This window comes from Oenanthe melanoleuca, chromosome 17 (assembly GCF_029582105.1).
Source record: "Oenanthe melanoleuca isolate GR-GAL-2019-014 chromosome 17, OMel1.0, whole genome shotgun sequence".
In the NCBI taxonomy this organism is placed as follows: domain Eukaryota; kingdom Metazoa; phylum Chordata; class Aves; order Passeriformes; family Muscicapidae; genus Oenanthe; species Oenanthe melanoleuca.
In genome coordinates this window covers 8,594,098-8,737,050 of record NC_079350.1, presented here as the reverse complement: position 1 = coordinate 8,737,050, position 142,953 = coordinate 8,594,098, and the positions used below count along the sequence as shown (strand labels likewise).

General features: G+C 46.5%; 2 protein-coding genes across 5 annotated transcripts in view; both read right to left on the bottom strand.

Moving 5' to 3' along the window:
• LOC130260068 (tumor necrosis factor ligand superfamily member 8-like) overlaps nt 1-11,759 on the bottom strand; it is an 18,710-nt gene extending 6,951 nt beyond the window's left edge. Inside the window, exons 1-2 of the mRNA XM_056505080.1 lie at nt 11,334-11,759; nt 4,686-4,731 (exon numbers count right to left, since the gene is read on the bottom strand). Of these exons, the coding sequence (XP_056361055.1) occupies nt 4,686-4,731; nt 11,334-11,528 (241 nt within the window). The 5' untranslated portion in view covers nt 11,529-11,759. The remainder of the gene's footprint in view (nt 1-4,685; nt 4,732-11,333) is intronic.
• A 27,418-nt stretch (nt 11,760-39,177) lies between these two features.
• Nucleotides 39,178-109,634, bottom strand: TNC (tenascin C). Of its 4 annotated transcripts, XM_056505017.1 has the most exons (27): nt 109,379-109,634; nt 86,006-86,598; nt 83,860-85,080; nt 82,396-82,659; nt 81,265-81,380; nt 81,028-81,184; nt 80,179-80,448; nt 78,991-79,176; nt 78,166-78,255; nt 77,288-77,551; nt 68,148-68,420; nt 65,995-66,267; nt 64,638-64,910; nt 61,739-62,014; nt 59,899-60,171; nt 58,152-58,424; nt 53,621-53,743; nt 52,327-52,470; nt 51,011-51,130; nt 50,364-50,507; nt 48,934-49,064; nt 47,857-47,989; nt 45,867-46,018; nt 44,966-45,062; nt 43,680-43,841; nt 40,441-40,604; nt 39,178-39,320 (listed from the first exon to the last, which is right to left on the bottom strand). In XM_056505017.1, exons 2-27 carry the CDS (start codon nt 86,466-86,468, stop codon nt 39,210-39,212), a joined length of 6,153 nt encoding a protein of 2,050 aa, XP_056360992.1. In that variant the 5' UTR covers nt 86,469-86,598; nt 109,379-109,634; the 3' UTR covers nt 39,178-39,209. The 4 variants fall into 4 exon arrangements, with proteins under 4 accessions (XP_056360992.1, XP_056360993.1, XP_056360994.1 ...); XM_056505018.1 differs by lacking the exons at nt 59,899-60,171; nt 61,739-62,014; nt 64,638-64,910 and having other exon boundaries at nt 109,379-109,631; XM_056505019.1 differs by lacking the exons at nt 59,899-60,171; nt 61,739-62,014; nt 64,638-64,910; nt 65,995-66,267; nt 68,148-68,420 and having other exon boundaries at nt 109,379-109,629.
• Between the last annotated feature and the right edge of the window lie 33,319 nt (nt 109,635-142,953).

Here is a 142,953-nt window from a genome sequence, read left to right as displayed (position 1 = left end):
CTGAGGTGGGTCTGACAGGAGCACAGCAAAGGGCACTGAAACCACGAGCTGAAAGTGGCTCTGTCAGCAGGGAAGGTGCTGCTCCCAGACATGGAAAGCCCCTCCAGTGGGGCTCCTGAGGCTTGTCCCTGTCCCAGCCACCCCTTGGTGACATTCCACTGCCATGGGGACATTCCCCTCTGGCTGGGGGCTGAGTGTGGGCAGGCACAGGAGCAGGGCAAAACCCTGAGTTATTTTATGAAGTAAAGAAGTAAAAGCAGGCAGCCAACAGGTTTTGTTGTAACCCCCATGGATTAGGTGAGGTGATGTAACACACCTTTATCTGCAAGCCAGAGTTAGCAGAATTTGCCCAGTTTTGTCTCTCAGCAGCCATTCCCTGGAGTCCCTGTAGCTAATTTAACTCTCTCCTGCCAGGTGAGTGCCCTGCAAGCAGCAGCCAAGGGGCTGGCCCAGCCTGTGATGCTGTGACAAGCTGGGTGACATCCCCTCCTGTCACACACACACTGAGAGCCTTTGGTCCTGGAGAGCCCCAGCACTGCTGCTCTGGCCTGAAGGGAACTGAACTCAGCTGCCAAATTTCCTCCCAAAACCAGAAATTAAAGAAATATCCCTTTTTCCCCTGCTAAATTTAGGAGGAACCTCTTATGAATTCCTCACTGCACACCTGAGTACTGCCAGACCTGTGGAATTCTAGGTCAAAACTCTTCAGATCTCCCTGCCTGCTTGTCAGTGTAGCAAAGGTCACAATGTCATGAACTATTCATATATATATATGTGTGTGTGTGTGTGTACATATATATTTCTATATATTGCACTTATATTTTTATACATTCACATATAGCTTGTGTTTGAAGTACTGGAGAAGGGAAGACCCACCACTGAGCATTCTGAGCAGCACCCATCACCCCCTGAGTGATGAACTCAGCCTCCAGCCCACACTGGATGTGTGGGGTGCATTTCCCCTGGAGGAGGTCTCTCTTCTCTTTCTAACATTTACAAGCCCAGGCTTGTTCAGATTATTCAAGCTGAAAAACTCCTCTCAGTTTTTCTCAATTTTCAAGCTCACAAACTCCATCTCCTCTGCCCTGGGTGTTGGGATCAGATTTAGCTGCAGAAAGCCAAACTGCCCTCTGGGGCATTGCTGCAACTCTGAAAAACCTCCTTGACTCATTGGCTTCAGCCTGATTTTCTCTACAGTAGCAAGTTTGTGATTGTCACCTGTATAATATTAATTTCTCAGAGCCAGATTTTTTTTGGGAACCTATTTCCCATTGAAACTGAGAGTGGAGTGTTAGATTTTCTTTTCCTGGTCTGTCCAGTGCCAGAGAAAAAATACCTATAAATAGTGTGTGTGTGTTCATTTGTACCTGCAGGTTTTTTGTATTTTCCCTTTTGTAAATGAGATTTTCATACCAAATCTTTGCAGCTCAAATAACAAGAAAAGCCATCAGCCCAGGATTACACAATTCCCAGGGAAATGAGGCTTGGAGAGGCCAGCAAGGAGATGGTGAGGGCTGCACCTTTCCAGGTCATCAATTTGTCTGTGAGCTCATTTTCCCTCTAAAAAATGAACATAACAATTCCCCTCAGATCCACACTAATACATGATTTGTTATTTGTGACACTGGGATGAGTTTCTGCAGAGAAATGCTTCCACAGAAAGAACATTTCCCAAACACTTAGTTGTGATGGATTTAATTCCTTCCCCCTGTTGCTCAGGTGCTGCACCAACAGAGGATTTGAGGATGCTGATCCCATTTTTCACACAAACATTTAATGAGCTGACACTGCACTGCTCTCAGCCTGTTCCTGTGGATCCCATCCATTGGGGCCTGACAGCTGAGTCAGGGCTGGAAAACTCCCATAAATCTGCTTTAGTGCCCGCTGCTGTTTAGATAACAATAGAACATAATCTCATTGGAGATTTGAATTGAATCACTGCATTTTCCTGCTTTAATAAGACACAATTAATTCAGTGTTGTGGCTGGGTCTGGGCTGCTGCCTCTTGTGAAGCCTCTGCCTGAGTGACCTCAGCTGGACCCAGCTCAGAATTGTTGTCACAGGATCATGGACTGGTTTGGACTGGGAGGGACCCTGAAGCTCATCCATGGGCAGGGACACCTTCCCCTATCCCAGGGTGCTCCCAGCCCTGTCCAGCCTGGCCTGTGTCCCCCAGAGCATCCCTGGTGCTGGCACTGGCACAGGCTGGGGCCAGCCTGAGCACCCACTGCCAGCTGGCTTTTCTCTCCCTTGTCATTTTAACAATGCAGGAGCCCTGGTTCAGGGGTACAAACCACACCAATTCCCACCTGGGCTGCCTGGGAGGCAGAATGGATCCAAACCCAAACCCACAGCAGCTCCAGCCTCAGCACAGTTCCCTTCCTGAGCCTTTCTCCTGCTCCTCTCTCCAGGTGGGACCTGGCAGTTGCCACCAGTCCCTGCTTGGCTGCCAGCAGGCAGCAGCTTGTGAGGGGCCCTCAGTAAATTACCCACTGGGTATATTAATTAATAAGCTCTGCTTTATGCATTTTAAGAGGAAAATAAAAGGCCCTGATAATTTGCTTACACTTGAATGCTCTGTTACTCTCCAATAGGGACTGATGGGCACTGAGGGGAGAGCATTTAAATCCCCTCAAACCAGCCTTCAGCAGCTCTTCCTGGTGTGGGCTCTCACTATCAGCCCCTTTTGTCCTTCACTAATGGCATCAACTCAGACTGAGCAGCAGAATTTGGAAATTCTGAGCAAGAGGATGCCTGGGGTTGATATGGACCTAAAGACAGAAAAGTTCTGGCAGATGAAACAGCATCCTGGCCATTCCTGGAGAGAGCACAGCTCCTACCTGGCCCCTGCAGCTGCTGGGAGGAGAAAAAACAACTGCACAAGTTGCTTGAGCTGAAATAAAATCATATATATATATATTATATATATATATATGTGGTTTATATATGGTTACTATGTATATTTTATATATGGTGTATATGTATGTTTTTCTTTCATATAACAATAACTAATGTAAATTTAAATATAAATTATGTAAGTATAACTATAAATGGACCTTTTGAGCAGTGACATCTCTCTCCCTGCCCTGGGAATGCCCCCACCCCTTGTGATTTGCTTTGAAAAGTGTTGACCTACAGGTACAACCTCTGTGGCTCCTTCTCTGTGGATCATAAGGCTTCAGATATCTTCAGATCCTGCTCTATTTCTGAACCTCTTCAGATACAAAATAAAGCACAATAAGACTTGAGAAAGGCTTAAGAAGATTTAAGGGGGTTCTTAGGTTGCTAGAGAGAAAGCAGTGTGTGTGTTTAGGGTGCTTTAGGGAGAGTCTAAAGAGAAAAGAAAATTCCTCCAGGTTACAAGAATTTTAAAACTTAAAAAAAAGTGATGGTCAGGCAAGATGTGAAGCTCTCAGGAAGGACACAGTGACACTCAGGGACAGCTTTGGGAGCTGTGGGCTCCCAAACAAACCCAGTATGGGAGAGTCATGGATCCCAAAGTTACCCAAAATGGAGTAAGTGGTGCCCAAATGCTGCAAAAATGCAGCTGCAGAAAAGGTGATTGTGGGATTGGGGCTCTCCAGACCTGGTGCTCATCTTAGAATTCTGGAATCACAGAATAACCTGAGCTGGAAGGGACTGAGGGGATCACCCAGTGCAGCCCCTGTCCCTGCCCAGACCCCCCAACAATCCCCCCTGTCCATCCCTGGTGTCCAAACGCTCCTGGAGCTCTGGCAGCCTCGGGGCCGTGCCCATTCCCTGGGGAGCCTGGGCAGTGCCAGCACCTCTGGGGGAAGAGCCTTGCCCTGAGCTCCAGCCTGAGCCTGGGCAGTGCCAGCACCTCTGGGGGAAGAGCCTTGCCCTGAGCTCCAGCCTGAGCCTGGGCAGTGCCAGCACCTCTGGGGGAAGAGCCTTGCCCTGAACCATCCCAGTGCTCCCAGTCTGCCCCAGCTGAACCATCCCAGTTTCCTCCAGGCTCCCATTCTGCTCCAGCCCTAGATGAACACAGGGTTTCATTTCCCCACTGTGGTGGGAGGCAGTGGCATCTCCTGCCCTCTGGCACTTGCAAGGAGTCAAACCTTGGTGCTGAGATCTGTGTGAGGCAGTGCCAGTGACATGAACAGTGCTCCTGATTTGTGTGAAGGCCAGGCAGAGTCTTGGTTAATTGTCTCTGTTAGATTTCCTTATTTCAGACTCCCTGTGCTCACACTCTTGTTTCAATTCCTCACTCTGGACCTTTTGCTGCTGCTCTCCCCTTATTCCTTCTTGACCCATCCATTCCCTTGTCTCTTTCCCCCTCAAACCAGGAGCTGTTTTGGAATATGTGGAACACATTTTCACCCCTCCCTCATGAAGATGAGGGCTTCACACACATTTGCAAGAGCCAGCATTTAAAATAAGACCTTAAATCAGAGTGATGTTCACATCTCCTGGCAAAAAGCTCTTTTGAACAGACACCCCAGGGCACATCCAGAAACAATTATTACTTCTTCAGCCATGCACTGGTTCCTGGAGTAATTTGAAAGCTTTTTCCTTGTTTTCATTTTTTTCTCACTACTTTGGCTCTTGACTAAGATGAGCCTTTATTGGAAATGTTAAGATGTGCACAGTTGGCTTATTTGTGACCCTGGGCAATATTTGCATTACAGATATGACAAATTGCCTGTATTATTTAGGGGTCTTACCTGTCCTGATGGGTTTTTTGATGCCCTCCATGGCAGGATCAGCTACCTGAAAGAGAAGAAAGAGAAGAGATGGGTTATTCTGGGAATAGGAAATTCCCATTTCATGTGCAGCTGTGGATCTGAAACGTCTCTGGGTTTTTTCGTAACATAGAAAAATCAACATTTCTGTCACAGTGCAGTAAGAAAATCATGTGGGGCTGTTCCAGAAACACAAGTCCTAAAAATCCCTCTCAAGGATTTTTGCAAGGCTTGGAGAGAGTAGGACAGAGTGGAGAGCCAAGTGCCTGGGAAAGATCATTAAAGCTCAGAGCCCCAAACAGGTCTGAGCCCTACAGTGATGTCCTGCCTCACCTCTCCTCCTATTTCTTGCTGAGGTGTAAAACCAAAGGTGAAAATGGCACAGGAAAGTGTCCTCAATCAGCATGGCATGAGAAATTCCCAGAAAAGCAGCTCCAGGGGTGGCATGCAGCAGGATTGCTCTGCTGACACCTTTCTGTCACCCAAACACACCAGAGGGGAGGGACCCAGAGCCCCTCACTGTCACATCCCTTCGCTCTCACTCTGGGGGATCCCACGGGGATTTCATGAGTGGGTTTTGCTCAGGCTGGGCTCAACCAGCTCCTCTTACCTGGCTGCAAATTACCTGGCTTAATTGTGGAGCCTAATCAGGCCAGGTTGGGAGTTGGGAGAGATCTTAATTAGGGTCATTAAATCCTTCTCCCTGCTCCTCACTTACCTAAAATTAAATTATAGGGCTAAAAACCTTTTCCATCTGCTCCTTGAGCCCTGTCAGACTTGGTGCCCTAAACACTTCCCTGGAGAGCCTGTTCAGGATGTCCAGGAAGGAGAAATTTGGGAACTCTACCAGCTTTAAGAGAACATCTGATGTCTCCTGGGAGAAATTAAGCACTCCTGTGGTGGGAACAGCTTCATCCATAATGGTGTTAGAGGATAAAAACCTCATTTCTGTGTGTGAAGTGGATAAACAGGTGGTGTGGGGAGGAGGAAAGTGCTTGGGCAGGGAGAGAAGCTGTGTTGGGTCTGTTTGTGGTGCTTAATGTTCTTATCTTAAATGTTTAAGGAGGTTTTTAATTAGATTTTTGGCTTCATGTGGCCGTGTTTTGAACAGCTGAAGTGTGGAGCTGCACCTGCTCCCAGCAAAGAGTTGCTGTCCTGTGGTGTGATGCCCAGTGCTGTGTCCTGCAGAGGTGGCAGAGCTGTCCCAGGGGACTGGCCAGTGACTGGACTCACTGGTCTTTGGGCTCTTTCCCAGCTGAGATGATTCTGTGATTCTCTGGGATTTGGAGATCTGGGATTTGTTCATTTTCTCTCCCCACACCTGTGTAAGGCACGGCAGAGTCACCTACTCCTCCCTGTGACCCTCCTGAGCTGTGCAGGAAGGTGCTGGCCAGCAGGAGAAAGGAACCCAGAGATGTAATTAAAAAAAAAAAAAAAATTTCCAAGTTTTTTGTCCCTGACACACCATCCTCCCTGGGGAGCTCTCATGGATCTCATCCCACATCACCAAATGTTAAACTGAGCAGGGTTTGGGCTGAAAACACTCCCAGGAATCTCCAGGACCTCTCAGCCCCTTCCTGTTGTCACACACCACTCAGGGCACAGGAAAATGTTGCTGTTCAATGCAATATCTGAACACTCCTGCTCTCTGTGGGGAATTCAGGATATTTTAGGTGTCAGAAAAAGGATGCTCTGCCCCCAGTGAATTGCACTCAATGAAATCAGGCAGCCAGGGAGGTGTTTGCCTTGCTGGGGGCTCAGAGCCTGCTCTGCACTCAGGGCATAAAAACAAAATTAAAATGGACTAAAGGCATTGTGTTATCACCTGGAAAGTAAAACCAGCAGATACCAAAGCAATTTATTTCAGTGACAATTGAGTAGATGCTGAAATAAACCTTGAGGACTTCCTTTGAAATATTACTGGTACTGTTCCTTTCTTTTCCAGCAGCAAGAATATCACATGTAATGCTGTCATTTGGAATGCAAAGAGGCACACAGGAGGAGCCCAAACAGATTAAATTTTACAGTGCCAGCTCAGAAAAAACTCAAGACAACAAATTTCACTCTGTCTGGAGTGATCTGAGGGCTGGAGATGAAGTGGCTCAGTCTTTACTCAGCAAGCAGAATAATTTGAGTTTGCTTTATTAGAGAAAATGATAATCAGGTGCCAGTGAAAGTGATTTATTTCTTCTTTCCCTTAGTCATTTTACAAGAAATTTTCTCAAGTTGAGGCAGAATAAAGGGTGTCCTTGGTGACAGCAGTGAATATTCATTGAACCAGACACCTCTGACCACTGTGAGGGTGGGCAGGGCTGGCACAGGGTGCCCAGAGCAGCTGTGGCTGCCCCTGGATCCCTGGCAGTGCCCAAGGCCAGGCTGGACACTGGGGACAGTGGGAGGGGTCCCTGCCATGGCATTGGATGAGATTTAAGGTCCCTTCCAACCCAAACCAGTCTGGGATTCTCTGAAGTCTTTATCTGCCTCTAGAAAATCCAAGGAAATTCCCCCAAACCCCATCTGGGCTCTCCAGGAGCATCTCCACAGTGCAGCTCTGTGGGGAGGAGATCTTTGGTCCCCTGCCCTCAAAGGAAATTCTTCATTTTAAAAAGAAGCCCCAAGGCTCTCCCATGTTTCTGCTCAGCCTCAAACCACCACGATTTCAGGAGGAATTTCCCCATGGAAAGGTGCCCAGGGAGGTTTGGAGTGCCCATCCCTGGAGGAGCCCAAGGTGGCACTCAGGGCTCTGGGCTGGGGACAAGGTGGGGATCAGACAGAAGCTGAACTTGATGGGCTGGGAGGGCTTTTCCAACCTCAGTGATTCTGGGATTTATTCTGTGCCCAGCTCTGGCTGGGGACACTTCCTCCTGAGGTGCCAGGAGGCAAAGGTTGAAGCTGGACATGAAAAGTCCAGAAAGCAGAGCACTGTCCCCACAGTTCATCTGATAACAAGCCTCACAGGAAACAGAGCCCTGGGTGAAAATCAGGTTTTCCTGTGCTGACCAGAGCTGTTCAAGTGTCACTGCAGACAGCAGGTGACTGTCACTGCACAGAAACCCACAGCAAGAGCAGGGCTGGGGCAGGTTTCTCCTAAAATGCCTCAGTGGATTTCCTGTGGTGCTCAACTCGGGGAAATCTGCTTTTAGGGGAATTTTAGTATTTTAGTTTTGTTTTAAAATATTTATTTGGTTTTCCTGTCTGTCGGGGTTGCCACAAGAGGGGGCCAACAGGCCCTGAGTGGGGCACCTGGGGCCTGTTTTTAAATGAGTTTTAAGGAGACATAAAACCCCAATAAATAGTGCAGGGTTGTGCTGGGTGCTGTATGAGTCATTCCCAAATCTACTGCTAAAGGTTCTTAACAGCCTTGAAGAGCAGATCAGCAAACAGAAAAAAACTGCTCTGACCTTTAGTATTTGCCACACTTTAGTATTTCCCACACCGTTTAGAGATTCAATATATGAAGTCTACAAAATCCAGAGTGGTGATGGACTAACCCAGATCATGGACTCTGGACATTCACACAGGATTTGTAAATGGGTGTCTGATAAACCTTCCTGTGCAGCACCAGACTTGTGAGGGTCTTAAAATGTCATTTTCCAGCCCTTCCTGTCCCATTCTGTCACTGGTTTCACTTCTCTCTCTGTACACACCAATATCTCTGAGGTGTGTATTTACACATCCACCCAGCAGTGAACACAGCAGGCAGAAGGGTGGAGGGTTTAACACACTTATAAATAGTGTTAAGAAGAAAAATGATGGCTCAAGACTATTCTGATTCCAGAGGAAAATTGAGTCACTTGGGAAAGACTGACAATGGCCTGAAGCCAAGTGGTTCTGCAGATGAGAGCTGAAGAAATGAACTGACTTCAGCACTGCAAATAGTTCCAAAAAAACAGTTTAGCTCTAAAATTGACCCTTCCCAGATGTGGGTCTGATGTGCTGTGCTGCCCTTCTTAAAAACAAGTTGTAAAGGAAATTTCTTGGGGTGCTGGAAAGTGGGGAGGTGTGATAATGTTCGAGGTGCTGTAGGATTCAGAGAAGCAGCTTTGAATCATAGTTGCCTTTTTCATTTGGCCTTTCATGTTGTGTTCCCCTCCTTTGGAGCACCCAGATTGTGGGGGTTGAAAGTGCCTGCTTTCTGCAGAGTTTGATTTTCCTTTTCCAGTCTGTTCTCCTTCAACTTGTATTAGGCAATTACAAATTCATCAAAAGGCAGCATGTGATGGGGGCAGGGACAGTGGGATCTTTTTCTTAATGCTGTGGCACCCTGACCCCTGCAATGTCCCTGGGACCCTCAAACACCCTTGGAACAGAGGGAAATAAAGGTTCTGTCTCAGCTCAGCATAAGGAGGGTGGGAAGTTGCCCCTGAACTCAGCATCACTCACACAATCCAGCTGATAACATCTGCAGGGAAAACCTGATCGTCCCAAGGAGATGACCACACAAAATTAAATTATAGGGCTAAAAACCTTTTCCAGCTTCTCCTTGGTTGGTCCTTTTGCCACAGTTATAAAGAAAATAATGAAGTCAGCTGGTGATCCCTGCAGCAAGTCAGAATCCACAGGGCTCCAACAGTGCTGGAGATGCTCAGCTGATTCCCAAAAAATTCTGTGCCCTGTAAGGCTTCACAGACTGGATTTTACCCCTGAGAAAACCTGTCAGCCTTTCCTGAGAATGTAACCCTGTAACAGCTTAATCCCTTGAGAAAGGATCCTGAGACTGTCACTGTTAACAGCACCTGTGTAAACTACCCAGGTTTGTTGGAGATAAAAAGAGAAGATGCTGGCTGGCACATGGGCACCTCTGCTGACCTGACCAGTCCAACAGGGTGACAGCTGCTCACTGACTGGTCAGAAATAGCCACAATGTGTTTGTAAAACTCTGTCTAGTGGGTTGTGGAAATAAAAGCAGCACCTCTTTTCTCTGCATGAAGAGTGTCCCATCTCCCTAAGTGAGGCCACAGTGACACAGCCTTGGCAGCACAGCCGAGGGCTGAGGTGGTTTTGGAGCCAGCCTGGAGCTCCCTGTGGAACCACAGAGCCAACATTGTTCTCTGCTCTGGGCCTTCAGGAGCAGGCACAGATGGGGATGACTGTTCTGCTTCTGAGCTCCCTGAGAGCAGAACACAGTCTGTGTTTTACTGCCAAATTCTCCTCAGAGCGTTAAATTGCTGTTTGATTTTATTTGTTCCTCACACCCCTCAGCTCCGTATTTCCTCCTTCAGCCAAGCTCGTTTTCAAAGCAGCTGCAAGGGTGTCATTACTCTTTTAAGTCAAAACCTTGGCTCTTTCAGCAGTCTTGTTCCTCTGGCAACTCCTGGAACTGCTTTATCCTGATGGAGAGGTGATTTAATGCTTGCTTCCATAATCAGTACAAATGAAAGCCTCATTATACACCAAAGCTGTGGCAAGTCTGTAATTACCTAGATTGTTATTTTAAAGATCTCCCCTGATATCCCACTCTATTTCTCACTTAAAAAGCCCCATGTCTCATGTTAACTGTCCTCAAAGTGCTTCTCTTTTGGGAGAACACTGATTACAGGTAAATGATTCCTCTCCTGAAGGAGTATCAGTCAAGCCTTCTTGGTTTAATTTCTGGGTAATGTGCATAAATGGGCACACAAATTGCAGAGGGTAAATTTAGCAAGAGAAAATATTGAGCCAAAGGATCATATTTTGTTTTCCATGGCCAGTTCCTCCAGCAGTCCTCACTGGAGCTTTCCTACTATGAACAGTAGTGGGGGTACCTCAGCACTTTGATTTTTGCAGTAAGATTTCAGAGCCTATAAAACTTCTAAGCTGGCATTTTACCTTGGTAAAGTTGATGGCAATGCCCCTATAAGGTCAGAAATTCACTTTTTATCCTCACAACCATCCATCTCTGCTCTGGCTGTCACAGGTTCCCCATCAATTCCAGACCCATTTGAGAGCCATATTTTATTTTAAGAAGCTAAAGTGACTGTTGGTGGAAGGAAAAGTTGTTTGTGTGTGACCTTGTGTCCCTGATATCCTTTCCACAAATCTGGCTGTGCATTAAAAATCCCAACCAGGGCAGGACTGAGGGGACAGGGGGCACGAGGGAGCTCCTTGGGCCCCACCACTGCTCTGGGTGCCTCAGCACACCAGCAGCAGCACCACAGGGTGTCACACAGAGCTGGCATGTCCCCTGCTCAACCCATTCCAGAGAGCAGAGCAGACCAAACCCTCTCAAACACTGGCTGCTCTCCAAAGAGCCAACAGGACACACTCCAAACCAGAGGCTGCTGGGCACCTGGCATCAGGAGCTTTCTCTTTCCAGTTACAGAGTAGGAATTGTGTGCCAAGAGTAAATGTTGTCTATGGAGAAAAGTCCTCTTTTTCTGAAGTTCTTTTATCTGTGTTTCATCTTTCCCTTAATTCATGTGTGTGTATTTATAACAGAAGTAGGAGCTGTTCTTCTGGCCACAGAATGAAAAAGGGAAGGGAAGGGAAGGGAAGGGAAGGGAAGAGAAGAGAAGAGAAGAGAAGAGAAGAGAAGAGAAGAGAAGAGAAGAGAAGAGAAGAGAAGAGAAGAGAAGAGAAGAGAAGAGAAGAGAAGAGAAGAGAAGAGAAGAGAAGAGAAGAGAAGAGAAGAGAAGAGGATCCATCTCTTACCGTCCTCTGGACGACCAGGACCATGATGGTGGCCAAGGCAAAGACGAGCAATGCACCCAGGGTGGCGATGATGAAATACAAACAGACTTTGTTAGAGGCTCCAAGCCTGGTGGAAACAGCGTCTTCATTCACATTCATGGCTGATTCATGCGAGTCCTTCACCTGAGAAAGTGTTTGCTCTTGTGCCTGGCACATTCTTATATAGCTCTCCAGACACTGCTCTGTGTGTCCCCTCGCTCGGGTTCAAGTTGCAGCCCATGTCTGCTCCTGGCAGGATTTTCCCCCTTCATCCTGGCTCATGTGATCTGGAAAAAAACCTTCATCAGTGGCTGTGCAGAGAGAGAGGGCCCCGGGGGCGTGGGGCACAGCCCAGCGCAGCGCTGCGTTCATGCTGTCGCCCAGGGGTTCCTCCGCCGAGCTGCTCCAGCCGAGCCCTCTGATGTCACAGGGTGAACAGACACCACCGGCCCCGCCGGGCTCTGACACGGGCAGATATGCAAATTCTCTTTCATTTTATACCCGGAGCGCCTGCAGCCGGGTCAGGGCTGCGCCCCGAGCTCTGCCTTCCTGCCGTGCGCTCAGAGCCGCGCTGCGCCCGGCGGGGAGCGAGATCCGGGCTCGGCAGCCACGGTGGATGGGCAGCCTGGGGTGCCCCAGCACAGCATCACCGCCAGGGAGGGATGGATGGAGGGATGGAGGGATGGAGGGATGGAGAGATGGATCTGCTCTGTCCTGGGTGCCCCGAGAACAGCATCACCGCCAGGGAGGGATGGATGGAGGGATGGAGGGAGAGATGGATCTGCTCTGCTCTGGGTGCTCCGAGCACAGTATCACCGCCAGGGATGGAGGGATGGATCTGCTCTGCTCTGGGTGCTCCGAGCACAGCATCACCGCCAGGGAGGGAGGGATGGAGGGATGGAGAGATGGATCTGCTCTGCTCTGGGTGCTCCGAGCACAGCATCACCGCCAGGGAGGGATGGATGGAGGGATGGAGGGATGGACCTGCTCTGCCCTGGGTGCCCCGAGCACAGCATCACCGCCAGGGAGAGATGGATGGAGGGATGGAGGGATGGAGAGATGGATCTGCTCTGCTCTGGGTGCCCCGAGCACAGCATCACCGCCAGGGAGAGATGGATGGAGGGATGGAGGGATGGATCTGCTCTGCTCTGGGTGCTCCGAGCACAGCATCACCGCCAGGGATGGAGGGATGGAGGGATGGATCTGCTCTGCCCTGGGGTGCTCCAGCACAGCATCACCGCCAGGGAGGGATGGATGGAGGGATGGAGGGATGGATCTGCTCTGCCCTGGGTGCTCCAAGCACAGAATTACAGCCAGGGATGGAGGGATGGAGGGATGGATCTGCTCTGCTCTGGGTGCCCCAAGCACATCACCTCCAGCCATAGCCATATCACCCAGGAATTTTTATCTACACAAGATTTTAACTGTTGTCATTTCTGATTTAACAAAATATTTTAACTCCTCTCTATACTGTGCCCACTTTCCAAACATAGCCTGAGTTTCCTGTCTTAAAATTTGGTCTGGCTTCAGACACTGAAATAGGATAATTCAGAAAATGTTTCCTCCAGTTATCTGATACTTTGACAAGTGCTAGAGGGCAACAAATAATAGTGCTACTCTTCATAATAATTCTGATTACAGCTATATCCTGTGAAGTAAAAATTAACAAAAATGCAGATCAGTCACACAATGACTTTATTAACAAAACAGTATATGGTACCTTTATACATGTTTAGTGATGTTCTATCCTAGAGAAGATGATTCAGGAAGGAAAAAGCACTCAGGGAGTGAGGGAAGGAGGAAGGGATGGAGGGATGGACCTGCTCTGCCCTAGGGTGCCCCAAGCACAGCATCACTGCCAGGGAGGGATGGAGGGATGGAGGGATGGAGGGATGGAGGGATGGAGGGATGGAGGGATGGCGGGATGGAGGGATGGAGGGATGGCGGGATGGAGGGATGGAGGGATGGAGGGATGGACTTGCTCTGCCCTGCTCTGCTGCAGCCCCACCTGGAGCTCTGTGAGCAGCTTTGGGCCCCTCAGCAGCAAAAGGACATCGGACTGTGAGGGTGTGGCCAGGGGAGAGCAACCAGGGTGGTGAAAAAGGCACCAAGGGCAGGACTTCTGAGCAACATCTGTGCTTGTTCAGGCTGGAGAAGAGAGGGTTGAGGAGGGGAATCCTGGCAATCCACAGCTGCTCACAGCAGGAGCAGGAGCAGGGCAGGAGCTGCTGGTCCCTGCTGGTGACCAGGACAGACAAAAGGGAAGGGAGCTGCACCAGGGCAGAGTGGACATGATGGGAGGGCTGGAATAGGAGATCCCTGGAATGGGCTCCCACAGCACTAACCCTGCCCAAGGAACCTCGGGATGATCCTCCTGCTCACAGGAGTTGTGTTGGGCACTCCTGGGAGGAGCAGGGAGCTGGCCTCAATCCTTATGGATCCCTTCCAGCTCAAGATATTCTATCATTTTATGACAATCCTTGTCTGTGGATGTCTGGAGATATTTGGGTGAGATTTTCATTGAAGAGTTTCACAGAAATGTGTCAGAAGTACATTTCTGCTGCAGGGTGCAAGCTGTGGGCAGAAAGGAAGCAGTGACACAGAAGCAGCTGAATGCAGAGGCTGGGATGTGCCCACAGAGGGTGTCTGTAATCCCAGCTTTATCTGCAGTCAGGGAATTCCTGCTCACTTCCATCCTGTTCTGGCCTGGCACCATCACCCTGGCTTTGCACAGAACTCCAGTGACATTTATCTGGAAACATTCTCACTCTATTCCAGTGTTAATATCCCTACACATTTTCTGTGGGATGACTCCTGACTTTCTGGCCAGTCCAAGTCAAAACCCACCTGAATTTTTCTGACAATGTCCCCAGCTGGGTGTGTGTCCCCTTTTGAATCACATCCACAGAAGCCAATTAATTTATTTAATAGGAAAATAAAAAATCCTGGGTTATTTGTATCAGCTAATCCCAATTTGATATCACAAGGACATCAGAGAGGGCAAAGAGGATCTTACCAAAGATCCATCCAGCTCAGCTTCTTGCCTTCAGTAGAGAGCAAAAAGAAATTCCTTGGGAAGAGTATCAGAACAGAAAAACCAGGTATTTATTGAGTGCAGTCCTTCAGTTTCCTCTGATTTGGGCTTGTGGCTTCCCAGATAAAAGGTAGAACTTTCCAATTTTAATCCAGTTGTTCTTTACACCCCTGACATTGCAGAGTTGTGGCATTTTCCTGTCACTACCAGTGTCTTTAATAAAATCACTGTTGCACAGCACTACAGATTTGCAAAGCAATGTCTTTCAGAGTATCCCACATCACCATGGGAACAGGCACAACCTGCTTTAACCAGAGACAAAGGGGTGAGGAAATGTTCTCACTTGGTCAGACTGGCAGGTTGGATGAGGTGGATTCTCACCTGTTGGGTCCTTCTTGGTGGATGCAAAACTTCTGGAGAGCCACGAGCAGCAGAGGTTCTAGTTCTGGAAATTAATCTTTATTGTAAAGGAAAGATTGACAAACTCTTGCCTGTGAAAGTTCATTTGACTCCTTAAGGCAGCAAGTGCAGAGCAGCAAATCCACTCTTTGGGAAGCAGCACATGGAACTACCAAAGTAATTCTCCCCAGCCCTCCTCAGCAATGTGACAGCTCTGAAATGCAGGAAAATCCAAATTCCCGAGGTCTTTCAGTGACTCTAGAGCAGACAATCCATCAACTCCTGCTCATGACTGAGCAGATACACCCCTCACTGGGGTAGATGATATTCCAGAGGATATGCTGCTGTAGTTTGGAGGATGCCACCTCGTGTGGTGCCATGAGGAAGGCCCAGTTCTCACTGAGCTCTTGGGCTTTTACTCACACCTGGATTGCAGGTCAGCTCTTCAAACAGAAAAACCTGTGCTAAACTCCTGTAAGAACAACCAGGTGGTGGCTGCAAAAGGAAAAGAGATCAGTGAATGTCAGTGAGAGAAAATGGGATAAACTTGTGCAAACAAGTGCAATCCAGGTTAAAGCAGACCTGGTGCTTTCTGAGATAAATCTGGTCAGCCCATGAGCACAGCACTGAAAACACACAGGGTGAGCTGGAAAGGCTGGAACCTGCTGGGAAGGTCCCATAATCCCAGAATCCCAGAGTGGTTTGGGTGGGAAGGGACCTTAAAGCTCATCCTGCCCTGGGCAGAGGCACCTCCAATTATCCCAGGCTGCTCCAAGCCCCATCCAGCCCAGCCCTGGACACCCCCAGGGATGGGGCACCCCCATTAAATGGGTGTTTTGGGGTGCTCTGGCTCTGTGTGCTGATAGAGGAGGTGATGTGCTTTCAGACATAACAACACACACCTCACACTCTCACCTGCTGATGGATTCCCAGAGCACAGTTCACTGGTTCGTGTTTTCTGACCAGTATTGTGTCAATTCTCCCCAGCTCTGGTTCAAGAGGTTGAAATCGGTGCTTGCCCCGAATTTGCATCAGCAGGAGCTGTGTCCTCTGCAGCACAGAGCTTTGCATGAAAGGGCAGGGAGGCAGAAAACAAGCGAACCACAAAACCAGCAGCTCTAATTATTTCTTGGTAGGTGTTGCAAGTGATTGCCTTTGTCAGGAGAAACACAAAATGCCCCAGCCCACTGTTAGTACTCATTGTTCTACTCCTCAGCTAAAGGAAATGAACTTGCTGAGAGCTGAGAACCCACCCGTGGGGTCGCTGGAAATTCACCCCTGGGTGAAATTGTGATAACTGGGACTTTTATCAAAGACAATAATGCCCAGTTTTTGAGAGATGTGTGGGCACCCAGCTGCCTCTGAAATCCAGGGGGGTGAAGGGTGTGGGAGCCATTAGAGGTTTGTATGAGCTGTGTCCATTTCTTGTCAGAGCCACCAGCTGTGTTTCCATCTGTGCAGCTGACTCCCAGATCCTCATCCACGATCTAAGAGACAAAATGAACCAGAATGTTTTATTGCCCTGAGTGATCCCTGCCACCATCCTCACTGAGGGTCATTAGGGATGCTTCTGATGGAACCAGGGAACCACAGAGGGCTTTGGGGTGGAATGGACCCTAGAGATGATCCCACCTCCCCCTGCCACTATCCCAGGCTGCTCAGAGCCCCATCCAGCCTGGAATGAGATGATTTCCAAGATCCTTTCTCTTCTGTGGCAGACCCCGGTGGTTCAGGGCTCTGCAGCCCCTGAGCTGCAGCTGACTGCACACACATGAACATGTGAGCACTTGTGGAGAGCATTTGATATGGAAATGCAAAATCAGTAAATTGAGGTGGCTGCAAAACACCCTGAGAGGATGAATCACCTCGTCGGAGTCGGAGGCTTTGTTTCCTCCGATGAATCACTGCGGGGTCCTGTTCCAGCCCCACATCTCAGCCCCTGGCCAAGGCTGCAAACCGTGTTTGGGTTTATTTTGAACGGCATTGATCAGAATCTCTGTCCATTCATGTGGTCCTGAGCAGAGCCGATCTCCGACTGAAGGAAGTGACACTCCAGTTTCTCATTCCCAGCACTGCTGTGAGGATCCCTTTGGCTGTCAGCACAAAACTCTCTTTGAGGGAGATGCTGCCTGTCTCCCATCCCTCATCCCAGCCTCTTGGAGGGTTTCCAAGAATAGTAATGTTCTTTCCTCATTTTGTTTCTCAAATAAGATCACTGGATAAAAATAGACATCAGACAGGAGGGAAAGAGGGGAAAAGGAAAGGTTAAAGCTGCCACTGAGCAGTATTATCTCCTTGGGAAGCTGCAGAGGGTTTATTCATGCTGTGCTGCTGCCTCCTTTGCTCAAAATAATTATATCAGTCAATCTTGTAAGAATATGGAAAATCAGGTGTATTAAATTAGCTGGAAATTGGTTATGAGGGAAAAAACCACCTCTTGATGCTGCAGTGGATGTGCATCATCCATCTCCTTTGGAGCACTGGTAGAAAGCAGAGGTGTTAGAAGAGATAATAAAATGCAGCAATAAAACAATACAAATGGAACAGTTATAAAAGTGCAATAACTCCCACCAATTTGTCAGAGACAGAGTTTGCTCAGTGGGAATTATTGTCTGCACAAACACTCAGAGTCCTTCCCACGTGGCATCCCCCAAACTGGGGGGCTGGAAAGTTTGTGGTGCCTTTCAGCAGAGAGTCAATCCAAGTGGAAAACTCATTTCTGGGTATTAAACCCCTCTGTGTCCTGCTTAATGACCAGCAGAAAATAATGCATGAATTGCAAAGCTGGAAGAAATGGAATAATTAATATAGTTTAAATTAAAAAAAGAATATGCAGAGTTATTCAGAATGAGATTTTCAGGCACGTCTAGAGATTTCAAATCACTGAAATTCCAGTTATTCTGTTCTGGAACACCAGAAGAACATTAATTTCCCAGAAGGATTTAATAATTCCTTGAAAACCAGGCTATTTCTGTGTGATTTCAGCAGCATAATAAAAAAATTGAGCCATGCAGAAGTCTATTCAGACTCTTGTGCTTACTCTGGGATCTAATTAATAAAAGAATAGAAGAGGATTGTATCAATTTCAAGTTCATTAAGAGGGAGAAAAAGGACGTTTACACTGGCTGGTGTGAGTGTGGCTCTTAAAATCTCTGGGTACACCTGGAAATCATGGCCTGAGAAAATCCATGGTGTGGATTTGGGTGGCAGGAGGAAACAACCCCTGGAGTTCAGGGATGTGAAGGGAAAGGCCCCAGATCACTGTGCTGGACACTGGGTGAGGTCTGCAGAGACCTCAGTGTCACACACACCCAAAAGTGGCACAGAGAGGCAGCACCACCACAGAAGCATCACTGCAAAGGATTTACCCACAAAACTGCAGGAGAATAACAGAATTTAAACCAGAAAGGGACTTTTAGATAATATGGTTTCACACACTGTTCAGAGTTTTATCCCAAAGCCTGGAAAATGAGAATTCTGCTGAGCCAGGCTGGGAAGCATCAGTGGGGGCTGGAGCAGATCCTGCACCAAGGGACAGTGTGAGGCTGGTGGGCACCCAGGGGTGGGATGAGCAGTGGTTTTGGAGGTTTTCCCTCTGGGAAGGGCATGAGAGGAATGTTGGATTTGTCTTTACAAACAAGCTGTGGATCTACTTGGAGATAAAACCAGCACTGAGAGATTAAAAAAACCAATGGGATGGATTCCACTGATTGAGGAATGGGAAAAGAGATTTGCCTTTACAAACAAACTGTAGGTTTGCTGAGAAATGAAATTGGATATTGGAAGATGAAAGAAACAATGGGGAAAACTATGAATTGTATAAGAACTAAAAATGAAAAGGGAGGGTTGTACATTAGAGGGGAATCTCAGGTATCAGGTGTTTGGGAAGTCTGTGCCTCTCAAGTACCTCAGCCCATGGGGAAAGAGAGAGGGAAATTGGGATAAAAGGAGGCTGCACCCTCCAAAAATCTGAGAGATCCCAGGGCAATGCCCCATGGCCTCTCCCTTTATTGGAATAAAGCAGAAAGGACTCCTCTGTCTCCTTTTTGGACATAAACCTCTGGTGTTGGTGGATTAATTTTCCTGACAGGCAGCTTGGGGGTCTTTGAGACACAGATCTGAGGATCCGGGTCAGGACAGGCAGGGCTCTGGAGTGGTCCAGCTGTAATAATCAGAATTTTCCCCTGTGTGAGTCTGAAATATTGATAACTGGTCATGGAAAGAAGTGGAACTATGAACTAAAGATTGATCAGTCTGATTTAGGGAAGAAGCTGTTATTTGTATTCTCTGTGCATAGGTGTTGAAAGCTTTTGAGAAAAGAGAGATGAGAGATCTGAGGTCAGGGTGAAAACAACAAAACCTTCCAAGGGACCACATCACCTCTGGTCAGACTTCACTGGGAGAGCAGAAACCTCACAACTGAGTTCACCTGGCAGCATAAGGTACCCAGGTTAGAAATAAACCCTCCCCAAACCTGGCATTCAGCATTTGACAGCTCCTAAATCTCCCTGTGTCCTACAAACAGGGTCTGCTCAGCATGGCATTCATACACTGAACCCTACTGGGCAATAATATGAGAAAAATCAACGTTTCACTAGCTTGAGATGCAGTCTGTACATCAAGGCAAGTGCAGGAATGTGGGGTGAAAGTCTATTTATAATTGTGGCAGGTTGAAAGGCTTTGTTAGTTCACCTTTCTCAAAATAAGAAAGCTCCATCACTCTTCTGCTCAGGCAAGAAACTGTGAAGTTGTTTATTTTTTTCCATCCCTATGGGGCAAATAAGGAAAGATCTTGCAAAATTCCCACTGTAGAGTGCTTTAGGTGCCAGGGTCACCTTCTGTTAGTCAGTGTGGGATGGATTTACCCACTGCTGAGGTGGGGCAGTGTTGCTGCTCCTCCTCTACCTCCCTCTTAAAAGACAGAAATGAAGCATCAGAAGGTGAAAGTGCCTCTGTTTAACCTCGGGGGTTGAACACAGCTGTGCCCTCCAGCCTGAGGACCCTCTGTAGGTGTTTGTGCCCCTAAAGGCTCCCTGAAGCAGCCCCAAGACTCTGCAAATCGATGGAAATGGCTCAGGAGCATAAGCACACACAGCAAAGCTGCAGCAAAGGATGGAGCATGGGCAAAATCCCCCCAAAAATCGATGTTAAAAGGAGGCAATGTAACCTGCCTGCTCAGGGGGACGGGAGCTTTCTCTCCAGATGTGAAACTGGTAAAAGTCTTAAGAATAATGTTCTAAAATGCCCTAAAGGATGGAAGTCACCTGGAGCTTTTTATTCATCGGTTTGGAACAAGTGCACAGCTCTGGGTCAGCACTGCTCTGCAGGGATTTTTCACACTTGCTGGGCTCTGCTCATTCACAAGGGGCAAGATTCTCAAAAACATGTAGGATTAAATTATTCTGGGCTCCCCAGGCCAGTTCTGAGGGTGGCATCTGTGTAAATCCAGTGCTTTCTTGGTAACTGGTTCATCCTGGCTTATCTGGCAGATCAGTTTGGTAATGTTTGCAATTACTGACACCAGGGCTGATTACAGAACCAGCCCAGGCAAGTCCTTGGGTCTAGATATCTCTGAGATAGCTAAAGGCAGGGCAGATTACTGAGAGCATTTGGGAGAAGGAGCTCGTTTGGGAGCAGGAGCCTCATTAACAGGAGGAGGGTGGGAGGTTGATTATTGTGGTTCTTGTGAAAAATCACCCCCAATTTCTGCCATCACCCTTCTGAGGGTGGCAGTCCTCAAATAAGCATAATTCACCCTGTCTGGGGATGAAATGATGGGAGGTTATCATGGAACAAGGATGGTTGGGAGCCATCTCAGGCAGGAGCAGTGGCAGTGGGGCAAGGGAACTGGGACATCCCTGTGCCACACGTGCCAGGTGCCACAACAGCTGTGATTGCCAGGGCATCACCACTGCCTGCTCATTCCCACAAGCCACAAAATGTATCAGTCACAGCAGAACAGAAAAAGGAAAATCAAAATATTCAGCCTTGAGTGACAGCCTTTGTTTGTCCCCACAGAGGTAATTGCCAGGTGAAATCCTGCAGGTAAAATTCTGCATCTGCCAGCATTTTCTCTGGAGCTGTTACTCTGAAATTATCTAAAGCCTTTTCAGAGTTGTTTTTCTGAGCCACAAGAAGGACACATCCACTCTGGATCCTGTTTGTTTTGCTCCTGTAGAATTAAGTTTGGCATTTTTCTTGGATTTCAGTCAGGGCATACAAAAGCTCTGTGCATTCCCATTGATATTCACATCATTTCTACTCCAGCTTCTCTTGAATTAATGAAACCCCAGACCTTTTGCAGTGTCACTTTCAGTTTATGCAGGCTGAACAATTTAATCTTTCCTATTCTTGAATTCTGCACTCCTCTTAGTCCTTTCTTCGATGCCTTTGTGCAAATATCTTGGGGCTTCTTGGGCACACCACACACAGCAGGTTTTGCTGGTGGAAAAGCAGAATTTTCCCCTGTCCAGAAGAGCTGGGAACTGAGATGCCTGAAGGATTCAAGAGAATCCATCAACACGAGCCACTGTGACAAAAAGTGTTTTTCTGGCAATTCTACTGTTCCAAACTTTCCCTTATATTTTCCACACTGCCAGCCTACAGAGATCCCAGCCTGGTTGGGGTTGGATGGACCTTAAATCCCATCCCATGGCAGGGACACTCCCACTGTCCCCAGTGTCCAGCCTGGCCTTGGGCACTGCCAGGGATCCAGGGGCAGCCACAGCTGCTCTGGGCACCCTGTGCCAGCCCTGCCCACCCTGCCAGGGAACAATTCCTGCCCCAAATCCCATCCAGCCCTGCCCTCTGGCAGCTTCAAGCCATTCCCCCTTGTCTTGTCACAACCTGTCCTCACAAAAATTTCTTCCCAACCTTCTGATAAGTCCCCTGAGGCACTGGAAGGTGCTCTAAGATCTCCCCAGAGCCTTCTCTTTTCCCAAAAGGAAGGAATTCCACAAGGGAAACTGCAGAAGTGCCAGCAGGCAGCACCTGGGGAGCTGTGTGCTCCCAGAGCAATTCCCAAGCACTGGAGCCCTGTGGGATCCAGGAGCTGTGGTTTGGTGAGTCAGCAGCAAACACCTCCCAGAGCAGCTCAAGGTGATGCTGAACTCAGTGAGCAAACCTGGCCTGTGGTTTCATGCAAAGCCTTTTTCCTTCTTTTAGTCTGCGTGGGTTCGTGCCCCCCAAATTTCGCTCTCAGTTTCAGGTGTGAATTAATTCAATATCTTCAGGTTGCATTCAGCTCAGAGAAACTCCCCAGTTCGGACTGGTTTCAGTACAAACCTAAGCAAAACCACAGAATTGCTCATGGTTTCCAGACCAAACCATGCAGTTCACCTTGTTTTTGGGGGTTTCATTATGAAAATTTCATGGAGTCTGAAGTAGAATGGACACAAAGCTTTGAGTTGTGACCTGTCCATTTCTGCCTACTGGGAATATAATGGCTGGCAATGGAAATCTTTGCTGCCAAGAGACATTTCTGTGCTCCCCAGTTGGTTTTCAGTGAAAAATTGATTGATTTATTTGCCCTCCTTGGGTTCTGAGCTTTGAACTTGGTTTAGGCCTTTGCTTTGGTTTTCTTAGAGTGGTTTCAATCCAAGTCTGGGAGACAAAAAATCATGGATTCTTCCTCATGGTGGGAAATCAGTGCAGGCATGGCATAGCCAAGCCTACATCTTCTATATCTCAGGGTTTCAAGAGATTTAGAAAATGCTGAGATTCTGGTGTTGTTCTCTGACTGATTAACAGGGGATTCTTCCAGGGGAGATTAAAACTTGGACCATTTCTAAGTCAGGGAAATGTTCAAGCACTTGGTAACTCAGGATTCCACACTCGTGAGTGTGGTGCACATGAAAAACAACTTCAGCCTTGAATTTGTGACAACCAAATAGCAGAGAAATGGAAACACAAGTGAGATGGAGGGTGGGCAATGCTGGAGAAAATTTGTAGAAATTTTGTCTTGAAATATATCTCATTTTTATTTGTACACAAGCAGATGTGTGTATTTTTCCTGGGTACACTTCCAAAGTCTGTGTCTCACCTACTGAGCCAATTCTGTCATCCATCAGTACTAATCCATTTTGCTGAATTCCTTAGAAATGACCTTACTGAGCACAACTGAACCAGGAAACTCAACTAGACTGGAAGATTTTATTTTAGAAGACAGCCAGGTTTCAGCTCAAAGACTTGCAGTCAGGATGGACTTGCCACTTCTTCCAAGGAGTCATGACAATGTTTAACTCCAGTCTGATGGATTTGCTTCTCTTTTCTGTTGGATTGACAGAGCCAGAGAGAAAAGAGGAAAACCTTGTGGATTATTTTCCCTCAGCTGTCATCAACTCTCATTTCTACTGGTCAAAACTTTATTTTTTTTTTTTAATATGCTAAATTCACACAAACCCAGGTTCGGATTTCCTTCTTTCCCCAGTTGGAATAAATAAATAAATAAACAAAATTGCTCAGGTTTCTCTCTCAGTAAAGGTATTTTCTAGATCCCAAACCATTTGTTCACTCCTGCTCTGTTTGAGCAGGGAAAATCTGTACCAAATTTCCCCTGCTCATCAGAGAGAGTGACTTCTCAAAACATGCAGGATGGGAAAATGCAGCTTCAAACAGTGTTTTGAATGAATGAAATAAAAACACAGCAAATAATTGAAAGTTGGAGGCACCCACTCAAAAGCAGAAAATATCCCCTTTCTCTGTGGCCACTGCTAAATATAATGAGGCAGTTTCAGGATGTGTATTGATAGGCTGCTTTTGGCTGGTTTGCTTGGCTTTGAGCTGATTTCTAGAGGAGGTTGGCCCGTGGGTTAACTAGGTTAAACTGGGAGGAAATCTGCTTTCACATCTGGTCCCTGCCCAGGGCTGTGTCACTGCCATGTCCCACCCTGAAAAATGAGCAGCTGGGAGGGTGTCAGCACCCCTTGGAAGTGAACATCATTTTAGAGATATTCAGGGCTTTGCCTCGAGTTTCTTAGGCCAGAAGCTCAAGGGAGGAGAGTGGGAGAGGAGCAGTGACCACTCTGCAAGGAAAGCCACCAAGGTGAGCTCTGCTCCATGAGCACCTTGGGAAGGGAGATGTTAGAATCCAGCTCTGAGCAGAAGCACCTGATAATGATAAATCTCCATGTCTAAATCCAGCTATTTTCACCCCACAGCTCAAATAATGTTTTAAGAAAAATCTTCTTGATTTTTACCGTTTTACAGACAGAAAATCTCAGGTAGGGGGCGGAGAAGTGAAAAATGGAGCTGAGACTCCCCAAAAGCTTTGCTGGGTGAATTGGGCTGCAGTGGGGCTCCTCCCTGAATTCCAACAGGAGCAGTGGCCAGAGAAAAGCTCCACTGGAATGACAGGGGCTTGTCCCTGTTGTCCCAGCTGAGCCTGAGCTGGGCAAGGCAAGGAATGAGGGAGGGAAGTGGTGAAGATCATGAGGAGGAGGTGGTGTAGGTTGTGAGAGAACATGAAGCAGCTTTGACAAGAGCAGAGGAAACTTCACATCTGGAATTTCAAAGTTGACTCGACATTTCTGCTGTAGCAGATAAACATCTCAGTCTCTTTTATGGCTGGGAATTGTCTCTCTGTGTTTATAAATAGAAAAAAACACAACTTACCCTGTGTTATTTCCTCTGGAGCTTTTTGGGGGTGGATATCTGTGGGTGGTAAACAGCCCACAGAGGAGTTGTTGTTGTCAATAATCAATATGAAACAGGAGAGGGAAGGGGCTGAGGCTGAGATGAGCCAGGTTTGGGCTCACCACAAACCAAATATAGGTGACAGAGGGACAGCAAAGCCACACTGCAGCTCTGGGGCTGTGATTATTGCTGCTTTGTGATGTTATTTATCTCCCTACCATGATCAGGGTTTTGAGCTCTGTGTCCCAGTCTGGAGTGCAGGGACTGCCCTTGTTCTCCTGGAGCATCCCTGGGGTGGGAGCAAAGCCTTCAGTGCTGCAGGGGATGGATCCTTTGGACCCAAACCTTTGGAGCTGGGGCTCTGAGGCACCCAAGGGGAGCTGTGGCCATGGGGGACAGTCCCAGCCAGCACCAGGTAAATCTGTGCATCAGCAAACCCAGGATGAACCTGTGGGTGCTGTGGCACGTTTGGGATGTGCTGGGGTACCTGTGGCCAGTGAGGCTTTAGAGTGACCTGCAGGGCAGCCTCAGCACTCAGGTCTGGAACAGCTGGAGATCCTCAGGGTGCCCAGAGCAGATCCTGGATCCTGGCAGTGCCCAAGGCCAGGCTGGACACTGGGGCTGGGAACACCTGGGACAGTGGGAGGGGTCCCTGCCATGGCAGGGTGGGACAGGATGGGCTGTGAGGTCCTTCCAGCCCAAACCAGTCTGGGATTCCATGAAATACTGCAGTGGATTCCCCTCCTCTCAGAAATGCCATTTCACTAAAAGCAAAACTTTTGGAAAGATGATAATTCTGATAAAACTATTCAGAAATTAAAAGAAAACAAAACCTTTTATTTTAATAAGCTTGGAAGACACAAGTTCAGAATTTGGGGAATAGAATGATCTCATTTGTCTATAAAAATGGCATTTTGTTTTGGAACTCTCTACTTGTTATTAATTTATTTATCCAGTGTATTTATTCAGCTTGAAACTATGGGGAAAATTAAGCCTTTTGATCTATGCTTGCTACATTTTAGTGGTGGAGAAAGGAGCTTTCTCTTTGTGATACATTTCTAAGATTTTTTTTTTTGTAAATAGAATTTATTCTTAAGCTGCCTCATTACAAACCAAACACAATAGCTAATTAATTCCTGATGAAATATTTTCATCACTGATGTTTTTTCAGTGATAGCAAACTCTGTCAGCACTTCTATTCAGCAATTCAGGCAGCCTTCCCTTACTGCCAATCTAATGGATTTTGTAACTTTTTGGAAAAGGATCAGTTTTATTTTGTTACCTGCAGAAACAAAGAATTCCTCAGTGCAGCAAGGACTGGATGATGATGCACAAGAGGGGAAAAGGACTAGCAGGCAGGAAAAATAGGTGATTATAGAAAGAGGTGGAGAAGGAAGGAGCTGAAGGGATAAGTGAGGATTAAGTGGCTTAAAGATTGAATTTGTGGGTCAAAGGGAAAGGGAAGGATGTTGTCATGAAGGTTTGGGACCTGGGGACAGGAAAAGGTGTCCATCCTTGCAGGGGATGTCACAGGGGATGGAGCCAGGCAGAGATCAGGCAGCTGGTGACTACACTCAATTTCTTTGGGAAATTCTTTCAGGCAGCATTTTTCTGACTAAAGCCAGCAGTTGGATCAGGGATTCTCCACACAATGAGAAATTTTCTATGGGCAGCCTTTGAGACTTCTATATCTCTGTTCTTCTAATGCCAAAACCTAAATATTTAATTGAGTGTGCAGCACAGAGGGAAGGAAAGCAGCCAGGTGGGAACCAAAATGCCAGAGCACATTGAGGACTGTGAGTCAGAGCAAATCCCAGCCAGAGCAGGGGCTGCTGAGCAGTTCACTGGGTGCAGCATGAATGGCACTGAGTGCTGGGTGAATGGGGAGGCAGAGGAGGAGCTCAGGTTAGCACAGGATCAGTCCTAGACGGCTGCACAGCCCACAGCCCCAGCTTTCAACACTCCTACGGTGGAATGGGCTGTGATAGAAATCTCTGTCAGCAAAGAGCTGCCTGCCATAGGGGCTCTAAAACCGGGAGAAAATCGTCCAGTGACTCATCAATTCATTAGAAAAGGAACTTTCAGGTTGACCAAGCCTGTTCATGAATTTGAGTTGGGTTTTGTTGAATGATTGAGGTGAAACCACAAGTTTTGGAAGTGCTGAAACATCAGAATTAGACAAGATAAAGCAGTGGTTTAGATCCAAGATTGCTTGATTGGTTTGGCTCTTGCCAAAACTTGAGAGAGATGATGGAGTTATTTTTCCTCATCCATTAGCAGGCTGATTAATTTACCAATGGATGCCATAATAACAGATGTAATCTCCTCTCTGAGTAATTCAGAGCACAGATTTGAGCAATCTTCCCCCATCTTCAAGAAATCATGACTGTGACAAGCATGCACAAATTAGAATACCATAATCTGAATGAAATCACAGGAAAATACCTGATAATAATTCCATGAAAACTGCAAGCTAAAATTCCCTCCCTGGGACTCCCAGAATGAGTATGTGTTAGAGAAGTCTGTGAATTCAGCCACTGATGACCTGGACTAAACAGAGATCAACAACCCTTTCAGTATTGGCTGAGTAAAGATGAAACTCTGTCTTGGCTTAAAGTTCTACCTTTATTTTTATGCCAGGAGCAGCAATAGACACAGAAAGGTGTGTTCCATACATACTTAAAATAATAAATAAGTACATAAATACATACATAAATACATATATCAATAAATAAACCCATTCTGCAGGGGCAGATTGTCCAGAGCCAGCTAATCAATGGAATCACTAACACCCTGTGACAGTGATTTATTTGTGCAATGCAGAAAACAAACAATCTTTTAATTGATTTTAAATCCTGAAGGGTTTGTTTTCCTGGCATGCTCCTTAGGTTCATTGGGTTATGGCCTGGGTTCATCTCTGGCTCACTGCCTCCACTCAGTCAAGATTTAATAGGGATCTTTGAAATCTCTTTATTTTGAAATCAAGAGAGAGAAACGGAACTTTTCCAAAGGGGATTTTGGTTCATGCATTTGGTTCATGCTGTTTATTGTATGAATCTGGTTCAGGAGGGCATGGATCATGTCCTGTCCCTCCAGAAACTCTGCTGCCATCAGCTTTAGCTGGGAGAGTCCATCCCTGAAGTCTCAGACAATGAGAGAAAGGAGGAAAATCAAAAGCAAGGGGTGGTCTTGATATGAACCCTGCAGGGCAGCCAGACCCAGAGGGCTGTGACCCCTGTGGGACAAGGACAGAAAGCTTCACCTGGGAACAAAAAGCCATTAAAGGCGAGCAGGGGAAGGGGAAGGTGTCTCTCTGGTCCCTGGGATGAAGCAGCTGCAGGACCCTGCTCCCTGGGAGCCACCCATCCTCCCTGCAGAGCCAGCAGGGACGCAGCTCCGCCGAGGCCAGCCCGGCTGGGGGGCACCGAGCAAACCTGGAGAGGTTTGTCTGAGAGCAGAGAACTCTGAAATCACGAAGAAAAACCCAAATGAAACAGTATTTGCTCTTTGTTAAAAGAGCTGAGGCAGCTTTTCGTGTTTGTTTTCATTTCAGCGGATGCCAGGTCATTTTTAATTTTGATGTGTGTTCGCTCTCCCATCCCTACAGATGCAGGCACAGTGAGAACACACCTCAGGCTGCCTGACAGATTTCTGCTGTGGTTTTGTAAGGTTTCCTGAGAATCTGGGGACATTTCTTGTTTTGCAGCTTTACAAAAACCCACAAGTGCCTGAGTGCTTGGTGCTCTAACAAACAGGGCAGTGCAGGGAGAGGTTACCCAGGGGCACAGCTGGGGATCTGCTCTGGTCAGCTCATCTGCTGGCCCCTGGCACAAACCCTGAGCTTCCTGGGGGCCACTCAGGCTCTGGGATGTGCCAGTCAGGTTCTGGAGCTGCAAGGACAATGTGGTTTGTCTTTACCAGCACCCGTGGCAAATTCATCTCAGAGCCTCCCACAGGGCACCCTGTGTGCACACAATGATGCAGAAAGAGCAGGAGGAGGGAGCTGGTTGTGTCAGATGTTCCCCTGGGGCTGGTGAGTTTAGTTTTGAAAGAAAAGAAAAAAAAAAAAAAAAAAAAAAGCTTTAAGGTACTTTCTGTTGTTTTTTAATTTTATTTTTTTTTCTCTGTCACTGAGGACATTGGGTGGAAATTCTTACAGCAGGAGCCAGGCAGGCTCTGTGTGCTGGGCTCTGGGTGTGAAGGATTGGGGATGGCAGTGCAGGGAGGGAGGGGATGATGCTTTGGGCTCTGGCAGTGATTTTCTGTGTATTGAACTGGTTTGTGTCTCTGGTTTAACACAGGTGAAACACCAGGATTTAGTGTGTTTGAGGGGTTCCAATAGGAAGTGTTTTCCAGCAGATTTCTCTCTGAGAAGAAAAAATTAATGGAAGAAGAGGAAAGATTAGAAACATTTATTTTACCTTCCTCACCATGCCCACATGGACACCTCTATCTGTTTTGTGGCAATAGAAGCAAAGCTGTAAGGAAAGGCTTTTTCCATAAAAAAACCCTCTTCCCTAGGTGGGGGAGAGCAAGGAGAATGCAAAATGCCAGAAAGGTGTAGAGCCAACAACAGTGAGTGATTAATGAACTGATTAATGAACCAACCCTTCTGTCTTGCCCCAACCACAGCAGCTCACAATGGACTTTCACTTTCTGCCAGGGGCTCCCAAACATCCTCATCCTGAGGGCCAGGCTGCTTTGAGCTGGTGTTCTGCACCCACAGGGCACTGGGCTCTCACCAGGGAAGGCACTGCTGGAGAATTTCTGGTATTTCTCTGTCCTGAATGATGGCAAGCAGCTTTGAGACACTGCAGTGTCTCTTGTGAAACAACTCCTGAAAGGATGAGGGTGTGAAAAATAATCTTGTGATTCTTGCAAGGAAAGATTTATAGAATAGTAGAATAATAGAATCATAAAATCCCAGAATGGTTTGGGGTGGAAGGGACATTAAAGACAATCCACCACCATGGCAGGGACCCCTCCCACTGTCCCCAGTGTCCAGCCTGGCCTTGGGCACTGCCAGGGATCCAGGGGCAGCCACAGCTGCTCTGGGCACCCTGTGCCAGCCCTGCCCACCCTCCCAGTGAGGAATTCCTTCCAAATATTAACTTATATTTCCCCTCATTCAGTGTGAGCCCATTCTCCCTTGTCCCATCCCTGCAGGCACTGATTGAGGGTCTCTCTCTGGTTTCCAGGTGTCCACACCACCTTCTCTCCTCCAGGATGAACATTCCCAGCTCTCCCAGCCTGTCCCCTTAGGGGAGTGCTCCAGTCCCCTCACTTGAGCCCTCCTCTGCTCCAAGCCCACGAGGGAACTCCAAGAGTTTGGTGCCAACTCTGCACCTGTGGCTCAAAGGATCTTCACAGCAACTCCAGTAAAATAAGCTGTGGCAACTTGAGGGCAGGAATTTTTCTTTCTGGTGAGGCCCATTGGGCAGCTCACCCACAAGCACAGCCTTTGGGACCACGGTGCCAGCTCACAGCCCTGCTGAGCTGCACAGCTTTCATTAGCAATAAATGGGCCAGTGGATGTTTTTTCTACTTTAAGAGTGTTTGTTTGCTGTGCTTTAATTTTTTTCCAGGAAGAGATAACAGAATCTCAGAACTGATGCGCTCCCAACTCTTAAATGCTGGCACTGCTTATTAGCTGCTTGCTCAGTGGAGAATATTCTTCCTTATATAGGTCTTTCAGAAAGTAGGTCAGGGGATTAACGTGAGCACCGGCTGCTAAAAATCCTCTTTGACAGCCTGTCTTCCTTCATTATTTTCTCCCCCTGCCCTCTGCAGATGCCAACACCTGCCAGCTCCTCTGCTGTTTGCTCCTGGGGTGGGCAGGGATGACCACAAAAGGTTTCTCCACTCAGATCCCACAGACAAGCTTGGCCCATTGGTTTTACTGGTGTTTGACCCCTGACATCACTGGGCTTTGAGGATGGAGGGGTTGTTTTCCAAAGAAACGTGGCAGTGCCACACCAGCCCACCTTTGGGGTGATTTATCAGTGGAAAACAGCTGGGCAGAGATGGCTTTGGGCACTGAAGGATGGAGCACTCAGCTCCTTTTTGGGGGTTGCTGTTCTGAGAAAAGGGGAGCTGGGCCCAGTGCCAGGCAGGCAGTGAGGAGCTCACAGCTGAGCAGCTTCACCTTCTCATGGCAAGTGCTTCTAGGAAGTTCTGCAGGAAAATAACAACAATCCCCAGCAAAGCCTTCTGTGAAGTGTTTGCTCTGCACGTGGTGTTTGATGTTGGGTGGCTGCTGCTGGTGCTGCTCACGTTTGTGCTGATGGGGCATTTCTTGGGCTGTTTACAGGAGATACAGAACAGCTCTGTGTGACATGGCCTGGGGGAGCAGGGACCTTAAATCTCATCCCATCCCACCCCTGCCATGGCAGGGACACCTCTCACCATCCCAGGGATCCAGCAGCTCTGTGCCAGCCCTGCCCACCCTCCCAGGGAAGGATTTCTTCCTGATATCTGACTGTCACTAGTTGCTTTTGTAGTCTCTCATACATGTACATATACATATATCCACAAAAATATATACCCACACATATCCACCTAGTCATGTCACCAATAAAAGATCTAAGGAACTTTTATTAGTTAGAATCCAACTGACATCTTTAGGAACTCATTTGTTTGAAATAGAAGTGATTTATGAGATGAAACAAAACGTTATTATCATATACTCACTTCATATACACTCTTAACCTGAATCTGTGTCTGTGAGGAGATGTCTGAGAGGCTCTCAGCCCTGTCTGTCCCTGTCTGTCTGTCCCTGTCTGTCTGTCCCTGTGTGCAGGGGGCTCAGAGCAGTCCCAGGCTCTGCCCCAGGCCCAGCAGTGACACCAGAGCCAGGGGCAGGGGCTGAGCCCAGGAACTGCCCCAGCACAGGAGGCAGAACTTGTGCCCTGGGCAGTGCCCAGCCCTGAGCAGAGCCCAGACAGGCTGTGGGGGCTCCTCCTGGGGATATTCCAGAGCCACAGTCCTGTGCCCTGTGACCCTCTGTGGTCCCCTCCAGCCTGACCCAGCCTGGGGTTCTGTGCTGCTGGGATTCTATGAACTGGCACACAGCAAGGCTCTCAGGGTGGGCTTTGTGCAGAAGTGCCAGGTGCAGAACAGCCCCCAGCAATGGGGGCACCTGGGCAGTCTGAGCTCCTGGAGGGAGCAGAGCCCTGGCACAGCTCCTGGCCTTGCAGCTGCTCATGCAGCCTTGGCATGAAAAACAGAGCAGCTCAAGTTTCTTTGGCTGTGACAGAGGCAAAGCTCAGAGATTTGCTGCTACACAAACATTGAAGTCTCCAGGTGCTGTCACTTGCCCCTTGCCAGCCCCTGCATCCCTGCTGCTGTTTCTTGTCCAGATCCAAGGTGTGCACAGTTACCCCCTGATGTGAGCCCCTGCTGCTTTCCTGCTCTGTTCCAGCTCCAGACAGCCCAGCCCTGGCAGCTGCCTTTGCTTTTGGTGCCTTTGGGATGGAAAATCCTCATTTTTACTGCAGATGGAAGTTGCTCTTTTCCTGTCCCAGGGGTGCTGTGTGTCCCCAGTTTTGCTGCACTGCAGCATTCCCTGGGTACCCACAGAGGTACCTGATCAGGTGCTGATTATTCAGTGTTCAGCTCAGAGGAAGAAAATAGATTCTCCAGCAGCCTGGGTGTCACAAAGCCTCCCAAATCAACGCTCTGTTGAGTGGGAAATTTGTTGAGAAGTGCCAAACTGTAGCAAGGAAAGAAGCTCTGAGAGCACAGATTGATGAAAATTTTCTGTGGGAGATGCAGAACTCTCCAGATAGGAGCACTAAACACAATTAGTGTTCCTTTATTTTAATTTTGTTCACCCCCTGCTCCAGCCTGAGGCACAGGACACGGGCTCTGATCTGGGCTGGTCCCTCCCAGGACACAGAGACACTCCTTGGCTCTCCCTTCCTTTTCCCCTCACATCCTTTGAAGCACAGACATCAGTGACTCTACAGGAATCATAGGACTCCTACTCACAATCACACCTCAACAAGACAGAACACAGTGCTTTATCCATTCCCTAGAACGGAGTGGAAGGGGGATCCATCACAATATTTGGGAGTGCTGGTGATCCCTGAGTGCCTCAGCAGCCCCAGGCAGTGCTGTCAGCTCTGAGATCAGCACCTGCTGCCACCTGAAACCTCGGTGGTTTCCTCTTGCTTTCTAAGCTGCAGGAAACACTGACATTTCTGCTGAGCTGGCAGTGCTGTGGGGCCTGAATCCCAGCCTGGAAATCACTATATTTTTATAATTCTTGTGTATATTCATATTTAGTTTTATATTGATATGTGGATGTTTGTGGGCAAACACAGACACTGATAGTTTTTATGTGTCTATACACACCTCACCATCTTTTAGAGTTATACACTGAAGAACTGCAAGATCACAAATATATTACAGATATAAAAGCTTAGGGTTTTAGGGGAAGATTAACCCCAATATGCAAATGAACCAAACATAAAAGAGTGAAAACCCATGACCCATTGTCCATTTTGGTGTAGCCTTTGGGGGGATTCATCTGCCCTAAATGTACCTTCAATAAATAAAACTGCTTTTTATTCCCTTGATTTTGTCTGGCCTCTGTTTTTAGTTAAGCCCAAAAAGGCATCATTTCATCCAAGAGCTGCATTTCCCTCCAAGGCCAAGTGAGATGAGAAGGGTTTGGCATGGGGGAATGTTTGGGCTCAGAACTGCTGAGGGAAATTTGGGTGGTTGAGAGGCTTTTCCCAATTCAGTGAGAAGAGTTCAGAGCGGTGGCTGGAGCTGTGAGTGCTTGGAAAACCTTGTGGAAAACCAAGAGCAGAACCCATGAATCCAGGTATGGCCAGGGTTGGGATGTATTCACACAAAGGGCTCCAGAGGAGACTCCTCAGGGCTGGTGTGAGACTGCCAAAACACAGAGCTGCCACCTGTGTGTGCTTCTAATCATGAAAAAATTGCAATTAATTTGTCTGCTGTGCCAGTGCTGCAGTGTGTGTAATTTCCAGGTAGTCTGGTTACCATAAAGCAGAGGATGCACTTAGATTACACTGAAAAATAAAAATTACAATCTCAAGGGTCCAATCTAATTTTTACTATTTATTTTCTAGGGAAAAGTCAAACGGTTCAAGCTATAAAGCAACACAGAATATGATTGTTTTTTTCTTTTGTTTTCAAATTCTCTCAGTCATTTACACTTCTTTGGTTGGTCATAACAGAGTTGAAACATATAAAATTGTCTTTTAAAACCTTTTTCTAAGGAAAACCTGGTGGTTGTTTTTTTTTTTTTTTTTTTGCAGAGTACCTTCTTTGCAAGCTGCATTCTATTTACATGAAAGCCTAGAATATCCTGTTAATAAAAAAAGTCCCAGCTCTTCCTAAAGCTGTGACTTTTGCAATTGGTGTGATGACAAAGTGGAAATTATCTCTCAGACTACATCTGAATGCTTGTGCTCTCTAGTGACACAGCCAGGCATTTTTTCTTTCACTTGGACAAAACCCAGCCTTTTTCACATTATTTCTCCTCTCACTTTCACAGAATCACAGAAATAGAAGGACAAGGCACGGAGTAAAGTAAAAGTAAAGAGGCAGAGGAAGGGCGGGGAGGAAATGAGCAGTTTGAGTCCTGAAAGTAGTTTCAGTTTAAGCAGGGGACCAGTTCTCAGGTTAGATGCTGCTTTTAACCCTGTCTGCTGCTCTAAGGCAGGGGATGCCTCTGGCAGAGAGAGCCACAGAACGGGAGCCAAAGGGATTATCTGCCCTGAAACCACTGGCTGGTGGTTTTCCCCCCACCCCAACCTCTCTATCTGTGTTGGTCTCTTTCTCTCTTTCCTCTTTGCAGCACAGAATTTACAGTAAAAACACAGGAAGCTGAATGATTTCCTCTTGAGGAAAGTACCTGCTGGAGAGGTGAAGGAGCAGAGTCATCAGCAGCCCCTCTGAGCCATCCCACTGATGGAACCTTCACCTGGAACCTGCAGCAGGTTTTTGCCAGGCTGAGGATTGGTTTTTTCCCTGTGGGAAGTCCTGAATTTGGGAGTAACAGCAGCAGCTGGTGATTTGTGAATGACAGCAGGTATTTATTTATTTATTCGTGACGCTGCACCCTGTGCATCAAAACCCTCTTAACCACAGTCACTGTGCCCAGGGTGGCTCCAGGAAGGTGAGGATGGCCCTGGGAAGGGACAAAGAGGGTTTTTAGGGAGGGACAGGCACATTTTTAGCTGTCCCTTCCCCACTGGCTGCCAAGAATCCGAGCTGGGAAAAGCAAACAGCAGCACTAAGGATGGAGAGCTGGGCCCCCTCTATTGCAAGACCCCTTGGAAAAGCTCAGCCCAGACTTTTGAAATTTCAGAGGTCTTGAAAGGGGACTTTTGCCCTAAAAAAACCCAAGCCCTTATCCTCAGTGTCAGCTGAAAGGGCACAAGTGAGTAACCCTGCAGATACCATCTCAGAGAGACCATGAGCTCCCCACACTTCAGCAGTGACTAAAGCTGAGGAGGAATTTTCAGCTGAGTGGGCCCAAATGTAGGAGTGGAAGGGATACAGAGATGGTCTAGCTGGGTACAGCACCAGCTCTTCATTTTGCAATAACTTCCCCTGTCCAACAACTCCTACCCCCTCCAGGAAACCTTCCTTTAGCTCACAGAGCTGTTGAAATGCCTGTGTGTGGTTACATTTTCCTGCTCCAGCCTCCACTCAGGATCTCATTTCCACTGCAAAAATGCAACAGGCCTGATTCATTTTGCAGCAGGAACATGATTGATGCAAGCCCGGATGGAGACTCATTCTCAGCCCTGTGGAAATTCCTCACCAAGGCTGCAAGTCAAGTGAAAACCTCACTGTACAATCATCAGGTTGTGTTTCTACTCCTCAAGCATTTGGGATGGAGCCAGGAACAGCCTGTGAGCAGGCAAGGGTGACCCAGAAAGCCAGAGTGGTTCTTACATCATCTTTTATTCTGTTTTTTTTTTTTCTTTTTTTTTTTTTTTTTTTTTCTGAGAATTATCTTTCTCTCTCACCTACACCAACTCCTTCACCTCTAGATGGAAGGGCTGATTAAGATGTGTGCTTTTTTCTTTTTTTTTTTCCAGGGCCCTCCAAGAATAAAGATCATCTCTGGCTGAGCTTTGCTCTCGGTCTCCTGCTGACAAACCACACCTCGTTTATCAGGACCAACATATGTTGTACACACACAGAGCTGCTGCAGCTCTGCAGGCTGAGATTTCTGTACCTGCTGGGGAAATCACCCAGGGAAAGGTGGAGCAACAAAGGCTGGAGCAGATTTTTCAAAGAAAATGCTCAGGCAGTGCTGAACAGGGGCTCCAAAGCTGCTGGGGGGTCATGTCTCCTTCTTTATTTTCATTTTACATTATTTTTCTCACTTCCCATGAAATAAATGTTATCATTTTGTCAATTCCCTGCGTTTGTAACACTCTGTGAGGAATTCCACTCTGCCTTCCCCAGATGGGGAGCACAGAACCAGCCAAGCACCATCTCAGCATCCCCAGCTCTGCTCCAGGGCTCTGGGTCATCTTGTCCTCATCCCTGCAAGCCAGAAATAAGAAGTGCAAAGTACCTGTGAGACTGATGCCACCTCCTTGCCATTTTCTGGGATCAAGCTGCTGCTTTTTGATGACACCCAAACATTTCTATTCTGCTGTCCTTTCTAATCAAGTTCTGGTAGAGAATGTTCAGGGGGTCAAGCACAAAGAGTGCTGAGAAGGAGAGAAAGGAGAAAAAAAAAAAACAGAAAAAAAGGAATTTTCCCTTCAGAGTTTAACAGCCCCCAGGATTAACATGGCAGCTGCAAGGAGGTTTTTCAAGGCTGCAGTTTGGGATTCAGGTAGTGAAGACTGACACAAATGAGCAGCAGAGGCAGCCACTGGATCACTGTGGACTCAATTTCTTGTTTTTCATGCTCTCTGACCCTCAGTTACACTCCACTGCTCTTAAAGCAAATCAAGCCAAACTTGTAATTTGATTGAAGAGACAACCTTGGGCAGGAAAGATGGGAAATTTATATTTTCTGTCACAAATCACTGGGTTGTTTATTCACTTCTGCAGGCTCAGGTGAGATTCCCTGGCTCTCTGGTGACCTTTAGCCCAGCACTGGGTGAGATCAGTTCCCTTGGCTGGAATTGGAGAGGAGGGAGGGAGCTGCACCCAGAGGTGATGCAGCAGATGTGAGTGCTCCAGCTGAGCTGGCACCGAGGTATTGCTGTGGCAGAGGGAAGAATTTAAGGTTCTGTCATCTCCCACATCACCCTGGAGTGCTCTAATCACTGCACACTCATGCCTGGAGTCAGGAACAGCCACATCACATAGCAGGCCAAACATCACAAAATAACAAAAAAAACCAAAAAAAACAAAAAAAAAAACCACAACAAAAAAAAAAAAAAAACCAAAACAACAACAACAACAAAAAAAATTAAAAAAAAAAAAACAAACAAAAAAAACCAAAAAAAAACCAAAACAAAAAAAATTGACTTAATAACTTGAAAGCTTCCATCAGTTTCAGCCTCCCTCCCCCAAATTATGCATCCAGATGACTTTTGCCCACCTGGCTTGAAGTTTTCACCTCACTCAAACTTAAGTAAGAAATCCAAGGCTGAAGTCTAACTCAGACTGCAGTTGAGGTTAGGACAGTGACACTGGAAAAGGAGTTTTCCATCCACTTGTCTCAAAAATACCTCATGGGTACAGTCCAAACCCCTCTCATGCCCCCAGATATGCCCTTCAGTGCCTTTAGAACTTTAAATCTGGCTGAAGAAATATTTTTAAGCCCTTCCTCTCCTGCCCCCTTGAGGCTCCCAAATTCTTCATCAGTTAAGGATGAACACCAGCACTGAGGCTTGGCAGGTTCATGAACAGATTTCAACTCTGAGGGTGTTTTTAAGCTCCTTTCACGAGTTACAAACAGGAAAACCAGTGAGTTTCCCTTCCAGGAGCCCGTGGTGCTCCCAAATCCAGCTTGTGTCAGCTCTGAAGGGTGTTTTGGCAGCTCTGACTCCAGGATGTGCCAACTTCCCTCTCTCAGTGGGGATCACAGACAGCACCAAGCAGGGCATCTGTCAGTGAGTAATTACAGGAAATATCATCTTCCTTTTGTGCAGGGGTTTGAGCCCTGTCTGAGGCACAAACCTGAGCCTGTCTCCAGCAGCTCTTTGTAAGAGACACCAGAGGCAGAGCCAGAGCTGGGATGTTACTAGAAATGAGGAAATCATTCCAGAAATGTCACTTCTTGCCCTGACTGTCTGCAAACAGGCTGCAAGAGCTTTCCAGCACCCAGAAACACGGAGCCAGTGCCATTTCCTAATAGCTTGGAGAGCATCTGGAGAGCAGAGGGAATTTCTTCACTACTGGATTTGTTCTCCTTTATGCCCCCTATCATTTACTGTGATAAACACCAAGGAAGGGTGATTAATTACAAGAATTAATTTAATATGCTGCTGCCAGTGCTCTGGAGGGTCAAAGGGGATTTATGTTCCACGTGCAACACCAAAAATGCTCAGGAGTGCAACCTCAGCCAGGAGGGAGGCAAGAAACATTTACAAAATGTTTGCAAAATGCAACCTTGAAGTAGGGCAGAGAGACTGGATTAAAACAAGAGATTTTTTATTGTCTTGAACTGCAGAGTGTGATACAGAGGAACTACATGGATTTTCATTCATATTAAAAAAAAAAAAAAAAAGAGAGAGAGCCCTTTATTTACACAAGTGTTCAAAGCTGCCCATGGTACCTAATGACAACTCTGGGTTCTCTTTGTTTTTCTTTGTTAGTTATTCCCACCTAGATGGAGCAAGCATTGGTCAGTAACACTTAGAAAAAAATGGAAGAAGCTTTTGGGCAGGAAAAAAAAAGAATTCTGTTCTAAAAGAACCCAAATCCTCACGGGCATTTCACTGTACCAAACCCACCAGAATAATTACAACCAGTCACTGACAAAAGGAACAGTTTTCAGTAGGGGCTCAGCAGCCTAATTATTCTCAGTCTGTCTTTATTTCCCCATCTAAGTAAATATGTCCTGGACATGCACAAACTCCACATGGATGAAAAAAGGAAAAAAAAAAAAAAGTAGAAATTTATTTAAAAGTAATTGTGCTTTTATTTATAAAAAAAAAAATTTACAATCAGACACTGTCCTGCTGTGTTTCCAAAAGCATGGTTCTCTTAAAAATGACAACATGTAGCTTATTATTATTATTATCATTATTATTATTATTATTACTTTGTCTTTATATTAATAATATTAATCTTATGCTTAAAACATATTGCTTTCCCTTCTCATGTGGAACTTGATATATATAAAAAAAAGGCATTCAAGCCACCAATTATTTTCACTTATAACTAAAAATAATAATAATAATAATGATGATAATTAATCTTACACATTTCCGTGTGTAAAATATGGCTGGTTCTAAAACAAACTACCAATGTACAAAGCTGTTCTCCCTCCCCACCCCTGGGCCACCCAAGAAGAAGAACTTTACCCCAGACGCTTTCTGGCAAAAATTTAAAAAAAAAAAAAAAAAAAAAAAAAAAATTTGAATAAAACAACACAGAACCCTTGAGATCGTTGTCTTTGGTGTGGAGGACGTTCCTGGTGGGCAGCTGGAGCTGCTCTGCTGGAATCTCTGGGGTGTTTGAGGCCGTTTTTTTGGGGATGCTGCAGAGCCTCGGCAGGTCAGCGCTGCCCTGGCGCCAGTGCCAGCCCCGGGCCCGTGCCCCAGGGTGTCTGTGCCCACCCTGTGCCCACCCTGTGCCCACCCTGTGCCCTCCCCAGCCCTGCCCTGCCCGCCCTACGCTCGCTTCCGCCGCCCCTCCAGGTTCCTGAAGCTGGAGGGTCTCAGCTTCATCTCTGCAAACTCGATGGAATACTCGTGGCCCTTCCAGTGGAACCAGTTGACGCCCTGGGGAGGTGGGAGGTGACAAACGGGAGGTCACACTTTTGTTTGCTGCCCCTGGTTCTGGTTTGGGCACAGAGGCACCACAAAGTGGAGGAGCTCTGGGGCTATGGAATGTCCAACCTGTACAAACCCACCCACATCAGGTCACAGAATCATGGAAACACACAATGGATTGGGCTGGAAGAGACTTTAAAGATCGTTTTGTTCCACCCCTGCCATGGCAGGGACCCCTCCCACTGTCCCCAGTGTCCAGCCTGGCCTTGGGCACTGCCAGGGATCCAGGGGCAGCCACAGCTGCTCTGGGCACCCTGTGCCAGCCCTGCCCACCCTCCCAGAGAAGAATTCCTCCCAATATCTCATCTAAACATATTCTCTGCTTGTTTGAAGCCATTCCCTGTGTCCTGGCACTCCATCCCCTGTAAATTGTCTCTCTCCATCTTTCCTGCAACCCCTCCAGGCCCTGCAACACCACACTGAGGTCACCCCAAAGCTTCTCCTCTCCAGTGATCTCCATCCTCTGATCCCCTGGTGCCTCCTCTGGGCTCTGCAGCAGCTCCAGCTCCTCCCTGTGCTGGTCCCAGCTCTGCAGGTGGGGTCTCACCTGAGCCCAGGGCACAGGGGCAGAATCCCCCTGCCCTGCTGCCCAGGCTGGGCTCAGCTCAGGGGGTTCAGGGCTGGGGCAGCTCCAGCTCTCCCCCACAGCACCCCCAGTCCCTGTCCCAGGGCTGCTCCCTCTGCTCATCCCAGCCTGGGCTGAGCCCAAACATTGTCCTGACCCAGGGGCAGCTCCTTGAGCTTGGTCTTGTTAAACCTCTGTCCCTCAGAGCTGTCCCTCCTTGCCTGGCTTTCATGGCAGGGAGAACATTTTCATTCCCATGTTGAAAACTACAATTATTCCCTGCACACTTGGGATAGCCCCTTGGAAAATCAGACAAAGCCAACAAAGCCACCAGCTGATGTTAAATTCTTGTTTTGTGAGCAGCTGCCCCTACATTTCCCTGTGTTCCTGGAGAGTGGGAGGAGGGGATGCTGTGATTTTTGGCTGGCTGAACCATCAGACAAACCCATAATTGCAATTCCCCTCCCTCTCATGCACTGGAGAAGCCTCCAGCCCCAGACTCACCTGACTGTGGCTGTTGTCACCATATCTGCCCATCAGGTTGACTCGGTGGCAGTTCTTGTACCAGAAAGCTCCTTTGTATGACAGAGCACAGTTGGTGATGGCAGAGTCGTGGTCCTTGTCAAAGGTGGAGAAGGACCTGCCATTGTGGTAGGTCATGGAGTCACCTGGAGGGGGAACAAAAGAAAGAACAAGGTCGGGGGTTGCCTGGTTTAGATTCCATGGGTGTGCCCATTCTGCAGAAGACATTTCTACTGTGCCGTGCCCTTCTGCATCTAAATTTTTAAAAATTTACTTGTTTCAATACAAAATTTTTATTATTGCAGGCAGGTCAAAACATTTTTTCAGGTGGTCTCTAATCTCGAATATATGAAGTGTTTCTTGTTTTTTTTTTTTAATGCAGCTCAATTTCTGCACTTCTTGCTAAAAGCTGGATTTACAGTGTGGACAAGCCAAGACAAAGAGGTGCTCACAAGGAAGGAACTTCCACATTGAATCCTACTCACGGTAGCAGCTACTACACTGCACCAGAGAATTTGCCTTAAATCACAGGATCATGGAATGGTTGGGGCTGGAAGGGACCTTAAATCCCATCCCACCCCTGCCATGGGCAGGGACACCTCCCACTGTCCCCAGTGTCCAGCCTGGCCTTGGGCACTGCCAGGGATCCAGGGGCAGCCACAGCTGCTCTGGGCACCCTGTGCCAGCCCTGCCCACCCTCACAGGGAAGGATTTATTCCCAATATCCCATTTAAATTAAACAGAAATTAATTCTGCTGCTGCATTTCCTCTGTATCTCTGTAGTCTGGGTAAAAGCTCCTGTGCTGGTCACAGGGCAGAGCTCACATCCCACTCTGCTCTGGTTTATGCACCCAGCAGTGTGGAATTATCTCCTTTTAAGACATGTTGTTAAACTGGATTTATCTCTTAATCCTTTGAGGCCCTGAAGAGGACTCACCAAGGGCTGCAGGATTTGCCCCAGTGTGATTACAAAAGGCAGATGATTTGTTCAGCAAAATTATAAATCACATTACAGCAGGGCTTTGCTGCAAATTCTACTGACAAGAAAAGAATCTGTGCCAGGCTATTATTGGCTGTATAAATGACAACCAAGATTGGCCAAATGAGATATATTGTGCTTTAATACACTTGTTTCAATCCTACCATAAGCAGGCCATAAAATATGGCACCAAAATGCCTGGAGGATATAAAACAGAACCATAAAATATATCAATATGTTTGATTTTCAAACACCTCACACAGGAGAGGCACCTGCTGCTCTGCAACAGCCACACAGTTATCTTGAGTCAGCAGGGAGGAAATCAGTGATTAGGAGGAAGAAAAGTCAATTTTTGGTGGATGCAGGAAAGGCTGTGGATGTTGTGTACCTGGACTTCAGCAAGGCCTTTAGCAGTGTCTGCCACAGCATTCCCTGGAAAAGCTGCAGCCCATGGCTTGGACAGGAGCACTCTGGGCTGGGTTAAGAACTGGCAGAGACTGGTGGGGATGGTGCTGCATCCAGCTGGGGACAGGCACCAGTGGTGTCCCCCAGGGGTCTGTGCTGGGGCCTGTTCTGTTCAATATTTTTATTGCTGACATGGATGAGGGCATTGAGCCTTTCATTAGTAAATTTGCAGGAAACACTAAGCTGGGAGTGTGTGTTTATCTGTTGGAAGGTAGGAGGGCTCTGCAGAGAGACCTGGAATGGTTGGATGGAGGGGCAGAGTCCAATAAGATGAAGTTTCATAAGTCCAAGTGTCAAGTCCTGCACTTTGGCCACAATAATCTGCTGCAGTGTTACAGGCTGGGGATGGTGTGGCTGGACAGTGCCCAGGCAGGAAGGGACCTGAGGCACTGATGGACAGCAGCTGGACATGAGCCAGCAGTGTGCCCTGGTGGCCAAAGCCAATGGCCCCTGGCCTGGGTCAGGAATGGTGTGGCCAGCAGGGCAGGGAGGTCATTCTTGCCCTGGACTCAGCACTGGTCAGGCCACACCTCGAGTGCTGTGTCCAGTTCTGCCCCTCAGTTTGGGAAGGACATTGAGAGCTTGAGCTTGTCCAGAGGAGGGAACAAGGCTGGTGAGGGGCTTGGAACACAAACCCTGTGAGGAAGGGCTGAGGGAGCTGGGGGTGTTCAGCCTGGAGAAAAGGAGACTCAGGGGTGACCTGATCACTCTGTAACTCCCTGAAAGGTGGCTGTGCTCAGCTGGGGTTGCTCTCTTCCTCCAGGCAGCACTGACAGAGCCAGAGGACACAGCCTCAAGCTGCACCAAGGGGAAATTAGGTTGGATATTAGGAAAAAAATTTCCATGGGAAGAGTGATAAAGTACTGGAATGGTCTGCCCGGGGAGGTGGTGGAGTCACCATCCCTGGATGTGGCACTGGGTGCCAGGGGTTAGTTGAGGTGTTAGGGCATGGGTTGGACTCAATGATCTGGAAGGTCTCTTCCAACCCAGTGATTCTGTGAATTCTGTGAATTCCATGAATCCTGTGATTCTGTGACTCTGTGAATTCCATGAACCCTGTGATTCTGTGAATTCTGTGACTCTGTGAATTCCATGAACCCTGTGAATTCCATGAACCCTGTGATTCTATTCTGTGAATTCCATGAACCCTGTGACTCTGCGAATTCCATGAACCCTGTGATTTTGTGACTCTGTGAATTCCATGAATCCTGTGATTCTGTGAATTCTGTGACTCTGTGATTCTGTGACTCTGTGAATTCTATGAACCCTGTGATTCTATTCTGTGAATTCCATGAGCCCTGTGAATTCCATGAACCCTGTGAATTCTGTGATCCTGTGAATTCCATGAACCCTGTGAATTCCATGAACCCTGTGATTCTATTCTGTGAATTCCACGAGCCCTGTGACCCCGTGAATTCCATGAGCCCTGTGAATTCTGTGACTCTGTGAATTCCATGAACCCTGTGACTCTGTGAATTCCATGAATCCTGTGACTCTGTGACCCTGTGAATCCCACGAGCCCTGTGATCCTGTGAATCTCACGAGCCTTGTGAATCCCACGAGCCCTGTGAATCCCCGGACCCTGTGATTCTATTCTGTGAATTCCACGAGCCCTGTGATTCTATTCTGTGAATTCCATGAGCCCTGTGAATTCTGTGACTCTGTGAATTCCATGAATCCTGTGATTCTATTCTGTGAATCCCACGAGCCCTGTGAATCCCACGAGCCCCGTGACTCCCACGACCCCGTGGCTCCCCGGTCCCCGCCGCGCTCTCACCCGCGGTGCCGCTGTAGCCGTCCACGCGCAGGCGGTAGCGGCTCTTGGCGTCGCCCACGCTGAAGCGCTCGTACACCGCGTGCGCCGTGTCCCCCTTGTCCCGCAGGTCCACCCGCAGCTCGTACTGCCCCTGAGAGGTGATTTTGTGCAGGTTCTCCAGACCTGTGGGCAGCAAGGGATGCTTGTCTTGGTGCCAAGTGATTTTTGTCTTTTTTATTTTCTATATTCTCTGTGTTATTTACACATACATTTGGAGCTCTGTGGCCTATTGTTGTGTTCCTACTTCGTTTTCCCAGTGCCCTGATAGGCAGAAAGATAAAACACATTCCAAAGCCCCTATCCTATCTTGGTTCTCCCTGGGAACCAAAGCCAAAATCAGCTCATTTTCATCAACAAAGTTCAGTTCCACCTGAGAGGGGAGGATTTAGAAGGGAACAGGGGGAATTGCATCACCACTTGTGCTCCTGATTGGTGATTGGTGTCAATTATGCTAATTTGCTAAACTTACACAACTGTGTTCACCCCATGGGGGGGCTTTTGTGGATATTTTCCATGCTTGCCCCTAGAGGCCTCCAATAAAGTCCAAACTTAACATTACCTCCTACACTAACATTCTCTCAAAAGTGTGTTTGTTTCCAGGTTCCTTAAGTCATCAGTCTCTCCATGGTTTTTTCTACCATGCCATTATTCCATAAATGGGCCATACTGGGCTGTACAAATAGAGCAGGACACCAGCACTGGTGAGAACACTGAGCTGGATCAGCTGTAGGGTGATGTCAGCACAGAAGCAAATAAATAATCCCAGGCTGACAGGGAGAGACCTTCCCCTCAAATCATAGAAACAGGTTGGGCAAAACAGCCAAAGTTGTGCTGTGTGACCATCATCATCATCATCTTTCATTTACAACCATGACTTTGAAAATGTGGAGGTTTTACTTCTATTTTACCAAAAGGTGAGTTTATGAGTTCTATTTGTCCTGCTTTTCCTCCCTGGATGCTAAGCCTTTGCTGCTGGGGGTGTCCTAGAGGACAGGAAGCAGAAGCTGCTCCTCAGGTCACCTCTGACTTATCCCAGAGCCCAATTGAGCATTGGGTGGGTTCATGTGGTGACCCCAGCTTGGCATCCTTTGACTGCAGCTGGAGGCACTGGCTCCTTTACTCCTGTTCCCCTTTACAAATACTCCTGCCAGCTAAATGGAGGCATCTAAAAGGCTCCTGAACTCTTGGGCTGTTTTGTATTTTTTAATTTATTTTTTTCTTTTTAAATACAAATTTTTAGCGCTTACCTATCCAGAATTCATCCTTAGGATCTCCAAAACCTGCCACGTAAGTATTCCAGTTCTTGTAGAAATCTTGCTTTCCATTCTGACGCCTCAGGAACACCTAAAAGCAGGAAATGTTATGGACAGGCTGCCCTGGCCAGAGGGAAAGAGCTTTTACAGCCACAGAGCTCAGTGCTGCTGCTGCTGTGCCTTTACCCCTGCCAGCAGAGTCTCACTGCAAGGACTGAGCTGCTCCCAGCCTGTTGGATGCTCCATGTATTTTTTAAGTCTCCAATTTCTCTGTTGGGTTCTCAGGCTCCTCTGCCTGATGTGGCCTCTCTGTTCCTGCTCTCTACCTTTTTTAAACCATCCTGCAGCTTTGGATTTCTCAGCCAAGAGTTTCCCCATCCCCTCAATTCCCAGCCAAGCATTCCACCCTGGAATTCCATTCCAGCTCCCCCTGCCCTTCTGTGCCCTGAGTCCCTTGTTCAAATTTGGGGATGCCAGTGTGGAGAGGTGACATTTTACTGCCATTCCCTTGCTGTCTGGGTGGGATGTGTCCCTTGCACAGTGGCCTGGGAAGCCACTGCACCCCTGGGTTGTGCTTTAACCCCTCTGACTCCCTCTCATTCAGAGCCAGTTCACCCTCCCTCCCTCCTTGCTGATTATTTGTGTTACCCAATTAACATTCATTTCAGCAGGGAAGGATCAGGGCTGACCCATCCTTTGGAGACACCTCTCTCCTCCAGCTACAGAGAGAGCTGCAAACCCTGCTCTGGGCACTGGAGCGTGCTAGCCAGGATAAAACTGCCCAGATTTATAGCCAAGACAGCCCTGCTGTGCTGACAAGAGCCTGGTGCTGGGATGGGCAGGGATGGGCAGGGATGGGCAGGGATGGGAGGTGCTGCCCCTGCCCCATACTCACGATCCAGCCGCCCCCGTCCTCGCCCATGTCACAGAACACCTGCAGAGGCTGAGCCCTGTCCCCGTTCAGGTAAATTGTGTAGAGCCCAGAGGTGGCTTCTCCGTTCAGCAGGGCCTGGGAGCAGTCCTTGGGGTAGGGATAGAGGAGCCCAGCTGCACACACAGGGAAGAGAAAGCTTTCCTTAGGAAATCAGCAGTTACAAGGAACGTGCTGAATGCAGATGACTCAGGAAAATCCCCTGTGGGTCAGCTACAGATCCCAGGAACAGGTTTGTAATTGCACCCTGCATGCAGAACATCCACAGGATACAGCTGATGAGGTGAATTCTTCTTTTGAATGTGTTTTTTCACATCTGTCTACACTTCTGGGAGTGCTGGGAATGTGAGATAACTACTCCCTGCTAGGATGGGAGTGCGTCCTCCAGCTAAAGACTGAAATTCAGGAGCTGTGTTACAGCAACTTTTGGGGAAAAACAAATCTACCAATCTCTGATCATATGACAGAGGGAGAGGGGATACAAAGACAGGACTTCAATCAAAAATAAATTAATTATGAGTGTTTTTCTAGCAAGGACAATATTAAATGTGTTATAAAGCTACACTAAAGAACAAAGCAAAGAGCCACAATTGAAACTACAGGAAAATGTTGTTAAGCCTTTCTTTCTGACAAAAGCCAGTAAAATCATTGCAGTCTGAACAATTTCTAACCCTCCCAAAAAAGCTTTTCTTTTTTTCTTTTTATTCACTCAGGTCATTAGCTTTTCCAGACAATTAAGTGCTGTTCCAGGTAGTTTTTAACTGGAGCTTCCCAGAGTGGCTGCTGGTCCTTGCAGTGTTACACAGTGCTTCAGCTCCAGAGAATTTCACGGAATCATGGCATTGTTAAGGCTGGAAAAGACCTTTAAGATAATCCAGTCCAACCATTAACACAGTCCCACCATCATGTTCACCACTCATCCATGTCCCCAGGTGCCACCTCCACAGGTTTTGTCAATACTTCCAACACTGCCTATTCCAATTCTTTACAACTCTTTCCATGAAGTATTTTTTTCCTGGTATGGAATCTAAACCTCCCAGGCAAGTTTCCATCAGCTTTGGGATTTGGAGAAAAGTGACTCTACAGGGGGATCATTCAGTGTTTCCCTGTCACTAAATAGGCACAAATCTGTTTTTAGAGTTAAACCCCTGCCTGAATGAGTCTGACATTGTTCACATGGCTGAAGGCACCTGGTCCTGGTCAATTTGCCAAACATCACCTAAATACACCCAGATTTAAATCCTCTCCTGTGTCTGGATGTGCTGGTGGAGCCCATCCTGCTCTGCACGGGGCAGATTTGGGGCTGGGTCACCTCTGGCAGTCCTTGGGCTGGAGCTGGGGCCAGCAGCAGGAGGGGGAGTGGGAATGACTGAAGGTCCTGCTGGGCCTGAAAGGCTGAAAAGTGGGAAATGTGAGACAAATGACAAGCAAAGTGTCACAGCTAATGCTGAACAACTTCTTTTTTTAATGCCAGCTGTGAAGTGACCTTCAGAGAAGCCAATTTATCCTGGCAGAGCTGTGCTGTTGGGCTGGAGCTGATGTGCAGAGGGGCTTTGGGACAGCCCATCTCAGAGAGAGGGGAAAAACCTGCCCAGAAATCCATCTCCTCAGCCCTGGCACTGATCTGTGGGTGCCTCTGCTTCATTTCAGCTCCAAACTCTGATTCGTTTTCTCTCACTGGGATTGATACAGGGGAAATCAAGGTGTCAACTGGATTTTAAAGAATTCCTGATTCTTCACATGGGGAAGGGAGGATGTTTCACCAGAGAAAGGAGTGTGAGGGTGATGTGGATGGATATTGGAATTTCATCCTGCCAAGGGAGAACAGATCTGTGGGAACAGGGACTTTGCACCAACACTATAAATGGATTAAAATCTTGTGTGGGGTCTGTGTGTCCTCACAGCAGAGCTCAGCTTTGTCCTTGGATTATTTTAACAGCTCTAATGTCCTTACTGGTGGTGAAAATGGTCTGGATGGTTTTGCTCCTCAGGGCCCCACTCAGGGCCTGCAGTTTCACTGTGTACTGTGTGGAGGGGCTCAGGTCTGCCAGGCTGTAGGAAGTTGTCTCGGGCTTTAGGACAAGTTCCTATGGAGAAAAGAAATAATACAGGGAAATCTCAGAGAAGTAAATCATAATGACCAGAATGGTTGCATATTTCAGTCTGCCACATTATTTTTTGTCATAATTATTGATGGTATCTTTAACCATCTAGATTAATTAATATAAAGCTACTCCTCTCAGATTTTTACCAAGCTAATCTTTCAAAGTTCAATATAGGCTGCCTGGAAATGAGTGTTTACCATCATAATGTACAAGCTGGGAGGTTTAAAAGCAAGGCAGAATAAATGTTTACATTCCCTGAATGTACAGATTGTGAAATTCATAAAAATCTGGGAAACTCATCCTTTAGGACAAGGAAATGTTGCACTCCAGGCTTTAAAAGGCTGTTTTGCTGTGACATTAAAAGACTGATTTTCACTGTGCTTGGGATATTTGCTTTCCTGAAAATCAGAATCCTCTCCAGTCAGCCAGGCTGGGCATCCAAAATTTTCTTTTTTCTGGGATTCACCTGATTCATATTTAAGCATTTAGTGTAATATAATTATGTAGGAACAAAATAAAATGATAGGAGAATAAGAGGCACTTCCACAGGCAGTTCATCCCTCCTTAGACACCCCTTTGCACAGGGATTCCCCTGAGTTTAGAGGAGTGAATCACATCCTTTGGCAGTGTGAGTTCATTCCATGGCACAGGTCTGGAATGAAGGAAAATGTTGGTGCTTTTATCTGGATTGTGGAGGGATGAAAGGCAAAATTTGGGCTGCAATGGAGCTTCTGTTCTGGGGTATAATGCAAGAAAATCCTTTAACAGGTTTTAAATGCATTTGTGTCCAGTCTAGCACTGAAAGAGGCAGGTAGTATTTTTAAATTAGCTGTTTAAATTAAGGCACATGATTATGTTGCATTGCTGGACACTTCAGAGCATCTTCACTGCCCAGATTTGAGGCACAGCACCCCAGGTTCATTTACCTTGACTGTGCCATCAATGGATTCATAGATCAGGAGATATTCAGTGACTGGAGCACGGGGAGGCCTCCAGCTTATCACAGCAGCTTCTGACTGCACCTCAGTGGCACTCAAATCCCTTGGAGCATCCAGCCCTGCAGGACACACCACAGCAATTACAGTCACATCCATGGAAAGTTAATTCCACAGGTAATCTTGTGGGCTATAAATTAAAACAAGCCAGGAAACAAACCTCTCCAGAGAAATTTGAAATTAAAAAACAATTCAACCTAAATTTTGTGGTTAAGAATTAATTTTTCCATTGGTAGTTTAAAATAAAGGTGTTAACTCTATCTAAGTTAAAATATTGGCTTGTTCCAGGCACTTTATTTCATGAGCAGTTGCACTGAAATGTCTTTTGAGACCAAATTGTGCATTTCATTATTTCTCACAAGAAGACAGATTGGTATTTACATATTCCCAGGAAATAAAAGTTTGGTTCCAGTGATGCTTTTTTAGAATAGGAAAACTTTTTAGAACAGGAAAAAACTTTTCCTGCTTGGTCTGGCTCCAAGCTCCAGCTTCCCTTCCCCTCTGTGATTACAGGACTGGATTGGTGTGGCTCAGCCCCTGGCTCCCTAATTAACACCCTGGGACAAGCCAAGCCAGGAAATTGAGAAACTTCCCTCGTTTCATTGATGCTCATGGAAAGCCACGAGTATGAAACCAGCTGAGCACCTTCAGCAACCAACACCAGCCCCAAAAAAGAGCTGCTGCTCCAGCCCTGAGTGAGAATGTGCAGAACTGCTGACAGAACCACTCCTGATCAGCCTTAGGGGGCTCCCACCCAAAAAAGATTTGATTTACCAAAATAAGAGTATTGGTCTAATACCGATACTCAACTGTGAGGGACAGAAGACTCTCTAACAATTTAAAGTTAGAAAGTGTCTGTTTATTCAGTGCTGGGCAGCAGTGTCCCTCCCATCCCTCGTTTCCTATGGTAATTAGCTGGAATAGCTATTAACCATGCGTGATTGACTTCTGAAATTAAGTCTGGGGTCGTTTTCGTGGGGAGGGGTCTTAAAAGGAGGAAGTAAGGTGAGTCTTCCTCACCCTGAACTCTTGACCTTTTCTATCAATGACAACACAAATGATTTCTGGGGATAGTCCAGTTTTCCAAAGAATGGGTTTCTGTTGCATTGTCTATGTTTCTTTGGGTCCACTCACTAATTTTTCATTTTCCCATTGTAAGCACAGCTGAGCAAACATAAAATGACAGACAACCAATTATTTAAGTTTCAGATAACTACTCCCTTCTAATTATTTTCAGCAAGGCAACTAAAATCCTAATTTTCTAAGATGAGCGTTTCAGGTCGATGGAAACGCTGTGGAAATGCAGGATTGCAGTGAAACAGGGACACGGGGCAGGAGGGATGGAAGCATGGGCGGTTCACCTGTGGTGAAGCGAGTGGAGAGGGTCTCGCTCCTCTGCGCGTCCTTCTGCGCGTGGACGCGCAGCGTGTACTCCGTGGCGGGCTGCAGCCCCTTCAGGTCGTACTCCACCGTGTTCCCCGACACCAGCTGGGTCACCTCTGCCTCTGAGAACAGCCCAGCAGCAAAGAGATGTTGGTGCCATTCACACACGTCGTCGTGCGCTCAACCCCGTGCCCCACTCGCTGGTTTATTTTAGTGCAAAATGATAAAAGGCCGGAGCGCGCATCTGTGCTGACACCTCTCACACCAGAGCCCTTTCTCCAAAAGTGTGAGCTCTCTCTAGTGTTCACAGGAATTATAGCACTGCCTCTGCCTCCCGGGGATCTCCCTCATCTCTGTTCACGGCTCAGTCAAGAATGCTGAATTAAAACAATCGATTTTTCAATGCTTCTCCAAAGAACAGCCCCGAGGCTGCCAGAGCTCCAGGAGCACTGCCAGGGATGGACAGGCTGGGATTGTTGGGGTGTCTGGGCAGGGACAGGGGCTGGATTGATGATCCTGTGGGTCCCTCCAACTCTGGATATTCTGTGATTTTCCTGGAGTTACAACCAGCATCCCTTGAGAGCTTTAACCCTTCAGCTCCCCAACCCATTCCCACTCCTCTCACCTTCCTCAGAGGAGTAGGACACCACATAGTTATCCACAGCAGCAATCGCTGGCTGCCAGGTTGCCAGAGCCTCAGAGTCTGTGATGTTCACCACCACCAGGCCTGATGGGCTGTCCAGAGCTGGGACAAAAACAGATTGAAGGAATTTGACAAACACTCTCAGCTCTGTGCAATGCTCTGCTGTAAATTCATGAGAGAAAATGCCCAAGACTCAGTGCAGCTTTCATGACTCCCCTTGGAATAGTGGAGTTGTGCAGCAAAGACGTCAGTGCCTATGAAGAGACACCAAAAACCTCCTCTGGAAAGGGAGGTCAGTGCTGGAGGAGATGAAAGTCTGGGAACAAACAGAACTACCCATGTTCTCAGATCACTCTTGATACCATCAATCTCAACAGCTCTGTCAAAGCTGACACATTTCTCCCAACACCCTCAAATCTGGGTTGTTTTTTAGAGCAATTTCAGGAGACAGAGCTGGGAAAAATAACCAAAGTGACGGCAGCTGATGGTCACAGTGACCTTCCAGCAGCTTGTTTGGAGCAAACCAATCCCACAGCCAGCCAGGCATCCAAAATCCCCAGACATCCCACCTTGCCTCCTCACCCAGCTCTATTTTTCCCACAGGTTTATGCTCTCCCTGAATTAAGATGGATCTTTGCCTCTAGAACTGGCAAATTCCCCAGCTGGAATGCGTTGTAAATCTCCTGTCATTATCCAATAATCATCATCTTGTTCTGTGCCTCAGCTCTCTGAATGTTTGCTAGCCCCCAAAAAGAATACAGGGGTGAGCAGGAGCAGAGGGGACCCTCAATTCCTGCAGGGATATTTAAAGAAAAAATCAGGAGACAGAATACCGAGAAAAATATTGAGAGAATACTGAGGAAAAAATCAGGAGAGAGAATGTTTGTATGCTTAGAACAGTCTGGAACCTGGGACATGTGAAGTCCATAACACAAACTGGTCTGAACTGCTCAGCTGAGCTGGCCCTTTGCTCCCTCATCTCAAAACCAGCATTAATTAAAAAAAGAACCAAAAATCTCTGGGTTTTTTTTTTTTCTGATGAATTAGAACTGTAAATACATGAATTGTATCCGTGTCACAGGTTTATTTAGCATTTAGAAAATGGGAGCAAAATGGGAACAAAAGTTCCATCCTCGTGTAAAATGCAAAGAGAGAGGAGTGGGGAAAAGAGCTTCCTACAATTTGTGTGGGCAGCAAAAATGGGATCTTGGTGTGTCTGCAGCTCCAGTCCCTGAGTCTCTCCTGCAGCCCAGATGATCCATTTAAAAAGCTGCTCTTCCCTGGTTTTATGTTATTACCTGTTTTCAGGATGCCAGAGATGGGCTCACTTTCTTCAAAGCCTTTCACAGAGATGATGCTGACATTGTAATCCACACCTGGCACCAGCTTCACCAGCTTGGTCCTTGTCTTGGTCCCCTCCACTGTGACAACATTTGGAGTACCTAGGGTGAAGCCACATGCCAGGGGATGAGTGACACAATACTCCAGGAAATGCCTGAAGGGTGTGGATGTGCTTCTACAGCAGGAGATGAGTTTTCCCCAGTTAGTTACAACCACTGGTGTCAAATCTTGTTGCTAAATCTAAATCATTGGTTTGTAGTCAGTTTCAAAAATTAACATTATTAGTGGAAAGTGTCCCTGTCTGTGACAGAGTTGGAATGAAATCAGCTTTAAGGTGCCTTCCTATGCAAACCATTCTGTGATTTCTGTTCAGAAAAATGCAATTTCCCAGAGAAGGTGTAAACAGAAACCCCCACAGTCTCTACATGGGAGTTCAAACACCTTGAGGACAGGACTTGTAGTTTAGATCTGCCTTGTTTGTGGTGAGGGCTGGAAGATTCTCCTTTACCCCCCTCATTTAGAATAAAGATACAGTAGATGATCTTTTAGAAGGTGCTCTGTGTGTGGCTGAGGACTTAGCACCCATATTTACTCCAATTCTGGGTTTATTCCAGCAAAGCACTTAGACAAGTGCCTGACTTTATGACTGGATTCCTTTTCTTCTGTGGGACCACTATATTTAAAGCTGCCTGTGTGCTTTCAGGCTATATTGTCCAAAGACCTAAATCTTTCCTTGTCTCAGTCAACAGCAGGACTTTTTTTTGATGCTGATGTCTTTAGTGTTTGCTTTTTAGCTGTTTCCCTTCAGAGATGTCCCTAAATTAGGGACAGTTTAACCTAAATTAGGTTAAAAAATCTGTTGAAGCAGAGAAGTTTTTGAAGTTGAACACTAAACCAGAATGAGACAAGCTGGGGAGCACTGAATAAATCACTGCCTTGAAAAATTGTTATAATAATGGATTAGGATTATTATTTCCAAGGGCCATCTTTTCCAGTGTGCTCAGCCTACAGAATCATGACAGTTTGGAAACTGATCCTTGCTGAGGAGGTTCAGGCAGAGATTTATCAGTACAAGCACTCCAGCATCCACCTCTGGGCTGCCCGTGGGATGTGGGCACGGTGTCCAGGCAAAGGCTGGTTACACACCCTCACCCTGGAGAAACAAGGGATGATCTGTGCAGGATGAGGCACTGAAGGAGGGCTGGCAGCCCAGCAAACCCCCCCTGCTCCCTGCCAGCCCGTCCTGCTCACCTCCCGTGGTGGGCACGTAGGAGATCCGGAAGGTTTCCACGCGGGAGTGAGGGGGGGTCCAGCTGACTGTGGCAGAATTTTCCGTGATGTCAGAGAAAGAAATTCCCTTGGGAGAGCCAACCACTGTCAGGGGAGAGCAGAGAACACACCACATGGGAGGAAAAGGTAAATCATTTGTTTATCAGTCCTTGGTGCTGGAAAAGTGATTTATCACCCTAAACCATGAGCTGGTGCTGTCAATTACAATGTCGATGCTCTAAACAACATTAATGCAGGGGGTACAAAACTGAAGGGTTTTATTACAGCAACAACATGTTTGGTCAAATTTTCCACTTTTTCAGGACCATTCCAGTATTCCATAGGTTAAAAATACCCAGTGTGTATCTACATATAGAAATAACAGAGATTTCAGTGCTGGAGACAAGCAGGGAGGAACATGCACAGGAATTTCATTCTGCTACCCATGGGATGCTGTATTTCAGATTTTTTTTTTTACTTCAGTTTCACTTGGAGGAATTTTGAGACCTTCCACTGAGTGCCAGAGCCCTTTGTGACACACTGACAGCCATGGACAGACCTCTCTTCCTGAGCACAAAATTCCCAATGCAGGGTGCTCCAAGGAGACCTGGACTCAGGTGTGGGAGTCCACCAAGGCTCCTCTCAAGGACTCACTCCTGGAAATTTTGTTGGCTTCAAACCAGAAGTAACAACATTTTCCCCCTGGAATCTCTCTCTGAGCCCATGATTTTTTTTCAAGCACAACCATCCAGAGAAGATCCAAGTGCAGCCATCATGAGGAAGGCACCTGTGGCTCCACTGCAGCTCTGTCATAAAACTCAGCCTGTCCCTGTCAAAAGCTGAGCACTGCACTTCCCCATGTAAATGAAATCAATAAACTGGGCAAACAAAGCCCAAATTTTACCAAAAATAACCCAGACTTAAACCCAGTATGTGTCTGAAACATGCAGTTGGAGGCTTAATTAAGATCCTGCAGAACAAGCATGGAAAGGGCTTTGGTAAAGAGAGCTGCCACTTCCAGGTTTACATGGAGCATCCCACTTCCAAACTTTCCAGCTTTTTTGGCTGTAACCAAAACAACCCTGAGGTATTAAAAAAAAAAACAGAACACACAGAGCAGGCCATTAGAACAAAAAGGAAAGATGCAAACACCAGCCACATGAAGAGGAGTGGAGACAGGCTGAGGGCAGGGGAAGGGGGGCAAGAGGAGGGAAAAAAAATAGGGACTGGGCTTGAAATAGCTTGGAAAGAACGTGGCTGCAGGAAAGGAGTCAGAGACTGCTTGTTCCATGTGTCCCCAAAGCAGCAGGGCACTAAATCAACTGAAAGGCAAGGGAAGAAAAACAACTGAGCTCTCAAGAGAAATGTAAATTATATCTCTGGAGCTCACTAGAAGTGTTGTGTTGGTGGGGTTTGCTCACCAAGGGAAGAAAAGAATTTCAGATAAGAAAGGAAGCAAGGTGGGGTTGGAAAAGCTATGTGGCACAAAAAAGTGCTGCTGATTTGAGTACAGGTTGAAGGGAATCGGAGAAAATAAAGAAAATGTGGGAAAGAGAGAGAAATAAAAATCACTTCGTTTTTTCTTTAGATTATAGGTGGCCTGAGTGGCTGAAGAAAAAAGGCCAGTGGTGATTTTGGAGACCAAAGAGTTAGACCAGCATTTGGTTTTTATACACATGGAAAATTTCAGCCTTTCCCAAAAAATAATTCCCCAATCCATCCCACTGGGACTCTGCTGTGCACATTTCCATGGGCCTCAGGCTCGTTTTCTGCACCAGGTGAGCTGCATGACAAAGAGCAGTAAGAAGAGCTTTGATGTGAGTTTTCCACATCCCCAAGTCCCCCAGCTGCAGCTTTCCTGGGAGAGAACCTGTCAAGAAATACAATGGACCATCAGAGCATGTGTCCTGGAATGAGTCCTGGAGATGGGAGAGATCTGCACCTTTGAGCACAGGGAAATGAAAAAGAAGTGAATGAAATCATCTTCTTTCTACCTGAAAGCCAGAATTCAGCAGGCATAGAAAGCAGCAGAGTGCTCCTGACCTGGCTGTCACAGAGAGCCTCAGGTCATCTGCTGGGCAGGCACAGGGAAATTATCTTTATCCCCACAGAGGTGTATGAGAGACAGGGAGCTCTCCTGACAGGCTGCTAAAACACCCATGGTACCTGAGAGCAGCTGGTTTTTTAGGAATGTTTTTTGCTAATTGTTCTTTCATTCCTAGACTAGAGGAGGATGTTCCCTGGCTTTCTTCTCCCAATCAACAGGAAGCAGCAGGTTGCATTTATCACATATCAAGAGCATGTGAAGTGTTTTTCAATCATCTCAGGAATAAAAAAATGCTGTCACAGTGTGGCAAAACAGCACTGGAAGAAGAGGAAAGGAGCAGTATGAGACTTGTGCTTCCCACAAGGATATTAATTGGACCACAGATGTGTTGTGGTCCCCCAGTGAGGGTTAAATTGCATCTTAACTGAGATTTTACAGATAAATTTCTTAAAGACATCAACTCTGAGAGCAGCAGTGGATAAATTCCCTCTTCAGGGACAGAAATATTTCCTTGCAACTACACTGGAAATGCTATAAATATCCATATGCTTGTGCAATAATCCACTCCTAAAAAAGAAATTAGTTGGCTGCCTTGGCTGCCACCCACCCAATGTGGTGTAACCTGCAGCCTAAATTATTTAGCTGGGTTTTTGTGGCTCTATTGTCCATTATTCATGGGCTATTTGCAGCTGACAAACATCTCCTGGGCTATTGGCTCCAGTAGGTGACATGTGCTAAATCTCCTTGCAAGGACTGCACAGGGACGTGGTCATGAGGAAAAAGATAACTCATAACTTTTATAACTCTTATAACTTTTATAACTCTTATAACTTTTATAACTCTTATAAATATCTTGGGAGTCAGAGAGGATGGGGACAGGCTGCTAACAAGTGCAGTGGACTTCAGACATCCCTCTCCCTTCGGAGTGCACGTGCAGGAGCCTGGCCAAGGGGGGCTGCTGGTGCTTGTTCTGCTCCATGGAAGTGTCTGGGGCAGCAAGAGGTGGGCTGGCTGTTGATGGCAGGGATGTGATGGCAGCACTGGAGCTGGGGCCTTTCTGTGCTTGCAGCTGAGCCCAGGGGCAGCAGGGTGGAGGGTGGGGGCTCTGAGGCTGCTTCAGGAGAAGCTGCTCAGCACTGGGTTGTTGCTGCCCTTTTCCTGGGTGCTGGCTGGCAAATGCCCCTTTAGGCATTCCTGCTGGTTTGCTCACTCATGGAACTGAGAATCACACTCTGAGCTGGAGGGACCCCCCAGGATCACCCAGTGCAGCCCCTGTTCCTGCCCAGACCCCCCAACAATCCCCCCTGTCCATCCCTGGTGTCCAAACGCTCCTGGAGCTCTGGCAGCCTCGGGGCCGTGCCCATTCCCTGGGGAGCCTGGGCAGTGCCAGCACCTCTGGGGGAAGAGCCTTGCCCTGAGCTCCAGCCTGAGCCTGGGCAGTGCCAGCACCTCTGGGGGAAGAGCCTTGCCCTGAGCTCCAGCCTGAGCCTGGGCAGTGCCAGCACCTCTGGGGGAAGAGCCTTGCCCTGAGCTCCAGCCTGAGCCTGGGCAGTGCCAGCACCTCTGGGGGAAGAGCCTTGCCCTGAGCTCCAGCCTGTCCTGCCCTGGCCCAGCCCCAGCTGTTCCCTGGCTCCTGTCCCTGTCCCAGAGCAGAGCCTGGAGCTGCCCCTGGGGAGGAGCTGCAGCCCCTGGTGAGATCTCCCCTTTCCTCTACCCATCCTTTTCCTTTCCTCCCAGAATTAATTTGATTTCAGATTACCACACTTTCACATCAGCAAGCTCAACATTTTTTAAAGACCGAATTTGGCTCACAAGACATTGAATCATGTGCTTCAGGTTTGAATATGTTTCAGAATGAAACCACGATTTTGGTGTGGAATAAAAAATTGAAACACTTCATTCCAAAGTGCCAAAATGAAAAGCTTCAATTATGAACCTGAATCAAAGCTTTGATTTTGCAAAGAAACTCAAGTCAATTTGAATTAATGAGCACATGTTGCTCCTGGTAAGATCAGTCTAAGTTAATGGTGCTTAGGCCTTTGCTGGTCAAGCCATAAATAAACTTCTCAATGGCCCTGGTAAATTAATTTTGTCATAACTCTTTCCTAGGGAAGTAAATTGTTGTGCAGAGCTGAGATGTAATTAGTCACAGAAAATCACTGAAAAAGGCTGATGCACAGACAATATTTCTTGGCCCTCAAAGACAGTGTTTTAATTGCCACACTCTGCTGCCTAATTCCTGATCATTAAAGTAATTCAATTAAACCATATTAAATAGACAGTGACGAAGCTTGGGAAGCTGAGACTGATTACAAATAACCACAGCACACTGAACCAGTGACTTGGACAGGGGACATGCAGGAGACAGCTCAGGACACCTCTGGAACAGCACGAGCTGGCTGTGAAAAGGGGGTGCTGAAAGGAGCAGGGAATGAATTCACACTTGTCCCACTGCAAAGACAATACCTGTGGATGCTACTGTGTTTACAGGCTGGGATCGTTGTCCACTGCCAATTCCATAGAGCTCAATCTCATATTCAGTGCCCTCTTTCAGCCCTGTTATGTCCTGGGTGCGCTCGTGGCCTGGCACTATCAGCTCCAGGGGGTCAGATTTCCTTCTGGTGTCCCTGATTTTTAGAACAAAACTGTTGAAAACCCCCTCATCTGCAGTCCAGGAGAGACGGAATCCATCTGGAGTTGCGTCTGAAACCAGAAGGTTGTCGACCTCGGGTTCTGCTTCTAAAAAAGGAGAAGATAGCAGTGGGGAAAAGAAATGATTTTTTAATCAGTTGATCAGAGACCTGCCTGAGGTCTGCTATAGGACACTGCAAGAATCCGACCCCAGTTCAAAGCAAGGGGAACAATCTGCCAGCTATTAAAAAAAAAAAAAAAATATTAGTGTTATACAGAACAGGATAAATGAGATGTGTGCAGGCCCATTCCAACTTTCACTCTTGAGCAAACCACTTCATGGACACACAGGTTTGTCTCCCACATGCAGAGTTACACATGCTAAAGGTGAGTTTCCTGGGCATTTCTCCCTCCCTACCTGTGTGACACCTTTATGGCCAATAAAAACAAGCTCTTGTTACAGAACTGCATGTCTGGAGCATTGTCAGACATCTCCCTGCTAAGAAGACAACACAGAAGCCACTGAAAATTCTTTTTCTCCATGCAAACCCCTTATTTCACGCACTTCTGACATCTGTGATGCTTGTGATCCAATGAATCCTTTACTGTGCTCTTGAAGGGAAAAGGGGAAAGGAGAATAATGAAAATTCCTCTCTTAAACAGCAACCTTCAATCTAAATGCAAGAGCTGCTGCCTTTGGTTAATGAACCCATTCAAAAGGATCCCAGGGGCTCTAAGTTATTAATTACCTGCAAAACACCTCTAAGTCAGTATGGTCAGGCCCCATTACCTAGACAATTGCTGCTGGAGTGGTTATGTCCTACAGCACCTCCAGTGCAATCCTTTTTCCACACACAGCCTTTCCTATTTATTTCCTCTCAAATCTCCCACCAAATGCAATTTTTCCTTCCACACACAGCCTTTCCTATTTATTTCCTCTCAAACCTTCTACCAGAAACCCCTCCCAGCTTCACTGCTGACCAGACAGGAGTGTCCAGATGAGAACTGATGGTTCTGGGGCTGGAGAATCAGCCTGCAATGACTTCCCAGGAAAGCTCAAGTGCTGCTGGAAAACAGCAGCTCTGATGAGTTGGAAGCATGAGCTGCTTTGAGGAGAGAGGTGCCAGCTTTGGGGTGGCAATGATCCCACATTGTGGAACCCACAATGAGAGGGAAAGAGAGGAGGCCATGGGAAGAATTCCATGGCTCTTCCTGAAGCTCCTGATGGCTGGAACGTGGGAGAATGATGCTGTTGGAGAATGCTGATGTGCCCAGCTGTTAACAAGACGAGCTCTGCATGCAGCCATTCTTCTTTCAAGACTCTGTTAGAGGTACCTGCAAGACCATAAGGAACTTCCACCCCTCAGCCCCCCACATGCTCCTCCACAGGATCCATCAGAGGGAAAGATCAAGTCAAAGGGAACAGAATTCCACTGGTGAACCCATCAGTCACGAGGAGTTACGTGGAGCCACGATGCAGAGGAGGATGCAAAAGCCAAGGTTTGCATGAAATGTCTTCCATGTGGAAAGGAAAGCAAGAGAGAAGAGGGTGGAAGGGAACAATTTGCTCACATTGAAATACCTGTAACAGCCAGAGCGCTCAGGGGCTTTGTTTGGTGCCCCTTGGCCAACCCATAAAGCAAAACCTCATAGCCAATGCCAGTAATTAGGCCTTTAAGCTTCAGCTCTCTCTGGGCTCCCGAAAGGAGGAACTCCTGTGGGTCCAGCAGCTTGCCAGAATCCACCACGACTACTAGAAAGTTGTCAAAGGCATTCTCCGATGCCATCCAGGACACTGTGAACCCATAGGGGTTCATATCAGACACTGTTAGGTTTTCCAGTGGGGGCATTGCCTCTAAAAGAAGGGAAGGTGCAAAAACACACACACACATACAAAAAAAAAAAAAAAAATAAAGTGAAAAACATTGCAAATTAGAAAGTGTCACAGATTCCACCAAACAAAAATCAGATTTTTTCCCCCTAGAGTGGATTTAACAGCCAGGACCACAAGATGAGGATTTTCAGTGGAGCTCAATTTTGAGTTTTCCTCAAGGATGCCTCAGCTCCTCTCCTCACAAACTCCACTGAAACCCCTCCCAAGCTCCCTGTGTAAGCACATTGCTGCTGCTACCCTCACACTGTAAGTTAAAAAAACAAAACTGCTTTAGAAATGCTGCACATAAAGCTTTCAATTATCTGTACTTCTCTCCACCATCAGTGCTTTAGGGACAAGCTTCAGTTTGGGCATTCCCAGTTCCTGGATTTTTCTCCTTTACCTATTTCACATGAATATCTCCAGCTTTAGTTTTCAGTGCTGGAGGGGTCAAAGGTGCCAGAACAGGAATATCAATCACTCAGGGTCACAGCCAGTGCAAATCAGCTGCTGCTGTGCTCTGTTGACAACTTAAAGAAATTCCATTGAGGGGTCCTTTCTCACATCAGTGTGACATTCATCAAAGTGAAAAGATGTGGAAAATGCATCAAAATTTATTCACTAAGTCTCAGGGAAAAAAAAAAAATAAAAAGGCCAAAGTTTCACAAGATTCTCGGTGTATTTTTCTCACTCAAAATCTGACAAGTCAAATGGGAAGACCAGGTGGCTCTGCTCAGCCCTGGCCTCGATCCTGGATCCCAGGCATTGCTCATATTTCTCCACAGTATTTGTCCAGCCTTGCTCTGTTGGCTCAGGAGCTGATTCAGCCAATCTTCCAGCCACTCAAAATTCCACTCACTTCAGAAAATACCAGTTAGTTAAAGGCTGAACCTTCTCCTGAAAAAGGTTTTGGGTTTTCTTTTGACATTTCTCAAACGCTGAAAACGGATTTTGTTAGAACTTGGAATAAAAATTCCCCCTGAAGAGTTATAATTTGGAAATCCTTATGTATTAATATTTACACATCTGAGTACTCATTTGAGAGATATTTTTGCATCTTATTTACTATTTAATCAAGCAATCCCCAAGATTCATGTTTTGGGTAGGTCTCTGGAAGGGAACATCCTGGGACAGGAGGTGTTCCACCAGCCAGTCCTGTCTGAGGAACTGCTGAGGATCAAGGCCAATTTCTCCCTCAAACTTCAGGAGTTGTAAAAGATTATTAGACATGAGAGAAAGGCTCCAGAGGGGTCTTAATGATAGAATCATGGAATGACAGAATAATTTGGGTTGGAAGGGACCTTAAACTCATCCATGGCTGGGTTGGAACCTTCCACTACCCCAGCTTGCTCAGAGCCCCATCCAACCTGACATTTTAACTCCCTTTAAGCCAATCCTGCTCCCAGGGACTTTTTTAAGGCCAGCATTCCTGTTCTGACCCCTCCTTGCACCAGATTTTCAAACCAACCCATCGCTGCCGGCGAGCGCCTTTTTGGGACGCGCATCTCCCTGAGCCGAGCGCGGGACTCCAAGAGCTTGGAGCAGGTACCTGTGGTGACAAAAGCAGTGAGGGGCTCTGTGGGGACACCCGCCCTGGTGGTGCCCTGCAGGTGAATGTCATAGGCAGTGTGGTCTGTGAGGCCCGAGATGTGGGCGCTGCGGGCGCCCCCCGGCACCGTCAGCTCCCGGGGCTCCTGCGCCGCCAGCGAGTCGCGGATTTGGATAACGAAGGCGGCAAAGCGCCCGGCTCGCGTGCTCCAGGACAGGTTCAAGCTGTCGGGGGTAACGTTTGTGAGGATGAGCGTGCCCAGCTGTGGCTCAGCCTCTGGGGGAGAAAGGAACACGGGTGAACGTCGCTGTGGGGCTGGGAAGTGGTGGAAGAGCACAGCAACACCTCTCCTTCCAAGCAGCAAGAAGGAGCGATGTGTTGAAAAGCCGTGGCATGTATATAGGATAGATTGGGAAAAACAAAGTAGAAAAGACTCATTGGTCCGAGAAAGCAACACCTCTTTGAAAACATGCTTTGTGCAAAATGTCACCAGACACTCACACGGCTCAGTGGTCAGCACCAGGTGTTTATCTGTGCTGTTCTTTTCTCCTTCCCTTGTTTTGTCTCTGAGAAAGAGCCCCAGCCTGGGAAAGATCCAAGCTGGAGCTGAGAAAAGTCAACAACCTGGGAAAAATCCAGATTGGGTTTTTCCACGGGCCTTCAGCAGTGTCCCCAGGTGAACAGGCAGCATTACTGCAGGGGGTGAGGGAATCAGCAGAGAGGGGTTGTAGGTGCTCAAAAATAATGCTTTAACCCTGTTTTGCTGCGGTTGAATTTAAAAAAAAATTAAAAACCAGTGTTGCAAGAGCTATTCTCTCAGGTTTTGGAAAGAAGCCACTGAAATTAGTGCTGATTTTTATATTTTTTCATTAAATTTTCTTAAACAAACTCAACTTGCCTAATGAAATGTGGGCCCGGTTTACGGAAGCACCAACAACATACACATACAAACTACAGGAATTCCACAGTGGGAATCTGATGGGAATACAGACCTACAGCAATTCCAAAATAGAGAAAGCAGGATTCAGGCAGGAATCCTTGAAATCACAGTCCAGCTTCTGTTTGATGCTTCTGTTGCCTGGAGTTGTAGATACTCCTATTTTTGGACCCTGAGGTTTATGAGGGATTTCAGGCCTAACAGGGATTATCTCAGCACTAATCTCAAGCCAAAACCTCCCTGGAGCCCACAGATAAGGTGTTCCTCATCCTCTGATTAGGCAGAATCAGAGAATGTCTAATAAACAATAACCCTACAACTCTGCTCTTGCTCTCCTTCCTGGCTACTCAGTGGTCAGGGCACCTCATTAAGAACCAAAGACTCCTTTTCTGCTGGAGGAAATTCAAATTCACATCTCTGCCCTGCCAGGACAGAAACTTGTCCTGCAGGAGAGGGAGAGCTCCTTACCCATTCTCTTTTAAACCTCTTACACTTAGCACAAAAATCATTAAAGTTTCATTAAAACCCAAAGAGAGAACATGATCCAACAGTTAAAGTATCCTGGGCTTATTTTCTACTTTTTATGTTGCCAATTGAGTAGGAACCAAAAACACCTTGGGATATGCAGCCAGTGAGACATAGAAAAATAACGATGGAAAAGTGATCCATGCTGGGAGAAAAGTCAGAGAGAGGCATCCCACCAACAGAGAGTGGTGAAAGAGTGAAATCTTTTTCTTTCTAAAACAAGAACTGCTGCAAGATGCTCCAACTTTTAGTCTTGTCCCTCATTGCAAGACTTCTAAATAATAATCCACCTCCTTCTCTGGAATTGTCTGGGAAGAGGTGAATGAAGTGGCCCCGATTAAGGACACAGATGTCACAGATGTCACAGATGTCACAGATGTCATGCTATCAACCAGTGACCACAGATGCCTTCATGGCCAGCAGGGAAGGTGCCACCATGGTGCTCTTGAAGACAGGCAAAGAGATGAGAGAATATCCACAAAGCAAACAGGCTTGGGTGGAAAACCCAGGAAAATGGAGCCCTCAGCCCCACATGCAGCCCCGAGAGGGCAAACGGAGCCTTTCCAACCTGGCATGGCCACATTCCTTCACATGCCACCTGCATCCACGGGCAGGCACATTCCCAGCAGGACAGCCTGGCTCCCAGGAATGCTGCATGCACAATGAGCTGGAATCACATCCTCAGGCAAGTCTCAGTGATCTCCTGCCATCCTGGAATCACCACCACCGCCATGGGAACAGCTCTGGCACCCAGGCAGGCTGTGGAGACTCAAAGGGAGCAATGCAAGGGACACAGTGGTGGGCTGACCACCAAAAAAAGGGGAGTCTGCTCTTTGAGCCCTGCTCTGTGCTGAGAACATAAACAACCCAGGCAGGGAATCTCTCAGAACCAGCAGAAGGTGGCCAGACCACTCCATGCAGCTGGGGTTGGTCACTTCACATGCGGCACGAAACGCCCACCAGAGATGCAAATGCCTGGGGAGACATTTGGGTTTAAGGAGGACAAAACTGACATGCAGGTGCCTCTCCAGGCTGAGAATGACATGAAGGCCTCTCTCCCACCCCCAGCAAAGAAAGGGAGGGTGGGATGAACAACTTCATTCAAGATCAAGTGCAAAGATGCTGAGTGAAGCACATCAACCATCTGGAGCAAGGCAATTATATATACACTGAACTTGCAGAGAGGTGTGTATATATAAGGAAACCATCACGGTTTACTACTGGCTCTCTTAATGCTGGGGGCACTTTTTCAGCCTTTTCCACTGCCTCAGATCTTTTTCCAAGCCTCTCAGTGCACTTTAGCCTCTCCCCATAGTGAACTCCCTTTAATTCCCCAAGGGGATGACGATGAGTTGGAGCCACGTTTTAGAGCAGTTCAGTGGACAGCAAGAGAAAGGAGAATAAAAAGCAAACCTGGAAGGTGAAACAGTGAAATACCTGTGGTTGCCATGGCTGTCAAGGTCTGCCCACCTTGCCCATCAATTACCCCATGGAGCTGGACTGTGTAATTAGTGGCAGCTTTGAGGTTGGTCACTACAGAGTGCCGGGTGTCCCCTGGCACTGTGAGCACCAGGGAGTCCAAGGGGAAATCAGAGTTCCTGACTTCCAGAATAAAATGGTCAAAGGCCTTGTCCTGTGTCTCCCAGGAGAGTGACAGGCTGTCTGAGGTAGCGTTTGATACACTGAGTTTGCTAAGGAGAAGTTCCTCTACTACGGGAAGAAAAACAAATGGAAATGTATCACAGTTATTAAAAGCCAAAGCAACAAAATAAATTAATAAAGAAGTTTGAATTTGCACGACCACAGGTCACAAGGGCCACCCAGCCTTGTGTTTCCCTATGTTTCCCATACCCTGACCCTGCCACCCATCATCAAATGAGAATATTCACAGTCTGCTGCTGCTGGAAAGTGATATTATATTCTGATAGCTGAGATTTGTACTTTGCTTTCACTGACCACATTACTCCATTCCTATGACAATCACTATGGCAACTTTTCCTAGAGGTGCAAAATTTGTTGGAGCTGTTAATCACAACATGAGCTATTATCTGCCTCCAACAACAATGTTCTGTTTCTGTAGTCCAGTCCTCACTTCCCATTCTCATCCTGAGCATTTGACTTCCCTGTCTTTTCTGGAAAAACTGTCAACTGTAAAACCTTGAAATGCGCAACGTGCCAACAACTCAGTGCCTGCCTATTCCATTCTCTGACATCAACTCAAATGGACTTTTCAATCTCTCACCCAACATAACCGGAATAATTGAAGCTGAGTTCAAGCAGTGAATGTGCCTTGCAGGATTGTGCTGGCACAGACTGCAACGTGTCTGACATCTTTTGGGAGAATCAGGATAAATCTGTGTCTAGAAATCAGCTTATCTGAGAGAAGCTGTGTCTGCTCTGTGCTGTGGGGCAGATACACACAGGTTGAAAGGTGAAGGTGAGGAATCATCTCCTGCTTGGTTTCTGGGATATTTGCTTTGCTTCTCATCTCCCTCAGAGGCTGCCCCAACCTTAATGTGTGAACCCATTGTGTGAATGAAATCCCAGCCCCAACATTAATGTGTGAACTCATTGTGGGAATGGGATCCCAGCAGGATGTGATTGCCTGGCTTTGCTGGATGGGGCGGTGGCTCAACATTCCCAGCTCACAATCCGGCTGATCCTCCTTGGACGGCCTGGAGCAGAGGACTGGGAAATGGGTGGGCTGCTGGGGGGGCTGAGGGCAGGGAAGGGGGCACAACCTGCAAGGAAGAGTTCAAAAGAGCAGAGTTAGCACTGAGGTAGGTTTGTGTACCTGTGGTAGCTGCAGCACTGATTGCCTGCGTGCGGAACCCGCGAGAGATCCCGGAGAGGTAGACAATGAAATCAGTGCTGGGAGAAAGCCCTGAGATATGAGCAGTCCTTGAGTTGCCTGAGAGGTTGAACTCCATGGGCTCCAGCAACCTGTTAGAATCAATAATTTCAATGGTAAAGACGTCGAAGTCCCCGTTGGAGGCTGTCCAGGACAGGTTGAAGCTTTCGGGGGTAATGTCGGAAACCATGAGCTCAGCAACGCCGGGCTGCTCTCCTGGGGAGGGAAACACACGGGTCAGAGGGGCCCCCGAGCTCCTCCTGCTCCCAAAGGCTCCTCTCTGCCATGCTGGCAGCACTCCCAGCTGGGGAAGAGGGTGTGAGTAAAAGCTTGTTACAAGCAGACAGGTATTAATGGGAGGAAATCAAATGAAAGCGTCGCAAAATGTTAGATAAGGAAAAAAAAATAAAATAACATTTAAAACTATAGCTACTTCCCTTTCCCTGCAGGAGCAGCCATGTCTTTGAGGTCTGAGCATGAAAGCAGATGCAAAAGGACTTTCTGGAATGCCCCTGGGGCATTTGGAAAAGACAGCTTCCAGTTTTAGGAGAAGCTAAAACCAAAGCTGCTGCTTTATCCAAAGGAAAATCTCGTGTTTTGTTTACTCTTCTACTTTCCCTTTCAGCTTAAGTCTATGAAAGCTGGCTTGTAATTTTGGAGCTGGAGCCAAAATGCAAAACAGGGAGAGATGCCTTGGGGTTTCTTCCTCTCTGCAGACATCCCCGTAGCGTTACAGGAAGGCTCAGATATTTCTAACAATTGGAAGTCCCGAGAAGGGAAGATTGTGAAAAGCCTGGTGCTGAGCTTGACCCAGAAAGGGAAGGGAAAACCTCAGCAGGGCATCTTCTGCTGTTTTCATGAGGGTAGGGAAGGGAGCACATTGCATATTTAGGCAGGACACCCATGATGTGTTTCCTGCCTTGTCTCTTTGTCCAGCACATTGCTCTGCTCTCCACAGGCATCTGCTCCCAGCTCCTGGTGAGGACTCTCAAAGCTCAGCAGTTCCCCTGGGACACAGCACAGACACATCCCTGCCCGAGCCAGGCTGCTCAAAGCAGGAACAGGCAAGCTCTGCTGCACACCATGCTTTAATTGTGATTAGTGCTCACAGGTACCTTCACCCTCTCTGTGCTTGGGGGAGCCTGGATGAGCCAGCTCTGGCTATCTCAGACACAGGAGGATGCAAAGGGCTGGAGGGGAGCCCAGAGGCAGCAGAAATTGTCTGCAAGAAATGATCTGAAGGAAAGGCCACTGGTGCCCCTTTAGTGCCAATTAACCCACACTGCAAATTACAGTTATCACAACACCTGGGAGGATCAGAGATGTAAATACACATTTATCTCTCATGGTCAAAGCCTGTGACAAGCTCTTATTTCAAACTGTTGCCTTTCACATGATAAGCCTGAAAATGATTTTGGGGCCCTTGATGAGTTTCATGCAAGCTCCTGATAGCACAGAGCTCACCTGCCTCCTTTCAGGCCAGTTTCATGCTGGGGTAGTTCTGCTGAATTTGGTTTTGTATTGTATCTTTTTCAGACCAATCAATCTGTTTTATGATCTTAGATGGCTTAATGTATTTTATTAGTCTTATTAGGAATTAATTTATGTCCATTCCTATATGAGAACATATATAAGGTGTTTGTCCTTGCTCTGGGTCAGGTACACACAACTTTACCACGCTGGGTCTGAATTCACACAGAAACTACTGCAGAATTTCAGAGGCAGCTTCTGAAGGGTAAAAAGTGAACACACTCTCAGGCTTGGATTATCTGGGCCAATGGAGGAAATTGTTTTATAATTTTACCAGGCAATCTAGCCTTTCCCAAGCAGGTACAACATCCAGCTGGGTTTTGCTGTTAGTGTCAGCCAGGTTATGGGGAAAGGGAACAAAAAAAGCTGTTCTGAGGCAGGGGGGGAAAGCAGGGATGGAAGGGCTGCACCAGGGCACTGGAAAGGCTGCCCATGAGGCATTTCCACCCCAGAGATGTTCAGCCAAGCTTTGGGGAGCTCAGGGCACCCCATGCAAGGTGAGCAGGACTACATGAGCTCCGGCTCACATCTCTGCCAGACAGAACATGGGGCTGGAGGAAAGGTACCTGTGGTGGTGTCAAGAGAAAGGGGCTTGGTCCTGTAGCCCCGAGCGAGCCCCTGCAGGGTGATGCTGTAAGGAGTGCTGGCCCTGAGGCCGGTGACATTCACAGAGCTCTGGCTCCCCGGGACTGTGACATTCCAGGGCTCTTCGGGGCTGCCAGCCTCCTGCACCTGAATGACAAAGCTCTCATAGGCCCCATCAGCTGCTGTCCAGGTGAGCTGGAAACCATCCCAGCCAGGCTTTGAGACTGAGAGCTGCCCCAGCTCAGGCTCCTCCTCTGCACAAGGACACAGAGTCAGTCTGTTACTTGGGTTGCAGGGCGGTGCTGATGTTGGATCATTTAATGAGGTTCTGTGTTAATGAATTTCACATCTCATCAGGGCCACAGAGATGCCCCCACACACACATTGACATTATCAGCTGCCTCAGATAACTCCAATAAAGTCTCTTTGGAGGCATGGCAAAACAGGGCAGTGAGAGAAGGGCTGTAATAATTAATATTTGAAGGCTGCTCACAGAAAGAAGTTCAGAGAATCTTACAGCTGTGAGTGTTTTCTCAACATTAATTACAACTCCCTATGAGATAAACAGGTATTACCAAACAACTTCACTCAGTGTTTGCCATTCTGAAGTAACAGTGTTGTAAGGGTAGGAAAGGACATGGCTTAGAGTATTTGGGATTCAGATATTTGTGCTTTTAATTCATCCACTTGAAGGATGCTGTTTATGCTTCCAAACTATTTCTAATGCAAAAAAATAAAGAAGAGGAAAATGCCTCCATGTCTGCATGTCTTTAAGGAATTAATCCTCTTTTAGCACATGATTCTACACACACAAACTTCCTGTGGGTAGAGACAAGACTTTCATATTGACTTTGATATTAATTTAAATCAAAACGTTCATTCACAGAAATTAACATTATTGCAAACAGGGGCCAAGGAAGTAGGGAGCCATCAGAGGTAACTCTGCTGTGAAATCTGAGGTCATTTGCTCATCAAGAATGGAAAGTTCTTTGTTACTAAGGAGGTACAACTAATTCCTTAACATTTACAGTCAGATGGGAAAATGAGAGAGCACTGCCTGATTTTTCTACCTGGAGACTCCTGTGTGCTCTATCACTGACCTGTGGCCTCTGAGGATTTTCTAGCACTGTTCTGATTAATTTGAATTGCTGACACATAAGTGTTACAGTAAGATTCCCACTCTGCATGACTGAGAATTCATAAGAGATGCTGCATGAAGGGAAATGGATCTGATTTGTCAATTGTAAACTTCAATTTTATGCATCTTGTAATACAGAAGTTAAGGAGGTCCTGGAATAAATGAAATTTATGCTCAGCAGCACCACTCATATAAAGTTTCTCCCTGTAAAACCAGAGTGATTATTGCATGACTGCTCAAAGCCTTAGGGAGGCAGCTGGGGCTAGATTTCCAGAGGTTGAACACTCATAGATCATAAAAATCTTCAGTAAAATTCATTAACAAATCAGTAAATTGCTACTATTCAGGAACACAAGTTCTGTTGAGCTTTTCCCATCCTGTTAGAAGAAAAGAGATTGTTTATAACATGATGGTGATGTTCTACAATAAAAGAAATGCATTAATCTAGAGCTGTCATCTATCAGGAATAGAAAGGAAATTCATTGAGGTAAAATATCAATTCTGTCAAAATAAGACTGTTATCTGGAAAAGAGAAAGCAGCACAGAAAGGAAACTGGTTGCATCAGAGATCACAATCTGTTGGTGGAAACAGAAATTAAACAAGCACATTTCTTTAAAATGAAAGTGAAACTAAAGTTACAGTAAGGTTAAATCTTTTAAATAGAAGCTTGGTTATAATAAGTTATACAGGAACCATCACAGGTTAGAAGCAATCCTGATCTCTCTGAAAATGCTCAGTTTCATGCAGAGCCCCTTTTCCTGCCATTTGTTTCTCGTGCATGTCTGAGACAGAAAAGCAAACAACCCCCCCATGCTCCAGGAACCAAGCGATTCTCCTGTGGAATCATGCACCAAACAGGATTGTTGAGACCTCCAAAATCCTCAGCCATCCAGCATCCAACACAGATGGCAAAGCAATCACAGGTAAAGATCAAGAGATGATGTTTCTTATTAAAAAAAAATAAAAAGAAGACACAGAGAGAACAAGTGATGGGAGAAGTGAGACTGTTCTGGCTCTGTGAAATAATCTCTGGGTCACTATATAAATAGTTTATCTTGTGTTGGGAATTTGCTTTTGAGGGATGGACAAGTATATCCAGATCTGAGCTCACATCCACCCTGGAACTTTTGGGCTTTTGGTCATTATTGAACTCAGCCCTGTCACCTCATGAGATTCATGGAATAGGGGTAAGAGGTGGGAGCTTTTGGAAAGGTGAACTCTCAGTGTGTCACAATTTATTTTTTTTTCTCTGACATCACCACTTCCATGCCAATGCTGCAAACTCCTCCTGTGTTCAAGCACAATCCAGACAAGCACATGCAGCCTCCCTCTGTTCCCACATCCCTTAGCACCAGCAGATGCATCAACATCTCTCTTTGCATGCAGTTTGAAAAGAGATTTGATGCTGCATCACCTTCAAAACTGTGGGGCATTGACCATGTTGCACCACCCAAGGCTCTCATTCCAGAGCTGAAGGGGTTTTGTCTCATGCAAAAGGAAGAATAAACCAGCCAAGAGGAAAAGCATCACTCCCAAAGCCTAAAATCCACACCAAAGCCATATGGAAATGAAGTTGTGTATTTTGAAGCAGAAAAGGAGCACATGGCTGTGAGTCCATGGGAAATACCTGTAGCAGCCAGAGCTGCCAGGGTCCAAGCTGGCTTTGAGTCCTTCCACAGAGGTTAATCTGGAATTGCCTGCCAGCTGGGACATGGGGAATTTCTGTTTCTCAAAGATTTGCCAGCAAAACTGTTTCCTGTGCTCTGTTTAAAATGGACAGGCCTTTCAGAGTGATGAGGAACTAATCAAATACCTCACCCTGTGCTGCTGGAAGTCCTGGGGGTGTGTTAAGGCCATGAAGAGCCCCATGGCTCTGAGCTGGGCAGGTGAGGGGCCACTAAAAGCTGAGCAGGAGGCTCAGGGCTGGTGGATGTTAAATAACTGAGCTGGGGAGGATCAAGTGGTGCTTCACTGATTGATTCTCCAGGTGTGCTGGCCAGAAGTGCTAAACAGAGGTCAATTGCAAATTAAAATTTCCTGATAATAACCCCCCAAACAACAGCTAAACACCTGCTCCAACAAGAGCTCTGAAAACAAAGCAAACAGAGGAGTTCTGGTTTTGGAGACTGAATCCAGGTCTCGAGCAAAGGGAGCATCAGCACACAGCCCCTGGTTCTCACAGAGCCACCCTGAGCAGCAGATCCAGAGCAGCAACCAGCAAACGCAGGGATGAGCTGGGAAACTTCCCGCAGGGAGCTGGCACAGCCTCAGCTGATGGAAATCGCTTCTCTTTGATTACCTCCAAAGAACTTTGCTCATTTGCATCACACTGGAGCCCTAAGTATCCAAACATGCCCTTTGTCTTTCCTACAGCCATCAGTGAATGCTCCTGATACAAACCACGAGGGGAATTCATGCCAAAAATCACAAACACATCCAAAGCCAGGCTGAGGAATCAGGGGAGAAGCATGCTAAGGCTCCTCATATCCTCCCAAAAACAGGCTTGGGGGAGTTATCCATTGTGATATATGCAGAAAAAAGTGGAGAGACACACATTCTTGCCTAAAAACGATGATAGAAGGGACTTTAAAAATATTTCTTATGGGAGAATCCAAGGAATGGAAAGGGGAAAGCCCTGGCTTTCAACATGCTCAGTGATCTATGGATATGTCCTGTGGAACAGTCAGATTCTGGAAATCTGAGAGCTGTGGAGATCACAGGGAACGTGTTTCTGATCCCAGCCACGAGGCCCCAGGCAGAGGATTCCTCTGACATGCAGAATTATCTCCTCATTAGCGGGAACCCACATCATTTCACACCTCGGTGACTTCCTTGCTTTCATGCTCCACTTGCACTCAATAAGAGAGAGCAAGTCATCGAGCACCATCAGCTCAGCACAAATATGTACTCAGGATTCATTACATGTCTCCAAATTCACACTTGCATCACAAAGAAATACATTTTCAGAGGAGCAAAATCAATTAGAAATGTTTCCAAAGATGCAGAAATGTTATCTTGTAAATGTTCTCAGGTCAACTACAGGTGGGAAAACATTTCTGTTCTCCTCCAGGAGAATCCTGCATGGCAAAGATTTATATTTATATATAATATAAATATTTATATTCACATATGTCATTGATATTCTTGATTTAGCTAACAAATGCCCTAAAATCAGCCCAGCCATGACCTGAACAGGCTCTACCTATGCTGCAACCTGGAGATAGCCATGTTTCCATCACACCAGTACAGCCACAATGCTCACACTGTAATCATCCCCTCTTTCCCAGTAAAGCACTGTCAGAACTGATACCTGACTGCTCCAGGGCTGCTGAGCTCCTGGAACAAAGCAGGAAGGTTTGGAACCATTCTGAACCTCCCAGCTGCTTGTGCATCAGCAGGTGCCAAGCAGCTCTTTCCTATTCTGGGAACAGGCAAAAAAATTACAGCATCGAGAGCACTGGCACTTCTTTATCTAAAAGTTGTCCAGTTAACAGGCACAGAGGTGGCTGGGCTTTACTGGGAGGGTTTCTGCTGAAGACAAGAGTGGGCAGCAGTTGGGGGAGAGGGCAGCAGTGCATCCCACAGGGACAGCTCTGTGCCTGGGAAACTGAACCTGGCCTGGAAACTGAGAACAAAACCCTGCCTTGAACCCTGAACTGGAAACTGAGGATAAAATGTTCAAAAATAGAAGAGGCAACATAAAATTAGGGTGGCATTACACTCCTGATGTACTGAGGGTGTGTGAGAGTACCCTGTGTAAGATCAGTCAAAACTGGCCTCTCATTTTCCTCATTTTCCTTGACCACCCCACATTCCTCCCTGATCCCTGCAGTTCTATCACAACCACACATGAATTTGGTTACTCCAATCTGGATGGAAAATGCAGCAGCAGTTCAAGTATATGATAAAAACCTGAGGGACCAACCACCTGTGTGAGATTTGAATCCAGAAATGTGCTGGATTCACAAGTGGATTTATTTTATTGTGCCAGCTTTGGCAGCTCCATGGAGGTTGTCATGTACAGGTTGTCCCATGGAACACAGGGAATGTAATTCTGAATATTACCTTGGACTTAATGACTCCACAAATGAATTTGTGGGTGAGAAAGAGTGGTTTCCTTCTACCACAGATATTAACACACATATATCCCACATGAAATTAATGTGTATCAGGGGAATATGTGGCTTTGTGTACAAACAAACAAACAGGAGATAGAAAAATGAAAATGATATGAGTACATGGAAAATACTCTGATACCCAGACAGTATCAGTGTTCTTTGTTTAGCAGGCAGAATGCTGTAACAGATAATGGAAAATTTGGAAAACAATCAAATTGTAGAATAACAAGAGCAGTGGAGCTCAAGCAGTTGATTTAACAACGAGGGGAATAGATGGACAGGAAAAAAAAAAGAGAGCTCTGGGAGCTTTAGGTGGGTGGGTGACAGCCAGAGAATGATTCACAGTGGTGAGATGAATGAACAGAGATTAAAGTTGTGTAAAAGGGAAACTGGATGGATAACAAACATACCCTCCTTCCCAGGCTGGAACACTTCTTACTGTCAGCTTAGGAAATAACTCAATATCTCTTGGTAAAATCTCCAGGCTGAGCCTGGCCTGAATATGTCTGTGGTGTGATGTTGGCCTTTTGAGGAATTCCACTGGAATGTTTCTCTGGTGATTTTAAAGCATGACTAAAAAGGATACTCGTGTGCTGCCAGGACATCTCCCCATCTTCCTGGGATAGAGCAAGAACTATTCTGTATTACTTCTCACTCTAAATCTGGGATTTTATATAATTCCCCAAGAGGGGCTCTCAGCCCCTTTCCCAATCTCTCATGATGACCACCAAGGTTTTCTTTTTAGTCCCCTTTGGCTGAACCACTTTCCTCTCTCTTCTTAATCAGTTGGTTAAACTGGGCTTGCAGTGCCTGTGCACCTGAGTTTTGTGAAGAAACCACTGAATTTTGTGAAGAAACCACTGCAGCACATCACAAGCCAGAAATGCTGGAGCAGCTACCCCAAAAACCCTGGTGCTGAACTCAGGCTTCAGGTGCTCTCAGAGGAGGAGTCAGCTGAACAAATGGACAATCTTCCCTGGCAAATTCAGTTTCCCAGTGGTCAGCACTGCACTTTCCCATGGAACTGGCTCACCTAATCACTCTTGCTAATGTTTCTGTGAGTTTGTATAAAAAGGGTGGCGCAATCTGAGCTTGGGGAAGCCAGGAGAGGAAGAGGGACTGACGCACAACATGGACAAGGGCCTTTGGTAAACAGCATAAATCTTCTGAAAAACATTCAGCAGGATGGAAAAGTCACTTCTCCAAGCCATGCTCTGCTGTACAAACTCAATTCCAGAGGCAGGACAGTATCACATCCACGATTCATCAACAGTTGCTGCACAATCTGGGTCCTTCAGCAGAGGAATTTGAGCTTGGCTCTCTTGGTTCCTCTAATGTTCACTCATTTATCTCATGCCTGATGTATTGCCATCCATCCTGCTCCAGGCCCCACATTGTGCTCTGCAGGCAGGATTCCAGGAGCAGAGCAGGAGAGAACAAAGCTGCAGTCTGAGTGCTGAGCTGCCCAGAGCTGGGCTACGTGCTCACCCTGCCGATGAGCTGCTCAAGGCAAGGGCCCTCCAAGGAGTAAAATGGCTCATTTTCTTTAATTTTCTTTAATTTTCTTTAATTTTCTTTAATTTCTGAGTCAAACCTTTGTGCAGTGCTGGGAGGGAGCCCCTGATACCTTCACTAATAACAGAAAGGAGTTTCCTGTTGTAGCCACAGCTTCCAGAGGAGCAGAGTGCTGCTCTCCAGCCAATCCACACACCTTGATTTTATACAAGTGTTGCTTTGGAGGCTGTCAGTGCCAGCTCCCAGGGGCTCTCTGGGCAGGAATGGCTCTGCTGTGACACTTCCATGTGCACCAGCACAAAACTGCTCCTGTATTCACACACCACAAGACACTAAAGCTGTGTAGTCTGCTCCCCTCAGCACCACAAGGTCCCTCACAGCATTCTCCTGCATTCCTGAAGCCTCTGGAGTTAAAAAAAATCTCATTTCAGGGAGTTCCTCTGGATCAGGACTCAATACTTGCACTAGGGTTACACTACATGGAGCTACAAGAGACAAACAAGCAAATGGAAATGTGAAATATTCAGTCTTTACAGAAAAACTTAGCAAACTTCACTCTGTAATCTTTGCCATCCCTTGAGTTCAGGATCAGGGATATCAGTTAAAAAAGACTTTGTCATTTGAGCTGCACTTCATCCCTGTGAAGAGACAGAAGCAGCAGTGGCTTCCATCCTGTACTGTGGGAGATTTTGTGCCAGAGGTTCATGCTAGAGCTTCAGGAGCTCTGGATGTTTCAGCTTGCCTCTGCAAGAGAGGGCAAAACAAGATTGTTTGGCCTTAGCCTGAGGACTTGGGACCTCCCAAGAGCTGGAACATGGATAAAGAGGCGTGTCTTGAGGGGAGATGGAAATGCAAACTGAAGAGACCACTTGTCTTGTACCGCCCAGGCTTCCAGAGAATTTCTGCTCCCTGTGCTCTGTGTTTGGATTTGTCCATTCCTACCCAGCAGAAAGGTCACAGAGCCAGGTTATGTCAACTGCAGCTCCCAGGAGCCACTGCAGAGCCCTCTGTGTTTAGTGCTCTGAGTAAGGACATAAAACAAATATAGCGGCCAGATGAAGGTATTTCTAAAGAAAAAAAAAAAAAAAGACAAACTAGGAAAAAGAAGTCACCTTGTGAAGCTTTGGAAGCTGGACAGAGCAGGCTGTGAGATTCCACAGCACATTGTTTCTGCCTCTTCACCAGCTCTGCTGACTTCCTTGAAACCTCTCAGTCTTCCAACAGAGAAAGTTGGAAAATTGAAGCCTGCTCACTCCTGCCACACAAACCTACAGCTTCTTTTTTTCTGTGTGTGCCTCAAGGCTTCCCAATTTTCCCCTGCACTGGGCACTGGCCTGACTTAGGCATCCAACAACTCATTCAGGACTGATGGTCTCCAGACCATGTAGCTCTCTGATGGATTGCTGTCTCTGTAAAACATTCAGAGGTTGTGCTGGCACGAACACTGCCAGGGAGTATGAACCCAGCTTCGATCATTTAAACTCTGTAGTTATTGATTTTTAAAACCCACAATGTCTGGCAGGTGCTCCCCTCACAGATGGTCTTTGGGGAGAAAAGGACAAACATCTTGGTATCTGCTAAGGACAATAACTAGCCCAGCTGATTCTGATTTCATCATCTCTGCTTGCTTAGAGCAGTTCAGGCTTTGCCTCACAGGATTTACGCTGAGAAACCGAAACATTCAGGACTTTTTGTGCTCTATACTGAGATATAATCCTCTATGCAGCAAACTTTGGCTCACAATGTTTCACAAAGGATAAAACCTTGTTCAATCAGTCATCTGATACTGGTCAGTGGGAGTGGTTTGAACAAATGGAGATGGCAGAAACACACAAATATAAGTCACAGTACCCAGGGGAAATGGTGGCTGGAACCAGACTGGGGCAGGAGCCTTCCCCACTTTTGGATGAGAAAACTGAAATAGGGAAATACCAGAGCCCCACTGGCCCTGCTGAGAGATGATGGCCTGCTGTGAAGAGAATCAATTAGGCAGAAAAAAACAATGTTAAACACATTCTGGTTGCTCTTCCTCTTAGTTTTTTGGCTGTAGAAAGCAAAATATGTTAGAAGACATGATGTACAAAAATACCCAGCCTCTCCTGAAACAAAGGATGAATTCTACATCCATGCAGGTCCAGTGGATGAGTTCTTTGTGAGTCCTCTCAAAGGATGAGCAAGAAATCATTGGGAACATGGAGATGAACACAGCAGGGAGGGAAACAGAGCTGTCCTTCACTCTCTCATGCTGGCAGAGCTGTCTGCTCTGCAGGAGGCCCCCCAGATCAGAAAATCAGGTGAAGCCATCCCTGGGCTAGTCCTTGCCCAGTGACCATCAGAGCTGTTACTCACCCGTGGAACCCTTGACAGTGGTGGGTTTGCTTTTGTGCCTGCCCTTCTCTGCCAGCAGGCTGATGCTGTACTCGGTGCCTGGATCCAGCCCCCGCAGCAGGAAGGAGGTGCTGTCCACAGGGATCTCCAGCTCGCCCCTCTTCCCCCCAGCAGCGCTGTACGCCAGGCGGTAGCGGTCAAACTTGGCCACTGGCCTCCTCCAGCGAAGGGACAGGGTGGTCTCGGTGGGCTCGCTGACTTCCAAGTCCTTGGGGTTATCAAGATCTAAAAGGTGAAAAAAAAAACAACCCAGAGTTGAGGTCTCTGAACTGCCCTGAGATGGTTTTTCAGGCATCTGTAGAGGAACTTCACTGTTGGTCTGGCAGCAGCTCAGGTCTGCCCAGCTTTGGGACCTTTGGAAATGGGTAGAAGATGTTGATGTTCTCCTTTACAGACAAAACCAGGACAAATTTCCCCCACTTACACTCCAGAGGCAGAAGTAGAGCCTTCACATAATTCACATAATTTGTGTGAAAAATTCTGGAAGGTCAGTCAGGAGTACTGCAACTGCTCTTTGTCACATCAACATTTTGGCCACCAGCATGCCTGCCAGAAACCCTCACAGACAGAGGATGGCCAGAGTGATCAGTGTAAGCATAATTATCATTAAGGAGATCACCTGGAGATGAAACTCCCAGAATATTAAGAGGAACAGGAAAAAGAAGTCAGATTCAGAGGTCATGACCTTTGTGGGAATTTCTTTCTTTTCAGGGGAAATGTAGCAAAATGAAATCCAAGAAATTTCTAAAATGTCTCTTCCAGCATCTCTTAGAAATGAAAGAGTGTCTCCACCTGAACTGCTGACTTGTCCAGAGCTCAGATGGGATCAGGACACTCACCAGTGCCAGCATTGATGGTAGCAGGAGCACTTTCCCTGTCATTCCTCACTGCTGTCACTCCAATGCCATATTCAGTTCCAGGCCTCAAACCTATGAGAGGAGAAGAAATGTGAGTTCCTGTCCATGGAATATGCCTGTAGGCATTTGTTGGAATAAGGAAGGCTGAATGGAAGCAAAGTAAGAAATCTGCTTTCCTCTATACAGAGAACTGAGGTTTCAATTCAAGCTGCAGACTGGCACCAGTGAATCCCACCCCTAGCACATGAAAATGCCTTTTGAGCTTGGGGTGTGAAGTCAATTCCACAAAGCTGCTTAGAATTAGGGGATCTGACTCATTGGATTCAGGGATGCATGTGGAAGTGAAATGGTTACACACCTGCTGGTGTGTAAATCCATTTCACATGGCTTTTAATTCAGTTTGGTCTTCTCAAAACCATAGAATCATGGAATAGTTTGAATTGGAAGAGCCATTAAAGATCATTTTGTTCCATCATCCATGGGCAGGGATACCTCCCACTGTCCCAGGCTGCTCCAGCCCCAGTGTCCAGCCTGGCCTTGGGCACTGCCAGGGATCCAGGGGCAGCCACAGCTGCTCTGGGCACCCTGTGCCAGCCCTGCCCATCCTCCCAGGGAACAATTCCTTCCTAACATCTAATTTCAAATTTGTAACTTCTTGTAAAAAAAAAAAAATATGCTTGAGATTGCTCAAAATTTGTTTGTCCCACTAAAGTATAGTGACCACAAGGACATTTTTTCTCCATGTCCTGTGCCCTGGGGTGAAACAAAACCAATGAGACATTAGTGACAATCTCTCCATTCCCCTACCTGTGAGTGTAGCTCTGGTGGTGGCCTGGCTGCCTTTGGGCACCATGATCTCCACATGGTCCCCACCAGAGATGGGGGCAAACTTAATTCGGTAATTATCGACATTGGCGTGGCTGTTCTTCCACTCCAGGGTGATGCTGTTGTCAGTCTGGGACACCCTCTTCAGGTTCCTTGGAGCATCCAGGTCTGGAACCAACCAAACAATAAATAAATAATTAGGAATGTTTCTCTTCTGACAGCAGTCTCTTGTGACAGCGCTTTTTAGGAGGTGAAATGACCCATAAAGTTTCCTCTCACATGATCCTGTTACGTCTTAACTAAGAAAACCAGAGTTCTTCTAGCATGAAAAGCAGAGCTCACCAGCTTCAGTTCAAGAAATTTAACTTCTATCTCCTGAGATAAAAATTACATTTTTTTTACGTGTAATAATTAGTTTTTATTACAAAACAGGTGTGTGGAAAAACATATTTGGATGAAAATACTGTTTTCCTTTAGAAATATGTCAGCTTTCAAAAGGAAAAAAGAACAAAGTACTGGTCATCTCTAGAATTTCTGTTCAGTAACATCTTGCATTCATGGCTGGAGGGAACTCTAAGTCTCAAAAAAAGGGGAATATTATAGAGAAATTCAATGAGCTTTCATTTTTCACGCCTACAGTAGCCTCAAATCCTGCTCCAAAATAACAACTGTATTTTAGGATGAAAAGGGATGTAATCCACAGCTCTCTTAATGCACCGAGCCTTGATAACCTGCTAAAGGACCCACACTTTCTAAAAACACTCCCAGAATCACCGAGGAGCACAGTAAAATTATAAAAGAATGGCAGGAAATATTTGCAGGACTGAAGAAGAAAAAAATCCAGTTCTCTGCTCCTAAACTAATTAGGCAAAGAGAAATAAGAAGGATAGCAACTGTGGAAGATATTTAGCTCATCAGACAGACAAATGATCCAGAGGAATTTGCTTTTTGAAGTAGAGATTTAGGGTAAGAGAAACAATAACCTAATTCCCATTTTTGAAATACATTTAGATTCTTGTTGGGGGTCTAAATATTTTGGTGAGCCAATAAGGTATAAAAGGCACAGGAAACTACTCTGTGCTTTCATGTACCCCTGAAACTGGGCAGATTTTGTGCTGATCAGTAGACAGGATGATGGGTGGTCCCTGTGGCACCTTCCCAGCCCCTCACCTGTGACAAAGACTTCCCTCACAGGGTCGCTCTCCATGTCCCCTCGACGAGAGACCAGCGTCACCTCGTACTCTGTGTGTGGCCTCAGGTTGCCAATGGAGTATTGGTTCTCATCTTCAGACAGGTCAATGGTTGTCCTGTCCCCTGGAATGTCCTTGGGGCCATAGGTGAGCTCCACGCCCTCAACTTCAGCCAAGGGCTTGGACCAGGTGATGAGAGCCGTGGTGTCCGTGACATCTTTGGCCTCCACCTGGCTGGGGGCATCAAGCTCTGTTACCAAGCAAAAGAGAGGGAAAAAGGGGCTTTTAAAAGAAGTATTGCCATGAAAAATACCCATATTCTTATGCCTTTAATTGGTGATTCAGAACCAAGTTAAAATTGGTATCCTTGTTTACGCTCCTCCTTTGCTTCCTATAGTTTTAGACTCCAAATGGAATCAATCCATCAAAGCAAATCCATCAAAACTCCTTCAAACTAGAAGCTGCCAAAAGAAAGACAAGGAGGAACCCTAAGAGCTTCCCCACCTCCACACACTCTTTGTGCAAATATCACCAAGATGAAACAAATTCTAGTAACAAATTCCAGTTCCTGCTTAAGTACATCTTGAAAAAGGAATAAAAGTGCATACTGCCTGCTACCTACTGCACATAAATTTTATTTCTGCTTCAAACATGTAATGTGGAGAGGAATTATTTTTTCCTCATGTATTCATTAGCAACTCCACTATTTCCTTCCCCCTCCCTATTAACTCACAATGTAGAACTTTACTTCCTCCTGTTTAAAACCCCCAAACTGAAGATGTTCTGTTGGTGGCCAACTAAAACCAGACCAAATACAGGTTGTGCTTACTTGTGGTGATAACTTTGGACAGTCCTGGTCCTCTGGTGTTGTTCTTCACTATATGGATGGACACGTTGTACTGTTGCCCAGGGACCAAACCTGGCTGCGTGTAGGATGTCTCTGGCCTTTTCAAGCTGCTGGTTATGTCACCATTATCATCCTTTTTCTGGAACACATGGGACAATCAGTGAGTACAAACATAAAATTCCAGGATTTTTCACTCTATATGTGAAACTGCTTCCTCACCATATTACGGAAGACCAGCTCCCAGCCATCAAAAGAAAAGTTGAGAGGGTCCCACTCCACCTGCACGGATGTTTCCCGAACAGATTTGAATTTCAGACCTTCAGGAGCTGGCAGATCTGTGGCAGAAGAAAGGGATATTCTCACATGAGCAGCAAATTCCCATAAATAGGGCACTGGGGTGGGACATCTTTCCATCTCTAGAAATATCTGCAAGGTGGGGATGTGCAGCTGAGGTGGTTAAACTCTCATGGTTAAACTCTCCTCAGATCCAGTTATTGTGCTTTGGAGAGACTTTCCTGGGCTGGTTTGGATGTCACCTTAGAATAAAATTAATTTAACCCTTGAAATCTCTTTTTTGTACCCCCTTGAAAAAAGCCTGGTGTTGACTTTGGAAGTCAGGAGAGCTGAATCCTGCCCCAGTTCTCCAGAAACGAGCTCCGTGACAGAAGTCAAAGAGCATCTTTTGATATTGGGATGTTTAGATATGAAAGTGATGAGCACAAAACAAAAAGGAAGATGAACAACAGAAGGACAGATAGGCAGATAAAAGGCAAGATGTAGTAAAATAAAGCAAAGATGCATAACAAATATAACCTCAATTTTAGCCAAAGTGGTTTGAATTCAAGTGCTTTCATATTGCTCTTTTACATGCTGCTACATTTTTACTTTTTTTCTCAGGAAGAATTACCAGAATTTTTAAAATGAACATTATAATAAAGAAATGTATATTACAATAAAGAAATGTGCATTATAATAAAGAAGCCAAGGTTCTTAATACACAAAGACCCCATATTGGGAGACATTGAGAGCCAGAAGTGTTTGTGAAGTGTGTTTCTAGCACAGTCCCTAGTATTGCAAAAAAAAGTAGAAAATGGAAGTGCAGAAGGCTGTTTTATCCAGGCCAACATTTGAATTGAAAATAGAAAATACAAAAGAAATAATATCCCAAATAAGGAATGTCAATCAATAAGTCTCAACTGAAAACAGAAAATGCAGAATAAATACTCCCAAAATAGGGATGCAAGTCAACACATACCAAGTGAAAATAGAAAACACGAAATAAGCAACACCCCGAAAAAGGGATGCCAAAGGAGAAAACAAAAGGATGAACACAGGGAATATTAAACTCACATGTGGCTACCCTGGCGCTGACTGGAATACTCTTCTTGTTTCTAAGGATGGCAAAGACACGGATGAAGTACTCCACACCCGGCTCCAGCTCGTGGATGGTGGCGGCTGTGTGGTTTCCTGGCACAGTGAACTGCATGTCCAAGCCCCCACTGCTGGTGGGGACGTAGGTGATGAGGTACTCATTGACCAGGTTCTCGTGCTTCCACTCCAGATTGACAGTTTTGTCCGTCACGTTGGTCACAGTCAGCTCAGTTGGAGGAGACACTGGGAATGGAGGAGGAAAAAAAAGCCAAAGTTATAAGGAGTTCTCAAGGCTCAGGAAATAATGACTTGCCCAGTTTCACATTTTCCCAGGAGCGGTTCCTAAGGCTCATCTTAGGGAATGGGGAAGGCATGTCCCACAAATTAGCTGCTGAGGAAAGGAATGCTCAGCTGATGGAGACTACAGACATTTCCAGAAGCCATGGGCCAATTTCTGCTCTCACACTTGCACACAACCTCTGGCTGACTGTATTCCAGCTGCTCCTCTCATGGCTGCAGCACAAGACTGCTATAGCTGGGTCCCAAGGGATTCAGATGTTTAATTCAAATGCCAGCAGCATGTGATTGTAGAGCTAGAAGTGCTTGGATTTGCACAGATTTTCCAAAGTAAAATAAAACATTATTATTTGAGTAAATACTTGCAATAGATCTGCCTGTGCAAGATCACAAAGTGGGGCTTAGGCACCTTCCAGAAGGAGGAGATGAAAGATGAGATTTTCTTTTAAAGGGTATTCATTGTCTTTTATAGTGTTCCCAACCCCAAAGTACTCTTTGATTACCAAAATTTAGTTTCACAATTTCTCCCCTGGGATCTACTAAAGAAAACTACCTCATTTATGGTGTATTGCCTGTCATTATCAGGCTGCCAAAATTTTCTATCAATTTCCATAGAGTCAGTGGTCCTGGGAAACCAAGCATGTGACTTTATAGCTGAGTTTCCACTCCAGCTGATCCCATGATTTTCCTCTCAGCTTCTGTGAGATCTAATATACACATGTCCATATATATTTATATATATATAAATACACACACACACATGAGTAGTAAGAAGACTCTGGAATATTTCTATTTTCTCCTTAGCTAGAACAGCTTCTTTCAGCTTTTTTTTCTAGCATCAAGAGAAGCTGAAGGGTCATGGTGACAAATCCCAGCCAGTGCTGGCTACAGCACCAGTGACATTATGGTGGGAGCAGAAATTGAGATGACAAAGGCACTGCAACACCATCAGCAGCCTGTTGTCTTGGTGACCGCCAAAAGTCACCACTACTATTTGAGGATGCCAAGAGCCACTGGTGTTGTTGCATCTCTGATTCCAGCTCAGACTGTGTCGGAAAAGCAGCAGCAGGGCCCAGCTCTACGGAAAAGCTCCAGGGGTGTCCCTGGCTGCTGGACGGTCCCAGTTCAGAGGGACACTGCGCCTACCATCGGAGCAGTCGTCCCCGACGTAGCCGTCCTCGCAGACGCAGCGCCCGTCCACGCAGCGCCCCGCGTTGTTGCAGTCGTTGGGGCACCGCAGCTCCCGGCAGTCCTCACCCACGAAGCCCTCGTGGCACACGCAGCGCCCGTTGACGCAGCGCCCACGCCCGTGGCAGTCGTTGGGGCAGGCCAGCTCGCCGCAGTCGTCCCCAGCGAAGCCGTTGTCACACTGGCAGCGCCCTTCCACGCAGCGCCCGCGGTTGTGGCAGTCGTTGGGACACCGCAGCTCCCCGCAGTCCTCGCCTGTGTACCCCTCATCGCACACGCACTGCCCGTTGACGCACAGGCCGCGGCTGTGGCAGTCGTTGGGACACCGCAGCTGGCCACAGTCATCCCCGGTGAAGCCCTCGTGGCACACGCACTGCCCGTTCTCACACAGCCCACGGTTGTGGCAGTCGCTGGGACACCGCAGCTCCCCGCAGTCCTCCCCGATGAACCCCTCGTGGCACACGCACTGCCCGTTCTCGCAGCGCCCGCGGTCGTGGCAGTCGTTGGGGCACCGCAGCTCCGCGCAGTCCTCGCCCAGGTATCCCTCGTGGCACACGCAGCGCCCGCCCACGCAGCGCCCGCGGCCGTGGCAGTCGCTGGGGCACCTCCTGTCGCTGCAGTCGTCGCCCACGAAGCCCTCGTGGCACACGCACAGCCCGTTCTCGCAGCGCCCGTTGCCGTGGCAGTCGCTGGGGCAGGTGGGCTCCCCGCAGTCCTCGCCGGTGAAGCCCTCCTCGCAGAAGCACGTGCCGTTCACGCAGCGCCCGCGGTCGAAGCAGTCGTTGGGGCAGATGAGCTCGCTGCAGTCCTCGCCGGTGAAGCCCTCGTCGCACACGCACTCGCTGTCCACGCAGCGCCCGCGGCCGTGGCAGTTGTGGGGGCACAGGGGCACGCTGCAGTCGTCGCCCACAAAGCCCTCGTGGCACAGGCACCGCCCGCCCACGCAGCGCCCGTGGGCGCCGCAGCCCTGGCCGCACAGCTCCTGGCCGCAGTCCGGGCCCGTGTAGCCCTCGAAGCACACGCACAGCCCGTCCACGCACTTGCCCTGGTCGTTGCAGTCGGAGGGACACGAGGCCTGGCTGCAGTTGGGGCCCTTCCAGCCGGGCTCGCAGACGCAGCCGCAGATCTCGATGCTGTAGTTGCCGTGCCCGCTGCAGTAGGGTGTGGTGTCCAGGCGACCTGTACCAACGATCCCAAAAACTCATTATTCCTGTGGCACTAGGATGCCTTAGGTCAGCATGGCACATATAACCCGAAAGGGCTCTGATTCTCCTTGTTCCCTACAGGACATCAGTTTGGAAAATTTTTAAATCACAATCTCTCTTTGTTTCTCCAGCTAATTTTACCAGGAAAGCTTTAATTCACTCTAATGCCATGGAAGAACCCCTGCCAATGACTTGGTAGTTGAGTATACTGGATTCCTCTCAAAATCCTCACCTACTGACTGCTTCATTATGGCGTGCACCATGGGACATCATTCACCTACTGACCCAGAACACAAAGTCAGGCAGCACATTGTGTTATCAGCTGTATCAGCAACTGTGAGGCTGCTCTGAGCTCTGACGGACACATCACTCCGAACAAGACTTGTGTTTTTTCTCTTGTATGACCAACCTCTTCCCTCAATTTAAAAATCAACCAGACAGACACATTTTCCCCTCTTCTATAACTATTTGTGCTTGTCTGTTGCCTTATGTCCTGCTGTATTTTTATTGGTCTCTGCTAAAGAAAACTTGGAAGTGAAAATGGTTACATTGGCAGCTTCCTCAAGGGGACAAAAAGTGGAGCCAAGATCTTGGGCTGTGTGAGTTTTAATCTTAACTCTGACACAGATTATCACCATGCCCAAGTGCTGTCCATGCTCAATGGCTCCACAGCTACAAAGGGTCCCGGGCTGACTCCTGACCCACAGATCCATAAAGCCGTGGAACTGTGAATGGATGTACCTTGCACGCTGGCCAAACACATTCACAGTTTTGATTACGTTTCAAATTTAACAGGTTGACTTGTGCTCATTCTTGAAAGAGATTGGAGTATCACTCTAAACAACATCTACAGCCAGCACAAGAATTTCCCCCAAGAGCAGCTCCCCAGCCTGCCTTACCTTCTGCTGCCTGGGAATTAGGACAGCATCCAGCCCCGCTGGCACACTGCTCCCGCAGGGAGGAGACCAGCCCCTCCAGCTCCTCTAGTCTGCTCAGCAGATCCTTAATATCTGGGGCAGCTGCACAGCCACAAGCCCGGCGGGGAATGTTAATCCTGTGAGTGAAGACAATCTGGTTCCCCTCATTCACCGTGTGCTCCTCGTAGTTCTTGACAGGCTCAATTTCCGCCTTCAGGTCAGCGTCGCCGCTCGCCGTGTCCAGGTCCACGGAGCAGAGGGAGCCAACGGGCAGCTTGATGTTGTAGACATGGTTGAACACCACAGGCTGGTTATCCTCTGGCAAGGTCACATTCAGCCCTGTCTCCCTCTTCTGCCGGATCATTCTCTTGATGAGTCCCCCAGTGACGTGCTGGGACAGCAAAGCGAGGACGGCACAGGCCAAGACCCGGCTGGGGAGTCCCATTGTGGTGCCCGGTTCCCTTTTGAGGCTGAGAGAGTCTTAGGTCTGCTTGGCCTTTGTAATCTGCAGCAGAAATTGCAGAGCCAGGCCAAAGCAAGCTGGAGATCCTTTTCTTTCCTGGTGCGTTTGTTCCCTAAAAGAAGAAGGAACAGTGTAAGTGATTAACAGCAGCTACAGCACCCAGCAAAGGTGTGACACTGCTCATGTGCTGCATCCTCAGAGAACAGACCATCACACTTCACCCAAGCTGCTCAGCTTGCTCTGATGTCAAATAACAGTGGTTTTCCAGGATCCCAGCATGACTCTGAAGGAAATGTCACCAGACATGAAGAAAGCTCTGTTATTTCCAGGTTAGGGCAAATACAGTGGGCTGTAGAAAGTTTAACTCCCTCAAGCACAAGACTGGGGCAAAGATGCCTGCTGAGTCTCAGCTCAATTGAAAACAGAGGTAGATTAAATAAATATGTGTTCTTTTATGATTTAACCAATGTTAAATTCTGTATTTCCTCCACCCCTCCACTGCTTGAAGGCTGCTGAAGTTGGACCATGTAAGAAACTTGAGACATTGTCAAAGGTGCATCAACGCTACCAAGCTCATTCCATCCCTTTCCTTTATGTTTTAAATTACTCCAAGATTGCTGTGGAATCTGAACTCCAGATTGTAGCTCCATAGTAAGTTCCACTTTTATCAAGAGCACAAAGATAAATGGAGCTCCCTGCAGGTGGAAGGTTCTGGTGTCAGTGCTTGTATCACAGGAATATTTTAGTATCAAAGTAGTGAGACACCAGAGAAGCAGAGATTCCAACAACAGAGACAGCAATAAAACTACCTGTGTAATAATGCCATTTTAGCAGCCAGGATCCCTTTGCACCAGGCAGCATTTCCCACTGCCTGATCTTTCCTCAGCTATAACCCAATAACTCGTGTACAGTTACAAGCACCTGGCTGGGCTCTACAGCTCCTCCTGAAACTCATTCTTTTCAATTAGCCCCAGTATTTCCTCTTCCTCCTCAGTCTGTGCATGTTCCTTTTCAATGGAGTGAGCCAGGGGAGTGGAAAGACATCCACTGACTTCCATGCAGGACCAGCCCCTCAGCACGTAGAGCGAGGAGCCAAAGCAGTAATGGACTGCCTGAACAAGCACACCTAATAAATGTCATCTCAGCATTTGTTTTCCTTCCCACTCCCAGAAGAGCTCGGTTTAATGGATAGATCAGTGACTGTGCTTTCAGTGGTTGCAAGCTATGAAATGCCAGTAATGGAGGAAACAGCAATTTATTCTCTAAACATCATAGTATTGATGCTAATTTATTTGTCAGATGAGAGATCAGCCTCTTCCACCCTTCTGATTCCCCCAAAGTGGAGGGATTGTTTTTCCCATGCTATCCCAGCTGCTTTGTGAGGGAATGACAATAACACGTCAGACACTTCACTGAAGTTTCGTGGGTTTTGTAGGGAACGTTGAGCTCACAAAGGGCAAACATCACCCCTTTTTACTGGGGAATAAATCAGAAGTAAGCAAGCAGCAGGGAAGGCTTTTTCCTTGTTACGGAAAACCATTCAGCTTTAAGGCATTTCTAACACTTACCCCATTTGCTCAAATATTTCTGCAAGTCTTGCACCAGAAGAGATCACAAGGTTGTTAATAAAGAATAACAGAGACAGACATGGTCCAGGTCTCATTTCTGACTCAATCCCTAAACTGAGTTGCCAGTTCATGAAACGTGTTCAGGACTGTATTTGAAGTGGGATTTTAGTCTCGAACACTCCCACGTGGACTTTGCAAAGTGCTTCCCATGCAATTCCATGTGCTGTTATGCACTTTTTGCCCCAGGACAAGGTCATACAGCTAAAACTGGTGCCTAACCCTCAAGTAAAGGGACAGGCTGCTTGACAGATGGATCACCAATGGAAAATGGAACAAACTGGAGGCAGCTCTGCATCTCATTCTCACTGAATTTCAGTGAAAGTTGAGCATCCATTTCCTTATGGCTTCTGTAAATCCCAGCCTACAGGAATACAGGCCTTGCCCAGACCAAGGAAATCACACTTTTTCTGCTGACCAGTGTGAGCTGACAAATCCTTTAATCGTGGTACAAACTGTGATTTATTTAATATGCCTGGAAAATGAAAAACCTGCTCTGGCAAGAGCTGCTGTCACTGTCACCTTCACTGCTGATGAAAGCCACAGGCACACCAGGACTCTAAGTGAACACTTGCTGCATTAGAGGCAGCCAAACCTCTCAGCACAGATGATACTGAAGAATCAATGTGTCTTGGCTGACATCCTTTTGAAGTTTCTGGAGAAGTTTCGTGGTGGTCTCGGAGCAGCATTCCAGCCCAGTGCTCTGACACCTCGTGTGATGTCTGAGCTCATTCATCCCCATCAGGTGCTCCCCATCCCAGCTGCCAAGGGCCCAGCATGATTAGCTGAGCTCCACTCCTGGATCTGACATCTACAAAACAAGACACCTTCCTCCAGTTCTTTATACACTAGCCATGCTCTTGGCTGGGAGAACAAAGAGGACATCCTTCTCTCCAGCCCCAGTTCCTCACACACACCCAAACAACAGCTCTGGCCGTGAGCAACCACCCTGGAGCAGGAGGGAAATGAAGCCACAGCCACTGCCAGGCTCTGCTGTGCCTTCATTTTCCCTCATCCACCCTTCAGAACAGCTCGTGTAGATTGTATTTTAAACCTGCCTCTTGGAGAAATCCTCTTTGCAGACATCAGCTGCTGGATTATTTAGAGGCACCTAGAAGTCTTGCAGCAAAGGTTGGCAAAAAATGACTCCTGGTCTGTAAGAGGAGCTGGGTGATGCCTGACATCTCTCAGGCTCTTTGAGAGGTTTGTGTGACCCAGTGTGTGTCTACTTTTACAAATATTTTGTCTAATAGGGAACACCTCTCATCCTAATGAGCAATGCCCTCAAGTCCTCCCACCCTGACTGCAAAAACTGGACATTCTGATGTGGATGATCTGCACAGTGTTCTGCTTGTCACACAGGACAATAAATCTAGAGCTTGTGTTCTCCTCATCTGGTCACTGGCACCTTTCCACCCTCCTTGGGCAAGAGTTATCTCCTGCTCTCCTGCTCCCCGAGGCACAACCTCGATATAAATGATAAGAAAAGGTGGCATGGCCTCTCACACAACTGAAAAAAATTTAAAAATTAAGAAATAGAGATTATGAATTGAAAAGCGAATCACAGCATCTCTGCAGTACCAGCTGGGGCAAAAGGAGATTCAGGTAAGAAAAGAATTTTCTTATATGAGCATTTACTTTAAAAGTTAGATTTTAACCAAAGAGCAGAACAAGGGCTATTTATAGAAAACACTCCTTAAAAACCTGATCACTGCCTGGTGATACACTTAATAATATGTGGTGGAGGATGGACTGTCAATAGCACAAAGAGAAGGAATAATTTTCATTTCTACTGCAGCCCTTTCATCTGAAGATCTGAAAGCACATCACAGTCTGGCTGTCAAAAGCTGAAAAAATGTTATTAAAAAGGGTTATTTCTTTGTTTAGACATCCCCCCTTCCTCTCACCCCACTCCTGGCATCAGAACTTTTTCAGGACATTTTCATTTAATTAGAAATTTGTTTTTTTAATAGGGAATTTTAAATCAATCTTTAAAAAAAACCCCAGGAATCCTGACTCCTGGGGAATACTAAGCAAAGGTAATGCATGAATATTTCCCTTCCCCAAAGTCATATTTGCTGGAAAGCAGCAGGTGTGAGAAACTAAATTAATGTCTGCATACTTTAAAGTCCTGGTGCAGCACTCCAGTCTCTCCTGAACATTCAGGAGTGGCAGAGTTGTGGGGTGATTTGTGGGTATGTGGAATGATAAATATGCAGATGAGAGCCCTGTGCAATTTTAATCAAAACAGATTGCAGCAAAGAAGGAATGGAGGTGTTAAAAACTATCTCAGCTGTCCTTCCTAACGAAGGCAGAAGGCTGATTAGATTTGCTCAGACATCCTCTACATGTCATGACTTGGAAATTAGACATAAAAATGGCAGGGAGAAAAGAGAGGGAAAAAAATGGGATTCCTGTCAGAGCAGATATTTCCCACTTTACAGCAGGAGGGGATCAAATATTGTCAGCACCATATTGGAAACAAGCACATCTTGTTAAAATCTGGGTAAAATAGCAGCAGGCTGGATTCTGACAGGGAGGAAGACTCAGCTGGAGAAAAGCCAGAACCCAGGGAACACAACAAGGAGCATTTTGAGGTTTGTAAGTTGCTAAGCCCAAAAGAGTTTTCTGTGATCTGTTAGCTGCAGGAACTTCATGTTTGCAGAGTTTCCATCAAGGCATAATCTGTGTGTTCCCTGGAGCAGGGGTACACAGCATATGCCAGGATACAGCCTGGAGTGCCCAGCAGGGCAGAGTGGGGGCACTGGCAGCATTATCACTGTCCTTACCCACTGCCACAGCAGGATTTGATCTGACCTGCACCATTCCCTCTCTGCAGACGTGGGGAATTGGGGCATTTCCTGCAGGGAATACAAGCAGAGCTGTTCCACAGGACTCAGAAACTGAGACCATTCCAGAGGGCATTTTCACAAGGCAAAGCCTCAAAATCTGCAGCCTCTCCAAGGCAGATGCTGGGCTGGTTTTGCCAAGGGCATTTGACCCTTGAGGCTGCAGGGATCTTCTGGTGAAGTGCATTAGCTCTGAAATCTTCTCAAACCAAGGGACTGGAGGGGCCCTGGGAGTTTTGACATGCCAGGCCAAAAACAAACCACTCTGACTTCATCATCTTTCACTGCTGCTTCCACACCTTCAGAACTGCAGAAAGTAATTTTCTTTCTATTCCCAATTCCAACAGGGCAAAGGAATCAGCAGGGACACTCAGTGTAGGTCAAACTACATTAAACCACAGTGGAGAGCAGAAATTCATAACAGTCCTAAGCCATCAGCCCTGAATCTTTTCAGCAGAAATGATCAAACAAGATTGTCACCTTTTTTTTTTCTTTCTTTTTTACCCCCCTCTCTTCTATATTTACATTGCATCCATTCTAAGGAGAGGAATTTTAAGGCAGCCAAATTTAGAGTAATTCAGAAAATCCACTGTGCTCCCCAAGGCTCCCAGAGCACTTGTGTGAAAAGAAATGTGGCAATTGTTTCAATCCCACTTAGACCCCGCAGATATGAGTGGGCCCTGAGGGTGTGAAACTCCAAAGGAAAATTTGTATAATTCAGGAATTTTCTTCAAAGTCTTAAATCGGCTGCATGAAGAGGTGAAAAGAGGGTCATAACTTTCCAAGGGGATAGAAGGAAGCTGATTGCCTTTTTCTCAATGGTTCTAACAGATAAAGTGTAGAGTGATAAGCAGGAATCCATCCAGGTTCCAGGCTGATGACTTACCTTTAATTTTTAGTCAAACAACTTCATTTCTACAACCATGGCCAGGTCATACAGAATAAACATCCTGCAAATGCTCTACGGTTTTCTAGATAAGAAATCCCACATCTGGAAAGCCCCCATAAAACTGTGGATCTGGGCTCAGTGACCTTCCTTTAATAAACAGCAAAATGTGAAAGCACTGAATAAAAGCCTTTGACACCCCACCTATGCCAGATTTTTAGACTGAAGCTCTTCCTGGAAATGACAAAGGGAGATAAGCATTAATGATCTGGCTGTCTGTGGGAGTGCAATGAGGGTGAAAGAGAGGGGAAAAGCAAGAAAGCATCCTCTGGAAAAAACTCCATGGAGAAAGGGGCAGAGAAGAAACTGGGAAGGGAGATTTAAAAATTGTTGAAGAGAAGGGATATGAGTGACACAAATCCAGGTTTTCTGCCACAGAAGGGATTCAGTGATGTCCACAGCCCCACAAGAGGAGCCTCATGGCATCCACATGTGCTGGAGGAAGGCAAAGAGCCTCTTCTCTGAAAGCTTTTGCAATTATACTGGATAAACAAAGCACACTCCTCCACTTTAAATATGGAAAACTGGGGCATGGAGAGGCTGACACTGAGACTCCCAACTCCCTGGGAGTCTCTGTGTTTTTGCTGAGGAATTTCACCCACTGCAAGCCAGAGGAAGCTGATCCAGCTCTGCTGAGTCCCACCACGGTGGTTCAAACACCTCCCAGAAGGCATTTATAGCTCTTGAAGCACATAAAAGCACATTTTCCTCTGGATGTGCCTGCCTTTGTGACTTAAATCCTTCTCCTTTCAGGGCAAACCAGCAGCTTTGCTGTGTTTGATGTGGGTGAGCAGCCACAGCTCAGGGCTCGGGATGCCCCTGGAGCCACCTGTGTCCCATCTGGTGCTGGCACTGCTCCTTCCAGAGCAGGGAAACTCTGTGGGACTGAGGGCAGGCACAGCCAGGAGCACTCTGAGTGCAGAGATGGGAACTAACTGCTCTGCACTTAATTCAGGATTGATTCCTGAGCTGTCACACGTTAAAGTTTGCAGAATGCATCCATCATCCATTCCAAGGGGCTTGCCCCTTGCCCATGCCACTGGAATTAGTTGCAGAAACAAGAGGAATTCTAGATTATCTTAAATCCTATGAGAGGTCCTGTGGTCACATTTATACCTCAGACTCTTCCAAAGAACTGCAATTGAAACAATTCATGGGCAGTTTTTGCCCTGTGCAGCCCCTGAGATCCTGCACAAGCCAGAACTCTTCAGTTCAGTTCAGTTTTCACCTTTGGCCATGGCTCTCAGGTGATGCTCCTGTTTTGGGGAAGCTGCAGGGTCTCTGGTTCACAGATCCTGCTCTACACCATCCTGGAATAAAATGACTTGGATGTGTTTCAGCCTCCACCCATTCTACCTTGGCTGGAGAGCAGCACTGACAGGGCTTTGCCAGGGCTGTTTTGGAAGGAATTTTAATTAATTGCTTTGTGTACACTTTAGAATTTAGCAAAGGCTCATATTTCAAAGCCATCAGCATGACAGTGCCACAAAGGGGAAGTAGAAATAATCCACTGAAGCCAACATCCATAAAAATGTGAAAGAGCTCTGGTAAATTCTGACTGATAAGCATAAAAGGAGACCCATGAGAGACTAAATCTTCAGTTGTATGGTGACTATTTTGAGGTAAATTAGCATGATTATTCCATTATAAACTACTTTTGCTTCAGAAGTTTTGTCCTCTTAGCCATGGAAAATCTCTCCAGGTCTATCCTTGTTCAGGATCTCAGAAAGAGAACAGAATTTTCCAAACTAAACAATGAGTTTGGCTCTTTTTCAAAGCAGAGTAAAAATTCTGGGATCAGAGGTGGTCTTGTTCCAGTATCAGTGACACCTTTGATCAATGAAATATTGAATATATTGAGCAAATCTCATGAATTAAATGAAAAATTTAATCAGTTGGGAGAAAGTGACTGCTGAAAACATGCAATAATTAAACAGAAGTGAAAAGCAGATTATGTGACGAGGTGCCTGCAATAACAGGATATGGAACTCAGCAACCAAGAGGTGCCTTCCAGTTTCTGGGTCCTACAGACTCTGCTGATTTATGTTTCTTAGGAATTACCTGGGTGATGATGGGAAAAGGAAAGAAATCCTGCCTGAACATACCATTCCTATTGCTGTTCCATCAGGAGCAAAGGAGCAAGAGCCGAGGGGAGAGCCAGGAATGTGGGAATGGCACCAAGCTGGGACTGGGAGAGCTGAGATCATCCCTCAGTTCTGCCATTTCTGCCCAGTCAGTTCTCACCCTGATTTCTAGTAAGTCTAAACAAAGTACAAATAACTGAACTTCCTAATTCTGTTTCCAACTGCTCTAGAAAGATTCTTCAGTTTACTCCCAAGAAAAGGCTGAAATTTTCTGCATAAACTCAATGCTCTTCATGCTTGATTGTCTTAATTCTTTTAATATATCACCTGCATTAGAGGAAGTGCAAATAAGAGAAGCCAAGTGGCTACAGCTCTTAGTAAGGTTTAATCACACTCACCCTCTAAACAGGTCACAGGTGGGGACAAGATTGATGGATGACAGGGCAGAGGAGAGCCTTGGAAATGGTGTAGCCTGGCTGGAGCAGAGCTGGTTAGGGCAGAACTTGCTCTTCAGGCCAATTCTCTGTAGAACAAACTCAGACCTCAAGGCTTTGCAACATCTGTCTCCAACAGGTATCCCAAGCACGATGAAGAATTCACATTTCCAGGAGCAGAGCCCAGGGAAGGGGCATCTGCTGAACCCTGTGATATCCCAGCTTGCCTTGGCTCGGGTCAGAGCCTTGCAGCAATTTCAGCTGCTGTTTAAATGAGAAGCATCCAACGTGGCATTATGTAGTAATTATATATAAACTGCCAGCCTCAGGAAGAGACCACACTAAAAGCAGGAATCCAAAGCTCTTAGCTCATTTTTGGTGCCAACAGATTTAATAAAATTATCTGTGTTAAAAATGAGGGAAGGTAATTGCTGAGTGACTTAGAAGCGTGGTGCAGAATTAATCAGACCACACTTGTAATGTGGTGTTTAATCTCTCATGTAAATTGCTGCTAAATGTGCATAATTAGAAACAAATCAATGATACATCTCAGTGTGAGCCACAGATGTGCTGCCTTCCAGCAGGGTTACGAGCTCCTGACTGGGGATAATGGGGCTAAAACCTTGTCTCCAGCTTGGGACTTGCCTTTTAGTTCATTTTACTTCAAAACTGCAGGAGTCCTTCCTGCATGTCCTTGGAGACCTTGTCCAGCAAAAGTGTGCCAGGGTGGGCAGCTGCTCACCACATCCTCCTCTTCATCACAGGGGCAGCAGGAGCTGAGTCCTGACACCCAGACTGAGATCCCAAAGCACCTGGCTGGAAGGTTCCCAATACCCTTGGGATATTGGTGCTGTCCACTGTTAGGTTTTAAAGGCCTTGAGAGCTCCAAGACAGCACAATGGTGTCACTTCCCATCCATCAGGGAGGGATTTGTGGCACCTCTTGGCACAGGGTGAGCTTGGGGAGCGCTGTGTGTGACCCCACAGAGTTCCCAGGGCTGCCAAGGCTCCGAGCATCCAACAAAACCCAACAAAACCCAACAAAACCCAACAAAACCCAACAAAACCCAGCACACAAAGGGAGCTGGGAGTGAGAACCAGCCCTGCTCCATGGCTGCATCCCTGTGCCAGGGCTGGCTGCTCCAGCAGGGCAGCAGCCCAAGGCAGCTCCAGCCAGCAGGGCAGGCTGCTTGGGAGCAGGAAAATCTGAATTTCCATATGGGATTCGTCCCAGCTACTGAGGAGGACATTGGCAAAGAGAATGCCTAGCCTAAGGATAAAGCACTTCCCTGCAGAGGTTTATTTTGGGTGTGCTGGAGGCTGAATTCCTGTGCTGGAGTAATCGTGGGGATGAGGTCATGGCTTCCCTGAAGGGGCTGCTTTGTAGCCCCTGTTAGTTAGCAACGCTTTTTCTCTTATCAAGCATCTGATTAAACTCACAAAAGAAGGGTCTTTAAAAAACAGGCTCAGGCAGAATTGAGAAGTGAACAAATAAATTGAGTTTGGGGTTTTTTGTGGTTTGTTTTTTTTTTTTTTCATTTTGCTCAACAGGAAAAGGGGAGAGGAATAAGATGGGAAAGGGAGACAAGAAGCAGATTCCTTGTTCTGAGATGAAAGAACAAAGATCTATTTTCAAGATTTCTACAGAGGCAGCCCTGTGGCAGACACCAGTTACACACATCCATGTGGCAGATGTCACCTGGGAGGGTCACAATGCCACATCCAAAGAGCACAAACCATCCCACACCTCTCCCTGCCAGAGTGACCAGCAATGAAACCTCCCCCAGGGCTTCTGTTCCATTGTGGAGGAGGAAAACTGAAAATGGACTCAAAATTTTTATTTGCCTTGTACAAAGACTTGGCTGGTTTGCACTGATCTCTCTGTAAGCACTCAATGATATTTATAAATTATATTTACTGCACTTACTAGAATGACAGTATTTCATATCAGTTATTTGGTGGCATCAGTGTTCTATACTAGAAAAAAATATTTCTCTTTGTTCCTTTCATTTTGTATAATTCATTCAGTATTTCTCTCTATTGTCCTCTCCATTGGATGTCAAAAAAAACCCAAAAAACCAAAACAACAAACCAGTGTAAAAGTTGTCTTTACAAAAGAACTGGAGCCAAGTGATGATAAAGTAACGGGTACAACTTCTAGAAAGTTTTTCACAACACGTTGAAAGGTGCCATGTTTCATTTGATTCTGAAGACTCAGCAAGAAGGAAACTAAAAGGGAGTCAGCAACATTTCAGGAGTTCCTATTCTTGAGGAAAAATTCCCTGACAAATCTTTTTTGTAAATCTTTGAAACCAGTAATGGCTTGCTTTGAACCAAATGGCCTGTTTGGAAGAATAACCACCTCAATCATTTCTTCAAAGGATTGCTGCTCTTTTTTCAAATAAAAGCCAGAGCAGCCTGGCCTTCAATTACTAAGTGAAAATTTATGGAACTGAACCCACAGTGCTCATGCTCTCCTGCACCCCAGGACAGAAAAAAGAGAATTAATCTCATGTTCACTCCCACCTCTAAAAGCTCAGAGATGTGCCCATCGGGGAGTAAAACATATCAGTGCATTTTCAAACACCAAACTGAATTTGCAGGCAGCAAAATACTTCAAAAATACTGGTCCAGGAGCCAGAGGCTCCTTATTGCTGCTCTGCCCAATTACCTTCAGCTTGTTATCATCTCCAAGGACAGGGATTCTCCTTTTCCCAAGACCAGCTCTGCTTGTTATCCCCCCAAGGATTGTAACTATGGATAAATAACATTCCCCTGGCCCCCCAGGATATTTGGCTGGGAGTCAGCTTGGCTCGAGATGTAAAACAAACAGCTTGGAAAAGTGGGAAAGAGAAGAGAGGAGAGCTGGGGAGGGGCAGCAGAGGAGACAGACACTGAGATTTCTCAGGTTTGGGATTTGATGGTGCTGCTCTGGTGCCTTAGACAACTTCACTCCCCCCTGCCTCCAAAACATGTTAGACCAGCTGGTGGATTTGACCCATGGCACTGCAGGGATTCACAGCAGCTAAAAATATGTCTGTGTATTATGTTTTTAAAAATCCTGTTTTTATTGGAGGCAAAAGAAGGATAAGACCATGCAAAAAGGATGCTGCTGAAGGAGTAGGTTGGCTGAAGTAATGTCTCACTCATGGTTTATGTTGCTCTTTCTTTGAGGTGCAAAGCCCAGGAAATGAAAAAGCTGCATCTATAAAAAGCAAAGGGTTTTTCTTACAAATTAGGTTTATTCCCTTTAGGATGTGAGGAGGTGAAACTCTGAATGCTGAGCTGGGAAAGCCAAACAAATGCTCATTTGGAGTTATCTTGCCTTTTAGAATATATTTCAGCTAACATTTCCAACAGTGACACACACATGAGTGTGATTTTGATGCTGGTTCTCTTGCAGCATAAGGAAAGGAGCAAATTCCTTCTGGATTTGTCCTGCAGGGACCTGTGGAAGGTGCTGGACAGGAAAGGGGGCACAGATCTCACCTGTGCTTTACCACAGAGCCTTGGTTTGTGATGCTGACCTTTCTGGAGAGAGCAAATTCTCCTTTATGGAGTCTGGGAATACAAATTGCCAGATTGGCTTACCAGGGAATCTGCTGAATGATGGGGAAATCTGAACTGGAGTAAAGTTTGAGGTGAAGCAATAGGGCAGCCAAGGGATGTGCTCACCTTGGAATCAGAGGAATGGGCAGGTACAGAATTAAGGTGTCATTGCAAAGTGGGAACGAGGAGGTCTCCCAATGGATGGATTCTCCAGGCTTGGAAAAACTGCATCTCCACAATATAAAACCTCCCTGACTGAGGCTCTGCCATCCCCAAGATTATTCCCCATAACAAGAGAAATGGAGCTAAATGGAGCTGGGCCCATGGAATTGCCATAAACACTTGTGCAGAGATTCCAGAAAGTGCCACAGCCTTGGGGTTAATGGTTTGGTCCCATGGTCAGTTTAATCCCTGAGGATGAAACTCAGGCATCCTGCTCTGAAATGATTTCATAAATCATCTGCTGTGCCTGTTTAACATCTGGTAAAACCTCACAGGCGCAATGTGTATCCCTGGGAATTCAGTATTCCAAGGACCTCACAGGAAAGGTGCTGTCAAATCCTCATTTGCATAATTAAACATCTTCCTGAGGGGTGCTGTAGAATTGTCAGAAAATAAATCATTAAAAAGCAAAGAGCTGGAGTGTTATCCCTGCAGTGTAGGACAAAAAGGGAAATCTGCAGAGCTGCCCCAGCCCTGGGCCAGCACAGGGAGGAGCTGGAGCTGCTGCAGAGCCCAGAGGAGGCACCAGGGGATCAGAGGATGGAGCAGCTCTGCTGGAGGAAAGGCTGGGACAGCTGGGATTGTTCACTGGGGAGGAGAAGCTTTGGGTAATTGCAGCTTTCCAGGACCTGAAGGAGCCAACAAGGAGGATGGAGAGAAACTTTTTACAGGAGCCTGGAGTGACAGGACAAGGGGGAATGGGTTTAGTCTGACAGAGGGCAGGGTTAGATGGGATCTTGGGCAGGAATTGTTCCCTGGCAGGGTGGGCAGGGCTGGCACAGGGTGCCCAGAGCAGCTGTGGCTGCCCCTGGATCCCTGGCAGTGCCCAAGGCCAGGCTGGACACTGGGGCTGGAGCAGCTGGGACAGTGGAAGGTGTCCCTGCCATGGCAGGGGTGGTAGAATGGGATGAGTTTTAAGGTCCCTTTCAAACCAAGCCATTCTTTCATTCTTTGATTCTCTGAAGAAGAAAGTCTGACCAGATGTGCAGCACAAATGCACAGAGCTACAGGGCTGCCTGAAACTCTGGGGCAACAATAGAAAACTTCAGCCCTACTCTGAAGCCAAGGGGATGTGCCAGGCCAATTACCAGAATGAGGAGATGAATCCATGGAAATAAATTACAAGGTTACCAAAACCCACAGAGAAAGACACCAGAGAATTTGAGAAAAATCTGCAACTGACCCAAAATGCACAGGTCCAGCTCATTCTCTTACATCAATTGAAGGTCCTTTCATTTGTAGACATTTTCTGGGATCAGAGGGATCATTCCCACACATGTGCCTGATCCTCCTGCACCTTGGTGTGCCAATGTTTGCTGCTGTTACACAACCCAAGTGATTCACCCCTGTGGATGGGGAATGCAGGAGAATCCTTCATCCAGCTCTGACCACAGAAGGAATTTTACACCAGCCACAAGAAACAGCCTGGTTATTTTATAGAGCAGATCATTCAAATGTGTTGCATATAAACTAAAACAAAAAGAGAAACAGCATTACAAGAGGTAACCATGGGAGAGCTCACAGCAAACCCAGCTGGTCTAACTCACAGGGACCAAGTTAACAGGGAATTCAGTCTGCCCTTGGAGCTTGGTTTGTTGTTAAGGGCTCGGACACTTGAGCATCAATTTCTGGAAATGGGAGCTCAGAAAAGAGGAACAAAACCAGCAGGTCAGTGGGGTGCTCTGGAGCTGCATTCAGGCTCCTGGCAGGGGGCACAGCAATCAGCCAAGTGGAGCAATTTGCTGCAAACTCAGAATGGGTGGGGGAAAAAAAACCCATCTGCTAAATACTTTTTTCTCACATCTGCAAAGCAACCTCTGTTTTTGCTGTAGCTGTCAGAGGAGGAAGAAGAAGCCCATGGCAGATGCAGCCTAGACAAAAACTGTGGATTAGAAACAGCAGGGCACACCAGAGATGGGAACAGCAAAGGCAACAATGGATTCAGAACAACCGGCGCCGCTCTAAAAACAGAAGCAGAGCTGTAGAAATGGGTCACATCCGAGGCACTCCTGGAAAGCAGAGTGGGTGGGTCACACCTTCCTGTCACCTGGTTTCTGCCTGAGCCCCCTGTTTGCATTTCCAGCTCAGGGGTGACTTTTACCCATCACCCTCTGAAGGCACGAGCAGAACTCGGGCCATGGCAGAGCTGCCGCAGACACAGGAGCCTCAATTAGTGCCTTTTCCAATGTCAAAAATGCCTTTCACAGCAAAAGCAGCTCCTGTGCATAATCTCCCAGCAGAAACCCCTCCTGCCTCTCAAGTACATCCTGTACCTTTTAATAAAGCCTTTGCTAATAGCAAAAGCATTCGCTGGGCTCTTGGCTTCTCCCTGCCCGCAGCAAAGACGCGGAGCTGGAAAAGATCGGCGCTTTTCTAAACTCGGCTTTGGAAAGTTTCTCTGCCAAGTTACACTTTGTCAGGAGCTCATTATTTTCTGGGTAGAGGCTGGAGGCTTTGCTTTGAAATACTTTGAGGGCTTTGCTGATGCAGTTTCAGGCCATGAGGTTCGTGTGCTCGCTCGCATGAATCACAGCAACTCGTGTTCCCTCCACACACAAAGCTCTGCTTCATTTCCAGGCCCTTCTCCACGCTGCTGCTTCCAAAAACCACCTATAAATTTTCCAGAGCTCATTTCACAAAGTTCTAGGTGGTTTTGGGATGAGATGGGAAGAGCAGAAATTCAAGACTTCTGGATTTTCTTCCCACTCCTTTCATGCCAAACAGGAGCTGCTGAGAACAAAGCAGCAGCCAGTCCTGGAGATGGGAACTTGGCCAGTGTAATTTGTCTCAAAAATTAATGATTTAGGTATCAAACATCACCTTTTTTACTGCTAATGACAGGTAGGAAATAAGCCATCAATACTCTAGGTGAAGGAACAGCTGATCTGCTATAAAAAAACAACCAGCTGCCAAATTAATACATTTACCAAAAATATTGGTGAAATGTGTGCAGTAGAAATAAGGATCATTTATCAGAACCATAAACTACTGACATATTAGACAAATACACAGTGAATAGGCACTGAGACAGCACTGCTTTGTACAACACCTCTGAGGAAGCTGGTTTTCAAATTTCTCCTGGAGGTCAGGAGCAAGAGATGAGCCAAAATTCTGCTCCACACACCCAGCCCCACACTTTTCCATATTTAAAATCATTTTAGCTGAAGGAATGTCACGTACAGAGGCAAGAGAGGTGGAATTCTTCTCTTTTAACAGCTTTTCTGTAACTAAGAGCACGAACAATTTACATTTATATTGGTCTGGAATAACAGAAGGTATTTAATTGTATGGATTGCTGCAGATGATATTGGTCTGCAGGCAGCGGGATACTTCCAGAATTCATTATGAATATTTGCATGTGCTTTATAATTTGACTTTGATTTAACCATACACTTATTCAAGCACTAAAAATGACTCAGGACTCAGCCATAAAAGCCTGCACTATTCCTGGGGATCAGAATTATCAGTCCTTGCCTCCTGTCATTAGCAGACTTCGGGCATGGTTTTAAAAGAAACTGAGGAAACAGATGGGTAACCCCTCACAGGCAGTTGCTGCTTTTAAAGCAATTCTGAGTTTCCCTGGGCGGGTTTTCCTCACTGCTGGAGCTCCTCTGTCCTTGGTACTAGCACCTCAAACACACAGGAATGTGCACATTTTTCTAACTCACAAGACCACAGAAGGAGTTCCTTGAAATCTGACTTCCAGTAATCGCCCTCGGGCTGCAGATCTGCCTGGCCTAGTTCTGTCACATGTGGTAGCATCAAGAATTTGCATCTTTGGCAACCCAGGGAAGGGTAGCAAACTCAGAGTAGAGCAAAAAACATCATGAAGAAAAGATGGAATGAAATCAGCCATGGCTTGGCAAGGCAAAATGAAATATAAATGAGAGGCACAAGATATGAAACAAATTGAGTGCAAGGCATTTGGAAAAAGAGAGGAGCTGCTTCTGAAAAGTCCAGACTGGGGATGCTTTGCAGTGCTCTGATGTAAAACAGAGGCACTTATGTAATGTAATGGAAATTACAGCCATAAACACAGCCCTGAGCAGTGATTAGTGACTGAACTCGGACAAAAATCTGCACTGCTGCCTCAAATGTCAGCAAATTGGGCACTGCCACATTAATGGGAGGCTTGGGAGATGAGACCTCCACCAGCACCACCCTGACCTGGTTCCCTTAACCCACAGCCACTTGAGCCCTGCCTCTGCTGAATTCCTGCCTGGCAGCAATTTGAGCCATGGGATGGTGAAAGGAGGGACGTGGAGCTCAATTATCCAGCACCAGATCCCAGTGAAATCAATGCCATTGTGTCACATGAGAATTTGGCTGGCAGCCCCTGAAGTCTGCCCAGGAGAAACCCATCCCCTCAGCAGGGCAGGCTGCAGGGGACAATGAAGGGTCACTCTGGGCATGGAAAATGCTCTGTGAGGGTTCTAATTTCCCCTCTGGCAGCCTGGGCTTGTCCATGAGCAGCTCTCCTGACCTATATGAGCACAGACCAAACTGGAGCAGCCCAAGGCATCCTCTGCAAAAAGATATCATAAAGGGAATGTGTTATATAGACATCCAACACACGTTCCATTTGGAATTCAGTATTGCTCCTGTCAGCAGGAAAAGCTCTCACCCAGGTGGAATTGGACACCACAAACTCAATTTTAGTTAAATTAATTAATTCAATTTTTAGTTGATTTGTGGATACCTTTTTTCAGTTTATTACTAGGATATTAGGATACAGGATTACAGGATATATAGGGCATATATAGCACAGAGAGGTTGTGGATTCCATCCCTGGAATTGTTCAAGATCAGGGATCAGAAAAGGCATCCCTGCCACATGGCTGGTGGTAATAAACTGAATTTCCTTGTTTCTGACAGCAGCCCTGGCAAATCCCAATGTACTCTTGCTAAGACAAATAAATGATATATGAAGTAACAGCCAGAGAATGACAAATAAAGCAACAAATAATGCTGGTGTGTTTGAGAATGGCACTCTGGGTGCTGCAGCCTTTCCATCAAGCCTGGAGCTGCTGCACTTGGAGTGTTGGCTCCCTGTGATTGACTTGCTAACCTGTAAAGTGGCTAAGTCGACATCATAATTAACACTTGGCAGTGGAAATATAAATTCCCTGGCTTGTAGGTGGTATATCCTCCTCTAAACACTCCACTTGGCCACCAAACTGCAAAAATAGATAGGACATTCATAAGGAGCACTCACCATGGGAAATGCCAGCGGGTTTGTTTTGGTTTTTTTTTTTTTTTTTCCTGGAAACTGTTTACATGGCCAAAATCCTTCAATAAGAAAAATGATCTGAGAACTTTCCCTTCACATGTATCCTGCTCTCCCGTGCCTTGTGGCCCACAGTGTGCAGCATTCATCAGGAGTCAGCCCTGAATTACTGTGGTACAAGCAATGCAGGAGGGAAGTACAAGCCACAAGCAAAGGGAAAATATGCATTACACTGCCTCTGGCCAAGAGGAATGGGCTGCCTGCAGATCACAAGCTACCTTTATATCTTTCTTGGCATAGACCTTTGTCCCACAGCACAGAGAAGCCATTTAGGAGGATTCAGCACATCCAAAAGAGGCTGGCCTTCCAAAGGAACCAGGAGAGACAAAGAACCAGTGCAAAGTGGCCACTGAGCTCCTTTTGAGAGGCCAACAAACAGCTCCTGACAAGATGAAATCCTGAGGAGGGAGATAACCACCAAGGGCTGGTGCTGAAGTGCTCAGCACACTCTGAGAGTGACCCTTTCCTGCCCAAATAAAGGCTTTTCATCACAGCAAAGAGGCACAAAACCACAATCCCCAGAGTCCTCAGCCCACAGCCTCTCTCCCCTGCTGGCCTGTGCCTGAGATAAACCCCAAACTGATCAACAGAATCTGCTTTTTTCCAAGACTTTTGGTTTCTTGGCAAGGGAAAGTGAACTTATGTCTTGGAAAAAAAGCTTTTTTTAGCCCTTTTCCAGCCTTGCCTTAATGGTGGAAATAACTCTTTAGCCAGTTCTGGTGGGCACACAGGGAAAGGATCTCACAGTTTAATTTTCATGTACAAGCAAAAGAAGAAATTTATGTTCCCTTTTAGCTTTGTGCTGCCAGACTGGTGGAAAAGAAGATAAATTTAAAGAAGGATCAAGGCTGTTCTGATTAATATTCTGGTAAATATCCTAATTCCATAACAAAATTAGCATTTGCAATTTTAGGCTTATGAGCTTAGCATGTCCTGCTGCATGTTGGGCACAGCTAAAGCCAAAATCATTATAATGGAATTTCCCCAGGCTCTCAGTTTCAGCCTCCTGGGAGGCTCCTGGCCAATATCTATCCACACATAGCCAGTGCTCCAGCCTGCCATGGGAAGAGGCAGCCACTACAATAAACCTTTGTTGAGCTCAGGGGTCAAGCAAGCACTTTTGGAAAAATCTGTATTTAAGGTTTCTGTCCTACCACCCTGCACTTTCTCCTCAGCTGCTGAAGAGAATATGTTTTCTGAGCATGAAACAATATCATTTTTGTGGGGAGGTTGGAAAGTGGCTGCATGAATCGAAGAAAAGCTTCCATTCTCTGGCCTGGGCTGGGTTTGGGGAAAAGGGCTTTCTGTGTGAGTAATCTTTCAGAGTAGGAAGCAGAGCTCCCCCATTGCTTGGGAAGAATGGACCTCCAGTGGGCTAATATGTGATGGATGACTGAATGCAAACTTGGCAACGCTGCCCTCCGCTCCCCAAAGAATACAAAATGCCACTGCCTATTCGGGCACCCCCGTTGGAAGTGCTGAAAACTTGGCACCATCCCACCTCAGTTTAATTGAAACTGCAGACAGTTAAGGATGGGAGCTTGGAGAAATTTCTTGCGACGAGATCAGCTCAGGATGGATTTGTCTTGGGTGATTGGCTCGTGCATAAGCCAAGCAAGAACATAAATGGGGAGTTATTTCCCATTGACTCCACAGCCTGAGCAGCAAAATCTCACATTGGTTTAGGTGATTGGGGTGTGTTGGGAGGTATAATTTATATTAATAATTATTACTGAAATTTGACATCTGGATATACTCTTTGAAGCTACAGTTGGAGGTTTTTTGATGTTGTTTGGTCAGCAACAGGACAGGCAGCATAGAGGGGAGAGAAATGATGCACTTAGAAATCCAGGAAAATATTACAGTAAGGAGAATTGTAGTTATAAGGGCACATTATTATTCATTCAATGCTAAAAAGTGACCCTGAATTATTCAAACTTTGCCCTTTTAGCAGAATGATTCCCATCTATTCCTTCTTTCAATGCCCAGACAGTTCCTGCAGGCTCCAGAGCCACCCCTTGTCAGGCAGGATCCCACTGACTCCCCCTCCCAGTCTGCCCATTCCCCACCGTGGGGTTACACCCTGCACTGAGGGATTTCAGCAGCTGGAGCAATGCCCAGTCTCTAACTTTTCCCACATGTGGAAGGCTTTTAACTCCTGTTCTGAGTGGACACACGAGTGGACAGTGAGCACTGAGGGAAAGGAGGTTTCACACTTGTGGAACCCTGAGCTCGGTGGAAACTGCACGGCTCAAATTGTCCCTCAGGGTTGTTCTTTTCTCTGCTTTCCAGCAGTCCCCTTCCTCAAAGAACTGCCTCCTTACTTCCTTTTTCTCTTCACTGTACAAAGAACTTTTTGGGAATAGTTAATAATAGGAATTGCAGGTTCTTTGTGGCAGAGAACATCATTTATTAAACCTTTTCACTCCTAATACAGTGAGACCCTAAAATGCTGGTGCAACAATTACAACATCAACCAACCAAACCATGGACAACAAGTCCTCTTCATCAATCACTTTAATGAACTAAATTGCATCTTAAGAACTCATAAGCAATCTGTACACATCCCTTATTTCGAGCTCTTGACCTCAGGTTATGGTGTTTCCTGTCCAGAACTCATTAGTTACTGATCCTATAATTGCTTGCAGTTTTGACGATTTCTGAGCCTGGTAGATGACAAAATATTAACTTCTTTCACTCAGTTTGCTGTCTGCCTTAGTTTCCCGCTTCAGCAACAATGATTTTTTCTGCAATATGACATCAGCAGCTTCCTTAAAACCACTAAGAGCAGCTATTACATTTTACAGTACTTTCAGACTTCTGCAGTTTATAACCACAGGGTTAGATCAGCTCAGGCTTAGAGCAGGGTGTGCTAAACTCACACTAATAATTAAGTCTGAGAAAGTGCACATTGGTAAATCAGAGCCCAGTATCTCAAACTGACACAGTCCAAACCAAATTATTTTTATTATTGGAAAGCTGAGATTTTGAACTTTCCAGGGATGTAAATCATCCACTCCTAAGCCTGGAGTTTTATGAGCCACTAGACCTTAAAACTGTCAGTGGCCCTTCAGCTTAGCAGACTGTGATGGCACGAGGCCAAGGAGGAATTTATCAAGTTGCAGGTTTCAAATGAGAGTAATTATTTGGCCACTCTGGATTTCCCATGGCACAGAGGTAGGACAGGTAATTGTGGAGCTGATAACAGAGCAGGCACCACTCTCTGCATTAATTTTACTTCCATATTCCTCCAGGGATCCCAGGGCTCTCTAAGGGATGCAGGACTGGATGGAAACTGTTTCTCCCTCACATCCATTTCCACCAGACACCCCTTGTCCAACCCAGGGCAATTAAATGCCATCAGCACCACTCAAACCTCTGGACACATCCTACAAGGCTGGGTGGACAGAAGCACTGTGGTGTTGTACCAGGAAAATGGCACAGAACTGGCCAGGCTGATTTTCCAGATGGTTTATCCAGGAGGGATGAAAGGGTTAAAGCTCTGGCTCCAAAGCAGCATCACTGTTTCACAGACACTTCTGCTTTTTAGTTCTGCCTGACTCTTGAAAAGGATGAGAAAGTCCCAAAAAGCACAGACCCAGCCATTTAATCTCATTTTCTTATCAAAAAGTGAGACAATGCTCAAGAGCAAACTTTGACAGTCTCTTTATAGAAAGTCAGAACATCTTCACCCATGAATAGTCTTTGGCTTTTTTTAGATATTTTACAAAAAGCACTAATATAAAAAATAAGCTGAACATCAAACACCTTTTATAGCAACATGATAGTTAAGTTTGAGTGAATGCTGAAGAGAAATGATCCAGTTTTAAAGAGCTGGGAAATTAAAGAGGACGACTTTCAAAAAGTCTCCAGCTAACAGTTACTCAGAATTTGTGGTGCCTGTGTTTAGGGATTTTCCCAATAAGTTCTAACATCATTAAGCATCACTATTTCAACAGGAGATTTGGGTCTGGTTGCTTGTCTTTTCCATGTGCCCATGAGAACTCTGTACCTGGAAGGGATTTCTTGAGCAGAATTTCTGCTTTTCCCCAGGTGAGACCTGACATTCTCATCTGCAGGCTGGGGGTTGTTCCACAGCTCTGGAAACACTGAGAAAGTGGCTGTAGCAAGAGGATTAAGGGCTGGGACTTGCAAAGAAATTTCTCTGGGCTGAAAGGAGCCAGAGGATAAAATTAATGAGCAAAAAATATGGGAAGTGAGTGCTAATTTGGTACTTGGGAGAGTGACTGTGACTGGGTCAGTGATGGGAGGCACAGCCCTTGTCACTCCTGTCCCATCACTCTGCTCAGCTCAGGTGCCTGTCCCTCCCTGACAGCTCTTCCAGCTGCTTCCCAAATTCCCTGCCAGGGAAGCTGAGCTGCAGACAGACCAGTTGTCTTCTCTTGGCTAAACACTTTATCTGGTCAAACTTCTTCAGATTCAATTTGCCCCTGTGCCCCCTGTGTCAGTAAGAAACAGCCCAAAGACATCACATTTCTGCAAGTTTCCCTAGGATTCAAAGGATGCTCCCTAATCCCCATTGTCCACCTCGTTTTTGGACTCCAGCACCCCTAAACTGTGCAACCTGGTCTAGTGGAAGGTGTCCCATGGTTGGAGCTGGATGATCTCCAAGGTCCTGTCCAACCCAAACCATTCCATGATTTCACAGCTTTAAAAGGCAAATGCACAAACCCAGCACAATAAAACAAATCCCACTTGTAACATTAATCAGGAAATGTGTAAAGTGAATTTCCAGTATTTAATACAGTCTTAAAAAATTAAACCAGGAGAGAAAACCAAACCAAACAGCTGGACAGCAAGGCTTTTACCCAGACCATAGAATCGCATCCACCTCATTGTTTTCTGTTTTTTCATGAAGGAAAACTTTAATAAATGTTTTTATTGTGGTTTTTAATTTTATATCTCCACTGTGCAACACAGCACTTCACCATCATTTCAGTCTGAACATTCCTTCCCATAGTGTGAGACAGACTTTTCAGAAGTTTAGATTAACTGCCAAAAACTCCCCGTGCTGGTAGCCAGACAGAAAATCAGGCAGGGAAAACTCTGCAAAGGTGATGTAACACAAAGTCTTGAGTGAGTGGGTTTAGCTCCTAAATGAATCTAAGTGTGTTCACCTTCTCCCAGCCAGATTCTCCTTTTTAAGCCAATTTGAGCCTCTCTGGTAAGTGCAGACACAGTCATGCAGAAAATCTCAGTGCACCAGGGAGCAAGGAGCTGAGGCATGGAGCAAGTGCCTCTGTTTTTCCATGAGGATGGAGAATTTCACCCTCCCGCTCCCAGAACCCACCCAGCAAAGCACTGGTAATAAAATACCAGTTGAATCTTCCTTTGTGCTTTGCTCCCCACTGCAGGCTAATATTACCGGGCTTTTAAAAGAAACTGGAGCCCAGTGGGGGCAGGGAGGAAGGTGACAAATAAAATTTAAAAAAGAATAAATTGTGGGGACAGCAAATGAGCAGCGGGAAGGGCCCGGCTCTCATCAGGTCACAGACAGGAGCACAGGAGTTGCTTGGGAGAGTTAAAACCTGCCAGTGGATTTAGTCTGCTTGGCCAGGTGAGGATGGAGGAAACGTTTATTGACTCCAGGAGCCAAGAGGAAACCCCAGACCTGCTTTCCTACCCATCCTGTCCGAATTGTGAGGATGCCCAGCAGCCAGGCAGCCGCTGCTCCATTCATTCACCAGCTCGGATGGATGTCACCGAGACATTGGTGACATCCTCACACCGGGCAATGCAGACAGATTGGAGGCAGGCGAGCTCCAATCCGGAATTATTCCCTACCACATCCCTGCCCGCTCACAGCCCCGGGGCGATGCCAACTTGTGTGCGAGAGCAGCTCCCGACTTTTACACTCCGGGCTGGGAGCAGACTTACCTTAGAGACTCTGACAGAGCTTAGATCCCGCTGTGGGCAGCCTCCATGGAATAAACAGGGTGTTCGAAGCCAGCTCGGCGCTCCCCACTTTGTTGCCGTCCTGTCAAAACTCGGCGGAGCTGCGGGGTCTGTGCCGGGCGCAGGGCTGCGAGCTTTGACAGCAAGGCAAACCGGCCGGAGCAGCCAGATTCTGCTGGGTTTATATAGCTGAGCTGCAAATCCTGATCCTTGGCTCGTTCCACTGTAATAGGACGCCTGAAGGCATTTTTTTTTTTTTTTTTTTTTTCAGTTTTGCTTTAAAGGAACAGCCTCTCTCTCTCTCTCTCTCTGGCGTGGCTTTTGAAAGGCGCACACACACTCACGCTGTCATCCACAGGCACACACACACACACACAAAGAATTTGCATGGGATTTATGGCTAAAGAAGGAAACCCCCTGAACCATTCAAAAGGAAAGTCAGCTCGGGGCAAATGACTCAGAAAGCAGAATATTTTCCCTACAGCATCAGCGGAGTGCATTATCGGGAGTTTTAATCCCCTCACCCCCATTATATTAGCGTTGTGAAATAGTAGCGAGCTTACGTGAAATCAGGGGAATCACAAGCAGGGTTTAAATTCCAGGGACTCCTACAGAAATTAATGGGTTTAACGTCGGTGTAAATAGATCCCACTCCACTGGAATCAACTGCGAAATTTAGATTTACACAAGCAGAGGATCTGGCACACTCCCATCTTTTCAAGCCTGTGATCTCTTTTGCCCTCCTGCTGAAGACCCGCAGGCAGAAGAGTGGGGGATTCACGAGAAAAGTGAGCAGAGTCGTAGCCTGACTCTTTGTAAAAAATAAAACCCAAAAAACAACAGACAAACTAAAAGAGGAGAGATAACAGCCCAAAGACGACAACACAGGAGGGATTCCCTTTCTTCTCAGATCAGATAAAAGGAGATTACGTGGCTGGCTGTGTGTACAGATAACCCAAGCGCTATCAGTGACACTCAGAGCGCTCAGCTGGGACCTTTCCAGGGCTCGTTGTTGTCTCTGAGCACCCTGGAACCTGAGGCTGGTGCCGAAAAAGAGAAGATCACAGGGAAAGGATTCTCATTAGCACCGATTTTCCTCTCCTGGCTCTCCCTGCCTGTTCCCCTGCCCGCTGTGCTCTGGGTTTGGCTCCTTTGGGTTCTGCTGTTGGGGAGGGGTGGCTGAGGAGGAAAGAGGAAGATTACTCTTGAACTTTCAGGTTTGTCTTCCAGGATAAAAAATTAAATCAGTCTTCTGCTGGATGGTTTAGAAAGCAGGACTTACCCAAACATCTCCGAGGGCCATGAAAACACAAACCTCTGCTCCTGGGATCCTCCTCAGAAGCAAGAATGCCCACTGAAATACTTAAATTTTCCTTGCTGTGCTTTCCTGTATAACATTGACCCCCTGTGTGCTTTTTTCTTATGTCTGATTCTATCACTGAGCTCACCCCAAGCTCCCTTCCCCAGCACAAATTTTAATCTTTTCCATATATGAACACCCATTTCCAATTTCTCCATTAATTTTGTGAAATGCTGTGTTTCATAACAGTCATGCCCTCAGAGAAGAAATGAGCCTGTGCTGGAAAGAGGGTCAGAAATTATAGTAAATTACTGCTAATGGATTTGGACCCTCCTGGAGTGCTGATTTCTTAGAAGAACATCTTGTTCTGGGCATCTCCACCATCCTCAGAAGCAGTGGGGCTGTTTAATACAGTCGTGAGCAGGTCTCCAATTTTTGTGTGTAATTCTCAGAATCTTCTCCAGCTGGTTCTGCAGCCAGCCTGTGCCGGCTCTGCTCCAGCTCAGGGTGTGAAATATCCCTGAGGGTGTTTGATCCTTCACTTAGCTGGACTCAGCCCTTGTGTGTCCCCTCCAGCTCAGAATATTCTGTGATTTAAAGATGATTTATAATTCAATGAAGTGTGTACTCAAGACCAAAATCTGCATGGGAGATGGAACACAATTTTTCCAATAAAATCAGAATGGGGCTCAGGAAATGACACTTCTCCATACAATGAACCATCCCCTGTCTCTTATTTCATTAGTTCTTTCACAAACATTTACAAAACACTTTATTTCCCTGTCCATACACACGAGTCTACACAAGATAAAGTCAAACTGGGGGAAGCAGCTCATAGGATTTATTTTGGGAGCATTTGCTAATGCCATTTTTTCCACCAACTCCTGCTGAATCAAAAGTTAAACTAATTCTTTCTCCAATAATTCACCACCCACTTACCTGACTTTAAAAAAATAATTGCCACAGGAGATAAGTTCCAGGTAAGAGTTCAGGCTTGTTCTTGTTTTATCTTTTTTGGGCTCACCCATCCTTAATCACAGTCTGTGGCAAACACTGAACCATTGACTGAGTCAGAAACAAATGACAACATGAAAGAACAGGGAAAATGTATTTTAATCAGAAAGTTAGCTCCAGGTTGTGATCTCTAACGAGCAGGACTAGCACTGGATTCTGTGCCCTGCAGTGCCCTCTTTCATTAGATGAATCTGGAGAGAAATTGATTTTTTTTTTTTTTTAAATGAAAGGAACAGGGAGAAATTAAATGAACACTGAGCTGAATATGCTGGAGTTTGTTGCTGTAGTTTTATGTGCTTGCAAGTCAGTGTTAGGGATGAAATCCAAAGATCAATGGGAAGTCATAAATTATAAACAAATTTAGGAATAAATTGATATTTATGAGAGCCTAAAAGAGGCCATCTAATTGTTTGGGGAAAAATTAGTGAAATGCAAAAAAACTCCTCATTATTACCTTGGGACAAAATTGTTAAAACACAGGAGATCCTTAAGGAGATTTAAGGAGATTGAAAATACTTTCTATGATCCATTCTTAAGATTTATAATTTTAGGTCAATTAAAAAAATTATTACTGAGTATCCTTTCCCTAAATTTTTTGTCTTTCCAGACCATATTCCCAAGATTTCCCTGGCACAGAACCAAGATCAAAATGCTTTTATCATTCCACCTGCATTGCCTTCATTCCTTTACAAATACAGCTCAGTTAATTGTGGCTCATCTTGAGCAATATTCTGGCAATCCTGCTGAAACTCTGCCTCTTGGATTATCACCTTATCTGTTACTTTTCTGTTGATTTCCCAGGAATTTGCAGAAGACCATTTGCTGCTTCTTCTTTGACAATTATTTGCAAACAAACTGATTTTTATGAGGGCATTCCCTTACAACCACTCAACACAATTAAACAGGACACTCGGGTTACTTCCCCAGAAAACATCTCAATGATTGCTTTAGATATCTATTTATAAAAATTCATGTTATTGGTACACTGGTATTCCCCCTTCCATGATGTGATGACTCAGAAGGGCTTTTGGCCACTTTTCCAGTGAAAACACTCATTTATACAATTATAATTTATATAATTATATATTGGTAAAGCTTTCCCAAATACTATGAGTAGTGGTCAGACCACCATGCTGAAGACAACATTAATTTGGGGAGGGGCTGATCCTGACAATTGCAGCCCATGTCAGAAGATTTGGATCACAGAATTCAGAAGCTCATTCTTAACCCTGGGGAAGTCTGAGCTAAATAAAATGCAGAGACTGGAGGTGCAAGTTTACACTGCTGCAGGAATAAAATCTGTAAAGGCAAGGCCCCATAATATTCACTGATATATTAAATATCACACCAAACATTAAAAAACAAAACAAAGAAAAAATTCTCGACAATCTTGGAATTTTTAAGAGATGATCTCCAAAAACGAGAAGGAAATTTCCTCTATTATTTGTATTTGTTGTTTGCATCAGGGCATTTCCCAAGGGCTGCATCTGTTCCCTGGATGAAGAAATAGGGAGCAGCTGTTGGGGAGCAGATCCAGGGGGCAGTGCAGGGTTGTGACAGACCCCCCAGCCTCTCCAGAGAGCTGAGAATGTCCTGCCTGTGTTTGCCAGCCTGGGGAGGCTTGGTGACAAACAAGCAGGAATTGAGCAAATACTGGTGTTTAATAAAGTTATTTGCATCTCTCTGACCACATCAGTGTCCCAGAGCTGTGGGACACCTGAGAGTGGGACCTGGGATCCATCTGAGCTTGATTTTCTCCTTCCCTGACCCAAAAAATAAAAGTCCTTTGCAAGAGAGGCATCAGCACACTGATAATCACCAGACAAAAAATGTGTTGTTAGTGGTATCACAAACATTTACAAAGATAATCTCTGTGCAGAACTCCCTCGAGAAAAATTAAAATAAAAAGAATAAATAGACAATGACGACGATGCTGGTACATAAATATTTTCCATACAAACTGCTGGTGTGAGACAGAGTGACTTCTTTGGCTTTTATCATATTTGCAGTAGATTTATTAGAAGTTTATGAGATGGAATATGGCTTTGGCTATGCACCAAGGTATGAAAACTGACAAGGAAGAGAACATCAAATCCCTGAGGACTGAGGGAGAAAGTGAAACTCTGTGGGGGTGCAAAGCTTTACCAGCTCGTTAGCATCACTCCTGAGTGTTCAATCCAGAGATGGCACAGGGAAAACAACTCAGCTGCTGGAAAGGTTTCATCCTGTGCCACAGCAATTTGTACCCTCTAAGTGCTGAAAATGCTCAAGTGCTTCTACACATCCCAAAATGCTTACATGCACTTTACTGCAATCATGTGTTTAAGATTGTTGGTGTCAAAATTGCAGCTGATCATGTTAAATATATCCCTAAATATCTTGCAGGCACAGTTTCCCTACTGTAGCTTAAGTGAGGAAAACAGCAAGGCAAAAATCCATAGTTCTTACCCATTCCAGAAGAAACAGACAAAAAGCAGCAGGTGCCCCACAGGGAAGAGGATCCCTGCTGCTGTTGAAGACCCAAGAGTGGATAATTGTACAGCACAAGCAGCCATGAGCACACCTGAGCATCCATTGGACAGAAAACGTGATGGAAATCCACAGAATGCCAGAGGGGTTTGGGTGGGGAGGGATCTTAGAGCTCATTTCATTCCCCCAGAGCCCCATCCAGCCTGGTCCCTTCCAACCCAAACCAAGCTGGGATCTCAGGATTTCTATTCAATTCACTCCAACAAAAGCAGAAGGGACCTGTCTGTCCTCTGAGTAAAAAGAAAAATCTCCCCCAGAAGGAAGCTGTCTGTGCAAGCACTGAGAATCTCTGGGTGTGGTTAAGAAGACAAGAAAAATCCCAAAATACCTAAAAACCTGTTTGTGTTGGCCTTAGACAGAAATCTCTGGTCCTCAAAGCATATCCTAAAATTTTTAAAAGTATTAAATCATTGTCATAGATTAGAAAAAAAATGGATTATTTAACCTGGCCATGCAGCAGATAAAGTCACCAGGGAAGTCAGGAATGTGGCTGATGGAGAACTGAGCATTTGCTCTGCAATTCTCAGCCTCTGCAGGCAGAGAGGGTGAAGGGGTCCCAGAAAGAGCAGAGAGGAGGAGCCAGCAGAGCTGTGTGAGCACAAGAGTTTTCTGTGAGACTTGGAACTGACCTGTAATTTTCCAAGGAAGAACTAAACTTTGGATATAAAATCACATGTTCAAGAACAAAATCCCAGGAGCAGGGGGAAGGGGCTGTTTGGGGCAATAGATGCAAATAATTAAAATTTAGTTTTGTCTTCCTAGGTTACTAACAAGGAGGTTTATATGGCTAAATTTTCCTGATTGTTTCCTGACTGATAATACAACAAAAAACATGGTCCAGGGAAAGCAGATTTGTGAGAAATCTGGATTTGCTAGATTAATATTGATTTTGAGTGGAAAGTTTGAAGTAGTTTCTCTCTTTCCTCTGATTTTTATTCAATTTCTCCCCTGCCCATCTGGGATATCACATCCAAGCAGTTAAATTCAGCTCATGATTATCCCCCCTCACTCCCAGGAGCCCTCAGAGCTGTGGGCACTGAGCAGCTGCTCATCCCAGATGTGGAGAGATGGGAGCACAGCCCAGGTCCTGCTCTGCCACACTGATTTGGGATTTCAGCAAAGGGAGAGGAGCTCCAGAGCTCTGATCCCATTTCCCTGGTACTGAGGGGACTGGAGCTCGTTCTGATCCCATTTCCCTGGCATTAAATGAGCTGGAGCTCGTTCTGATCCCATTTCCCTGGCACTGAGAGGAGCTGGAGCTCGTTCTGACCCCATTTCCCTGGCATTAAATGGAACTGGAGCTCGTTCTGATCCCATTTCCCTGGCATTAAATGGAGCTGGAGCTCGTTCTGATCCCATTTCCCTGGCACTGAGAGGAGCTGGAGCTCGTTCTGATCCCATTTCCCTGGCATTAAATGGAACTGGAGCTCGTTCTGATCCCACTTCTGGAGCTCCTGCTGTCCCCTCTCTGCTCACTGCTGAGGTCACCAAGCAGAGCAGAGGAGCAGAGGGAGCCCTTTTTCCCTTTTTCTGCCTTTTTTTTGCCTTTTCCCCCAGCATTTCCGGAAGGAGCCCGGACACCTCTGCTCATATCCTGCATTTGGCTGCTTCTGGGAGCAAAGGGAAACCTCAAAGCAGATGGGATTTAGCTTACTTACATTCCCTATAGCTAACTCAGATTTTATTAAACACAGCTGTAATCCCAGACTCCTTCAGATGTGTGAGCTCACTGCTGACGTCACTCCAGGGCCTTTGGAAATCCAGGGAAAAAAGGAATAACGAGACAGAGAATTTGTCATCAGTTTGTCATGAATTGAGCAAAGGGATGTAAGTTTGTCACCGAGCCCAGAACAATCCTTTTGTTCTTCACATCCAGCTTAGACTGAGAGCAGAGTCCATCAAATAGCACAGAAAAATAAAAATATGCACCAGAATAAACCAGGATAAGGCTTGATTGATTTCTCCTTATACCAACTGCCTTCCCTTCATTCTCCAAACCCAGCAGCACCCTCAGGCCTCCTCACAAATTTGGGACTCTCTCAAGATCAACAGCTCAAGAGCAAATTTAGTTTAAAGTTTCTCTCTTGCCCATAACCACCTTTCTCAGCCCAGATTTAAGTTTGTCTTTGTTTCAGAGCCAGCAAATAAAGCAAGCCTCCAGGAGAGAATAATCCAAATCATTGCACATTAAAGCAGGGTTGGTTTTATGACAGTGCCACAATAGACATCATGTAAGCTGCTTTTATTCTGAACACAATCCTTTTATCCCCAGATTGTTTGAGTGTCAGTGGTGTGATAGTATTGTACAAATACTCCTCCTAAACTTCATTTACAGCATTGAAATTAACTGAATGCATGAGTTCTGTCACTAAAGAACTGACATTTCCTTTTTTAAATTCCCCTGCTGATATTGCACATCAGAATCAATAATTTAACAATACTTTTGTTTCCAAAATGTCCAAGACAGAGCAGAAAAGTCTAGTTGTTGTAAAAGGGTAAAATCAAAGGGTTTTTTTGTCCTGAACAAATGATAAACATGCAAGTAAAATGTGGATTAAAAAAAAAAAAAAAAAAAAAAAAAAAAAAAAAAAAAAAAAAAAAAGTTCCTGCTGCTGTAAATAAAATCTCTAATTTAATTTTTCCTCTCCAGAACAGCCCTGATTTGTGAGACTGCAGTTAAGTTTTTTCATCTAAAATTATTTTTAGGACAAATGTCTGCACAAGAGGGTTTTTAGTACTGCTGTTGTTTTAAACTGCATTTATTCTGGCTAAGGCTGTGCCTCCCACAAGGCTGAGACTGATGTCTGGAGAACAGACAGAACTCCATAGGTATCGAATTCCAAATATTTTATTTCTCTCCTAAAAGCTTTTTACAGAGCCTGTTGTGCAAGGAGCTTTAGAAGCTCTCGTGTCACAGCCAGGGCTTTACTATCCCAAAATGATCCTGTCCAAGATTGCTCATTACAGCTAGGAAGTGATTCCATTCTGTAAAGCCAACAAAAGATACTCCCATGTCATGAATTCCAGTCAATTATAGCCAAATTCAGCCCATGGCCTCCTACTGTAGTTTTCCACAACCTCAACATGGCAACAGAAGAGTTTGTATCTCACTGAGTGTTGCTAAATAAAAATAAACTACAAAAAAGGAGCAGTGGGGTGGGGAACTTGGAATTCAGCACATCAGGAGTCTGGGATTCCAAACTGGCTTTTGGCCAAGCTTCAGGAGCACTTGGGGACTTCACACATATTTCTCTGATAGTATTATGACTTCTGTTGGTATTTTATTTTCATTTTTCCCCATTTTCGCTCTACATGAGCAGAGTCTGTTCCCAATTGCTGTGTAATGCAGTGACCCAGGTTTAGACACGTCCCTGGGAGCAGAGCCAGTGGCAGTGCTGCTGGGGACACTGGTGGCTCTGGCTTGGGGACAGAGCCCAGCAGAGTCTGGACAGGTCTGGGGGAAGCGAGTGAGGACACATTTTCCACACTACAGCCAGAGGCCCATCTTACGGGAAATTTCAGTCAGCAAAAGCAAAATGTTACTGGAATGTTGCCTTCCTCGAGCTCGCATGGAATCTTTTATTATGATTGAATTTGGAGAAGCAGGTGTGAAAAATCCATCCCGACCCCGACTGGGCTGGCTCGGCTGTTGGGGGCTGTGAGGACTCTGCACAAGAGCTCCTGCCTGGCCCAGAGCAAACCCTGCTCCCAGTTACCCACTGGTGTGTTCCCCTGCCTGCCTCCCAAGGCGAGCCAGGAGGAAAACATGGGGCAATTATGACATTGTGTGCCCAAAGAGCTGCCAAGTGGGGCTGGGGGCTTCCTCCTCCAAGGAGAGGCACTGCCCTCCTCTCTGGGAGCCCACCTGGGAATCTGGACATTATAGGGAAGGGAGCTGGAGCATCTCAGATCCTTGGGAGCAAAACCAATGGGATTCATTCAATGGAACTCATTCCAACATGGAATTAATTTTCCTCTGAAGCAGAGGATGCTCAGCCCCACCTGTTCATTCCCTGCCCTTCCCTCAGGTGAAAGGATCCCCCGGAGCAGGAGGGATTGTCCCTGCCTGTTCCCAGCCCTGCTCCAGAGCTCAGGCACTCCTGGCAGGGCTGCCAGGGGCAGATTAACCCTTGCTGCACTGACTGTGCCTCCAGCACAGAGCCAGCAGTGTGAGTGCAACATTACTCACTCCAGCATTTCCACTTAGGAGGTTTAATAAAGATTTTTAATGAGTCAAGAGTGTGAGCAGGTACAAGCAAGCCCATGTCCTGCTTAGTGGAGGTGCCACAATCCTGCAACACTGGAAAAAAAACAAGGTAAGAAGCTCCTCAAGGAGGCAGCCAGACAAGGAATTGGGAAAAAATATGCCTTTTTTACTCCCTAGTGCTCTCAGTTGTGAGCTGTGTATGTTTCAAGACATTACCATTGAGAAAGGACAGAGTAATAGAATTTACTCCTTTCAGCAGCTGGCTGAGACAGCAGAAACTTGGGTTCAGGGGGTCTCAGATCCAGAAAAGAGATTTAATAAGTACAGGGAGAGTAACAAGCAGTGCCTCAGTGAAGCAATTTGCATCTGCAGGCTAATGGACACTTGAGGAAGTTGTTAAAATATAATCTTGGAAGTGACTCTTGGCACCTGTGCCTGTTCCAGTGCTGTGGTACAGATGAATAAAATAACCCGCAGTAAAAGAGGAAAAAATTATTTTACATTCTTTACATTGACTGACAGACAAAAGCAAACAGGCCAGTAATGAGAGCAGGGAACATACAGAACGTTCTGGGTTTTCCAGCTTAACTCATGTCCTGTCCAGAAGCTGGCTGCAAGGGATGCAGTTGGTGTAAGAGCAGTATTGAGAGGAACAACAGGAGTCTTTCAGGATTCCTCTGCTGAAAACAATCCAGGGAATTAATACTTTCTGTCCTATGTATAAAAAAAAAATAAAAGAAAAATTAAAAAAAAAAAAAAGCAGAAAAAAAGCAAAAAACTTTCCCTTTCTAGTACCAGTCCTTTCACCTTGGTTTTTTTAAGTGCGCTTTACCAAGGTGAGAAAGACTGGGATGCACTTACTACATCGGGAATTTTCTCTCCAGACCTGGACTGAGGGAGTTCTCTCAAGGCAGCACTCAGAGTGAGCTATTTGTTCCATAATTAACCATTTCAGAGACACTGCCTGTGCTGCTGTCTAGACCTGGTCTGGCAATTCCCATTTCCTTGCGAGGTCTAATGGAGTTGGTCATGTATCACATGTCCTTTATTTCATTTTACTTTTTAACCGTGAAATTAAATCTCTTACCTCATTAAAGAAGAATCTGATGAAAGGCAGATCTATTTCAGGGTGAGTTGATATATTTACCACAATGGTCTAGGACTGCCTGACCTCCAGGTTGCTGGGATTTAATGTGGGAGCTACAATAACTCCAATGTTTTAACTGGGCAGGAAGAGGCTGAGAGGAAGGAGAGCACTCAGGAGCAAATTCTGCTCTTAAGGGGGTGTAAATCAAAAATAGCCTCGCTGAAAAAACATCTCATTAGTCAGGTTTTGATTGGTGTAAATGAGTTTTGCCCCTAAATGACAGGTCAAGAGTTTGGGAGGAGGAGAGGAAGTGGTTAATGTTTCACCGCACCATAAAAAGCCAACTGTGTCAATAGACTGAATTCCACCTGGAGACAGAAACTTTCTGGATGTGGTCAGATTTGACATCAGAAACGCAGAGGTGCAGCCTCCTGTACAGAAGGAGGAAGCACAAGGCCAGACAGAATTCCTTGCTGGGGTATTTTTTCACCTCTGGAATATGAATAATGCGATCATTGAAAATGTGGCTCGGGGACCCTCAGGACTGGGGTGTGCGATTCTCAAATTCCTGCACAGGTTAATAGGTCTGCTTGGAGAAATGTCAACAATCTGGCCCCTTCTACAAAGCTTTCTCCAAATGCCCCCTGTCAGCTTGGCTTGGAAAGCTGGCTGGGCACAGCAGGACCCCAGCTCTCCTCGGAGACTGGCTGGGCATAATTCGAACGTTTCTTGTCCTTGCTAAATGCAAATCACACTGGAGGTTTTGAAGATTGCATAAACATGACGATGACTTATTTTTCTAGGGATGAAATTTCCTGATCACAGACCCATCCTGAAGTCGATTTTTGGGAAAAAAACAATGATTTCCATCCTGCAGAGAGGGTGGGCAAAGGATATGAGGGGACACCCCCAAGGTCATGCAAGTTTGAGTGCACACCACCACGTTAGAAACCACTGGGCTTTCAGTTGTTGGACCCCACAAATCTGAGAGTTTTGAGCTTTCTGTGCTTTCTGACACTGACCCCAGGGGAACACTGCTTTTGACCTGAGGCCTTGGAGAAGGCTTCCAAATTTGAGTGATGGAGTTAAAGTCATGGGTGTGTAGTTCAACAGAAGTGTGTGATTTCACATGGTGAAGGGTTTGGAATTTGAGGGCTTTATAGTAAAAGGTATGAATGGGACAAAATGGAGGATTTTGGGTGGCGTCTCTTCCAGTGCTCATCTTCCTTCTTCTTCATGGATTTCAGGCTGTAGTTTCTGGTTGGTCAGTGTCACACTGAGGGTCATGGGAATCTAGTTATTGGGTTAAAAGGATAAATAATATATGTGTTAATTCTCTATTGGACTGTTTAGCTTTATGATACCTTGTAGCAGCTGCATCTTCCTCCATTTTCCTCACTTCTAGCTGGTAGCTGAAGTGCTGTTGAATGCTCTGTACTTTCAATAAGATTTAATAAACAACCAAGCCCGAACACGAGAAAATCCATTTTCTTAGAGTATTTGTTAATCCTGGCTCTGAGTGAAGGCAGAAGAGACTGAGACAAATCACTAATTAAGTGGTGCAAACTCGCACCACTGTTACACTTAGTGTGACTTCCCAATTCTGGGTAATCATGGAATATCATATTATAGGACTTAAACTGTCCCTCTCATCAGATCCTGGCATCATTATCCACAGAAATAATGTTTTCCAGGAGCAAAGGCCTACATTCAGACCAGCAGGGTTAAGGAGGGAAGGAGGTTTTTGAAAGCAACTCAACATCTCTGTCATCCTCAGGACCAACAGCTCTTCCAGCAGTCCTGCCTGGAGAAGCATCCTTCTCCTCCCCAGTGAACAATCCCAGCTGTCCCAGCCTTTCCTCCAGCAGAGCTGCTCCATCCTCTGCTCCCCTGGTGCCTCCTCTGGGCTCTGCAGCAGCTCCAGCTCCTCCCTGTGCTGGTCCCAGCTCTGCAGGTGGGGTCTCACCTGAGCCCAGGGCACAGGGGCAGAATCCCCCTGCCCTGCTGCCCAGGCTGGGCTCAGCTCAGGGGGTTCAGGGCTGGGGCAGCTCCAGCTCTCCCCCACAGCACCCCCAGTCCCTGTCCCAGGGCTGCTCTCAATCCCTTCCTCTCCCAGTGGTTCTCCTTCCATAACTCTCTAACCCAAATTCCAGTTATATTGATAAAAATGACTCTGCTCTTGCTCACACTGTCTGGCCAGCATTTCCTGCAAACCAGAGTCTGGCAGACAATCCTGTGCCATCCTCAGTTCAGAGCTCCCTTGCAGTAGGGAAACAGGATGCAGGATGTAATTGTTCTTACACCTTGTGAGCTCCCAAGTTGGACAAGTCCTGGCAGGACATTGCTCAGTGTCATGGGGCCAAGCAGCAGCAAGCAAAGTGATCTCACCAAAGGCATCGAGTCGAGTTCTTGGAGACATTTGGGTGCAGAGGCAATGTGGGGGACTGATTTCATTTTGCAGGAATCCCAGCTATAAACAGATTAGCAAATTATTGTGACAGACAGCGAGCCCTTCGTGAGAATGTTTACCACCAGCTTCCACAGGCCAGGCTCTGGCCAAGCCCTTCATCCAGTGAGTGCAGCCTTCCAGGAATCAGCTGCTGCTCAGGACAGGCTGGGAGCTGGAGGGTGGCTCTGGAGAAGGTGGCAGGGTGATGGGGGTGACATTCTTCCCAGGCTCTCATTGCAAGAATCATTTCTGGAAGACAGGGGACACGGAGCCAAGGAGGTGAACACACCTGGAACTGCAGGGGTGACAGTCAGGAGAGCCTGACACGTGGAGCTGTGCCCACAAACCTGCCCCAAAGTGCCAGGGGAGCTCTGTGAGGGGACAAGTTTGGTTTGGGCCTTGTCTGCTTCAGGTTATTGTGGCAGCTTTTTCCTGCAGAAAGATGTCAAAGTGTTGGAGTCATGCAGTGAAGGATGGAAATATTTGTAGAGGTGGTTTCCTAAAGGAGAAAGAATAAGTATTCTGGGATACTAATCTTGTTCTTCCTGGTGTAGCAAACAACATAAAATCCTTCCTGCAATAAGTCAGGGCTAAGTTTGAAAGTTGAACCTGAAAAACAATGAATTGTGCATAAATCTATTCCTTGTCTTTCCAAAATCCTCTGCCTGGTGACACAGAAAAGGCTGCACAGGGTGACAGAGCCAGGAGCAGCCAGATCCAGCACCCAGGAGGATCCTCAGCCAAACCAAACCAAACCAAACCAAACCAAACCAAACCAAACCAAACCAAACCAAACCAAACCAAACTAAACCAAACCAAACTAAACTAAACCAAACCAAACCAAGCCAAGCCAAGCCCTTCATCACTTCCCAAGGCTGCACTGGGCTCCTTCAGGCAGAACCAGAAGGAAACTTTCTTTGGAATGGACATATCTGGGAAAAACCATTTCAGCTTTTCAAAACCAATCCTTTCCCATATTTCAAGTTAAAAGTTACTTTTTCCTAATGACTCATGATGTCTGTCAGAGCCTGAGCTTGCAGACACACATTCAGCTACAACCACATCACAAAATCTGCTGCACTGGTGTCCCACTGGCTCACTGGGGCCACAAACACAAGACTGAACAAAGTTTATGTATTATTAGAGCCATCAGGGAACAAACACATCACTGAAATCAAACTTCTGCCCTCGACAAACCCAAACACTTCTTCTATTTCTTCAGTATAGACACAGGAATAATCCTCAGCCTGAAATAAGCATCTACATCACTGCAAAGCTGCTCACCTGTCTAGAGCTTCAGAAAGGTATCAGGAGTCTGGGCCAGTCTATAAATTTCACTGGCCCCAGATGTGCCTCAGGAGCCCCAGCCATGCTGCCCTTTCCACGATTATTAATGCCAAGTAACAGTGCATTCCCCACCAATGATGGCTGTGTTCATAAATATTTACAAGTGGCTGAATGAAATCATACTTTGTTCCATCCACCCATCTACACTTAAGTGTGTCAGAGAGCCTAAACTATTGCCCTGCCAAACTGCAGAGAACTCCATGAAATATAAAGCAGTGTGCTTCAACTGTGCACAAAGAGAGTTCAGCCAATTTTCCTCAGCTGCAGATCAGGGTTTGTGTATATTTTACATCTAGGACCTCAGCACATCACTGGTTTCCTTGGTGTCCTGTGAGAGCTCCAGGACCTGCTGTGCCTGCTGCAGTTGCTGAGGTTTTCTCATGGTTTAGTTCAAAAGCCCCTCCTGAATTCAGGGGTCTCACCCATCCTCAGTGTCACACCTGGAGCTTTCTCCAAAGGCACAGCCCAAACACAGCTCTGGACTCACTTTCTGGCCCAGGTTTAGGGTTTTTCCCCCTGGATTATTTATGGAAGGGAACTTTGGGATGGGAAGAGGAAGGCTCTGAATCTGTTCTCATTTCATCTTCCTCACAGAAAATTAAATAGACCTTAGGTCTCATTGCTGACTCCACTGCAGAAGCAGCAGCCAGGTTTTTCTTACAGTATCTATTTAGAGACAATGAGGCTCTACCCTTCTCAGCTTGTATTTCTAATTACTGATAAGGCTGGATAATTTTTTTAATACAGCTATTAAATCTAAATAGAGTCATGGAATTTCAGCAGCTCCTCCAGTTGCTGCTTCTTTGTGCTTCTGCCCACTGGACACTGAAATTGCCATTTAATGAAGGTTTTGGCTCGCTGCATTTATTCTCATTGATCCTGAATGTAAATAAAGTTTCAGCCTGTTGGATTCCAGTTGAAAGTGTGACACAATGTTCTGTTTCACAATATTGAGAGAGAAAAAAAAAATAGAGAAATCAAGAAAGGACTGAGTTCTCAAAAAGACAAAGAGTAGAGTAGTGCTGGAATTCCCTAAACCAAATCTGCTGCTTTTCCAAGAAAAAGCTTTGCTCTAAAAGGGGTTACTCATTTTCCTGTGTGTCTATCTCTTGCCTTGACTTTCAGATAAAAGTATTTCTTTGTTATTCCCTGTAGTGGTAGTCCAGCTTCTCAGGATTTAGATGAAACGTCCTTCAGAGGATGGCATGCTATGTCTTCAGTGTACAGATTTTGTGCATTTCAGGTTTACTTCTGCTTTCTTTGTTGTTTTTCCTTGTTAAATCAAACGGCAAAACAGATCAATAAAACAGAATATATTAAATATGATCAAAGTCCAGAAAGATGTGGAAAGGCAGTCTTGCAGTAAATGCCCTGATAACCTGCAAGACACAGAAGAATAATTTCATATTCTCTGTGCCTGAGTTTCCTCAGCCACTGATATCTGTCCTTCATTTCTTCCAGCTTTTCAGGTCCTCTCCCCATAACACAACAGATTAAAGCATGGCCTGTAGTAAGACAAGTAACAAGTAAAAACACTGGAATTGAGGACAAAATTCGACCAAGATTGTTCAGTAAATGTTCTCCATCCCAGTTCTTATATACAAGGGATCAAATCAGAATTAAGTTCAGTGTCAAAAAGAAAGAATCAACTCCATAAACTCCCATTTCCCACAACCCTGGGATTTACACATTCACACGTGGGTTTAAAGGCAGGATTCTACAGGCTGCACACAGCACACCCCTGGTGTGTTGGAATAAATCCTCAGTGTCCTGCTCCCAAGGGTGAGGAGGAGGAGGCAGCTCCTGGCTGGCCCAGCACAGCCTCTCCATCACTTTCCTCTCCCTGTTTGAAGGGAATTGGAGATTCCAGACATCTGCAGGCAGGAGAGGCCACAGGTCCCAAAGCCCTCGGTGATCCCTGCTCCCTCCCCAGGCAGCCCTGCCATGGGAGCTGGGTTTCTGCACGACCTGCAGGGCTGGTTATTTGCCCTGCAGTGTTTAACTCTGCTGTGAGGAAGCCCAGGGGATGTTAAGCAGAGCTGTTCCTTTCCTGTCACAGTATGTAAACATGGACAAATATGGGGCCTGTCTGGAGAACATCAAAGTCAAGTCACACTTAGCCCGGCACAACAGCCCAGAGCTGGGGGGCTGAAGTGTGAAAGAGTTCTTGTTTTACATTGCTGCTGGGAAACGTCACCAGCCTGGGCTCAGAGCAAGTGCTGGCTGGGATTCCACAGCCCCAGCCTCAGCCCTTCTCCTTGGAGCTGCCTGGAGCCTGATTGTTTCAACCTTTTGTTTGCTTCACAGTGTCCTGTGCTGCTCTTCTCAACATCCCACGCCCTGCATGCCAGATGCTGCTCGTCCTGCTCTGCTGGCTGAGGCACATCCTGGCCTCTGGGGAGGGGAGCACTCACTGCCTTAATGTCACACAGGACAGAGACAAATGAGGTGGCCACACCATGCTCCCAAACTGGGATCCACACAGACACAGCTGCTGCTGTCCCAGCCACAGACACTGCAATCTCCAAACACTCCGGGGCAGAACTGCCCTTCCCACGCCTCAGAGCCCTGCTGTGAACTGAGAGAAGGGGAACTGGGGGGCAAATTATGTGTAATTATGTGAGGAATCAAATTGAGAAGTCCTGTGTTTCCAGACTGTTTATGTCTATAGGAAAAAAACTCTGCTTGGATTTAAACTTTTCAAGGGTACAACACTCTCTAGTCTGAATGCACTGCACACATTTTGGGACTCAGGGCCACATCTCTGCTGATACAGCACAGCAGATTTTGGGGAAGCCATGCTGAGTAATGAGCTGATCTTCCCTCATTATTTCATCATTTTGAGATGCCCTTGCTATTTTAAAAGACCTGCCTGGGGTTTCCCATACGAGGGCTGACCTCCAGGCTGCCCTTTTGCTGTGATGACACAATCATCTCTAACTGCAAGCCCTTGAGAAAATCTTGTAAGAACATTATGGACCATTTTTGATCAGCCTTCCCTCATGCAGTTCAAAACACTTGGCTCAGTGCTTCAGCTGCAAAAATCAGCTAGAACCCTCCACAGCTTGTTTTTACAACAGCAAACCTGAATCCACACACCACATCTTCCCTCCAGATGGGGAATTCCTTCTCTCCAAAGGCCTCTTTAAAGTGTAAATTGGCTGTTCCGTTATAAGAAAAAGAACAAATTGCTTTCCTTTAATCCTGTATAAAAACAAATTATTTTTCCCCACAGTGCTGGTGGGCTGCTGCATCCAGCAGGTATATCTGGCCATCAGTAATGTTATTAATTCTTCACAGGAGTCCACACCCCTCTGACAGAAGAGTCAAGCTCTCTACAAATCCTTAATGGACAGGATGGACCAAAAAATCCCCTCTGACAGTTTTGTCAAAGCTGTCTTAGAAGACCTGGATTTCTTCCCACATAAATATGTGCTTCCTTTACCAGACTCCCCCAGGAATGAAGAACACTCTCACCAGGGCACAGAGATGAAGGCTCCTCTCACACCTTTTGTGTATCTTTCACTGGAAATGTCAAACCACCAAAATAAACTCACTGAGTGGCAACTAATGAGCCATAACTCCATGTACAAACACACTTTCCTGGCCAGCTCCAGCACCTCCCTCTGCATCCAGTGTCCCCTCCAGAGGCTGTGTGCTGTCACTGTCACACACCTGCTGTCACCCAGCCACTGACAAGGGAAGGGAATTCCCTTCTGGAAAGCACTTTCTTAAATAAAAGAGCTGCAGCAGAGGGATCATACCTTCAGTAGAGCTCTCACTCTTGGATAATAGATCTGCAACAAATTCACTTGAGGACTGGGTTAAGATTTTTGTCCTGTTTTGTCCTTTAGTCTCTCTCCATCTTTCCTACAGGCTCCTTAAGGTGCTGGATGGTCACAATTTGGCCACCCCAAAGCTTCTCTTCTCCAAGCTGAACAATCCCAGCTCTCCCAGCCTTTCCTCAAAGCAGAGATGCTAGAGAAATTATTTCCAAGGGATGGATGGAGGGACAGGACACAGGGAATGGCTCCCACTGCCAGAGGGCAGGGCTGGATGAGATTTTGGGCAGGAATTGCTGGCTGGGAGGGTGGGCAGCCCTGGCACAGGTGCCCAGATCAGCCCTGGATCCCTGGCAGTGCCCAAGGCCAGGCTGGACACTGGGGCTGGGATCTCCTGGGACAGTGGGAGGTGTCCCTGCCATGGCAGGGCTGGGATGGGATGAGTTTTAATGTCCCTTCCACCCAAACCATTCCATGATTGTAACAATCTACCCCCAAAGGCTGGCCAAGCTGTCAGACTGCAGCAGATCCCCAGTGGGACAGGGTGACACTGAGCTGACAGACCCTGCCCTGCCTGCCCTGGGTGGCAGTGCCAGTTCTGTGTTTGCCTCCTCCTGCCTGCACAGCCACCAGCAGGTTCCCTCAGCCCCGTTTGGAAGCAATGAGCTGAGACTCGTGGGGGCACTCAGCAGAATGTCCTCATTTACTTCCTCACTGGAAATAAAAGGAGAATGACCTTGAACAGCAGTAATTTCACCCTGACTGACCAGTCCTGGATTCCTCTGTCCCTTCTCTGCCCCTGCAGCCAGGCAGCCACAAACTCCTTTTCCCTGGGCAGGCTCTGCCTCTCTGGACAAGGTCACACTACAAAACCACTTTCAGTAAATCCTTATGAAGGCATCAAGCCTCAGCTACACTCAGCTCGAATTTTTTTCTGCTCTACACAGCAAATTCCACCCCCCCTACAGATCCATGACCTAATTCAGTCTCAAAGGCTCCAGCAGAAGCAAACAGAGACAAACCCTGGAATTATGGCCCTGCATCCCTCAGACAGGACTTAAGCCATTCCATCCTGGGTGTGTTTTTGTTTCCCCCACAGCTCCCTGTGGGTGATCTGTGGCACGAGGCAGTGACACAGGGCACGAGTGTTGGAGCTACAACCTCACAAATTGCTGCTCAGAGGGATGGAGGCAAAGTGACATTTGCAGAGAGCAGGATTAAGCTGCTTTTGTGTGATGCTCCAGAAGGCTTAGGAGCTCTTGACAATTGTTTGGAAAAGAGTGACTTTTTTTATCCCCTCCCAAGGAACAGATTCCTGGGGAATAAAGTGTGTTATGGATTTGTACAAAAAGCAGGCAGGCAGGAATTCACATGGAAAAGCAGGCAGTGATGGGGAGGGGATGAAAACACTGGATGATTCAGGAGGCTGGAGCTGGAAAGGGAGTGGGAACATCTCCCAAAAACACTGCTGAATTGACTTTGCATGTGCTGGTGGAACTCCTGAAATCTTCAGTGGTTTAAAGACAGGGACTTCAGCTTCATGGAGGGAAACTGTGCTTAACAGTGAGATAAAAACTGACCCTCTGCACTCACTATTGCTAAAAAAGAAAAAAAAATCTAATTAATTTTTTCCATCTTGCTGTGCAGATTCAGCTTCTGAATATTCTTCAACACTCAACTTCTTGATTTGGAAAACAGAACAGACTGAATGGAAAGCTGTTGTTCATATATATTCATATATATGTTCATATATATTCATTTATGTTCATGTATATTTTATATATTTTAGGAGTCCCTTTCCTGCACTAACATCTCCCAAAAGAGTAAACTCCCAACATTTCTCATGGAAGAAGGCAACTTGCCTTCACTAATTGTACAAGACAAAGGAAAACTAAGGTCTGGGTATATTGAAGTGGGATGTTGACTGAATTTGGGCATCTCAAACAGCTCCCGAAGCTTGTTTCACTTTTTTGTTATTGACATTTTTCCCACCAAAACTCATTTGACATCTAAATTCTTATTTATATCACAGGAGAGCTCATGTAGCTCATACTGGGAAAGGCTTTTCTTAACTTTGGCATTGATGGGAACCATCCCTGTAAGAAGAGAACCAAACAATTGTTGAGTTGATAAAGGAAGAGTGGACATCACTTATGCCCTTTATATTAAATTGAAGTAAATTCAAATTTTTAAAATAAAAGACTGGGACAATTCTATAAAACTAAATAGGGCTGTACCTGTATAAGTATAATTTCTGAGGCCATCAGCACATATAAATCCTCTGTATTTCATGGAAAAGGCAGCAATTTAAGCTGTTGGAGGAAAATGAACAAAAGCAGACTGTGGAGGCTGGTGAGCTGACAGGACCCATAATGTCTCACTGCTTTAAGCAAATTATTTGTATCCAAGGCTCTTCCTGCCTTGCTCCTCCCCTGCACCCTCAGCGATGCTCTGCCCCTCCCCTGAGCTCTCCTATACAAACCCCTCCCCGACCCTGGGTGGGGTTTTCTCATCTCTGTCCCCTTCGAGGAGGACAATAATAAACCTGCTCTTCAGAACCCCATAGGAGGCTCCCATCCCTTCCTTTGCTGGTGGCCAATCTCTAAAAGAGCAGCAAAAGGAGCATGGTCGCTCATCTCACTATTTCAGAAACCTCCCACAAGCCACCTTCTCTGCCCATGTTCTAGTGCCCCATGATATAAAGAACATTATCAATTGCCTGGTCACCCCAGCAGAAGCTAGGTTGTGGAACAGGCACTGGGAAAGGCATCTCAGAATTTTAGCTGATGCTTATTTGAAAGATACAGACAGGCCAAATTTAACACTAGAACAGTTGGCTGGAAAAGGTGGTCTTCAAAAACCTATAGACCAAGTTGAAACATTACCAGAAGCCACTCTGCTTGACGTAGCAAATGCAGCAGAGACAGCTTTGCTCTTAACCCCTGATGATTCTGTCCCAACCCAAAGTTTTACAAACATTAAACAAGAGGTGGATGAATCTTTTATAAAATTCATGGACAGACTGAAGTTGGTGGTTGGCTGGAAAACAAGTTGAGAGCTCGGAAGCTCGAAAAGAAATGCTAGCTAAAATAGCCATGGCAAATGCAAACCAAGAGTGCTGAGCCATCCTGAGATCCCTGCCTCTAGATACTGATCCCACCACTGATCACATGGTGGAATTCTGCACAAAATGCATGTCCTCTGAAAATACTGTATTGCAGGGTGTAGCTAAGGGCATTGCTGGAGGAGCAGCAGGAGCATTTGATGTAGTTGCTGCCAGAGAAAATCAGAAATGTTCTAATTGTGGTGAACCAGGACACTTTCTAAAGGACTGCCCTGACAGGGCAACAATTAAAAGACACTTGTAACTACCAGCACAATCAACTCCCCAGTAGATCTGAAGAAAGTGAAAACTGTCCCAGCCCTCAGAGCCAAAACAGTCAGACACTAAGGCAGAGAGAAGCACTGAGATTCACCACTTCATCTGAAAGTTTCAGCCACATTATTTCACCTGATAATTGCAATGGTTCTGAACACACAAAATGTGTTTTGTTTGCAGTTTCTCTGCTAAAGTGGTTGTGTAGATCACTGAGACAAAACCAACAGGTTTCCAAAGAAACGAATGGGACAGCACGAAACAACTCTAACAGCTCTACCAACCAGCACAGCCTTACAGAATTCCTATTTCATGGAGAACTCCAAGTGCCACAAACCAACATCCCATGGAAAAGCCCTTTCTGTGGAGCTGTTTCTCCTGCCTGCAGGGCAAAGGACCTGGTGAGAAAGCACATCCAGGGGGCTGTGCCAGACCACCTACTGCCCTGTTCAGCGTGTGCCAGGGCTGCAGGGTGCCAAGTGGGCCAGTGGGTTTCTCTCCCCAGATGAACTGTTTGTGTCCTGGCCAGGGCACTGAGTTCAGCCCCAAGACAAAGGCCCATTTCATTTCTCCTGCTTTCCTGCTCTGCTTTTGTGGCTGCCTCTGAGTCGCTGTTGTTAAAAGCAAATGATTAATTGAGCCTTGGGGAGCTGTCAGGATTATTTTTTTTAACCAATGGAGTTTCCTTAACTTAGATGAAAAGTACTTGGAGGTATTTGGGTTTCATTTTCTGGAAATTTTATGCTCCTAAGTGCATGGTTTGCTCTGGGTTTTGTTGGTTTTTTTTAGGATTATTTTTGTGTTAATTTTTTTTTCCTTAAAGGTTCTTTATCAGAATTTGTACTTGATAGAGCACACAGTGGATCCTTACAATGTCTTAATAAGGCTACAGCCAAGGCTCTCTCTCTAACTAGTGTAAAATCCAAAACAATTGTTGTCACTTCTGTAGAGAAGAAGTAAAATTAGGTACTGCAGCATAAATTAGAGTCACATTAATTCTGCTGAAATGGATCCTTGTTCATGGTGGAGGGGTTGCAATTAGAGGATCTTTCAGGTCCTTTCCAACCCAAACCACTCTGTGATTCTGTGCTGGGCAGGTTTCACCCCCAAGGGGCTCTTTTAGCTCTGAGGGAACCATCAAGATTTTGGTTTGGGCTTGGTGGGACAGGTGGGCAAAAGCTCCATCCCATCCTAGTTACCAAACTGTGTTTCCAAAAGCTGAACAACACCTGGGCCAGCCACAAATCCCTTTATCCCCTGCTCTGGCCTGGCCTGAGGGACAACTTCAAACAGACTCAGAGGCTGAGTGTGTGGAAAAAAAAACTTTGCTGTGCCCTCCTTCGACTGTGCCTCAGTTCAGAAGGCACAAAGCCTCCAGGATGCAAACAGATGCTTCTTGTGCCCATGGGCTGTGTTTGGAGGTGCCACTGGAACTCAGCATCACTCCAGGCAACAGAGCCTTTTCAAATGTGCCTTCAGTCCTGAGCCAGGAATGGTAAAGAACAACCAAAAGCACAGAAGTGAAGCTCTCTGCCCCCAGACATCAATGGGAATTCTGTCCTTGAGTCCTCTGGAGCCAGGCTCCCATCCAGTGCATTTGCACTTAAGGCTTCCCATGGTGAATAAATAGAAATGAGGAGTGCTGGCACCAGGGCTGTGAGTCAGACAATCAGGAATGTGCAGAATGCATTTCCCTAAAAGAATCAGGCTCTGAGGGCACTGGTGTGGAGATGCCCAGGGCTGTGAAAGTGCTCAGCCACACAGCAGCACCTGGTGAGCAGCAGCAGGAATGTCCTGCAGGGTTTGCAGGCTGGAAGGCAGCAGGGTGAGCAGACCCCAGGGAGCTCTGCAGAGCCTTTAGAAAAAGTATTTCCACAATTTTTACATTTGTTAATCGTTACCACGCTTTACCAACATATGTTTGTCACTTCAGAATTACTTCTCACATTCATTTACTCTGAACTGTTTGATGCTATGTTGTAATTTTCTGTTAGGAATGTCTGACTGGAAAAAGATAATCAAAGCTATGTGAGGCTGGTATTAAAATCATATCTGCAAATCTTATACGCTGGTGCTTTTTGTTGTTTGGTTTCTCTTTTATCTTTACATGTTGTAAAAATTACACCATCCCTATGACCTATAAAAATCCCAGTTTTTTTCTCCTTCTCTGATTTAAACACATCCACAGAATGCTTTATTTTGTATAGACCTGCACCTGTACCAGCTGTACCAGTTTAGGGCGTTGTTTTGGAATAAAAGCCAGTGAAATATTATAATCAATGCTCAGAGCAGGGTTTTTAGCATCTGCATAATCAGAAACATTCTTCTCATTACGTTTTATAGCTCATATCTTCTCCCATGCAAAAAAAAACCCCATTTGCTTTGTGAGATGGATGGAGAAGACATCATTAACCCAGGTTAAACTGGCATCCAACACTTCTAAAGACAGGGTTTTCCTCTTGTCTCTCCATTTTTGTTGGGTTTGGTGTTGTTTTTCTTTCACGAGTCACAATTTACCTTGCCATGTGTGTTTGAAGGCCACCAGTGACCTGGGAGCCACCAGAGCCATTGCAGTGCCATCCAGAGCCAGCAGAGCCATCCCCAGCCAGCACACCCAGCACAGCTCAGGGATACCAACAGGAGGGCTGGAGGAGCAAGACCTGGCCCAGCTGATGCCACCAGGAGGTCCCAAATTTTCCTCAGCAGCTGCTGTGTCAGAAATCTCAGAGGTTTTCCTCCTTTGGGTCGTCCTCACCTCCTTTCTCTTCTTTTCTTCCCCACAGGGAGCTCTGGTCTGTGCTTCACAGACTTTCCATGTCTGCAGTTGCTCAGATTCCCTTGTTGTGGTTTCTTGGGAGCATTCCTGAGCTGTGAACTCGTTAATTCTTGCAGACCCTTCCAGCAGTGAGAGCAGTCCAAGAGCCTGGTATTCCCCCCTCGATGGGACAGACAGAGCTCAGCTGCTCTGCATGTGGAGCCTGAGCTCCCAGCAGCTGCTGCTCCCATCCCAGCAGGATCTAACTGCACATTTTCCTGCAGAAACATCATCACTCCAGAGCTCCCCAAAACAATCCCAGCAGCTGCTTTCCTGGCTTTGTTGATGCAGATACCACAGAGTCAGATATATGGGTGATTGTGCCCTTTTCCTTCCTCCAGACTCCTTTTAATACCCATTTAATCCTGTTTACTTTTTTCCTCTTTAAGCCAAATGATGCTTTCAAGCAGCTCAGTCAGCTGCCTGCATGAGTTTGGGGGAAAAGTATGTATACACACAGTTAGGGAGTTGTTCCCTGCCCAGTTCCACAGGGCAGGCAGGACACCAGGGACTGGTGATCCATGGCCAGCCCATGAACCACAGCTCCTGATTCAGTGTGGATGTGCTGTCACAGTGGCAGGACTTTGTTCTGATTGTGCTCAGGTCAGACAGAGCTTCTGCAGGTATGGGCTCTTCATGGAGTCACAGGTTGGAAGGGACCTTAAACCTCATCCCATCCCACCCTCTGCCATGGGCAGGGACACCTCCCACTGCCCCAGACTGCTCCAACCTGGCCTTGGACATTCCAGGGATCCAGGGGCACCCACAGCTTCTCTGGCAACCTATGCCAGGCCTCATCCCCCTCACAGGAAAGATTTATTCCCAATATCCCATCTAACTCTGCCTTCTGTCAGATTGAAGCCATTCCCTGTCCTGTCACTCCAGGCTGCTGTCAATACTCTCCCTCTTTCTCTCTCTCTCTCTTTCTCTCTCTCTCTCTCTCTCTTTTTTGGCTCCCTTAAGGCACGGGAAGGCCACAGTTAGTTCACCCCTGGTCTCTTCTCCAGGCTGAACAATCCCAATTATCTCAGCCTTTTCCCACAGGAGAGGTTCTCCATGTCTCTGATCATCTTGATATCCCTGCTCCTTTTGTCCAGACTAATGAGGTCTGCAGAGATTTGGCGTGTGCTGGTTCAGGCACAGAGCCCTGCGCAGTTCTGTGCCTTTTGGTCACTTCAGTGCTGAACAAGCTCGTGTTTAACCACGCCAGCACAATCTTAAACTCCCTCCAAAGCTGCAGCCCAGCTCCTCATTTTCCTCAGGCTGATCATTTTAAGGTTACTGTTTGTTTGGGTGTCACCATGGTGATTACCTGGGCAGGTGTCTGATTAGGATGATGTGGTTTCAAACTATTAGCCCAAGGTAACAATCTATTCTCCTCCAGAATTAGTGTTTGTAGTGGGGCTCCCCAGGCTTCCAGCTGTGCTCCCCACAGACCTCCCAAGCTCTCAGGAGGTGCAGCAGCTGCCAGGGCCATGGGCAGGACTGGCTCATCCAAGGAAAATGCTGATGCATCAGTTCTTCCTTAAGAAATCCTGGTTACAGGGCAGGAAACTGAAAAAAAAAAATCTCCCCCCTCCCCAACAGGGCAGGGGAAGAACACAAGATGGAAAATGTGTAGGTTGAGATAAAGGGAGATCTCTTAGCAACTGCAGCCATTGGCAAAACAGATATTTAAAAAGAATAATGTATTGCTGATTAAAATAAGTTGAGAAAGAGGAATTAAAAGATCTTTTCCTACCCCACCCCTGTATTTGCAGGCTCAGCTTCGCTCCTGGCTCCCCCTGAGCCCTGCACAGCACAGGCAGCCAGGGAATGGAGATGATGGTCAGTCATAACTCCTCCCTGACATCTTCCCTCCTTCCATTTCACACCTTCAGGGACCACAGTTCCTGTGAGGAAACACCAAACACATCCCGGCTGCAGCCCGGGGTCCCTGCAGGGTCCCTGCTCTGCTGTGCTCCTCTCCCCAGGCTGCACAAAATCCCTGCTCCTTCTCTTCCTCTGCAGACCTGGGTGTTTGCAGGGCTGCTTCCTCACCCTTTTCTCCTCATCCTCATTGCCTGGCTGACATTTTGGCTCTTTTTAACTCCTGTTTTTCACTGAGGCACCCCGAAAGTAACTCCCAGGCCCTGCTCTGAGGAGGCTGAAAAGGCTTTGCCTGGCATGGGGCAGCCCTGGCCTGTCCCCACAGAGACCCCCACACCCTCCCCATACCTAAAACAGAACCTAAACCATGCCCTAAACACCCAGCACACATTTGTAGAAGCTTTATTTAAAATGTGAGCTGTGTATTTTAGTTTTGGGTCTTTCCTCTGAATCACAACCATTCTGTACAAATGGAAATGCCCACGAAGCTCCCTCGTTAAAATTCTTCATTCATTTTTCACTCCCAGCCATGAGAATTTTATTCAAGTGTCCTTGAGCTCTGAGAGCAGAGATAAGCCTACAAATAGTAACGATTTTCTAATGATTTAATGAGTTTTGATGCAGTCTCCTGATGACCCCTGTAGGGTCATGCCTGGTGCTGCTGGAGAAGTACCTGAAGATGCTTCTGGCATCTGTCTCACACAGTGGCAAACCCAAAGTGCTGCTGTTTATTGGAATAATTACTGCAGGGATCCATCACCAGCTTCAATTTTGGCTGAGCCACATTACAGCTGGATTGTTTTCCTTCCTCTCTTTCTCCTCCTGTGGGCACAACCTTCACACTGCTGCTCAGATACCGAGCAGCACCTCCTGAGCCTGATCTAGATTCCAGCTGGATCTGCGCTGTGCCAAGGCCCCAGTTCCACAGAAGCTGGAGTTCCATGGGCCCTGGCAGCACCATGGCAGTTCCATGGGCAGCACAGGGCCGTGTGGGCTCCTGCAGGAGAGCACGGACACGCCGTGCCAGGCCTGGCTGCCGAACAGCGCGACATCCACCGTCCTTGCCCACGCGCTCCCGGCCGTGAGTCAGCACCCGTTCCAGCAGCACATGCTAACCACACTTCCACTGCTTTTTAAGGCCATCCCGAGCTGCTGCGTGGCCAGAGGCCAAGTCACATCCGCAGGGTTTAGCCAAGCCCTGCTCTGAAATGATCCCCGAGCTCCGCCGGCTGCCTCCTCCTCCGCGTGCCGCTCCTGGGGCAGCACGGACAGCCCTGGCCCAGAAGTGCAGCTGGAGCTCGGCTCTCCGGGCTGGCAGGGCAGGGAAATCACTCCCCAGCACAGCTGGGGCCCCAGTCAGGCCGTAGCTGGGGAGTTTGGGCCCGTGACAAGGTTTGGGTGAGCGTTTGAACAATGTTTTCGCGTGACTGTGCGTCCGCTGAGAGCCCGTGGTACATGGAGAGCTGAACCTCCATAAATCACCCACCAGGGCTCTGACTAATCCTGCCTGGCCCAGAGGAGCACCCCGAGCCAGGAGTGCTGCTGGGGTGCACAGCATGGAGGTTTTCCCTCAAGGGCAGCTCAGAATCTCTCCCTTCATTGCAGTGAAGCACTTCTGAAGTCACAAGAAGACCTTTCCCACTCTTCTTTCCCAAGAATAGAAATAAAAGGGATTTTAATGTCAGCTTTGGTCAAATCTTTTTTGCTGAGCACACTTTGTATTTCTTGTCAGTTCAGTGGTATATCTCCATTGCTAACAAAGAGCAAAGAAAACCCAACCCTAAACCCAGTAACAACTTGGAATATCAATAGATATAGGGGTGAAAAACTTCAGCTGAGAAGGACAATTAACAGTACAGGATTCAGCTTTGCTTAATGTTCATTTATTTCTCTGCTCCCGAGTAGAGACCTCACTGCAGAAATGAAGGGATTATAAATAAGGGTACTTAGCTAAAAATGTATATTCAATAATTTCTCCCCAGCCAGAAACCCCGTGTTGTTTCCTGCCACCCTTTCTCACCTGGAAACCCCCAAACTCCATCCTACCCTACAGGGGTGCCACAAAGCAAAATGTCTTCAACAGCAGGAGATGCTCTTTTAATTTCAAACCCACTGAGATTTATATCCTGATTTCAGAGCAAGAAAGGCAGACAAACTTTTGGACAAGCTGAAAACTATCCCTTTAAATTCCACTTCTGTCTCAATTATGGTTTTTCAACTCCACTTATGTCAACACCTCATTTGCCCCTAATCTATTCATGCCTGGAGCTGCAGCTGAGGTGAGAACCTGCACATTTAGAATAAAAGCCCTCAAAGAACTGAGTAAATAAGGACAGGTTCTTGATCCTATGCCCAGCCATTTGGGTTACTGAGTAAAGCAAACACTCCATTAATTATCACCATAACAAAGGAGGCCTCTCATAAGGTTTTGCAGGATGACACCAACTATATCAAGCAGCAGATCACTGAGGTATTAAAAATGACAAGAGAGAGGTGGAGCATGAAGGAAATCCAGTGTTTAATTCTGACTGAAACAGATTTTTTTTTTATTTTTAATTTCTGGACTGAAATTAGGTATTTATTTCTCAGAGGCAGGTGAACCCCATCTCCTACAAATCTCAGGAAACAAGTTGTGCTGTCCACTTCCACTCAAGGCCAATGGCCAAAGCCATTCAGGGTGAAGGAGACTCAGGACCAAGACCCAGAGTTGCTGGATTTGGAGCAAGGATGGGAACCCTGGAGCTCAAGCTCCCACAGCAGCCACTAATTATCAGCTGGCAGCCTCTCAGCTTCTCCTCATGAACTTGCTCTGCTTTGTGTCACTGGCTAAATATTTATTGGAGCAAGGACAGGAAGCTGTTCCCATATTTTTATCATATTTCATATCAAGTGGAGCATTTGGAATGGAAGGGCAGCTCACCCCAGATGGGCTGCTAGACCAGACTCCATCCAAGTCTCTAAACCAGGCAGGATTTGCCATAGAGCCACTGGGTAAAATAAAGAATATTTTCACCTGAGCCTTTTTCCCAGCAGGTCAAAGCACTTGAATCAGACACAAGAGAAGGAAAAACCTCTGTATGGAAAGTACCAGAACTTACCTGGGAAAGAGCTGCCAGCTCCATTAGTGTGGTCATGGAGGAGCAGAAATGAGCAGACATTTAATCACTGTTGAATTTAGGAGTTAAAGTTCAGAGATTTGAGGTACATCAGGGCAAGCTGGCAGCTGAGTGAGAGCATAAAGAATAACTGCAGTAGATTTTTGTGTTCAGAGGGGCACACAAGGTCCTGAAGAAAACCTTCCTCTCCTGCCTGGAGTTGGAAAATCAAGTTCTCCTGGGTGTGCAAAATCAGCTTTCTCAAGATTTCCTGTCACAGTATTGTGAGAGCAGAGGAATCATCTGTCCTAATTTTAACCATGCCAGGATTCTAAGAAATATTGTGTACACATTTTAAATTATTATTTCAGATGAGAATCTAAGTGTTAAAAGTGTGTCCTTGACACCGTCCAAGACTGAGCAGGTAAAAAAGGAGCAGAAAAGTTCTCTTGTCATGAAGGTCCCACTTTTATGTTGCTCCTCAAATCTAGAAAAGGGCAATGAACTTCTCTGGAGCTCCCAGTCTGGGCACTTCTTCAGTAGCACCAAAGCAACAAGAAAAGCTGGTGGATAACAATATGCTGGCTGGATTTTTATGAGGTTTATTTCTTAACAAGATGTTGATTCATTTGTAAATTAAGAACAGGGTTTATTGTGCAACCTCCTTTTACACATCAGTCAAACTTCAAATGGAGAACATTAAATAGTGGCTCACTTAGCAAGGAGAGGAGATGCTCTGTCTTAGAAGAAAGTTGTTTTGTCTGAGAGTTGGGATTTCTTTTTGGTCCCAGCATATCACAAGTGTGCCAAGCACATACAAATAAAATACAAACAATATGTATTTCAGCACAATAAAAAGCCAAGATTTGGTTTGAATTCAGGACAGCAAAGAGGTGATTCTTTCCGTAGTAATTGTGTTCCACAAGTTCCACACCAACCACAAAACTCTCCTGCTTTCTGCTGGACAGAGTGATTTTCTTCCTAGAAGCTGGTACAGCAGTCTGGTTTGTGTTTAGGATGGGGGTGATGTTGATAAATCTGATGTTTGTTGCTCAGCAGTGCTTACAGCAAGACAAGCACTTCTCAGCTCCCCATGCTGGCACACCAGCACAGGGCTGGGAGGGGACACAGCCAGGACAGTGACCCCACTGACCCCACTGACCACAGCTGAGCCCAGGGATGCTCCATCACCTGCCATGCCCAGCATCTAGAGCTGGGGCAGCTGCTGGGGGTGCCAGCCTGCTCCCTGGGGACTGCCTGGTTATCCCTCAGGACAGCAGGGAGCAATTGCACAGCATCACTTGCTTTGTGTATTCTTTTATTGCTTGATTTTCCCTTCCTTTCCTGTCCAGCTAAACTGTCCCTATGTCACCCTGTAAGTTTTACTCTTTTCCCTAATTCTCTCCCCCATCCTGCCGAGGGGGAGTGAATGTCTGTGTGGTGCTCATTGCCTGATGGGTTAACACACACACACCACCTCCTCAGACCCCAAAAATCTGCACAGACTTAGGTTTAGACCCACATCAGGCACATTCCCTGGGGTCAACCACCAGTCCTTATTTCCCAGAAGTTTCCAGCAGAAGTGACTTACCCAGACCCTGTTGTCCCTGGGTTCTGGCCCGGCTGCTTGAGAACAGTCACAGCTGCAAGGCTGAGCTGCAGCAGGACTGCAAAACTGCTCAGAGATGCAAAATGGTTTTAATCTGAAAGAGGAGCATTTTAGATCAGATGTCAAGAAGAAATTCTTTACTCAGAGAGTGGGCAGTGCCCAGAGCAGCTGTGGCTGCCCCTGGATCCCAGCAGTGTCCAAGGCCAGGCTGGATGGGGTTTGAGGCAGCCTGAGATAGTGGAAGGTGTCCCTGCCCATGGCAGGGGTGGAATGAGATGAATTTTAAGGTTCCTTCCAACTCAAACCAGCCTGGCATTCCATGATTTTAAGATATGAAAGGTTAAAACCATGAAGGTTTATAATGACGTGTAAACATCCACCTGCCTTCAGCAGCTGAGTGCATCAAACCAAGTCATTTATAATGTAAAGATGAAAATCTGAAAATTGCACAAAAAGCCTCAGCAAAACTTTTGGAAGGGCTGTGAAAACTGGGTTGAGTTTCCTGTAAGCTACTATTACACTTGAAGGGCTGACAGAAAGAAAAATCAGCATTTTGGAGAGGAAATGTTAGCTCTGAAAGAATAAGCACATTGCAAAACAAGCCTTGTGGAAATCTTAATGACACCAGAAGCAGCTCCTGGTTAGGGAAATGGATAGCACAGCTCTGTGCAGCACTCACCACCTGCTCAGCTCTGACACTCAGGGTAATTAGGCAGAACAAACTGCTGGAGGGGATGCAGCAAAGGCCTGCAGGAAAACATGGATTTCAGGAAACAGAGATACAAAGTGATCTTTATCACTCCTAAATTAAACCCTGAGCCCAAGGGGTACAGCAGTGTGCACATTCAGCCTGATTTCTCTTCTCATTGAAACAGAAAAAATTACTTCCAGTAAGGTTTTCCATTAAAAGGCTGGTTGTCAAAGCCACTTTGGTGAGGATTACTCAAAGGCTGTCCCTGCTATGACTTTTTTGTCGTTTCAGGAGCCTGAGGTTTGTCTGCTGTTGGTTGAGCCCATTAGAGTGGCCCCATTAGAGCTCAGGAAAGCAGAACTCATTTTCCTTCTGCTGATCCCATTCAGGAGCTCCCAGAGCAATGGCATTTAGAGTGACTGTAACCAAAGCAAGTGTTCTGCTATGAGGGGGACAATCCTAAAACTTTTCTGAAATAAGATTTTTGTCACTGTATTCTTACAACAGTTTCATTTTCCTCATATTATCCCATGTGGCTGCTAATCCTTCTCCCAGTTTTTATTTTACAGAGGAGTGAAAATGCAGGGAAGCTCTGATATGCCTATGCAACATATATTTTTCTCCTAAATTGAATATTCTTGGTTGTTAAAACAAAAAAAACCGTCTTGCCTTGATAATTCACCCTCATTCTCACTGTTAGTCAGGTGTGTGCAACTTTCCAGCAAGGGATGCACAGTCCATCATGATTTTAATTGGATCCACACATTTAAAAACATTCTCTTTTCCCCTAAACCATGTATCAGACCTGATTATTTTTGCCTTCTCCTTCTGAATTTCCTTTTCCTTACATCCTGTTTCTTCTTTGTTCACTGGGGTAGTCTAGAAGCAAAGTTTTGAGCAGAACTCAATTTCTTTTGATTTCCTTTCTGTAAGGAAAATTTTTTCCTATTTCATAAAAACGGTGTTAAACCCAACTAGGCTGTTGCAACACTCAGAAAATATTCTGCCAAATACCTCAGAACTTACAAATCTCTAAACCAAATTAGTCCAGCATTAATTCTCCAAAATGCTCTGCTCCCTTCCAGTGCCGAGCAGAGCCGTGGCCCAATTTCCCATCCGAGGCAGACAGGAATGATTTGCAGGGGCAATGAACGTCACTGCAAATTTCTCAGAGTCCAACTCAGTGCAAAACCCAGGCCAAGAGCAGGATGTTTAACACATGAGAGCATCGGGGCTAAACCGAGTCAGGGCTGCATCTGCACAGGGCATGGATCCCACCGGCTCAGAAACTGCTCTGGGAGAGCAAGAGGGACCTTGGGAGGAGGGAAAGTCAGTTCTGCCATCTGAAAACCAGTAATGGGAGCAATCCCTGCACAGATGAAAGTGAAACCTGAGGTCTGATGTTCCAGTGACTGAATCTCACCGTGGTCTTCATCTTCTTCCCCAGGGGCAGCTCTGGGCTCTGCTCTGAGACAGGGACAGGAGCCAGGGAGCAGCTGGGGCTGGGCCAGGCTCAGGCTGGAGCTCAGGGCAAGGCTCTTCCCCCAGAGGTGCTGGCACTGCCCAGGCTCAGGCTGGAGCTCAGGGCAAGGCTCTTCCCCCAGAGGTGCTGGCACTGCCCAGGCTCAGGCTGGAGCTCAGGGCAAGGCTCTTCCCCCAGAGGTGCTGGCACTGCCCAGGCTCAGGCTGGAGCTCAGGGCAAGGCTCTTCCCCCAGAGGTGCTGGCACTGCCCAGGCTCCCCAGGGAATGGGCACGGCCCCGAGGCTGCCAGAGCTCCAGGAGCGTTTGGACACCAGGGATGGACAGGGGGGATTGTTGGGGGGTCTGGGCAGGGACAGGGGCTGCACTGGGTGATCCAGTCCCTTCCAGCTCAGGATATTCTGAGATTCTCTGAGAATGACCCTGCATCAGTGCAGTGGCTGTCAGAGCTGTTATTTTGGACAGTGGGAAGTGGCTGAGCAGCAGATCCCAGAGGGTTGTAGTCAGTGGCACAAGGTGAGGTTGAAGGTCTGTCACTGGTGCTGTCCCCCAAGGTTCAATATTGTTTAATTAATTCATCAATGGTTTGGATGAGAGGTCAGTGCCTCCACAGCAGCTCAGGGGTGACACAAATCTGGGAGGAGTGGTTGATACCCCCAATGCTGAGCAGCCCTTCAGAGGGACCTCAGCAGGTTGAGAGGGACAGAGAAAACTGTTTGAACTTCAGTGAGGACAAATGCAGGGTCCTGCACTTGGGGAGGAGCAACCCTACTCACTATTACAGGCTGGGGACTGACCTGCATTAATCACCACAATCACCACAGCTCACACCTCACCTGTGCTCTGTAGCATGTTCTGGAACTCACATCTTCATCAGAACATTCCATTACAAAAGCTGACAAAAAAA

What these genes read in the sequence shown, in the direction of transcription:
- TNC (XM_056505017.1), bottom strand. Translation starts at nt 86,468, where the DNA reads ATGGGACTCCCCAGCCGGGTCTTGGCCTGTGCCGTCCTCGCTTTGCTG. An exon ending in AGCTGGTCTTCCGTAATATG is followed by an intron (nt 81,185 to 81,264) that starts GTGAGGAAGCAG and finishes CATGTGTTCCAG; the next exon opens with AAAAAGGATGATAATGGTGA. An exon ending in GTGACAACAGCCACAGTCAG is followed by an intron (nt 39,321 to 40,440) that starts GTGAGTCTGGGG and finishes CCACCTCCCCAG; the next exon opens with GGCGTCAACTGGTTCCACTG.